This window comes from Hippocampus guttulatus, chromosome 1 (genome assembly GCF_054856545.1).
Source record: "Hippocampus guttulatus isolate MCC_2025c chromosome 1, RoL_Hgut_1.0, whole genome shotgun sequence".
NCBI classification, from domain to species: domain Eukaryota; kingdom Metazoa; phylum Chordata; class Actinopteri; order Syngnathiformes; family Syngnathidae; genus Hippocampus; species Hippocampus guttulatus.
This window is the reverse complement of record NC_141261.1, coordinates 28,145,001-28,265,383: the sequence shown is the minus strand read 5'-3', so window position 1 is coordinate 28,265,383 and position 120,383 is coordinate 28,145,001. Positions and strand designations below refer to the sequence as shown.

Sequence of the window (120,383 nt, the reverse complement as noted above, 5' to 3'; positions counted from 1 at the left end):
TGCCCTGCGATTGGCTGGCAACCGATTCAGGGTGCACTCCACCTATTGCCCGAAGACGGCTGGGATTGGCTCCAGCGTGACCCTTGTGAGAATAAGCGGATCAGAAAATAGATGGATGGAAGATGTGGAAAAGCTATTCATAATATTAACCAGCCCAGCGTTTACCCATTTTCTTCTGGACTTCTTTTAGGATATGAAGCAGTTCGTTAGATGTGTATACTTTCCATGGTTCTCCGTCTTCATTTGAGACAGACAGGCAGACAGACAGACAAACATTTAATTCTTGCCATTTTCCCTAACATTATCGCTGTATTTGATTTCGTGATTAAAGAACGTTAATGTGCACGTATGAGTTAATGTAAAACATGTGTTTCATTTTATGGCCACATGATAGCGCCACTTTCCCATTCTCAAATTGAGAATAGTTTGTAAATTGAATGGCTTTGTGTCTTTGCGGGTACTGCATAGACGCCAGTCGCTACTTGACACATTCTTCGTTTCGTTGAACACTTTTTTAAAACGTCCAACAAAAGACACATTTCCTCAGATGCAATAATGAACAAGCGATTGTTTTTTGTTGTGTCGCTTTTGAAAGAGAGCGCTGGGAAAGCCAGTTGACGCCCCAATTACGATCCCAGCCCCCAGGCTGACTGCTCCGCGAACACCGGCCCCGCCTCCCTTCACCTCTCCGCTCTACGCGTCGTCTCGCCGCCAGTCACCTCAGCCAGGCAGGCACAAACCCCCAGCTTAGTGCGGCGCTATTGCGGTCTTTGCTGGAAAAGTCTCCCCGACGAGAAGACGAGACATGAGACTCCGGTTTTCCCAGCAAGACTAAGTTTGCTCGGTATATTTCAAGCCTCCTCGAGCGGCTTTTCAAAGTGTTTCTCTCCCGGCTCACAGTTCGTCCCTGAGGGCAGACACGATGGGCTGCTGCAGCGGCCGGTGCACGCTCATCTTTATTTGCACCTTACAGCTGGTAAGTGAACGTTATTTGTTGTTTTCAGTGTATTACATATTTTTGAATGATGATCACTTTTGCCTTTAAAGTTGCCGGTTACACCTTAATGATCTCTTACGTTTTGTTTGAGATGGCAATCAAACTCCACTGTAAAGTTATAAGCTTTGAGAACCCAATTAGAAACAGATGTGACGTTACTTAGATTTTGTTTTTTGACTGTCATCTGTATTATTTTGTGATTTTTGTTTTCATTGGATTGCTGTTGTTAAGTCAATTGTAGCTGTATGGTACCACTTAGTTATCTCAAGGCACTTTACACGTTGAGCAGACGAAGAACCACACTCATATTTTTCAGAAGAACCTTGAAGAGAACCTGAACTACAGGGGCAAAGGGTGGAGAGAGAGAGAGAGAGAGAGAGAGAGGAGCAGTGAGAGAACAATGGACAGAACGTTTTGTTTATTTCCTTTATGATTCAGGTTGATGTGGTTTGATGTTGTGAGGTGTTGTGGGTATTGTGTTGTGCGTATTGAGCAGCATCTCAAACACCGTTGCCTCTGAACAAAATAAAGTAGGCACCTGTCTCTTGGTGAGAATGATAGAGATGCTTTTACTTCCATTTCAAAATGTATGCATTGTCGTGCATTTTTCTTTAAGAAATAAAACCAGCATATTTGGGGAATCATGCATGATCAGCTACTAGGATTTCAGTAGTTGATTAGTAGGGTTTTGTTCGTGGCTGTATTAAAATGGAGCCTGTTTCCCCACAGCCCTCTCAAGTTAACATTTTAATAGCTGGTGATGAAGACAACCTCCTGTCTTCATTTGTGAGGTCAAATGGGGGCCAAGTGGATGCTGCACATGCAGCCCTGCATCCTTTCTCTATGTTGTCAAGAACACTTTCTTCCTTTGAGCTATGCAGCCTATGAGTTGTTTACACCTTGTGCCAGTGTGACATCAGATGTTGCCATCAACGTGACCCATTTTCGGCCTTTCGATTTGGATAGCCTATTTAGAAGTTTGAAAGCTCGAATTGTGGCCCTTTCCTGGATAGTGCACCACAGGGGTGGCACTAAGTTTTGAACAGGGAGCGCTTTGCCCCCCCCAGGGGATGCACGGAAAACACAAAGTATGTGTACAGCTTTAACCTTTCCCCACAAGGTTGTTAAGAGTGCATGCAAACAAAGGTCACTGTGTTGTGACAAAATAAGCCACGTCCATCATTTTCATTTAAAAAGAAATTACGGAGAAAAGTTTTCCTCTGAGGATTTAATCATGAATAATGTAATAAAAATCATGAACAGCTTGAATTGCAGCTTGATATTTGATATGTTTCCAAGACTTTTCATCACAAATGACAGCCTTTGAACTCACATTTCTAGTATGTGTACGTGGTTCTCTCATGCCCAGTTCACTATGGATAGAGGAATGATATTATTAGTCCATTGTTAGTATCCAGTGATGAAAACCGTTATTGATTGAACTCTGCTTCTGTTTCATGGAGTTAGATTATGCACCGAGTTCACCCTCAAACATCCTTCATCTTCATCTTCATGTGAACATTCAGGAGCTTCACAATGATGTACAGACTAATTGACAGTCGAGTGAGCAGTGGCATGGGACTTTCTGCGGTTAAGGTGGAGCTTATAAAATTATTTAGGGGAACTTGAGAACATTTTAGCGAAGCTTCATCCACTCTCAAACAGGCCTAACGACCCCATTGGCACACCCAATCACTAGAACGCACAAACTTTGAACCCATCTTTTAAGGACACACCTGTTCTTCACCCTCCTCCCCCTCCTCCTTCCCACACATCAGACCTCATTAGAGAGAAGGGCCATTTGTTAAGAGGTTTATGAAACTGTCAGCAAGCTGCCTGAAAAGTCCCAGAAGACTCCAGGGAGCAGCTTTTTTTCGCCCCCAAAGCGCTATTTCTGGATGACCTGACACTTCCTGTCTGCTGAAACACACATGTGCATGCTTCTGATGAGTTGAAAGTATGAGAAGGGGTGGTGTTAAACCGTGTATGACCTTTAAAAGGTAACCGGGTTAAACATGTGCGTTTGCGCTTACATTAATGTACAAGCAAGTACGGGGCTTCTTCTGAGGAAACCTATGCATTGACAATGAGCCAGGTTATTCCCAGACCATTACAGGCTAAACTAAAATGAACGAAACAGCATAGACGGACGCTCAGATGTAAAAATAGCTCCTGTGAAGCACCTCGTGTGCTAATTATCTGGGCTGAGAGCTTTGATCAAACCTCGTTTGCCATCTCAGCATTCCCATCGTCTAACCGAATTGTGCCGGGCCTTTTTTTTTTCTTTCCATCAGTGGGCCTAGTGCTGAGACCCTACTCTCGGTGACCAAAGGCATCTGATAATGAGGCTGTATTGATTGAATAGCCACCGTTCCATCCTCGTTCGGCAGCTTAACTATTGCAGACAGCACTCCTGGATCCCTGTCAGAACCTCAATCCATCCCAGAGAGCGGCCAAGAAGCTTGGGCTGCTTAATGATCTCTGTGTACTCAGAAGAGCTCGTATTATACTAACAATTGACCTTAAGTTGACCTGACATGAAAACCTTGGATATATTAGGGACCTCATCAAGATGCATTGCACTGCGAATGTCAGCGAGTTGCCATGACATAGGATGAGTGGAGATCATTGTAAGTCAGGAATGATTGATGAAGGTGCCCTTTGCGTTGGTCATGGTGGGTTTTCAGTCAATTGTGTTCTCCACTCATGCGTAAGAGTGCAGGACTACTGTGGTTAGCTCAGAACGCAGAACCTCGAAATCGCAGGATGTAGGGTTGCAGCTCTCAAATACTTTTAGTATTCTCTCAATGTTCCGATCCATTATTAAGATTAAGATATCCTTTATTTGTCCCGCAAAGGGGAAATTTACAGTCAGAGTTCAGAAAGGAAACCACAAGGTAGGGAGAGGGAAAAAAAAACACGCTCGAACTATCCTCTTCTGAGGATAATTTAAGTCCAGGATAAAAAAAGACCCTAGCACAGAAATAAGCATATGACAGTTACAACAAGTCACAAGACATAACATGTAATAAGGGGGGAGGATGAATGGGAAGGGGGGAGGGGGTGGGGGTGACCGCGACGCGGCCCATCCGACCAGCTGCACAGTCCTCCGTGCGCTCCGCAAATCATTCCACGTCGCGGGGGAAAAGAAGAGGAACGATGAAGGCGGTGAGGATGAGGATGTGTATGCGCGTGTGATTGTCTGGTTGTGTATGTGTATGCGTGAACAGGCCGCAGCTGCTTCGTCAAGGTCTGCTCATGAAGACAGTCCTGGCTTATCAGTCCATGGCCGAGAAGGAGGGGGTGATGGTGGGGGCACTAGCTTCCGTGCATACCTTCCATCCAGGGGAAAGGGGTCCAAATAGCGTTGTTTGTTTTGGAGGGACGGCCGCCAACAATTTCAGGTGGCCTTGAGACCGTGGCTGTATCCCTTCACTGGCACCGATCAGCCAAATCCTCAATTCCTTTTCGAAGCGAGAATTCCACTTCTCCCTGTTGTTGTCGATCGTACGGAGACGCTCCAGAACCGCAATTGCGGTTGAGCTCAGTCACCGCTTGAGTCTGAGTGTTGGATATTCGCGCTAGACCATCGAGAATGACCGGCAGCTTCTTGACTTACAATAAAGCAGCTCCCGTCGGTTGGATTATGCGATAGAACAGGAAACTGCTAACACCAAACTGCAGCATACCTGCTATCAGAAGGCCGATAATGTAGATGTCTTCCTCCTCCTCAACGGACAGTATTGACAGGCACACCATTCTCCGCTTCCTCCATGAATCTAGGGTGTGCCCAGCAGCAAATGTCCCGAGGGGCAGGCAGGCTCCCCACTGCCTGCTCTTCTCGTCGAGAAAATCTTGTCGATTGCATCAAGAGACCAGCCAACCAATTCCATGGTTTGTTTTTTAGGATGAAAAATACGGCGGAGGCTAGGAGAAGACAGCACAAGGACAGCACATAGACTGAGTGGCGAGCAAGGAGGGGGGGAGGGGGACAGGAGCAGGAGCAGGAGCAGGGCAAAAAAGCGTCCGCCTTCGTCGAGAGCCAAGTAGAAAAGTAATCAGATGTATCAGCATTCAAGTAATCAGATGAAAACAGGTGTTTTATTATTGTTGGATTCAGTGTATCTGGCTTTCAAAGCCAGGACGTGGTCTGGTGAGTGACGTGGGCACCAGCATGAGTTGAGAATTGGCTAGCCGTTCACTGGCTAACGGGTTACCTAGTCTACAGTCGTGGAAAAAATACAAGACACCACCTTGTTTTCCTTTTTTCTTTTTTGATTGATTTTAATGCCTAATATAACTATCAAGTGTATGATGTGTCTAAGTGACAGAAAAGAAAGCATGGAATATGTAAAAGCACTGCGGTTTTCCAGTACAGTACCATCGCTGAAGTAAGAGCTTCAGTGATTTTTGTTGTGATCAAAAAGAGCATAGAAAATGACTAGACTCAACTCTCTGATCCATTTTTGTTGTCCTCTTTACATTTGTCCAAACAAATGTATCCTTAGTGTGTACCAGGCATTTAAAATCAACAAGTCACTGAAGAAACAAGAGTGATCTAATAATTTTTCTGCTCCTCAGTATAGGGCTGGATGATTAATCAAAATTCAAATTGTGATTTCAATTTTGGCTTCTCTTGATCGTTAAAATGTCATAATCGAATATATATACAGTATATACCGTATTTTCACGACCATTCGGCGCACCGTATGGTTGGGCGCAGTCTCATTAATGGGTGCTATTTCTGTATTTTACACATAGACAAAACGAACTGTATTATTGGGCGCAATTTTAAAGTGGTAAAACATACGCCAGCTTAAACATACGGCATTCATGCGCGCACGCTAAAAACACGTTAGCTTGAAGCATACGGTAGCATGCCAAGACATACAGATACAAGCTAAAAACACGTTTTTAAAAAGGTAACGGAAGCAAAACTGAGTTCCGTTGTATTTTATTTAGCCATTGTACAATGTACTCACGTTTTTCGATCAATCATCACCCAGAAATCAATCAAAGTCCTCATCCTCTGTATCAGAATTGAACAATTGTGCAAGTACCGGTAATCCATCAAAAACGCCGTGTTCCCTCTCGTTGTCAGTCACTCTCATTGCCATGTGGCTCCACAGAAATGATGCCGGCTTTGCCAAAAACTCGAACAACAGTGCAAGCAGAGACGTTCGTCCAAACAGCCCCAATCCATTCGCAAATTGTGGCGTAACTCGCCCGGCACTGCCTCTCACTCTTTGTAAAGTCGTGTTTGCCATCGATCATTCATTGTTTCCATGCCGTTCGCAACTTTACTTTGAACGCCCGGTTGATGCCGATGTCCAGCGGTTGGAGTTCTTTAGTCAAGCCTCCGGGAATAACGGCAAGCTCAGAGTTCATTTGCTTGACTTGGTTTTTCACCACTGCTGTGAGATGGGCACGCATGCCAAAAGCATAACCGATGGCTTGAAGTTTGAACTGAGCTTCGTAGGCGTGTCTCTTTGTAGAATTTATTTTCGGGGGTTCTTAGAAACCAAAACCGAAGTTGTTTTGCAACAATGCACATAGCCACACTCTATACAGGTGTTGGTACCTGCTTGGGGCGTACCTTTAGCGTCCACTTACACGCCCACCCTTCACTCATTGGCGGACTTCTTCCCCGCATGCCTGTCCTCACTCACATCTGCCTTTTCTCTCTCTCGCTCTCCAAATGTGTATATATATACACGCCCACCCTTCACTGATTGGCCGACTTCTTTGCCGCATGCCTGTCCACAGTCACTTCCGCCTTTTCTCTATATAAACAGCGTGTCGGCTGTCAGTCAGGTTTTGGAACTCAGCGCATACACAAGACGCTCTGCATCATAAGGCGTCCTGTTCATTTTGGAGTAAATTTAAGACTTTTAATGGCGCCTTATAGTCGTGAAAATACGGTGTGTGTGTGTGTGTGTGCGTGTGTGTGTGTGTGTGTGTGTGTGTGTGTGTGTGTGTGTGTATATATATATATATTCCACCGACACTGTATTGTATGGCGCCTGTTGCCAGCCTTCAGCGATATGCTCCATTTTGGCTGGCAAGAGCCGTCGGATTCCTTTTCAAAGTCAGTTTAAAAGACCTAAATGACTGCACACCTTGATTGTGACTGCATGACACAAGTTGTTGTTCCTACGATCTCTAATTAATAAACCATGCTTACTCAGGTGTGTTATTTTAGCCAGCAAAATCACAACAGTGGTCCTGACAACATTTCGTCTGGTTGAACAAAATCATGTGAGATTTGTTCAAAATCTCACTAATGTTTTAAAGAGGAAATAGCATGCTGCTACGAACAGTTGAAATTGAAGAATAAAAGGTTGATTATCGAAAAATTAAAAGCCAGTTCATCGTGCCTTATTAACCTATTCAGTACCAGCCAATTCTAGACCAAGTCTGAAAAGACATTTAAAAACGTCTTTGGGAGTGAATGAGTTAAGTGGATATGTGTGTGTGTGTGTGTGTGTGGTGGGGGTTAGGGGGGCGTTGTCTTCTGTATTTGTAATTGTTTTTTAACCAAACAAAGAATAATTCTATTTTTATCCAGATACCCAATAGAATTTTCAGTAGGATAACTTTTTTTTGTGGAACCTTTCCTCCCGTGTTTTAGATATTTCTATGAGGAGTTGTTTGTGCGACTTGAGTAACATGAGTCAAAAATTGATGCTTCAACCCCTTTTTCGTATTCAAATTATTCAAGTGATTCAAACAACTGAGGAAGCCAAACTTTGATGGATGCTGCCTCCGAGAACACCCACAGACTCGGCGGTGTAATCCAAACTGAAGTTAATGGCCTAAAATGTGAAATGAAAGCATAAGCCTTGATATAGGGAGAAGGAGTACTGCTTCATACACATCTTAAGAGCACAAATGAAATGCAGAGAGAGCTGGAAGGCATTTTATTTGATATGTGACGAGCAGAAGGTGTCCGTATTCCTGAGGCAGCTTTGGAAACTCCTAATAGTCAGTCAGTCCACTTTTCCTCAATTTTTGATGATGTACAGCAGCTAGCAAATAAACTAACTTTGTACTGGAAGCCTCCGAGAGGGTTCAGCGAAAGTGCTTCCAAGAAAGTTTTTCCCATGTGAAGCAGATCCTGAATAGCGTTGTCTGGAAAGGCTCGACGTTATCCTTTGGCATGTTGTCATCTCCCACACATTACAAGGGGTTTAGGCTGTGTTATCCCCCCCCCAGCCACACCGTGCTTCTGCTGCTAATTCTTTTGCTCAATAGACCGTTCATAATTGACGCTGAATATTCATCAGGCATTTTGTATGTCGGTCAACATTTTGGCCCTCCACCCGCTCTGCTCATCTGCGAGTGTGCTGGCAATCACACTCATACGCTGCTCTGCCCAATGACAACTTGCTGATATCAGCCCATTGAATTGCTGTAATTAAGATTAAGCAAGTTGCATGGTAATGAAACCGGCTGACCGACCAAGTTGTTCGAATTAATGCTACTAGTAAGCTCAAATTGCTCAACCAAGTGTCTTTTTGAACGGCGTGCATCGCTAAAAGCAGGGAAAGCTGAAGTGCATCTGTTTTCTAATATAGATTTATGTTGGTCACTGATCATGAACTCCATTTCTTTGGCACAGTCAACGGGATTGCGTAAGCAGGCCATCGGAAATGAGAAAGTAATTGGTTTACCACCATTAACTTTACACAATGCCTCTCTGGATTCATGACATTCTGAACAACATCATTAATATTTTTTCCCGCTATATTCCCTTCAGCCGTTGGCAGTTACTAGACGGCAGGCCGATAGAAATTATCCAAGCAGATGTAAACTGGAGCCAACCTGCCATTCAGAGAGTCCCTTCAATCCACTTTGTAGAACACCAGCAGGTCTTGGATATTGTATGTGGCAGAATATCGTGAAGATTCTGAGCCTACGGTATATTGTGTTCCATAGACACGAATGAGGCCGAGGGTCACCAGTGTGTGAAGAGCACATCACGTTTTCATTGCGTTTTCTTTTCTTCTTAGGTATGAGTACTTTATAACCACTCAAATGTCCATGGAACTTTTTGGAGACACTCCAACATTTCCCTTTATTTCTTAGTGAGTAGTACATGAATCATGATGACAGACCGTATGCACATGTCCGACGGATTGGGATTTTTATTCATTTATTTATTTATTTAGGCTGATGGAGTTTCTCGTATTTGGCCGGGAAAAACATGGGATTCAGTGATGAAAGATGTCATGAATAAAATACATTTTTTGGCATCCTTAACACTTGAAAAAAACCAAAGATATGTATTACAACCAGAAATGTTGACTCTTGTGATGATGTGAAAGTGCGGGTGAATTTCAGTTGGTCCCTTTTTCTGTGGGGGAGGTACGCATGACCAGATGTGCTGATTTATAGTCATCCCATTTGTCACGCCATAGTTTCATATGACGTAAAGATTGACACATTATATTTGCAACGATTTTTGCAGCAAAAACTGGAGGCTGACCAAAGAGGTCAGTTATTGTATATAACTTAAAAGACAAAAAAAGAAAACTTGGAACATCATTTAAAAAAACAGTGAAATGTTAGCTGAGGATTAAACATCTTCAAATTTCTCCATTGTGAGACAAAGGTTTTTATATTTTATTTTGAATTAATTTTACTTGTGTTAGTTTAACAACATACTATGAGGATACTAATAGAATGTTTTTGATAACATAAAAAATCTATATTTTAAACACTTTCGAACAATTGGACATGAAAACATTTTTGACACAGTCCTGATATTTGATATTTATATTCAGGCAAAAGCCTCAGGGCACCACAATATTGTTGTGTATTAGTTAAGTCTGAAAGGTCTCGGTCTGATCTTGAAATCAAAGGCCTTTTTTTGTTTTGTTCTTGTCTCGGGGTTATTCCATATCAAATCACCCAGTGCGTTCAACCAAGCAGATTTTGATTTTAATGAAACTGTACTTGTTGATAGTGATGGCACAGCACTAAATCTCAAAATGTAGGTCAATCGGGGCAGGGGTTTGCGAGCTCTGGCCCACCAAATTTAAACGACTGGGTCAAGCTTCACAAAACTGGTATTGTATAAAGGGAATTCAATGAGAAATTAGGGCTGTGTGATCATGGCTAAAATGTAATATATTTTTTGCCAGACATCTCGAACGATACGAACATGACAACAGGTTCAGTGAAAGCTATGCATTTTTAAAAGAAAAAGCAAAATAGGACATGGAAAGTGTATTTTGTTTCATTAGAAGTGATTGACAGCCAATTACATGAACAAAGTCATCAAGAAATTAAAAATTATTCAATTCACATCATACTGCAACCGTGCTTTGATGATCAACAATTTTATGCAACAACAGAAGTGTTTATTGGGCTTGTGTGCGTGCGCGTGTCAACTGCATCAAGGTGTGTGATGTCATGTATCAATTTGTCCATTCATGACCGTGGTTCGGATAGTAAGGATAAGTGGTTCCGAATTTGGATGGATGTGTTGTGTGGCTTGGACGATGTTTCTGTATCCATTGATTCATTACATGGCGATGCGATGTGTGGACTCCCAGCGATACAAACTATGTCTGGATCGCATTTTGAGGCTCCCCATGTGATATGTTATGTTGTATGACCCGGACACGCTGTAGAGACTATGTCTCCCAGCTGGCCTGGGAACACCTCGGGATACCCCAGGAAGAGCTGGAACAAGTGGCTGGGGAGAGGGAAGTCTGGACTTCCCTACTCAAGCTGCTGCCCCCGCAACCCGACCCCGGATAAGCGGTAGAAAATGGATGGATGGATGGATGGATTATTTATTAATACACAAAAAGATGTTGGGAGTCAATGAATTAATTAGGAATAGCATGAAATGCTCTGCTATTTTTATCCATGGGTAATTTTTAAATTATAAATATGGTTACTTAATGCTCTAAAAAAAGCAATATATGTGTACCGTCCGTATAGGCTTAAGAACGAACACGGATGTCCATTCCTTTGTGCGTCCCTCGCTCCCTCTGCTTGTGCCTCTCGTCCCTCTTACTCCCCACGAAACGATTGCCTTCTGCTGCTTTTGACTGTCGATCAATGCCAAACTTGGAAGGAGGAATCTGGTCGACTGATTCGAGATTCACTCATGCATCACAAGCGTGGCAAGATCTGTGACTGATGTCCTCATTTCAACATTAATATCTTGGATGTTCTTATCTCAGTTTCGGTACGATCATGATTCTGAATTTCCCGGTCGGGGGTTGATTTTTTTTTTTTTCGTTCGCACTCACACCTAGGGACAATTTTGTGTTCCATTGACCTGCCATGCATGTCTTTGGAATGTGGGAAGAAAGCGGAGAAAACTCATGCAGGCATGGGGAAAGCATACAAACGCCACATGGGAAGACAGGAGCCTGAATCGAACCCTGCACCTCTGAACTGGGAGGCGGACGTTCTAACTCGTCGTCCACGAGTTGGAACTCGAACGTCCGCCTCCCAGTTCAGAGGTGCAGGGTTCGATTCAAGTTTCAGGGAATATAAGCAGCAGCAGCACACAGTACATAATGCAGTCTCTATAGTGGTCAGGTTTAAACAAAAACAACAGTCAAACCACATACAAACAAACGATAAAATTCCCATTTAAATTATATCCTTATTGGATATCAATCAACAATATATATTTTAATTATTTTGATAAATAACAAGTTACTGATTGGACACTGCATCTGATTAGATACAGTCGCCTTAAAATTGTACGCAACCTTAATTATTATCAGGAAGTATTTGTGGGTACTTTTGTCTCTGAAGAACTTTCAAATGTGCTGGCTCTTAACAGACACGAAGCACGCACAAAGCCGCTGGCTGACTTGATTTCACGTCAGGTGCAACGGTCTCCGCATCCACTTTGTTTTCTGCCGTCTGCATCTGTACTGCGGTTAACAGTAATTCCGATGCCATCAGGCATCTTTTCTACCATCAACATATGAACGCAGCAGAAGCAGCAACCACGCCCCCAGGCCCTCATCCCTGCAAAATCCTTACATTTTTCTCCTTGTCTCTCTTTTATGATTTTGTGGCCTCGAGAGCTTTCTTTTTCGCTTCTCCATCTTCAGCTCTCCGTCATCAGACGATTCAAATGGAACCACTCGCGTTCTAACGCATGCCCGAGGGTGTGCGTGCTGGAGCACTTCTTTCTCTCTGTGTGTAGAGGGAGGAGGCGAGAGGAGAGGAGATGCTGGTCCCGGAGCAGAGAGACGCCTAATCAGTGACGTGCCTCTGTTATTGATCACATCATTCCATGTGAACAAACAGCTGTTAAGTACATAAAATACCTACTTGAAATAATCTTCCTCCCATCGCTTTGGTGCCCCTTCTTGTGCAGCGTCGCATTTCATTGGCTTTCATAATTTTGCTGCTGTAAATCGGGAATTTCTGCATTGGGAGACAAATGAAGGTTTTCTTATCCTTCTTATTTTATGCGGCACATATGTTGCAGACCCCCTTTTTGCGCCACCGTATACAGTCTTGGTCTTGGTCTCGGTCTCGGTCTTGACCTCCAAAAGTCTAGATCTTGTCTTGGTCTCAATAATGTCTTGGTCTCGGTTGGTGTGGTCTTAAACAGAACACGCTTCACCTATCTTTCACTGGAAAAGCATTTCGCCAGGCCTTGCAGTGAGAAATCCCTTTGCACTCTTTATCAGACCCCCGATTCTGTGTTCTGAATGGTCTTGACCCAGGCGTTGTTGTGTTAGGTCAACATCCTCATCATCCGCTGAAGAACAGCCATTAGTGCCACCAAACAAAGTTGTTTGAACAACAGCATATTGTGTGTGTGCAAGGCAAGGTGACTGCATAATAAATGCACTCTTGCTCAGACTTGTAGACCACCCGCAATGCCCCTGATGTGCCATCATTTTATGTGGGCTTGAATGTGTAAAGAATGTTAAGTGCTGGAGCCACACTGACACTGTTTCCGGATAATTATTAGTTTACAATTGATCTCCGTTACTGAATTAATAAAGTCTATCCATTGATCTATAGATCTGTCTTTCTGATCTCTCTCTGTCTGTCTGTCTCTCTCTCTCTCTCTCTCTATGTCTCTTGACCTCAAAATGAATCAACTCTAAGAATAAAAACCAAATGTAAAATCCTTAACTATCTTGACCATGCCCAATTTATTGTAGGTCCTGCCTTGGTGCAAGGGAACACCCCTCTACATAGTTTGTTAGAATTGCTTGCAATCTTTTTTTTTTTTTTTTCCAGAATCCTGCTTAACTGGTTTGCGGTGTTAATAACATGCAGAGCCTATGGGAAACCTGTCATCATGAGATTTAAGAATTGGAAAGCAGAGTTTGCATTCTGACAGGCTCATGGGTTTGGCCTAGTACACATCCTTTTCTCTGGACAACTGTAATTCCAAAGATAGCTCCTGCACTTTTTTCACCACCATGAAGGCGCCCCACCCAACATGCAACCAGTCTTGAGTAGCTTTGTGGCGCGTCAAGATTTGACATCAACATGACTCTCTGTTGATCAAATCGCAGCTCCCAAGTCCTGGTGTAAATGTGACAATGTCACACTGAGGAGACATGCCGAATGTTGGAGGGCTTACATGTAAAAGTGGTTTGATTTTTTTTTTTTTTTGTACAGAGAGATCTGAAGGGTCTCCGATCACAAGAGGTGGCCTGAGACGCCTTCTCTTGCCAGTTGCTAAACATGCTTAAATCACTTTTGAAATTCAGTTTGGTCCTGAGCGAAGATGGTGGTGGTCTTCCTGGGCTTCAGGCCTCTTCTAATGACTTGTGTGTTCTTGGGAAATACCGTCTGTCTCCGGCCCCTCACCCCCATATGACCATTTACACTTTTAATGTCATCAATTTACCACATCATTAATTTTGATGAGATAACCTTTGCTAGGGAAATCCGGTGTGCGAGCATCCATGTACATGCATGGTTGAATAAGAGTGTGTGTGTGTGTGTGTGTGTGTGTGTGTGTGTGTGTGTGTGTGTTCCACATCAGTGCCCCTGCAAGTTTACTTTATAATGGAGATGAAACTAGAACGGTTTGCAAGCCCATCTCTATTCCTATTTCAATGGTTGTAGCAGTGTCATTTGTTTTCGGGTGGCATCACAGAAATTGCTTTGGGAGCACCAGCAACCTGGATGACTACCTTGACAGACTCTACTCTGTTGAAGGGCTCAACAACATTCATCCTCCAGTTCTCAAGCAATAATACGGGCATTCACGTGTGTTTTATGAGTAGTGAGTACTTGTGTTTTCCCTCCGCTTGTGATGTGTGCTCAATCAGGCCGAATCTACAACATATTCTGATAAGTTGTTAATAACCTCGAGTGATGTATTAAAACACTGACTGGCTCACTCAGCTGGAGGGGAGCAGCTGCCGGGAGTCATAATGAGAATTTACTCTGTGAGAGTCAAATTGCTGCCTGTTAATTGAGGTGAGTCAGGTGGCGTCTTACCGTTTTGGTCTTATCCAAGATTCGCAAGGGGGGTGACAGGCCGATGTCGACTGCTTTCATTTCAGCGCCGGTGTGTGGTTTATCCACCAATTTGAGGATGACCGCCATGTTAGGTTTGTCAAATCATGTTTGGTAACAAAATGAAAAGAAGTAAAAGCTTTTCATTGTCTTTGCGTGTTTCTGTGTCACATTCCAGGTTTTTACTTCTCTTGATGCAGCGATGTCTAGTACGACCTCTAATAATTAACATTTTTCTGCCCCCTCCACCGTTAGAATCCTGTTTGCTGCAGGCAACATGAAGATAAAACATAGGAGACCTCGAGTACCCTCAGTTACTTCGACAGTTGTATCGGAATAGGTTGCAGTAGCATTGCTGATATTTTTTGACGGACAGATTCCATGCACAATAGGAAGAGATGTCGTGCGTTTTGAACGTCTGACAGACCACACGCTAACAATTTCGTCCAGTCTCGTCTCATCAACGAAAACATTTTAGTCATCAAAGAGCCACGTTTTGCTCGTCATCGCCTCGTTATCGTTCATGAAATAATTTCATCATCGCCATCGAAAACAACACTGCAGGGAGCAAACCTATTGTGACCAAGTACCAAGGTTCATTAGGCCGCCAGTGCCTCAAGATCAATAATGACTGGTAGACCAGTGAAAGATCTCACGGGACAATTAGGCAACTAAATTTATTTGAGATTTGGATCACCATAGCAGTCACACAATCACATGTTAATGTGCAGGTTAAAGTGAATATTTTAAAGGGGACGTTGAGTCTGAAATGTTCTTTGCCAGAATATGTTCTATGTGCCCCCACAAGGTGGATATGAATTAATGCATTTGTGGAATATGAATTAAGCAACTCCACCTGTTTTTGTCCATATCCATTCCATTCATTCATTTGAGTTTGCAAACGTCACGTGAGCAAACACAGAGAACAGGTGAACCGTGACAGTCATTACCGGAGCCCTGAGGCACAGTGATGCCATTTTCAGTTGATAGCAAGTGGCCAAATGCCACCCCCTGAGGGGAATTAAAATGAGTGGATTTTTTTCCCCCTTAATTCATATTTCACAAACGCAATATTAATCAGAATGCCCCTGTTTAGACTAGTGGAGGTGCATAGACCATATTGTAAAGAACATCTCTTGAATTGACATCCCCTTTGGGTAACCTTTTGACTTTTCTGTCATCACGACACCGAAATGAAGAAAAGCACAAAGATCGTCTCCCGCAGCTTTGACCCCAAAGACCATATCTCATACTGTGAGCACTTTACTAAGTGCTTCGTGATGACTGCCTGCCTCTTGATCCCCGTATCGGCTTTATGTGAGACCAGGCACCACCTTAGGCTCCTATCTGTCCGTCGATCAAATTGGCCACACATACAGATTGGTATTGTTAGTCGCACAGGCTGGCCCCTAAGCCAAACATGAAAAATTGGAGTGACGTGTGAGAAATGCTGAACTGCCTGCCGGGAGCTCCAAGTAAAGGAAAGCTCGGGAAAAGAAGCGTCAGACCTGTGATTCATTGTTTGTCATTATCTTCCTCTTCGGTTCAGTTTGGAAGACAACAGCTGTTATGAAATTCATCCGGTAACTCAGGTGGCATTTACTTGCAAATTTAATTAGATTTTGCGCATCAGTCACTTAGACTGTCCTCCTAAAAATGTGTTAAAAATCCAATTGTTGGGCTTTCCCTTGTTCCATCCGAAAGTGGTGGTCCTCTCCTGACCTTCACCACGTTTAGATCCATTTTCAGGTGTTGTGTTGTTGTAGAGACTGTTGACGTTTTAGGTGGAGATCTGTGCTTGGCGCATTTGAAGTTGAAAAAGAAAAAAACATTCAGTGTAAACTAATTGATTGTTCTCGTACTACAAATAGACCTAAAATATTTTGGTAATTTTGGTGGTTAATTTTGACTGAGATAAATTTTCTATCCCTACTAATTAGTTTTATACTGTACTGTATTCGTTCAATTATACATGGTTTCCCCAAAGTCACTACAGACAAGGGCTGCAACCAACAATTACTATAAGAAGTGGTTAATCTGTCGATGATTTTGTTTAGTTGCAAAATCCATTTAAAAAAAACATTAAATTTCCATCCCTTTATTCAAAAACAGGACATTAATTCAAATTTGCACAGAATGCACCCATTTAAATGCTGATGATGTAACCGGTTTGGTCTGTAACATCTTAAAATACACCAAGATGTTGAACATTGTTTTTCAAAGTAAAAGCATATATTTGCAAATGTTTAATTTTGATTCAATGATCATCGGTATGCTTGCACAGAGGACTGCAGAAATCAGAGCATATTTACTTCTTTTGATAGGCTGATATTACAGAATTTTAAATTAAACAAGGTAAACATTTATTTTTTTAAAAAACTTAATTTGCTAATCGATAATAGTTGTCGATCTATTGTTGCAAATAGTATTTCAGACCAGAAGCTTTTTCGCGAATATTGCAGGATTCCCATGGGATCGCAGTCAACTATACCTTTAATCACGGGATTGGGAAGGTATAGGATAAAAGTTAACTGGCCCCCAAAATGGGAGCCTAATGGAAGTGGGAGTCATGATTTAAAAAAAAATTGTTTTGCTGTTTTTGCTGTGGTCCAGGACTGCGAGGAGACAGCATTTTTACTGTGGGAGTGGGCTGGGAAAATCCACTCGCTTGTCACCCTCTAGTCTAGTACATACTTCTTTTATTTCCATGTATTATGCAGACCCATGTGTGCCCATCAGCATTTGACCGCTTTGGCTTTGTACTTTTTATAAACATCTCATTCCCTTGACATTGCGACTGCATTGCCAAATTGCCACGTGGCAATATAAGTGAGCAATAAGACTTGGCATTCTGCTTTATGGCTGTCACACTGATCAAACGTGAAGCACTATTTATGCTTCAAATTGTTGAGCATCATAATCTGGTTGAAGCCTTTGATCAAAATGAAGTCACCACACGTAAAGCTTCTTCGCCCTCCAAAGCAACCGCTGAATTCTTGATGCCGAGTTCAAGTGCAGCCCTCTGTATAGCTTTTAAATGGCATTGTGCAAGCGCCTGCTCTTAGAGTTCTGTATGTTAATCAGTGGTAGTCGCAGGCCACGCGCTGCGTGGTTTGTCAAAAACAGATCCGGTTTTCAGAAACCTGGCATAGGTAGTGTAAATTGTTGCTTTTTAAACTGCCCCTGAAGTAATCCCTAAAAGTCATTTGGATTAAGAATTCAATGCCGAATCCTCAAGAGTTGGTTAAAAGCAATGCACGCGATGATGAGCGCGTCCCCTTATCAGCGGGAGAGTCCAGATAGTTTAAGTTGTATTTAAATAAAGTATTTACAGAAGGAATGCAAAGTGTGGGTAACAGGCCTCCAAGTTGGCACCCAAACTCATACACAGACAACTTGCTAGTCTCGAGGGAGTCATTTGCGCACCATCAGGCTATCAGTAGGAGGCTTTTACAGGCCACTTTGTTGCCGGCTTACTACTCCTGGTAGAGTGTTGGTGATCAATTTCCACCCCACTCCCCTGTAATCTGCTTCCTCAGAGATGTGGGGTCATCTAGCCATAAGGGCTTGAATGATGGTGTGTGTGTGTGTGTGTGTGTGTGTGTGTGTATGTGTGTGTTGCGTGAGAGAGATCTTTCCCTCAGCAAGATTGATTGCCATCATCTCAAAGGACTATTGAGTTAGCCATGATCAGAGAGGCTTACTACAGCATTGAGAGGAGAATTCGGCATGCACGCACACCTCTCTCATGCCGATACACTTCGATAATGTCAACCAATTTTTTCAGTCTTTTTACGTCATTCCAGACAAACAGACCATTATCTCCAACGTAAGACCATCCTGAACCTTTTGTCATTTTTGTGGCATATGGCATGTATGTCTTTGTTTTGAATAAAATCACTCTCTAAATAAAATACACTACTACTGTTTGTACAAAAAATAAACTTGGAAAATGAATGTGTTAATACTCAGTAACATTCAGGGATGCTGTAGTGTACAGTGGTGCCTTGAGATATGAGCTTAATGTGTTCCGTGACCACATGTGTAACTCAAAACATTCAAATAAATAGGGGTGTAACAAAATTAATTGAATCAGAAAATAGGTTTCGATTTATTTGCAAGATGTGAGTGTATCGAACCGAATCAAATTGTTCTACTTAACTTATATTGAGGTATTGAATCGTCTTTAAATAAAGACGTGAGATGTCTTTGAAAGAAATCCCATGGAATCAAACCGAATCGAATTGTTCCACTTTAAAATGAGAGGTCTTGGAATTGTACCACACACCGTATGTCGAGATACATATTGGATTGTCTTTTATTGGAGAGAAGCTCACCTCTGCAAATCAACTTTCACCGTGAAATGAATGCAAAGGCCATTTATCCATTTCAGTTTGTTGTGCTGCTCCTTGTGGTCTGCCCGTCTTGGCCACCAGGAGGCAGTTTAATATGGTCATGCACACACACACGAAGAAGAATAGTACTTTCTCATATCATTTTTTTCAGAGAGGATTAAAAAATATACAGTATGATTTTATGAATTTTCTTATATAATCTGCCGACGCGTGTTGCTGCTAGGAATGGGTACCTTTTACATTTGAACCAGTTCTCAGTACCCGGGAATCTATAACAGTACCCAGCAGTACCAATTTTTGTGAGCATCTCAATGTTGTTTTTCAGTACAGTATAATTTAGCATTAAGCTATGGGGACTTGCCAAAGGCATAGGCAAAACCATTGGTTTGTTTTAAATAAACAATGAGTAATACTCTTACTATTCTATGTTTAGTTTGACAGTAAAATTCAACTGGGATTGCCATTACTTGGCTTGAAGCCTCTTTTTTGAACATTTTTTTCAAACATTTGCCGAACTGCTGCTTATTTTGAGGCGAGTTGAATTGAGTTCACTGCCACCATACAGCACTCGTATCTCAGTTTTGTGCTGGCAGGTCTCGTCCAAATAACCTCCTACATCGAGTAGTGACCCAAACTTACGGTCAAGTATATAAAGGCGCTGATGTACACCGAGTTTGGCGTGCACCGCCAAGGCCTGCTTTTTTTGGCAGGAAAATGTGTTTCTCTCCTTCATATTTCTCACATTGACTGTGGATGAATGACTATTTTGACTTGATATCAATCAGTCAATTAATCGACAACCAAATTATTTTGATAATCAATTCGTCAATTAGAGACCTTTTTTTAGATATTTCCAAATCCTAAGAATGTCCGCCTCTCAACAGTAAATAATCTCGATTTCGATAGGTCTCCACAAAAGCACATTTCTTTGTGTTGAATCCAAATAAGATATGTGCAAACATCTGCTTTTACTATGGAAAACTGATCAGTGTTATTGCCTATTTTCGAACGTGTGTGTATGTGTGTGCGTGTTTGTGTATATATGTATATGTACATATATGTACACATTTTTGTATGTATATACTGTATACACATATGTATGTGTGTGTGTGTGTGTGTGTATATATATATATATATATATATATATACAGGTATATGTGTGTGTGTGTTTGTGTGTGTGTATTTATAAGCATTTTCTGCACTGTCAATTTGCTATGTCTTTTTTAATATAGGGATGGATTTTTTTTCATCCGATTCATCAACAAAATCAACAGATTAATGGTTTATTAAAATTGTTAGTTGCAGCCCTAATTAAATTTTAAAGCTCCCAGTATGAAGTCATTATTCTGCTGCATCCTAGTTGCACCCTGTTTGCTGACCTGCATAACCCACACAAAGATGTCCAACTCCATTTCCTTAAGCTGTGTCTTCATCCAGGTGATAGACAGAACCTATTCGGAAAGACGGCGCTCAGTCATTTTTTGTTAAGCTGCAATCTATGAGTTGCCTCTGCATCTGTTTTAGACTTTGACATTTTCTCCTCACTTTTCAATTCTCATCCATCCATTTTGCTCGCGTCACCAGAGTGGAAGCTGTGATCTTTGGGTGAGCAGTTCCACGGTTCTCATTCTCATTGGAGGTCACTTGCTTCCTCCGTTGTCACTTTCCACTGCGTCTGAAGTTATTGCCCCTCGCTCCCTATGCGAAGGACTCTTCACTCTTAATTATCACTCTGTTTGATAATGTCCCCTTCCCTGTCTGTCAAAAAGATTGGATGCATGTTAACATTTCCATTTCGTTAAGTGGAGCCTGCCCGATTGTGTACAAAATGTTTGTGTACGTGCTTCTCGTGCAATGTAAATGGGGCAAAGTTCCCTCCCTCCCCTCATCCATTTTCAAGTGTGGCTGAAAATGACATACACAAAGTGAAACAGGCTCTCACAAATGCAAACACAACCACCGTGTGCACGCACACAAATTGGCAATGCAATGGAATCAAAAGGGAAACCTAATTACCGGTGAATGGTTTCTGTTCTTCACTGGCATTTTTCTTTAAATGCCTGGTGACTTGATGCAAACAGCAAATTCAGCTGTCATGAGCCTTCAAATTACTTTGCACTAGCGTGGAAGAGTGGGAAATGATGTTAAAGATTCAAGGTTTTTAATGGATGAAGTCCTGACAACAAATAATGTGGGAATGCTCTTTGTCAAGGAAGACTTTTGGATGTTTTGGTCTCAGTACAGTGGATTTAGCTTGCTTATTTGTGCACACTGTTCGTCTGTGAAAACAATGCATGCCGGCTTGTAGTTTAATAAACACCTAAGCTCCCTTCAGTGGTATTTTGGTGGATGATACTCTCCTCTACCATAAAGTCTTGTCCCTCCAAGTGGCTGTTGGTAGGAAGAGGAAATTGTTAGCTTTGCTTTAGCTCAGTAGTAGTTGAATCAATGCATCTGCCATTGTTTATTTTCTTAAGCTTGAAGTTCTTGCCCTTGGGACGCTCCCACTGTTCGAGGAGAAACACTCAAGCCGATCTGCCCGATTGGCTCAGTGTTGAATTGTTGACCGTGAGCCTGAGTAGAAGTGGTTTTCAGTCGATGTGACGTTGTGTGTGTATTTGCGACTTCCAAAACCTCAAATGCTCCAAGGAGCAGGAAAAACTTTGGTTTTGAATCTAATGTTTGTCTCCTCTCTTCATCTTGCTCTGCAGGTGTTGGCACTTGAACGACAGGTCTTTGACTTCCTGGGTTACCAATGGGCGCCGATCCTAGCCAATTTTGTCCACATCATCATTGTCATCCTCGGCCTCTTCGGCACCATACAGTACCGACCACGCTACGTTGTAGTGGTGAGTGCCTTTAACTGGTCCCAGTAAATCGTAGCAGTATTTGGATGCATGTATTGGATAAAATTCTTTCATTGTGTGTGTGTGTGTGTGTGTGTGTGTGTGTACACACCCAATTCTAATGAAGCTGGGATGTTGTATGAAACATCCATAAAAACAGTATCCAATGATTTTTCAAACATGTTCAACCTATATTTAATGGAATACACTACAAAGACAAGATATGTCATGCTCACACTGATCAACTTAGAATTTTATGGTTGGAAGACATTCCAAAAACGCTGTGACAGAGTCATGTTGACCACTGTGTTACATCATCTTTTGCTTTTCACAACATTCAATAAACGTTTGGGAACTGAGGACACTAAAGGGGTGTTCACACGGCAAGATTTGGTCCGGTGCTACGCCGGGGCTGCCCCAGTAGAGCGTTCACACGTGCAAATTAGCTCCGGCGTAGCCCCGGAAAAAAGCTTACACCGGACCAAATTTGATCCACCTCAGTGAGGTGGTTTAAAAATTTGCTCCAGAGCAAATGCTTGTTAGCGAAGCAGCACCGATGTAAATTTGCACGTGTGAACGCAACTGGGTTAAATTTGCTCCAGAGCAAATGCTTGTGAAGAGTTTACGTACGGCGAGAATGCGTTGCTTTCGCGCTCTGTCGGACTTCCGGCATGTATTTGTTTAATAACGACACAAGACTTGGCTGGTAACATCTTTCCTTTTGTAGGAGACTGGACTGTCTCGGAGTTGTTTGTGTAGTTTGTTCCTTTGTTGTGTGTCCACACCCCCCCCCCCCCCCCCCCATATAATTTATTTTGTGATTTCCTCTCTTGATTTTCTGTTTGGCCCATTACATATTTGCTTTTCTGAGTGTCATTGAAGTCATCGTTGATTTACGTTTTCGGGGGCGGTCACTCTCGAGCAGAAGGCACGGAGACCGAGAAGGAGAAGGACGTCCCTGTCCAGTAGTCGCTTGAGTTGTGTATACGTTTTAAAAAGAACCAACACGACAGCTCATTTGTTTTCTGTCGTTTTGCCCCGCTGCAGAAACTGCCGTGTGAACGCAAGTGGGGCTGCACAGACGCTGTGCCGGTGCAGACACGCTCAGCGGCTTTGTACGTGTGAACGCTCCACACAATTTGCTGCGGTGCAAAATATATCGCAACAAAATACATCGGTGCAGCGCCGGAGCAAATGTGTGCCGTGTGAACACCCCTTAATTGTTGAAGCTGCTTAGATGAAATTCTTTCCCATTCTTGTTTGATGTACATCTTCAACTGTTAAACAGTCCGGGTTCTCAGTTATCGTATTTTACACTTCATAATGTGCCACACATTTTCAGTGGGAGGCAGGTCTGGACTGCAGGCATGCCAGTCAGGTATTTGCACTCTTTTACTACAAAGCCACACTATTTTAACACAGGTAGAATGTGTCTTAGAATTGTATTGCTGAAATAATCAGTGCCATTGCTGAAAAATAAGTTGTTCCAATAATTTGCTCTAAATTTACAAGCGCGACAACGCAATAAATTAAACTCATATACCAAGCCCCCACTGTATTTTGATGTACAGGTCAGGTCTTCTTTACTTTTATCTGTATTGTGCTCATGCAGACTGTCATACACAGTTTCTTTTTATTTTCAACTTGAACTATTTTCACCTTGAACTATTTGACAACTGGCGTAAGGTGTATTGTTTAAGCGTATTGTGGGACACCCTTCAACCATTGTAACTGTGGTAATTAGGTCTAATTAAAGCAAGCTGGGCACGGTTGTGGGGCCTGGTGGGGGTCTCATCACAATTCTGGACAGTGAAGGTCACTCTTGTTGCACAAATCATGACCGTAATAATCACGCATAGAGTCACGGTAGAAGGGAATGAATATTCAAAGACATGTTATTTTGATAACTCACTTAAAACCCCTTAAACCGAGGGCAACTTTGCCAAAAACGGCTACGGAAGGTGCACCCAAAGTAAATTTGTAGCTGTTCTTGAACCATTTGGAGTATCAGCATAGTGTTGGTCTCTTTTTGAAATATTCAAAATTTTATTATTATGAATATACCTCCCATACAATAAGAATGTGTTGAAGTGCTCCTGTCACTGAACTATAGATGTTCGAAAACAGAAGAAAAAGGTGAATCGAATTTCGTCGAATTTCTTTTCACAAAATCTGCCTTGAAAATGGATTTAGAATGTTGATTCGGACTTGAAAACACTACAGGATCAAAGCTTGAGGTCTCCCCAAGTTCCGGTTCAAATTCGACAATTGTAACATGAAGGGTACCATTCAAATCTCCAGAAACTCAGCTTTTAAAAGATGTATAACATGTTCACACATGTACTCAGCTGACGATGTGCATCAGCGATTTGTTTTGACAGATGACGGAGGACCCTTCGACGGGCCCTCCTAACTTGAAGGGTTTAAAGGGGACGTCAACCCAAAAACATTTTTACGATGTTTTATGCTGTCTAAACACTATCTTCTAATTAATATTGAATTTGTGGACTTTGAGTTAAACAGTAATATTTACCTGTTCAAGGCCGGCCGTTCTGACACTAGCAGCTGACTGAAAATTACATTATGGTTGCCCGGGGCTCAGGTAAGGACCAATCACAGCTCAGCTTGCAAAGGTCGAATGACCAAACTCAGAGAACAGGTGAGGCATGATTCATCACAACTGTGATGTCATTTTCAGTCGGCAGCAAGTGGCAACATCGAACATGTTAATGTCAAGAACATTTTTGACTTGATTTCCCCTTAAATTTCTACAACTGCTACAAACAAGCAATTGTCATGTCATAAAAACGATTATCCTATAAGATAAGATAAGATAAGATAAGATATCCTTTATTTGTCCCACACTGGGGAAATTTACAGCCTCCAGCAGCAAGAATGTGGGTAGAAAGAAGAAAGAAGAAAAAAAAAAACAAACACCGTTCAATTAAACAGAACGTGAAGAAGAAAATAAAGGATTCTTCTTAAACATAAAGTAGAATTCAAACTTTTGCAAGTCAGATGATTACTCGTTTCGATATGTGACCTCCCGAGCAATGACTAGAACATTTTTATCAGCAAAACTGAGAGAGGAATACGCCAGAGAAGAAGAAGAGGAAGCTGTTTGACGCAGAATAGGGAGGTTGGCAAGCCGGGACGTTTTCATGATTCAACATCGAGAGTATGTTTTCGTCAAAGCGCTGTTTATCTGTCTACATTTCCTCTGACACATTCATAACACAGCACTCAGCATGAGTCAGAAGATTTCCATGGAGTTATGTTGAGAGCTTTAAATTGTCCTGTCCCTCGAGGACTCAGTGATCACTTGTTCCAACATCATGGAATTAATGTTCAGTATCAAACCAGCAATTTTGTCAAAGGATACTGAATGTAGCAAGTCTTAGATACTGTAGATGAGTTCAAAGTCATGTTGGTTGGTTCACGGTCACGCTTTTGCTGTTCATTCATGTTCAAGCATTCTGCCTTTATTTATTCCACAGGCACAACACATTTAAATCATACCATGTCTTTTGCACTATTAAAATGAGTGACATAAAAGTGTGTCATGTTTTCTTCACTTCTATAAAGATTAAGGTTGTGTACTAGCACATGTAACGTTGATGTTATTTTTCCCTTCAGTTTGCAGTTTGGGCGGCTCTTTGGGTGGCTTGGAATGTCTTCCTCATCTGCTTTTACCTGGACGTAGGCGGCCTGTCTAAGGTGAGGCTTGCTTTTCCAAATGGAAGTAAAATTAGATAACTGATATAATGTGCTTGCAGAAGTGTGCACACCCTCTTAAAAATGGGAATGTGACTGTCTTCGGAATTAACCGATCACATTCTAACCCATGTTAAATAGGGGTCAGCACACACCTGCCACCATTTAAAGTGGCTCTCATTAACCCCACGTGAATTTCTAGTAGCTTTTTCTTGATAAGCCTGAAGGTTTTGTGTGAACACTGACTGACTGATATTTTGAACTGTTCATAATTCCCTCGACCCATGACTAAAGCCCCGGTTCCATTTGAAGAAAAACACCCCCCTATGCATGTTGCTAATGCCCACCTTGCTTCACGTACCTTTTAGAATCAGAAATGTCAACCTTGGTTTCATCAGCCCATAACACATTTTCCCACATGCTTTTTGTTGATGGAGCCACGCTTGAACAGAACACAGCCACATGTATCCCAGTTCTTGCAATTTTCTATTAAATTGAGTTCAAGCCTAGCTTTTGAACCTGCGTGTGTAAACTTTTTATATCCTCTGTATATAAGCAGCCAACATGTCTTTCCCTGTAATGTTTCCGTAAATAATTGCCCTGCCCCACTTTTCTTCCTCTCTTCTGAAAGGACATAATCCCCACCCCTTCCTCACATTGTTCTGTCTTTCCCCCCCTTTGGCTGCCTGACCATTGAGAAGAATGAATACATGCAGCTAATCTCGCACTTTCTCAGACACCCAAAATGAATTTCACAACCACCTTCTCAAGCTCTGGTACCTCAGCCATTGTGTGAGAGACTTCAGCTCCCTAGCGTGCGTCTTGTCCATCACTTGACTCCACTATGCGCGTCTCTTATGCGTGTGCCTTTTTGTGTGCTGTCTAACGGGGCTTGTCGGGGCCAGCTGCTCAGGGCTGCGGCTGGGCATTAACCCAACAGATGGAGCCAGCCTGGGCTCCCAGCCTTTGCATATGCTGGCCAGGAGGAGAGTTGGCTAATGAAGCGTGGACACACACACACTCTGAACACACAGCTTTCTTTGAAACCCCTGACACATTTTATCATGAGACAGATTTGGCTAATTCAGTCAGACCTGCCTTGCACAACCTTGATAGGATGGTTTGGGAGGAGTTTGTGGCGGTGCGTGTTGTATTAAGCAAGCTAGAGCCCTGAAGCAGGGATGAGGTCATATGGTGCATGATCCGTCACCTCCTATTGATCCCCCAGCTTGTCCGCCCGGTGCAAGACAGATTGACAGACAGGCCCCTGACTCTCTGGACAAACCTTTGACCAACACGCTCCTCCCTCGCCCCTTTTCTCAATATATTTGATTTATTCGTTCTCACATTCACGTAATGTAAAAATATAACAGACTGATAAGTCAGTGTAATAACCATTATGAGTCATGAAGTTTTCCCCCCGACAAGAGAATTGTTAAACCCTTTTGGCTGAATCATCAGATTAATTATTAAATGAGCAGATGTGGGAGAAAAGCAATTTGACTGCCATGAAAAACAAAAATTCAGCTACTGAAACATTACTGTTATTTAGCAAATAATTTTCAGGTCGGATAAAATTAGAGGGAACATAATAAAAGACACGTTGAATGAATAAAAAGATGCTATATGCGACATTGTGGAGACCAGTCTAAATCGGGATCATTCTAAACTAAAAATAATCTCAAAGAAAAATTCTGTTTACTTGTGGATCAACTGACTTCAGCTAAACTGATTTGAGCTACATAAGATGATGAGTGAAGGGGGAGGGATACAAAATGAATGGTGTCTAGAAGAGAATATTGTTTTGTTCAGGTTTTCATCTGTAATATTTTAGAGTCAACTTTAAAAGTCAAACAGCATGTTGACTTTTTTCCTCTATCCGTTTATTTCCTTCTTCATATCCGGAGGAAGGTGGCGGGGGCACAGCATCTTAATACAAAGCCCCTTCTTCCCTCTCCCTTGGGGGATCCCAAGATGCTCCCAGGTCAACTGAAAGACATAGTCTGTCTAGTGTTTCCTGGCCTCCTACCTACGGGTCAGTGCCTGGAACACCTCACCAAAGGAGGTTTCCAAGAGGCCTGCCAAACAGATGCCCGAGCCCCCTCAACTGGCTTTTCTCGTTAGCAGAGGAACAGCAACTACTCTGAGCCCCTCCCGGGCAAGTGATTCACTATGTACTTTCAAAGGAGAACCCTGCGGAGGCCGCTTTTATTTGCTTGTAGTTTATTCTTTTGGTCATGACCCACCACCCTTGTGACCATAGGTGAGAGTGGGAAGAGAGTAGATTGACCAGTAAATACCTGATGGAGGATCTCATCCCACCCCATAGATGCAGAAACTTCCGAGCAGAATCAATGACTTCTGTTTGCTATTAGTGTTGTCTCACCACCGTCAAGGTTAAGAATTAAAAGAAGTGGATTCCTAAAGTCGTAATAAATGCTCAACTAGGCAGTCAATTTGTGGTTGAGGGTTGCATGATGTCGGAACAAATACAGTGTATGTATGTGTGTGGTTAATGAGATGCTTCAAGGAAACATGTGGCTCTGTTAATAATGTATGTCTGGTCACAGTGGGGCATATGGGAGCTTGGATTGCCATAGTGGAATATTGAGTGGTGTGAGCGTGCGCGCAGGATTAAATACCTGCTGATTAGACATCATTACGGCATTAAAGAGCCTCATTTCGAAACGGCCGACTTTGTAGCTGTGAACTTTGAACCTGACCTATTTGTTTATTTGACACCTATGCGCTCACTGCGATTGACTGGCCAGGCTTTGTTTAATACAGGCAACCTTCATTATTCGCAGGGAATAGGGGCCGCACACAATGGAGACCTCTCCCCCCTGACACCCCCCCCCCCCCCCGCGCCCCAAATATTCAAAGAAAATAAAATGCTCAAAAAAATGCTCAAAGCAAAATGAGCGGACTCAACGTGCTTATGTCAGATACACGCAGGAACTCTGAGGCAGAAGCGAAGCTATTTGGTAAATGGCAGGGGAAGTTGGCAAAAGTGTGGGAACATTTCAGATGGAAACGCAAGCCAAGCACCAAGGCCTGTAATCATTGTAACACGGGCCTTGCTCTCCACGCCCAGTCTGAAACCACGTAGGACCTGAAACAAGGTAAAATTAACGTTCCGCAAATCACTGAGATTCATGTTAATGTACCTTACAAACATAACATTAGCCTTGCTGAGGGCTTGGTCTGTGTAAATTATGACTATTGGGGAATTTTTGGCTTGTGTTGCTCAGTGCAAGTGACAATATTTTGTTCTGTTTTAGTGAAGTCAGAAGAAGGAAATATTTGTTTCCTCTCAAGGTTTCTTTCTTTTAGTTTGAACACTTTTGAAACTTACAATTAATATTTGTGTTATTCCTTGTCTGCTGGTCTAATCTCAGACGTGCACAGCCTTCAACCTAAATGTCAAGTCAGGTGAAATTGCACAAAGGCAGTGACTGGCTTTTTTTTCTTTTTTTATTCCTTATGTTTTGGATCCAAGAAATGGTAAGTTTAAACTGAAATGTATATTTGTGCTTGATACTGACCCACAGAATGTGGAAAAGAAAATAGTTTGTTGCTACGCAATACCTGAATTGAAGAAATGGAAAAGATTGATGACACAAAAAAAGGGAATCAATTGGTCTTTCCTTATTAAAGGAACGCGCCATTAAGCGCTCATTTTCCTTCATTTTGTCAGGCACTGTAAATAAATATGAATGGTGCAAATGACAATGGCATCTTACTCCCTGAAAAAAAGTTTAAGATGATTAAGTGTCACCACACTGTACACCACCATTTTGGACTTTTTTTTTTTTTACCAGTTCACATAATCACTGTGACTGCTTGCATGCTTTAACATGGTATTGTTTGTTTTGGACTTGTTTCCTGTCTATTGTGCAATAAAAACATATGGCGTAGGCACTCCTACGCAGCCCAGGTTTAATACGTTACTTTGTGGAAAAAAACAAAACAAACCAAAAAAAAACCAAACAAAGATTTACAGTAGCGGGGGAGACATAGCCAGCTCCATGGTCCTTGAAGCAGGTGCCACCATTCTCACTCACCAAAATTGACGCCATATGGCCCTAATATGCATGTGAATAATATAATTGTTAATATAATCATTATTAATATCATCCAAAATATTACGGGTTTCATTCTAATATTTTCAGACTATGATTTGCCCATGCATATACATGTGCACATAAATTTTGGTGACAATGGGTTTCGGTTTTTGTCCATTAAGCGACCGTAATGGAACGTTTGCACTTGTTTAATGGACCATGGAGCTGGCTGCATTCACCAGCCACTGCCGCTGTGAACTGCTGCTCTTTTTTTTTTTAAATAGAGGACTAAAGAAATCTGGGAATATTTACTGTTGAGAGGCTGTAATACATCCATCCATGATCCGAGCCGCTCATCCTCACCAGGGTTGCGGGCATGTTGGAGCCTATCCGTGCTGGCTTCGGGCAGTAGGCGGGGTACACTCTGAACTGGTTGCCAGCCAATCGCGGGGCACACATAGACAAATAAAAACATTCACACTCACACGTACGGACAATTTAGAGCCGTTTAATCACCCTACCACGCATGTCTTTGGAATGTGGGAAACCACAGACCATGGAGAAAACCCATGCAGGAGAACATGCAAACTCCACACAGGAAGGCCGGATCCGGAATCGAACCCATGAACTCTGCACTGTGAGTTGGATGTGCTAACCAGTCGGCCATGCTGCCCTGCATTAAAATCCCATTTCACAAATATAGTATTGGATGTGAAATGTCTTTCTTGGAAGTTAAATGTGCTTCTATGTGCTTTACCATTTGACATTTGACCTGTTCCCCCTTCAGAAGAAACACTCCAAAGCACTTTTACTGATATTTGCTCGCTTGTAGACTTTTTCTTTTAGTTTTTTTTAAAAACTACTGGTACTATATGACTTGGCCAAAATCAAACTTCTTTCTGACTCTAATGGTTCATAAAACATTTTTCGTTCAGTCTCTCTCTTCAGCCTGTCCTGCAGTCCATTAGTTTTTTGACCGCTGACCCAGATGGCTCTTTGAAATGGTCAAAGGGAATGTGCTGATTTGACATCAGCTACAACTCAAGTCATCTTGTGCCGGTTAGCATTCGCAATCAATTGTGTGTCCTTGCTCTGAGAAATACAAGAAGCACCTTTAATTTTCCTCGAAGGTCTGGTACACACAAAATTAACATTGGTCAACAGCAAATTTTAATGCAAAATCTCAATGAATTTTTGACACAGATTTTAAAAAAATTGACCTGTTAAAGAAGCTAGCACAATACATATTTTACAATTCATAGTAATTTATAGTTTTTGACTTTTCAGGAAAAAAACACTAGCTGCTGAACATAACTCATAATTACATACAGTACATACATACATACATGCCGATTTATATAGCGCTTTCACAACAGCGGCAGCTGTAACAAAGCGCTTAACAAAACAGTTAACATAAAGTAAAATAAATAAACACAACACATAACATAAAACACAGACAGTCGTGCAGTCCTAACCACTTTTCCGTCACACGCTTTGTTGTTTGAAGCAGTTTGATAAGTGGATTAGAAAATGGATGGATGAATGGATACAATACAATACAATACATACATGCTGATTTATATAGCGCTTCCGCAACAGCGGCAGCTGTAACAAAGCGCTGAACAAAACAGTTAACATAATTCACGAATATGACTAAATTATTGTGTGTGTGTGTGTGTGTGTGTGTGTGTGTGTGTGTGTGTGTGTGTGTGTGTGTGTGTGTGTCGCCCACCGTATTTTCTGGACTTCCAGCAACGACTTTTTTCCCCAAACGTTGAACCCTGCGGCTTTTAATTTGATGCCAATGAAAATACTGAATATGTCACAGTAGACCAATTTAAAAAAGTGTTCAAGTCTGCCCTCAAACTGAAAATTCATCACCTATGTGCAGTGGCATGCACATGCTGAGGTTTAAGCTGAGAGAGAGAGAGACAGAGAGAGTGAGTGAGAGAGAAAAACACGCAAGTGTGTATGCATAGCGGTGCACGCGGCTGTGTGAAGGAGCAATCGAGAGCCAAAATAAGCATGTTGAGTTTAATGAGCAGAATGTGCAAGACTTTTGCAGTGGGACCCCGGTCTAAGTTCATCTGCAAATTTGTCCTATGTGACAACAAGGGTCAGAGAAAGGTTCTGGGATGCTGTGATAATAAGGTCCGAAACAGGTCGTGTCGACAAGCTTCGATATTAAACTGGTTCAATATTTACGACCAAATACCATTGTGTATAGGAAAAGCCGATGAATCGTGACGGCTTGAACGCCATGGTGCAAATCCCCTCATCACGGCAGTGAATCAAGAAGATGTGAATGTTTGTTTTCTTTGTCTTTTCCAGGACAGTGAACTTCTGACATTTAACATCTCAGCCCATCACTCGTGGTGGAGCGAACACGGGCCAGGCTGTGTGAGGAGAGAAATGCCACAAGCTGAAGGGGTCCACACCACTGAAAGCCACTCGTACATCACTGTCACGGGCTGCCTCATGGACTACCAGTACATCGAGGTCATGCACAGTGGAACACAGATCCTGACTGCTGTGAGTATCAGTCCGCGCTTTCCACAGTCATATGTTACATGCCTGCCTTTGGGCCAAACACCTCCTATGAGACAATTTGCTGAATGTAATATTTGTGAAGTTCCGGATCGCCCCGGAATGAAGTGGATCCCACAAACGTAGACACGTGTAAAGATTAACAAAGAGTTATATTACAGACAACGCAGTACCGACAAAGTACAACGAAGGTCGCTGGTTACAAAAGTGCCAGGACAACTTGAGACAAAGAACAAATCACTTGCAAAAGGGAAGGAGGAATAAATAACAAAAAATAAATTAAAAAAACGCGGCACAAGGAAATCCAATTACCGTATTTTCACGACAATAAGGCGCCATTAAAAGTCTTCAATTTTCTCCAAAATGGACAGGACGCCTTATGATGCGGAGCGTCTTATGTATGCGCTGAGTTCCAAAACCTGACTGACAGCCGACACGCTGTTTATATAGAGAAAAGGCGGAAGTGACTGTGGACAGGCATGCGGCAAAGAAGTCGGCCAATCAGTGAAGGGTGGGCGTGTATATATACATATATGGAGAGAGAGAGAGAGAGAGAGAGAAAAGGCAGACGTGAGTGAGGACAGGCATGCGGCGAAGAAGTCCGCCAATGAGTGAAGGGTAGGCGTGTAAGTGGACGCTAAAGGGACGCCCCTAGCAGGTACCAACACCTGTATAGAGTGTGGCTATGTGCATTGTTGCAAAACAACTTCGGTTTTGGTTTCTAAGAACCCCCGAAAATAAATTCTACAAAGAGACACGCCTTCGAAGCTCAGTTCAAACTTCAAGCCATCGGTTATGCTTTTGGCATGCGTGCCCATCTCACAGCAGCGGTGAAAAACCAAGTCAAGCAAATGAAATCTGAGCTTGCCGTTATTCCCGTAGGCTTGACTAAAGAACTCCAACCGCTGGACATCGGCATCAATCGGGCGTTCAATGCAAAGTTGCGACCGGGCGTTCAAAGTAAAGTTGCGAGCGGCATAGGAACAATGGATGATCGATGGCAAACACAACTTTACAAAGAGTGAGAGGCAGCGCCGGGCGAGTTACGCCACAATTTGCGAATGGATTGTGGCTGCTTGGACGAACGTGTCTGCTTGCACTGTTGTTCGAGTTTTTGGCAAAGCCGGCATCATTTCTGTGGAGCCACATGGCAATGAGAGTGACTCTGACAACGAGAGGGAACACGGCGTTTTTGATGGATTACCGGTACTTGCACAATCGTTCAATTCTGATACAGAGGATGAGGACTTTGATGGATTTCTGGGTGATGATTGATCGAAAAACGTGAGTACATTGTACGATGGCTAAATAAAATACAACGGAACTCAGTTTTGCTTCCGTTGCCTTTTTAAAAACGTGTTTTTAGCTTGTATCTGTATGTCTTGGCATGCTACCGTATGCTTCAAGCTAACGTGTTTTTAGCGTGCGCGCATGCATGTCATGTCAGTGGTATGTTTTACCACTGTAAAACTGCGCCCAATAATACAGTGCGTTTTGTCTATGTGTCAAATACAGAAATAGCACCCATTAATGAGACTGGCCCAACAATACGGTGCACCGAATGGTCGTGAAAATACGGTACGAGAAATAAAAACAAACAGTGGCGGTTCTGGGGGGGGGGGGCAACGGGGGCCAGTGCCCCTGTAGCACAGATTCTGGCCCCCCCTGTGGCCCCCCCTCCGAGCGCAGATTACGCAGTCCTGCCGAGTCGCCGACGCGAAAGGTGGAACCAAAGTGCGTGATTTAACATTCTAGTCGGACCCTTTAGTGCGCTGCGCCATTTAAAAATGAGCGGGAAAATGAGAAGCAGTCCGCAGAGAAGGAAATTACCACGACACGAGTGCTATTTGCGTGTGTGTGTGCGTGTGCGCGCGCGTGTGTGTGTGTGTGCGTGTGTGTGCGTGTGTGTGCATGTGAGTGTGCGTGTGTGTGTGTGTGTGCGCGCGTGTGTGTGTGTGTGTGTGTGTGTAACTTTTTTAGTCTCCCTTTTTATTTTAATTTTTATTTAACAGGATCAATATATAAGACATTGCCTTTTAAAATTTGGATAATTATATGCATGTAAAACATCTAGCTTCAGTGTATTTGCAATTTTTGTCCCCGGCAGGCTGGTACCATATCATCCCCTGGCTTGAATATTCTCAACAGACGTATTGTTACGCTTGCAGTCATTTTAGCCCTCCTAATACTGTTTTTTTCTCATCACTGTAATGTTATGACTACAATTTCAAAGTCTGAAGAAATAAAAAGTCAAATAAGATTTCGAATCTGTCTTTTTAGCCCTGGGTTGAATGTGCCCCCCCATCAAAACCCCTGGCCCCAGCCCAGCCCCCTCAGTGAAATTGATCCAGAACCGCCCCTGAAAACAAAGTGACGAAAACAATAACTACACTGAGAATACAAAAGTAGAGCGCTGTGGAACAAGGTCTAGGTCAAGAACATCTAGATAATTGAACATTTGGAACATGAGTCGTGAGCAAGGCAAAGTATCCAACTGCATTGTTTTTGGCGAGGCAGAGTTTATAAAGACAGATGATTGTAACGTGTGACAGGTGCATTCTGGAGGGAACGCCCTCCGAACCACCTAGAAACTGAAACACAAACAGACAAAGCATGACAATATTTTTTCACAAATCTATACGATTGGTCAGTCGGCAGGTGTAGGTATCACTTTTTATGTTTGTTGAAAATTGCTTGCTGAACCAACATGCCGTTTTAGGGTTCTCCTGAAAAGTGATACGTATGTGCCGCCTTTACCTACTCATAGGCCCGAGCTAAGAATTAAATATACAGGTATAATCTAAACCTTGTGGATTAAAAGAGATCTGATGTCCTGGCAGGAATGATGAAAGTCAGGAGCATTCCTGTGACTGGACTGTTCTCAGTCTCATTGATTTGACTTTGTTCTCTGTCAGTTCGGCTGGCCTCGAAAACCGAAATATTCATTGATGTTCTCTGGACCAACAAGAGTGCAACTGGAGAATTTTTAAGGCACGCGGATATCTTGTAAACCACGATCTCACTAAAGGGTGAACATTTCCAATTATTGGTGAAGGTAGAAAAAAGTCTTGTTTGCATCAGGGTTCATGAACGGTCGCAATTGTCTGCTCAACGGTTGTCAGACGTGCAGCAGATGTTCACCAGTACTTTTCGTGTCGCTTGCGGCAAGCAAATTCACTAAAACTGTTGGCGAATATTTTGTAAACATTTGCGACATTGAATGAACCCTGACACGAATGCAACAGTCACTGCCTTCGAAAACACTTACAATAGTTTGAAAGGGCTGTGAAGTATGCAAAAACTGCATCACGGTTTTTGGTCTCTTAAGATACTTTGGAAAGAATTCATTTCCCATTTTTCCCCAATGACATTGCAGATTATGAACGCATGCTGGACACAGTGTCTCCTGTGCAAGGTTGAATGTATTAAAATGTTAAAGCGGACAACTTGTGATGGCCTGTTCTTCGTTGGGAGCACTGCACACATCTCCCAAAACGATTGTATATCACAGGTGTGGGTGGTGCAGGCTCAGCACGACAACAAGCGTGTGCCGAAATGATTTTCAAGCTGGTATGTGAAGGTAAATTACAGTATCTGCATAATGCCTCTTTAAACATTTCTCCTTTCTCCTTTGGGGTTGAAATGCGGAGCAGCCAGCCAAGCAGAGCTCAAGCGAGGAATGAAAGAGAAAAGGGTGGGGGGGGGGCAATGACTTTTGTCTTGGCAGAGGGCCTTTTGAAGGTTTCTATGAAATATTTAGTTGGGGCTCAAAGGATGGTCGTTTGTGTCATTTCCATGAAATATTAATCTGCTGGTCGTAATCACCGTCTTCTGAGATTCATTGCGTTCGCCAAGATGTAGATGATGGCAGACGATCCTGAAGAGAGGCCGGTTTCACTTGGCACAGGTGGAAGAGTGGTCATCTCTCAGTTTTAGGATCACGGGTTTGATCCCTTCAGTCCACAAAGTCACCTGATATCGGCTCCAGCTCCCCCACCGCCCTCATGAGAACAAGTACTATAGAAAATGGGATGGCTGGATGGGAGTATTTTCCTCCACTATTCTTCAGCATCCAAATGTCCTCCAACGTGTATACTTTTATTGAGTGCCTTTTTGAATTCCGCTGTCATCCCTGTGACTCGTTTTCTTCTTGGTGTCATCAGTGGCATCTTTTTATTCTGCAGTCACCCTGGTCCCTTTTTTGTTCCTTTGCGTCATGTTCATTGTTAAATAAAACATGTCGACTAAAAGACATTTCATGGGAAGGCAAGAGAGGAATGTTCATGACGGAACAGAGTCGGGAAAAAAAATGGGGGACGTCAATTGTAGCTTTTATCTGCTGATGTCACTTCCGTTTTCGAGTGACAGTTCTCTTTAAATGATGCACACAAACACACATCACATTCAATGAATGCATCACAGTAAATTCACAAATGATTCAATAACAGCCATCACAGGATTTTGCCAGCGATAGCTGATCATGCACATTTGTCATGTCGGTTTCACTCACTTATCCTATTACTTATTTCCTCTTTTACTCCTCGCCCCACCCAACAAAGTACATTATTACAGCATGTCGTCCTCTCTTAGTTTTCCCACCCGGATGTCAAACAGTTTGACCTACCCGTTTGTCAAAGAGGCACTTTCACACCACTCACCAGCCTCCTAAAGTTGGGCCAATCTGAGGGCTCTCAAGATCTCTGCTCGCTAGTACAGTCAGGTCCATAAATATTTGGACATTGACACAATTTTCAGCATTCCAGCTCTGTGGAACACCACAATGTATTTGACATTAAATGAACTACATGTGCTCTCACTGTTTTAATTTGAGGGTATTTGCAATCAAATCAGGTGAACGGTGTAAGAATTATAACAGTATTTGTATGTGGCTCCCACTTTGTAAGTACCGGTAACCCAAAGTAATGGGAGCAATCAACAATCATGAATCAATCTTTGACTGTTTAATCCTTGGCAGCATACCCTTTGGAGTCGATTACACCCCGAAGTCTGGGATGCATCATGAACATCACCAGACACTGGATTTCATCCCTGGCAATGCTCTGATAGGCTTCTACTGCACCTGCTTGTAGTTGCTTGGGACATTTTCCATTCAGTTTTGTCAGCAGCAAGTAAAATGTCTGTTGAGTCGGATTCAGGCCATGTGATCGACTTGGCCAGTACATAACATTCCACTTCTTTGCCTTCAAAAATGCTATAGGCTTGGGGTTGTTGTTCATTTGCACTGTGAAGCATCGTCCAATGACCTATGAAGCATTTGGCTTAAATAATATGCGCAGTTTATATTGCCCAAAGTACTTCAGAATTCATCTTGCCATCACATCAATATTAAATACAAGGAAAGCAGTTCCATACATGCCCATCTGACCATGGAACAGCTGTGCAGCCAGGCGTCCGCTTATTCTTGATCCCTTAAAACTTCGGAGGCACACATACAAACTGTTCTGATTCTTACACCATTCACCTGATTTAGATGTAAAATACCCTCAAGTTAAGGTGACAGTCTGCATTAAGCACACCTTGTTCCAATTCATTGCGGTGGTGTTTAGAGAAAAAAAGAGGAGAATTGTCTCAATGTCCCAATATTTGTGGCCGTCATTTTTAGCACTTTTAGCACTGTTGATGTGAAACGATGTCAGTCAGATTGATGTCAGTTAAGTTTTTTTTTTTGAGGGAAATGGGCGGTCTGGTGCGGTCTCCTCTTCTGTGGATTACAGAGGCAATATTCGGTATACTCCCATTTATCACCTACCAAACATTGTTTTTGTATGCCACAGCTGAAATGCTCCTTCACCGTCTCATTCCAGTCCCAGTTAGAGTTTTGTGTTTGTGAAGTTGGACATAGCAGCACTCAGATTAACAGAGCATGACATATTTGCCAAAAACCCTCAACTGAAACACATAACACATAGGTGTCAAACTCTGGCCCACGAGCCATGTTTGGCCCGCGGTGTAATTACATTTGGCCCGCAAGGCAATACTAAATGACTATTAGAGCTGGCCCGCCGGTATTATACAGCGCATACTACAAATCCCAGAATGCTCAGCTGGTGTTTTGGCGCCTCCCTCTGGACCAATGAACACTCTCTCCGTTGTTGATAGTATACCTCGCTACCTCACGCAACTACTGGCACCGCGCTACCTCTCCCAAAAATGGCGAAAAAAAAGGAAACAGGACCTTTCTGGACAGGTGGGAGACAGAATATCTTTTTATAAATCTAAAAGACAAACCTGTGTGTCTTGTATGTGGAGCCAACGTGGCTATAAACAAGGAGTACAATATACGACGACACTATGAAACAAAACACCACGACAAGTACAAGGACTTGACACGACTCAGCGGCGCCAGAAAGCGGAGGAGATGAAAAGAGGTTTGGCGACACAACAGGCTATGTTTAAAAAAGCCACATCGCAAAGTGAGGCTGCTGTAGCGGCTAGTTTTATTGTGGCGGCAGAAATTGCGAAATCAGCGCGGTCCTTCAATGAGGGAGAGTTCGTGAAAAAGTGCATGATGAGAGTTTGTGATCTCGTGTGCCCAGAGAAAAAGAAAGCATTTTCAAATGTGAGCCTGAGCAGGAACACAATCGCTGCTCGCTCATGTGAACTTGCCACCAACCTATTTGAGGATGGAGAAGGAAAAAGATTTTGTTGCATTCCCCCTTGCTGTGGATGAGAGCAGCGACACATGTGATACTGCCCAGCTGTCAGTCTGGAGTGGACTCAAATATGTGTGTTACGGAGGAACTTTTGGGATTAAAATCAATGCATGGCACCACCACAGGAAATGACATATTTGAAGAGGTTTCCACCTGTGTCACTGAAATGAAGCTGCCTTGGGATAAACTTGTGGGACTAACGACAGATGGCGCGCCAGCAATGTGCGGTCAAAAGAGTGGACTGGTGAGCAGGGTTCAGGAGAGGATGCGGTTGGAGAACTGTGCAGGTGAGCTAACTGTTGACCACTGCATCATACATCAAGAATCACTGTGTGGCAAAGCCCTAAAGATGGAACATGTTATGACCTCGGTAACACGAGTAGTGAACTTTATAAGAGCAAAAGGTCTGAATCACCGCCAGTTCAAGTCTTTTCTCGAGGAATGTCAAGTCAACAAGTCAAGTCAACAGTATTTATAGAGCACTTTCAAACAGCCATCGCTGCATACAAAGTGCTGTACATGGAGCAATTTAACATGCACAATAAACAGTAAGACAAATCGGTAATAAAGGCGGTAGAAAGCACCAAACAGTAAAACCAAGAACAAATCTAAGTCATGCTGAGTCGAATGCCAAAGAATACAAGTGAGTTTTGAGGAGGGTTTTGAAGATGGGCAGCGAGGAGGCTTGCCGAATGTTCAGTGGGAGGTCATTCCAGAGAGAGGGACCAGCAACAGAAAAGGCTCGATCCCCTCTGAGCCTCAGTTTAGTTCTTGGTACTTCTAATAAAGTCTGGTCCACAGACCTGAGGCGCCGGGCAGGTGTGTAGGGGCGAATGAGCTCAGAGAGGTAAGGTGGCGCGAGATTATTCAGAGATTTGAAAACAAATAAGAGGATCTTGAAAATAACTCTAAAATGAATGGGGACCCAGTGAAGGGATGCCAGAGTAGGAGTTATGTGCTCCCTCTTACGAGTACCAGTCAAGAGGCGAGCAGCGGCATTCTGGACCAGCTGAAGGCGCTTAATGGAGGACTGGCTGACTGAATGTGGTTCAGAATACGAGGATGTGCCATATCACACAGACGTGAGATGGTTAAGCAGAGGGAAAGTAATGAACCGATATTTTGAGCTGCGTGAGGAAATATGTCAGTTCCTGGACAGCAAAGGGAAAGACACTGTGGAGCTCCGTGAGCCAAAGTTTTTGTGTGAACTGGCCTTTCTGTGTGACATCACAAGCCATATCGATGCACTAAACCTGCAGCTTCAGGGGAGGGAACGTATCATCACAGACATGTACGCTGCAGTGAGGGCCTTTAAAACTAAACTGTGCTTGTGGGAGAATCAGATGCTCCAAGGGAACCTGGGCCATTTTCCCTGCTGCCAAACAATTTCAATGCACATCTCAACCACCGTGTTTCCACGTGCACAGTTTGCTGATAAACCTCGCGCACTCTGTGCTGAGTTTGCCCGGCGATTTGCCGACTTTGATGTCCAGAAATGTAGGTTTGAACTACTAAGCAATCCGTTTGCAGTTGATGTGGAAAATGCACCAACCAACCTCCAAATGGAGCTGATTGAACTCCAGTGTAGTGACACGCTGAAGTCAACGTATGACGCTGTGGGTGCTGCACAGTTTACACATTTCATCCCTGACACAATGCCTCAGCTCCGCACCCAAGCTGCTCAGATGCTCTCCATGTTCGGCAGCACTTATCTATGTGAGCAACTATTCTCCTCGATGAAGATGATCAAAACAGCTCACAGGAGACGTCTGACTGATGAACACCTTTGCTCAATCCTAAGGATTTCCTCAGCTCAGAGCCTGACCCCAGACATCAATGAACTGGCATCCAAGAAGAGATGCCAGGTATCTGGCTTGAGCACTTCAGAGTAGATCAGTGTGTTGCAAACTGAGTAATAATTCATGTTTTCTTTGAGCACTTTTTTGCTTCTTCTCCAAGGCATGGGCTTGAATGGTTGCACTTTCATTGAAGGATATTATTGTTAGTTAATTTATTATTAGCCTGTGGAAAAAGGTTACTTTTGATACTTAAATCAGAAGGCTGCAAATAAATAAAAGGCATACAATTTTCATTTAAATTTTATTTAAGGAATAAATGCCATTGATGTGTTTTTTAAATTTGAAATTCAATTTTGCACGTGTGCAATATTAAGCTATACATCATAAAGTATTCAGCTTTGGTTGTTCCATATTCAGTTTTTAAGCAAAAGTTGTTTGTGTCCAAATGCACAGGTTCATTGTTATATCTGAAGGAAATTTTTCAATAAATATCAATGTTGGCCCGCGAGTTTGTCCAAGTTTTAAATTTTGGCCCACTGTGTATTTGAGTTTGACACCCCTGACATAACAGTAAAACAGCCTAGTTCTTCACAACTATCCATCCATCCATTTTCCGAACCGCTTGATCCTCACTAGGGTCGCGGGGGGTGCTGGAGGCTATCCCAGCTGTCTTCGGGCAGTAGGCGGGGGACACCCTGAATCGGTTGCCAGCCAATCTAATAAACTAATAAAACTCATAAATAAAGTTGACTGTACTATCATCTTAATTACACCTTAAGGAATTCAAGATAATGATGGTTATACAAGAGCACCTTTGCCAATCGCCCCGGAAAACACGGAATCGTCCTTTAATTGCGAATTAAATGTTTTGTTTTCTTTTTGGTATTTGGGCAGTCAACCCTTTTTTTGGGGGTTTTGCCATGAGGAGTGTCCCTTATTTCCAGATCTGAAAGGTGGCAACCCTAAGAGCAGCTGCTTCCTGGTGCGATATAACACAACTGACATGTGATTTTATTAGTTGACTAATGGTGCCTATTGTTGGCGATTAGTCTACAGTACTTGCAAAATAATCGTTTGTGGCAGCCCGAATTGCCACCGCATTGTCACATGAGCCCAGGAAGGATTTCTGATTAAGCATTGGTAGTAAGCAGTCAGCCAAAAGACAGGAGAAGAAAAAAATTGACAAATACGTCTACAGCAGGCCACTCTCTGAAAGTTGTGTCCTCATACTACTCGTAAGCACATCACCACTGCCATTCGACCTCAAAAGCTGTTTTTGCTAAAATATTTCATTGTTAAGCTTTTTAGCAGGGAAATGGATTTTCTGCAGATTATATTTTCCTCAAACATTTGTTCTTTCTTCTGAGCGACAACACTGGAACATTTGTACGACAAACAAACAGCTTATGAAGTTTGGTAACTAAACTCTTTGCTCGACCTTTTCTTCATGTCCCCCGGTCGGAAGGGTCCACTGTTCCTATCTAGCCTTTCACCCACTCGGACCTCATCTGAATTCTTTGAATGGTGCCCGCATTTAAACACAAAGCCCTGTTTTGTTTGCTTGCCGCTTTCATTCATGCAGTACGGCTGCTTGTGTCTATAAAGTGTGTGTGTGTCGAGGGGGGGGGGGGTATTGGCATACCGTGCAGTTATTAGATGTGAAAGATGCAAATGAAGCAACGTGCATTTGTTTGTGTGTGTGCGTGCCTTTGTGTGTGTGTGCGTGTTTTGCCAAGGGAGGGGGCTAGCAGAAAAAAACAGGTGGATGTGTTCTCTGCAGACTATCGCATGGTGATTTATCATTAAACTCTCAGCTGCGCACACACAGAAACATCTCTTTTTCGAGGGGGAGGCCTATGCCTCATTATTAGGCAGGGAGGGGGCCCTTTGTAATGAACCTAGAAGACATTCGCAAAACCCCCTCACATGCTCTTGCTTTGATCTCTTAACCGCCATTGCTCGAGTTTACCTTGATTTTCATTCACGGTGCCATAATCAATAGTGGGCTGTTTGCTTGTAGACTGACACAGATTTCCGTCCTTGCTAATACTTTGTGCATGTCGCCCCAAAAAAAAACATTGTTTTTTTGGCGCCATCATTATGCACTGCATGTTTAAGATTCGAAGATGAAATCAATTGATTTCATCTTCGAATCTTAAATTGTATATACAGTGAAACTCCTCTAGAACCAAACCTACATTGCCGAAAATACCCCCTAATGTGAAAAAATCTTCATGCATCCATTCCCATTCTACTGCCCCCCATACGACGAAAAAAAAACCCTGTTGCCTTATACGAAATCATTTTCTCTGCTCCAGCTTCGCGAAGACATTCACTACAACGAAGTCTAATCCAACTGTGACCTCTACTGCTTCATTCGGAAACGGCAACAGCAACCACCACACTGGTTTACATCGTGGACGATGTTTATTTCGGTCACAGCTGCGAGTTTCCTGAACGCAACATACTCATAGCTGCTCTGCCATTGGCTTACCGAGCATCATCCTGGCCTCCGATTGGCCAAGAGGGACCTCACTGTCTATGTATGTAGATACTGAAGCTAGATCCGTAGAAGATAGAGTGGAATGCGTCCGATTAGCTGCTCAGAGTAAATTGCTTATGGCTCGACGGACATTCAAATAAACGAATGTTTCCTCGTATTACAAGTAAAGCATTTTCCTCAAAAATTGAAAATTGAGATCAAATTTGCTACAGTGAAAACCCCCTGTTGTGAAAAATTTCTTGCTGCAAACATGATTTTGTTGTAGAGGAGTTTCACCGTACTTTATTACTTTTCATCTTACTTATTTCTTAAAGTCTCTGTTCAGTTTATTTATCTCTTATTTGTTTTCAAATCTCAAAATAATCTCGCGCCACCTTACCTCTCTGAGCTCATCCGCCCCTACACACCTGCCCGGCGCCTCAGGTCTGCGGACCAGACATTATTAAAAGTACCAAGAACTAAACTGAGGCTCAGAGGGGATCGTGCCTTTTCTGTTGCTGGTCCCTCTCTCTGGAATGACCTCCCACTGAACATTCGGCAAGCCTCCTCGCTGCCCATCTTCAAAACCCTCCTCAAAACTCACTTGTAATTCTTTGGCATTCGACTCAGCATGACTTAGATTTGTTCTTGGTTTTACTGTTTGGTGCTTTCTACCGCCTTTATTACCGATTTGTCTTACTGTTTATTGTGCATGTTAAATTGCTCCATGTACAGCACTTTGTATGCAGCGATGGCTGTTTGAAAGTGCTCTATAAATACAGTTGACTTGACTTGACTTGACTTGACAGTTTGACCACCGCCAATTGTGAGGAATCGGAATTTGGCCAGCCCGCAAATAGCAAAAATCCATGTATAATTGACAGCCATTGTAATGCATTGAACCAAAAAAAAACTGGGGAAGAAAAAAAAATATTGGGGGAAAAAAAACATCTAAAAAACATCTACAAATATGCCGAACCACAAGGAGAAGGGGCACTGTCATGTTTTGATTTGTCTTTGTTTTGTCCCTTGAGTGTTTGAGCACCAGCTGGAGTGTGGGGCGTCACCTTTCAGCAGTGCACCTGTGCTGGATCATGCAATCTAGTGGTGGCCTACTTCAGAAACCGACTACCCATCTTGTTTGTCGGACTATTGCTCTTGATCACCGCTTTTGCCCAAGTGCTTTGTTATCTCTCGTTCATGCTTCTAGTCGCCCTCCTCGTCATAGTCATTCGGGTTTATGAGTATTTGTTTCGTCTTGGTATTGTACTTGGTTTCGTTTTATTGTACTAACCTCGATTCGTTTTATGATGTTCTCGAAAATCATTCTGTCCTTGTAATTGGCGAGCGCTTTGTGTTGTCGTTCGGTTTCTCTGGCTCCTTGTTTTGCCAGCACCTTTTGTTGAATACTTTTGTCGGTCCTCGCTTTTCCTTAATAAACCTTTTTGTCATCGCCATTTATCTGAGTCTGCGTTTGTGGGATCCACACTTCATACGGTCTGCAGTTCGACCAAAACCAGTCAGGCACCACTGTAAAGTGGAAACAAGTTGGTCTTGTAAATTTGACACATCACAGAGACCTGTTAACAACCCTGCCAAATTTAAATGATTACAAAAAAAATAACACAAGCCTTCAAAATTGAAAAAAATCGCTACATGTTTGAGCCGCAAAACTGGATCCGCTTCAAACCTTCCATGGCTGAAATATATCCCACGGGGTCGTCGAAGGGCTTTCCGCGAGCCGAATAGGTCTCCTTTCGGCTGACAGACGGGCAGCGGGCTCGTCCGCAGTGTCACCTCCTTGGTTGGTGTTGCTAGTGTCTGGGTCCATAAAACAGACACTTCCAAGAAAAGTCAACCATTTATTAAGGAGGATGCACACGCCATTCAACCTTGAAGAAATTGTAACTCGCATGCCAGATGGCCACAGATGCAAACAAAAGCACTCAAACTTTTATATGAGGGTGAGGGGCTTATTCACTCCAGACCAAGTGAATTGGTCCCCATTTTAGCCATGCCCATAGAATCTGGAAAACAGAAATTGTGCGAAATAGTTTCACAGTATAGCGCCAAAAGCAGGTTTTCTTTCGTAGTAACGGAGACACATCTTTTCTTGTGCACTCAGCCAGAGTCAGGATAGAACAGAAGCATTGATTTGTTGGATTATCTTAGTATACCCATCAAAGTAAGAATTCATGGCTTCAATAGTTTATTATCGAGACTTATAGTTTATTATCGAGACTTATGTACATCTGGTCAACATTGAAAATGTGCAGAGCCTTTTCTGGGTGCTGAAATTGTTTTGTGCCTTGTGGACATATTTGTATGATTTTGTGTGTGTGTGTGTGTGTGTGTGTGTGTGTGTGTGTGTGTGTGTGTGTGTGTGTGTGTGTGTGTGTGTGTGTGCGCGCGCGTGTGTGCGTGTGTGTGTGTGTGCGCGTGCGTGCGTGTGTGTGCGCGCGTGTGTGCGTGTGTGTGCACAGTGAAAATTTGACATGGCATTCTGATCTGTTCTCTTCACCAGCTCTCATTAGTCTTTGCATACACACTTAGCTATTTTTTTAACCTGCCTCAGCATCTGGCCACACACACACACACACACTTTCTTTTTACCCCTTTGGGTTCGATTAGGATTACATCCTTTCCAACATCATAAATAGTGAATGAAGGAAGGCCCATTGGATGACATCGTGTTCGATGTTTTCCCATGTCCACATCCCGTAGTTTACTTGTTTGGTGTGTGCAGGTTTGAGCTGTAATGTGTGTTCTTGTGGCCCTCGTCACAGCTGTTATCGCTGCTCACTGCTCCGTGGAGAGAGAACATAGACCTGCGGGAAGGGCGTGTTAAATTGAGGGCTGGGCGGCTGTGTGCTTTATCAGTGATGTGGATGGAAGTTTCTGCATAAATCTGCACGTACCCTAAAACCTGCGTGTGACGGAAACACAAACAATTGGTTGTGGCTATCAACTTCTGCAGGTTGTTTGCCCTCTTCAGATTAGATCGTGACTGCAGATGTAACCCTCATCATAAGCATTTGTAGGGTTAGATTAGGTTGAGGTACTTTAATGATGGACAGCACTAGCATAACAAACATTAGGTAATGTTTCACATACAGCAGCACATTTGACAATAAAGTTGTACTTGATACTTGATAATAGTTAAGAGAAAATCAGTTCTCGTGTCATGGTATGTTGGTCATGGTGAACTAAAATCTCATTTTGTTGAATGTAGTCAGTGGTGCTGTCAGCATCTCAATTATTGACCAGAGCTGAGATGTAAATGATAAATAGGAAATCAGCTGTCACTTATATCGCACTTTTCTACCTTTGGCACTCAAAGCGCCATAATATTTTGGTGTTGAATGAAGTATAATATGTACCGATTCATTTTTGCCTATTACACTGCAACATAAACAATTTTCACACAAGTTGTTGCAGGGTTTTAGCATTAGCTCAGGAACTATTACATTTGAAATGCATTGTTTTGTCAATCTCAAAATTTCCCCACACTTGATTGTGAGCTGGAATTTTTGTTTATGTGGACCCTGCGATTGGCTGGCAACCGGTTCAGGGTGTACCCCTCCTACTGCCCAAAGACAGCTGGGATAGGCTCCAGCATGCCCGCGACCCTGGTGAGGAGAAGCGGCTCAGATAATGGATGGATGAATGCTTTGACAACTGCTTCCATGCCCTTCTCTTTGGCATGCCAACTTCTGTGCATTTCGCTTTGGTACTTGTCTAACTGCCATACACTTTTCCCTGTGTGGTGTGCCAGTGTGAAAGGAAGGCAGAATGCCCGGTGGTGCTTTAATTGGCATGCCAGAGGGCCAAATGATGGATGGAAGACAGAGTGAAGACGTGCTGTCTCCGTCTCCATCTCTCGAAGGCTCTGTTTCACAGGCAATGACAGCCATCTGCCACTTTGAGGGCTCTTTTCCGTGCGCATACAGTAAATTAATAGCTGCAGTCACTTGTGGGCTGTCTGGTAAGTTTCCATGTGCAAGCACTAGCTGTACAGTTGTGTACACACTGGAAACTCCCTCAACGCACGGAAGACTCAAGATCTGTTCTGGGTTCATCCTGCCATCATTCAAAGAAAATTTTTCATATTCTGTTGATCAGCGTTAACTTGAAATGTTTGTCTGACTAGAACCTCGATTGCATCTTCCTATCGGATAGCCCACTGGCTTGGCCGCTTTAGAGTGCTTGGTTGTCTTCCTGATGTGCATGGAAGTCACACAGAAAACGGCGTAAAGGTGGGCGGGGAGGCGGTGGAGGGCAGTTCTGTCACGCCAGACTAAACCCAAAGACAACCCGGTGGAGAAAAAATATATACCGGTATATATTGTCTTTCAGTCTGTATAACTCCAGGTGATTGTAATTACCGTATTGGCCCGAATATAAGACGGTGTTTTTTGCATTGAAATAAGACAGAAAAAGTGGGGGTCGTCTTATATTCGGGGTCTCGACATTATACCCATTGACGACACTAGATGGCGCCAGATGTCATTGAAGCGAATGCTGAACTTGACTCCCCAGGCCAAAGTGAACCCCTGTCACGAAGAGTAAAAATAAAAATAGCGGTGGCACGAAGAAGAAAAATCAAAAATAGCGGTAAGAAAGAAAAGAGAAGAAAATAATAGAAGAGATAACAGAAAATGGAGAAAAATAACGACAATCTGGAGAAAAGTGGGTCGAAGATTGGCCAGGTTAACCGGCAGCTGAGGAGAAGTTATGATGTAATTTACATTTCAAAAACCAGAAACCATTCATTTACGAACGTGATTGCACTTAGTTTACATATTTAAATGTTCAGATATTAAGATTTGAATGAGGCAAAATAACATGCTTTTTCTCTCAACTATATTGTTATAATAATTTCTTTCAGATGTACTGTAATTATTTTCTGTATAAAAATTAATTTGGTGTTCAAAAAGTCTTTTTTGAAACTTGAGTCTTGAAAAAGAGGATCTTATAATCAGGGCCGTCTTATATTCGGGCCAATACGGTATTTTGAAAAGAGTTCAAATCAACCGATTAAATCATACGAACAACAAATCAATCAGGCCCCATTCATTAGATATATGATATTGTTTTTTTTCTGATAAATTTTAATATGGCAAGGTTGTTAGCAACACTCTTCTTTGTGGCCATGTCAAATTTGGAAGACACATTTTTGTGAACCAGCCAACACAATAGTTATTTGTTGCTCTTCAGAAAGTTATGTACGTAAATGAATGACTTGGTTTATCAGTGAAAATGTGGCACACAGTGGGTGGCTCTGTTTCCTCTTGTGTTCGTCCAATTGTCATTATCTCCTTCAGCTCAAACAAAAAAACATTCAAAACAAAGCCAGGCTGATTTGTTTCTTCTTTCGACACTCCATGCATTGATTAGGTATTTATTGACGTCATCACTTTCACTGTTATTTGATTATCTATTGACCAGCAGAAAGCGCATGAAAACGAGGTGCACATCTTGACATTTGAGACACTTAAACTTGTAAACTGTGCGTGGATTATTTCACAAATGTATGAATGATCAATTTCTTGACATCACTGAGTAAACCATTGCTGCTTTTGTGATATTTGCATTGCGTGATTGGAAGGTGCCGTTGTCGAACCTGTCTTGTCTGCTTATGTGTTCACAGCTCCTGGGCTTTGTGTACGCCTGTTATGTTGTCAGCGCCATGACAGACGAGGAGGACAGTTGTGAGTAGTCAGACCCCCTGACCCACTATGCTTTCCACTTTCCTTTCTCCCTCTTTTCCCAAACCCTGTGCCTGCTGGGTTCAGTTTCTCTCTCCGCGCTCACCCAGACAAGTCACGTCTTCACACCTTGTTGGGTCTGTCCTCCATGTTTGATGCTCTTCCTTGCTGCCGTCCTCTGCTTCTTCCTCTGATGTACTCTGTATTTTTTTTTCTCTCACTTGTGTGCCCTTTGTCAATCGAGCTGCATCTGGTATTTTGGATTTCTATTGTCTTTGTTATTAATGTGTTTTATTGTTTATTGCAAAACTTATTTCGCTCCATATTTTTGCAGCACTTTGTATACAGCAATGGTTGCTTTAAAGCGCTCTATAAATACAGTTGAGTCGACTGCTGATAAAAGCAGCAGGTTGAATTCATATGTGTTTCAGCCAATTTGATTATCTGCTCATATTCAGCCAAATAATTCAGGAATCATTGGATAGTGCTTCACAGTGCAAATTGACAATGACCTGAAGCATCCTGCAAAAGCAACCAAATTGTTTTTGAAAGCAAAGAAGTAGAATGTTTTGCAATGGCCAAGTCAATCATCTGACCTGAATTCAATTGAGCATGCATTTCGCTTGCTGAAGACAAAACTGAAGTCCAAATTCACCAAGCAACAAACAAGCGGGAAATGAAGACAGTTGCAGCAGAATTCTGGCAGAGCGTCTTCGGGGATGAGATTCAGCATCAGTTGATACGATCCAGACTGAAAAGGATTTGCAACCAAGTATCAAAAACTCAACGATTTGTGGTGGTTCATTTGTCTTTTTAGTTTTGGTCCCTGAAAAAGTGAAAGGAACATATACAAACCCTTGTCATTCCGACACCATTCACCTGATTTGGACGTCTGCAGTTCAAGCACATCTTGCTGGCTTCATTTAAAATCCACCGTGATGGTGTTTAGAGCCAAAAAGAATTGTTTGAATGTCCCAATATTTATGGACCTGACTGAAGCAGCAAGTCAAATACTGTATGACCAACGTGGCAGTGTGTGAATTGACCTTGATTGTCCCTGTGCAAGGAAAGGGTAAAAAAAAAAGACTGTGGGGAAACAGCAGCAGGGCTGGTGAAATGAGTCACAAGAGAAGACTGAGAAACCAGAGAAGGACGCTTGTGATGAATGACACAGCTGCTGCTGTTACGTAAAAGGCAGCGGGTCAAAGGCCATCTTTGGGGTTAGCCAATCAGAGCAGGAAGAATTTGATCAAAGGGTCATAAATATCTGATTAGCGGTAAATCGGGACAAATAGCTTTGTCTTTATAGTTTTAGCCACTGCTTCATGAAGGCTTTGGCAGAATGGTTCCGTGAGGATTAGGTGAGATTGTATGACGTTTCGCTGATGGTTGGGGTTTGGGGGGAGTACTGTACCATATTTCTTGGAAGACCTAGGAAACAGCTCCTGGCTGGAATCATGTCGGACGCTTTTGTCGAACACCCAAAGGTCCGATGTGATTTTTAAACACACAACACAAGCTAATTGCATGTTCACCCAGAAGTCTCTTGTAATTTTGTGCGGTCATGTATGTTCCTGTGGAATAGCTCACATGTCTTTAACTTTCGCGGTCACATTCCAGAGATCCACTGGCTATGAGCAGTTCACATTTTACCCAACTGATTCCCCCCTGGCCCCCATGCTTTGAACGGTACCATTTAAACACCACACACTCCCAAGTCAAGCCTCGAGGGCCGTGTCCTCTCGACCAAAATCTAAAGTTGCTCTCCGCTCATGTTTACATGACAACTGTTTTGCTAAAAACAGAACTGTTCATCCTTAATGCAGGTCTACTTTGTGTAAGCGGCGGTTATGCATTGAGCCAGCAAAGCTGATGGATGCTGCTGTACGTTGTAATTGCAGTACCCACATCGTGATATCTGCACTTGTTTAATGGAGACTGCTCGCTGGATATAATTAACATCTTGTTGCTCTGTGATCCAGACTGAACTGCAGTAAATTGCAGCTACATCATTCCTAACTGCCAGCCCTTTGTTATTATAATCTGCTCCATGTCAGCGCGCATGTGCAAAAACACACACACACGCACGCACACACACACACACACGAGCACTCTTCCTCTCACACACAACCAGAAAAGGTGCTCTCATTTTCCATTCTCATTTGATGTGTAGATTAAAGCTCCTCTCAACAGTGAGCTCCCTTTCTGCCTCAGCATTTCTTTTTCTCTTTACGTCCCCCTTCTCTGATGACTTTCATAGTTTTTCTTTTTATGCTTTGCTGCTGGCAGTAGCTATGGAGATATTCTCTTTGTTGCCTGTCTGCTTGTAGGTATTGTACAGAATAAAGGGAGATTTTTCCCCACATTGTGACGAACTTTTGCATGGCTGTGAGGATGTGGCTGGTTATGAATTTGGGGCTCAAAAATAGGGCTGGGCATAAGAGTTAATTAATCAACTGTTGGGGTGAAACAAGTCCACGAGTAATTTGAGTACCTTCATAAAAGAAATATATATATATATACAGGTATATATATATATATATATATATACTGTATTCTCCGGCCATTTTTATGCCTCAAGTACCCTCTTAGCTACGTGTACAATGTCAGGAAGACTTAGTCAAGCTAAAGACACCAACAATTTTTCATACAACCCATGACAGTAACATGGTGCCAATGCGGTGAGAAGGCTCACTTCAAAATAAAACTTGGCTTACCACATAGTGTACATATGGACATAAATGCCTTGGTACAATTTCATTTTGAAGTTGTTGCCCGCAGAGTGTTGCGGCTTAATGGCTGACTTAACCTGTCTACCAGATTAGTGACTGTGGCCGGGGCAGTTGCATTGCCATCACAAACTGTTGCTACCGATGTCAACCACATAACGTCATCCTGAAATTGAGTTCACTCACTAATTAAAGGTGCAAAAAGATATGCTGACATAGTTATCTAGTGTCTCTTGCCAGCATTTAGCAGCGGCTCCAGTGTTAGCAGCTGATAGCGTCAGCATCTTGCCGCTAAACGAGTGCCCCATGTAGACTGATGAGAGCCGTCGGAGTACTTTTCAAAGCAGATTAATAGACCAAAACGACTGCCCATTTTTATGCCGACAGCCTGACACAGTTGCCGTCCCTACTGATCATTTTTTTAACAAACCAGACTTACTCAAATGTGCTGTTTAAGGTGTCACTTTGTCTCATAGACCAGAATCTGTGGGGAGTGTCTTGTCTTTGCCTAAAATCTCACTAATGTTGCTCTCTCTTTTAGAGGTGTCAAAATGTATCAACGACACCAACTATTGTTATAATTGGAGAGATATTGTTTGTCATGGAATTGTACAAATCCTGTGTTGTCGGCCTCTCAACAGGAATTATTCTCTAAATGTTGTAGTCCTTTATCAAAGCAGAATGATTGTTTTTTTAATGTTTTGTCAAAATGAGACATTTGCAAAGATCTGCTTTTATTTGGAAAGCAAAGACCAAACCAGAAACTGAACCATTTTCAAAGAGGTTGGTGAATGCATCATCAATCCTCCTTGTGTGATATTGATTACCGTATTTTCACGACCATTCGACGCACCGTATGGTTGGGCGCAGTCTCATTAATGGGTGCTATTTCTGTATTTTACACATAGACAAAACGCACTGTATTATTGGGCGCAATTTTAAAGTGGTAAAACATACGCCAGCTTAAACATACGGCATCCATGCATGCGCGCACGCTAAAAACACGTTAGCTTGTAGCATACGGTAGCATGCCAAGACATACAGATACAAGCTAAAAACACGTTTTTAAAAAGGCAACGAAGCAAAACGGAGTTCCGTTGTATTTTATTTAGCCATCGTACAATGTACTCACGTTTTTCGATCAATCATCACCCAGAAATCCATCAAAGTCCTCATCCTCTGTATCAGAATTGAACAATTGTGCAAGTACCGGTAATCCATCAAAAACGCCATGTTCCCTCTCGTTGTCAGTCACTCTCATTGCCATGTGGCTCCACAGAAATGATGCCGGCTTTGCCAAAAACTCGAACAACAGTGCAAGCAGACACGTTCGTCCAAGCAGCCACAATCCATTCGCAAATTGTGGCGTAACTCGCCCGGCGCTGCCTCTCACTCATTGTAAAGTTGTGTTTGCCATCGATCATTCATTGTTCCCATGCCGTTCGCAACTTTACTTTGAACGCCCGATTGATGCCGATGTCCAGCGGTTGGAGTTCTTTAGTCAAGCCTCCGGGAATAACGGCAAGCTCAGAGTTCATTTGCTTGACTTGGTTTTTCACCGCTGCTGTGAGATGGGCACGCATGCCAAAAGCATAACCGATGGCTTGAAGTTTGAACTGAGCTTCGTAGGCGTGTCTCTTTGTAGAATTTATTTTCGGGGGTTCTTAGAAACCAAAACCGAAGTTGTTTTGCAACAATGCACATAGCCACACTCTATACAGGTGTTGGTACCTGCTTGGGGCGTACCTTTAGCGTCCACTTACACGCCCACCCTTCACTCATTGGCGGACTTCTTCCCCGCATGCCTGTCCTCACTCACATCTGCCTTTTCTCTCTCTCGCTCTCCAAATGTGTATATATATACACGCCCACCCTTCACTGATTGGCCGACTTCTTTGCCGCATGCCTGTCCACAGTCACTTCCGCCTTTTCTCTATATAAACAGCGTGTCGGCTGTCAGTCAGGTTTTGCAACTCAGCGCATAGACAAGACGCTCCGCATCATAAGGCGTCCTGTCCATTTTGGAGAAAATTTTAGACTTTTAATGGCGCCTTATAGTCGTGAAAATACGGTAGTTGATATTTTTTTCAATCACTAAGCACGACCAAATATTAAACATTCCCAAGGAAACAACTGTAATTGGTTAATAAACTGTCGTCTGGGTGAAAGTCGTTTTGTTATATATTCTAATGAACAGTACAATTCGATCCGATTATTCGATTAATCAATGGAATAATTGCTAGAATATCAATCCTTCCATTATCTGAACTGCTTATCCTCCTGAAGGTCGCAGGCGCGCTGGAGCCTATCCCACCTGTCTTTGGGCAGCTCATTTTATGACCACACTCGTGACTTAAAACACTCACAGCATCTTTTCCCATTGAAAGGAATAGAAACGCTACGAATCCGTTCCAGCCTCCTCAGAAAGCACAACAAAAAGTTTTGTAATATGGGTAAAACAGCACCATATTTACTTTATAAAACATAACCGCATCATGATTCCGTCATTGCGATTCCTTCTGGCTTGTGCAACTGAACCACTCGAAGCAGGACTATGCAGTCATGAAGGCACAAACAAAGAAGTCTTTTGACACTTACTGCATGTGACGAGCAAACTGCAGTCATGTATTTCTGAGACGTTAAAATATGCCCATGAGTATTGTTATAACCTCTGTCTATGTGGTTGAGCCCCTGTTGCTTAAGCCTGGTACATGCATAAAGATTTTACAAAATTAAAAATCACAGAATGATCAGTGTTGGTTGGTTTGTGTATGATTTAATCCAGTCCTCCAAGGCAGAGCTCTCGTGTGATCATAGCCCATTAGATTGTCTTTGCATGTGCTCAGCCGACCTTAAAGGGTTATCACTCTGTAAATGTTGATGCTGTTCGTTTGCCTTTCAATTGTGTTTTGCATCATTTGTTTGCATTAAGCTAGCAGAAGGCAAAGTTGTGTATTTTATTTGTTTTTCTCAGACAATGTGTAATTCCCAATGTTTAATGTTTACTTGGACGTTAAACTTCGGCTGGCACTGGCAAAAACAGTTTGACGCCTCTCTTTCAAAGAACTGTTTTTTTAGCTGCCAACCTGCTGCTTATTGTAAAGTGAGCTGAGTTCACAGCCCAAACAGCACCGGCAAGTCAAAACAAAAAAGTGGCTAAAAGGCATCTTGCATTTCAAACAACTCATTAGTTGGGTCACTCTTATCTGAAGACACTAATATACTAGCTGTGTGTGTGTGCACGCTTGTTTGTGTGCTAATCTAGAAGTGTGGCTGAGACCATGTTTGTGAACCATGTGAATCTTAATGCACTTATCGGTGGCTCGCAGACACACCGTCAGCACGAGTGGTGGGGAAAATCCTCTTTGGAAAGTAGGTCAGAGAGAGTTGTGCCGTGGAGCGCTGGGATAAGCTCCCTTTAGCATGTCTGCTAATTATATTTGCCGCCTATGTGCTGAGTCACGTCCCAGAAAATCCTTTGTGAAACTGGATGGATTGGTGGGTAGTTATAAAGCAGGTGGACAGTTGTCCTCAGGTCATAAAGGTGCCAAAAATATATCACTTGTTTTATTTGTGTAATTCTCTTTCTTTTATGCTAGGTGTGACAGTATTAAATAAATGATATAAGTATTTTCGCAAAACTGTTGTGTCTCCCGCTTGAAACATTGCGCTATCTTGAGCAGCCTATCAACTCATTGCAATTTCCCTGCAACGTCTTGTCACGTCTCGCAGGACACCCTGCCTGTGTTTCGTGTCGCCATCATCCTGCCAGTATGCCTCACACGCAGTCACTCACTCACATGGTTGGGTTACAGCTCGCTGTCATGATTCGATATAGGCCATCTCATTTTCAGCCACAATGTTTAACAGCAGCGGTCCCCATCCAGTCCCCATGACTCTTGGGGTCCTGGGCTACACAGATACTGTACATATGTATATACTTGTCATCTGGAGAGGGAAGTTTGGCAACGCTGTCCCTCAAGTTCTGAACTTAATTGGTCCCATGAACCCATTTGTAACCTGAAAGCTTAAATCGAGGTAATGTTTCCCATTAAAACACTCACTCACTCAAGGCCTGCTGTCTGCCACAGCTCACTCCCATACACTCACAGACTCACGACGTCGCGTGTCACGCCAACCAAAAAGACACACACACATTACCTCCCACCTAACAGCAGTATGTGGACTCTTGAACAATTTTGGGGCAAGTAGTTGCAGTTTAAAAAGATCATTAAATACATAAGATGGCTACCGAGGCAAGGCACAGAGTGGGGAGAAGAAGGGCCATCATAGTGGGCTGTCAGCCACAGGAGCCACGAGCAGCTTGAAGCCGCGGAAACAGAGCTGCCCTCGGAGCTGCCAGACATAAGCTGCCGGAGGAGTCAAGACCGAGGCCAAGCTTGCAGGAGGCGTAAAACCGCACTATCATGGATGTTTCACCTGTTGGAAATGGTTCTGGAACACACCCTTGCATTAAATGGAGGTTCTTCTCTGGTAGCACGGCAAAAAAAAAAAAAAAAAAGGATTGTACGAACTCAAAGGCTCTGTGACTTCTGAGTTTCCATTTAATTTCCATCACGTCACTGTTATCCTCATTGTTTTGTTCAAGCAGGCTTCAAAGAGAGTGTCAGAGTTAGACAAACAAGCAGAAATCTGTGAGTGTGTGATGACGAGATAAAAGTGAGTCACAGAGGAATGGGCCGGGCCACTCTTGTAGCCCCCTGTAGCCACTGACCCTCATCCTTCAAACCTATCAGTATTCAGCAGATCACTGCCTCCGCTTATCAGAATGGACTCGATCAGGCCTGACTGTAGTTTCCGTGACGGTCATGTGTCTGTTCACACGCCGCCACCCCAATAGTGCGAGGTTTGCAGGATGTATCTGCCCATTTTAGCTGAGAGAACGGAAGCGGCTGTTTGACTTGTGCTTTGATGAATCACATTGTCATCAGCATCAGTTGTTCTTTCCATTTGGCGTTTGCGTGGGCTTTGACACAGAGCGGTTTTATATGCGCCCCTTTCACGTAATCTCTCTGGTCTCCCGTCAGTCAAAGCGCACAGCGTGACCCACGCCATCACACTTCTCCCTCCCTCTCTCAGCCTTTGTACCTCAGCAACATCACAGAGGCTTTTCCTTCATCTCCAAAATGTCTCACAGCAGCAATTTTCTCTCCCTCCGGACACGACCGCCGCCCGTTCAACGGCATCTCACCTCTATAGTCTGACCTCCTAAGCGAGGAAATAAACCGAGCGGCTTGAGAGTGCGCCATGCGGCCGGAGGTCACCTCTGTGCATGAGCGATAAAAATGCAGAGGCAGTTTTGACAGCCGGACGGCTTCCACCTGTTTCCGTGATCCCTCGGGCTAAGAGCAAATGCTCAGATGAAAGGAAGAGTGATGTGTTTCTATTCTTTTTTATTTATTTTTTTTAGTGTGTGTGTGTGTGGCGGTACTACTAAAAATATATACAGTGGTGGGTTGAAATAAAATCTTGTTTTCCCATTTCAATTAAAAGAAATAAAATTGCTTTAAATGTTTGTGATGTTCTTTTAACAAAGATAATCGTGCTCTGGAATATTGTGCTTTATGAAAACATGTAGAAGTACTGTCATCAAACAGAAGGCTAAGAATTCAACACTTTGTGCAGTATGAATAATTCATTGCTGCTCCTTCTGGTGTGTGCGACTTGGGGGGCAAGGGGGGCAGTATAACAGACATACAGACACAAACAAGGAAGTGTTTCACAACTCCTTCAAGTGACTCTGTGTTTTTTTTTTGTAGCGAATCAAGAAAATATACCTGCGAGTATGTTAACGTGTCTACATGTGTTTCTCCGCCATTTGCTTCTTAAACCGGAACTACTACTAACACGAACCATTGGCATGTCTGGCACTTTACATTGTTTGTTCGTGTGACATTCCAAAGGCAACATTATTTGTGTGAAAGGTTTTGTTTTTATGTCTCATGTGACAGTAAAAAGCAGCTAGCAGTGGCATGAAATATTTTTTTGTCATTTGTTTTTTCAAGAATTGTTGTAAAGTACGTTCAGTTAAGTTCCCTGCCTCCGTGTACACCACTCCTATCTCAAATTTCAGCTTGCATGGCAAAGCCACAAATCCATATGACTCATCTGTCGAAGAACTGAAGTTCAGTCAGGTCACTTGTATCTCAGGGCGCCATTGTGTTTTGCTCCCATCCCGCTGACATCTTTTGTGCGTTACGTCTCTTTCTGCTCTGTTGTCATATCATTCCATATTTTTTTGTTGATGTTGATTAGCTCTCTTGTTTTGTTTGGCATTTTAATTCTTTCCATAGTTCATGGTTTCGATTATTTCTTTTGTTTGTTTTCAGTTGATTTTATTGGTGGATTTGAGCCATTCCCACTCTACCATGTCAATGAGAAACCATCTCATCTCCTCCTAAAGCCCGTGTCCCTGTAAGTACGGACGTGTTGTCAGCCAGCTCTATGTGTACTGTATGCGATTCCGACACGGTGAGCAGATGCATGTGAATATTCCCCTCGCTTTTAGTGCTTGCTCACATTTGTCACTTTTACGCCAAGGTTGCCTCCCTTCGTCAGTGTTCCATATTCCCCCACAACCACTCCCCCACCCACATTACTCATCAATCACAACAAACGTTTTCTGATCCATATTTAAGCAGAAATGCCGAAAGAAAATGACGGTCACTCACACAGAATGGGGAGGTTAGTTGGACTATGTGGTGTCAACGTTTCAAATAACTCTGCTTGCGCGTGTATCTTGGATGATTCATTCATCCAGGTAACTATGGATGTTCGTATGGGTGCCAGCGTATTGTACACTCAGGTTTATAAACATTTGTCCCAATATTTATGGACCTGACTGTATGTCATAAGGAAAGGCCAACATTATTGTCGAAGGTTTGTTCGTCAGACTATTTCGAATCCTACTTACTTTTCGTACCATATTCCAGGCGCATAAACTGTGGAAATGCTGGAAAATTCGGCACAGTCCAACCACCATGTACTCAGTGCGAACATTTGCATATTTTCACTGTTCATTCGTTTGAAAATAATCCCCAAACGTCACTTGTCTCCTATTTATAGTGCCTTACTCTTTGCATGGAATTCTTCTGAATCAGTGCAATGATGTTTTCATACGGGTGCTTCACCTTATTTCAGATTTGTGTCGGTCGACACCTTCCGCAGTCGTCCAATGCCGGGAAAAAGTACATACGAACAGTTTCGGGATCAGAACAAATATGTACGGTGGAGCACACAGCAGTCCTTCTAAGAAGAGTCATACATTTTTGGAAGCGCTCACAAGGGTCTACAAAGAAAACGACCTCGTTCCACCTGCCAAGGGTGCAAAGCTGCAATTCAAGAGCACAGCTTTGTTTCTTTCTGTTGCTAAATCGGGACTTTGTTTCCTCGCTTTGTGTCCTTTCTCTCAAGTCTCAGAGAGAACGAGTTTTTCTGTATGCGAAGGACCCCTTTGCCTAATTCCATGTGGCATTGTATTGAAAGAAGTTAGATTGATGACACATTGATGAGTAGTGTGTTGTTTTCACCTTTTCAACTCTTTCCCATGTTTTATTTGCAGGTCTACGTAAATAGAAGATCAATCATCCTGGAGGGAAGTGATGCCGACATTGCTTGCCACAGTTTGACCAACTGTTTGTCCCGCAATTTGGGGGCATCGTGCCAGTCTTTTCCTCCCGCTCTCACTTCACTGTTTTTCAGTACTTCAAACAGCGCACTCACTGGTGGGCTACATGGAAAATCCACCTCGGTTTGATTGTCTTCCTCTGTATTAGTGTCACATGTCTGTTTCGGAGCAACTTTTGGGAAATTTTTTTGTAAAGTGTTCTGTGCCGAGGTGCCGTGGCCTTCCCATCAACACAATTACAACATCGGAATTACTTCTGAGTTTATCGTCTCCCAGCATTCCCAGTGTGTGGCACTGAGCTGAAGTCATTTTGCATGCCATTTCTGGTGAATGGCGCTAAAGTGGAATGAACAAACCATTGTGCCCCGACTGTTTCTGTCAGGCAAAGGTCTTTTGTACATACTATATGTACACAGGCAGACGGCAAAAGGAAGCCAATCTTCAGGTCGTGCATCAAAATTAGACAGTGTACATCATTGAATGATGGCAGGAACATGAATTTAGTCGTATGCAAAATATCACGAATGCGGAAATCATCGCATGCAAGTTCAAAAAGTTTTATTTCTCAAGTCTTATATTTTTGATTATTTTCACCAACAGCCAAGTTGCTGTCAATGAACTGTCATGGTGTTGGTGTTTGAAAAAGCGCTGGTAGCTAATCATTGGATTGTAATGCAAACTCAACCTATTGTTAACTTAAACTTCAACAAACATTAGCAATTGAAGTACCGTCACCCAAACCACAATCACACATTTAAAATGAAAGGAACAAGCTGTGACTTAACTGCAGACTGTCAGCTTTAATTTGAGGGTACGTATTTACATCCAAATCATGGGAACGGTGTCGGAATTACAGCAGTTTGTATACGTGCCTCCAACTTTTCAAGGGACCAAAAGTAATGCGACACTTGGCTGTTGTAAATTGTTGTTGACTGTAAATACCCTCAAATTCAAGCTAGCAGTCTGCAGTTTCATTTCAAATCCTTTGTGGTGACAGTTTAGAGACGAAAAGTTGGTAATTGTGTCCATGTCCCAATATCTATGAAGTTGACTGTATGTGTGTCTCAAAATAACAATGGAACAACACCACTAGTCAATTTGCAGCATATTTTATATACATATACATACAGTACTTGAAAAGCGCTTTTCTTTGCCCGTGGCCAATGTGCTACAAGTCACTCAGTGGGAGACAAATCCCCCGTTGCCTTACTGTCCTCTGGCGGCTACTGCGTCCATGTGCAAGAGCAGAATGTTGTTGTTTTTTTAAACGCAAGTACAGTACTTTTTTTTTTTTTTACGGGGGGTGGGCTGTGGCGTTTTAAATTCAGATGAAATGGCAAGAGGAAATGTTTTATTCTGCGGGTTATTTTCGGGCCACTTGTTTTTATCTTTTGAGTTTCGGCACTTTCCAAATTGTACGTGTGAAGCTTAAGGATCAAAAGAGTTGCGAACAAAGACGTTTCCTAGTTTTTGTTCTACGTATTCACAGACCATTTTGTTTATTCTTGGCGGCTGAAAATAGTTCTACTGCTTGTCTGATTTCTCTAATATTCTCAGTGCCGGGTGGTCCCAAAATATCCCAGCCCAATGCGTCCTTTTTGACCTTACAATGAACTGCATTGAGCGTGATTGGTCAAACTTCCTTTGGCCAAATGCCAATGTCTTTATTTACGGGATTTCAAACTAGTCCCGTATTTCCCAACCTCTATTGAGCAATGTCGCATAAGCAATGAATACTGAAATAAGGATGGTCTTGTATCCATTTACTCACAAATTGAGTCGGTGTGAAATGTGGTCCTGTTGAATTAAACACAAAGCTGAAATACTCGCAGGAAGCCATGACTTATTCTGACGTACCAAAGGCAACAGGTGGATACACAAATTTACTGTACCTTATGCCAGTTAACAAAAATTCTTTGTTTTACCAGCCCTTGTATGTTGCTGAAAATGATATATTTGCAACTGAGAAATCCAGACAATTGAAGCCAAATTGGACAATTCGCCATGACAACCTGGTTGCAAATCACTGCTCTCATTTAGCGTGTGTGTGTGTGTGTGTGTGTGTGTGTGTGTGTGTGTGTGTGTGTGTGTGTGTGTGTGTGTGTGTGCGCGTGCGCCCCCACATCTCATTGTCAGTCAGTATTGGAAAGAAACGTTACTAAATCTCTCATCTTCCTCTTTGTATAATATAACTTCTTAAAACTGTTCCATGTACGGAAAAGATGAATCGTCCTTGTTAATATTTATGTAGAAAGTGTTTTCTATTTTCTCTTCCGGTTTGTGCCCAATCCTAATGTGATTTGACTGTGTGTCCCTGTCCCATGTCTATTCTTTGTGTTCATGTAAATAAGTGTTTAATAATAAAAGAAAAGACTGAGCACTTTCACTTTCAGCAGTGTTCTGTTAACTCTTTTCTTTACAACATGTTGTATGTGCCTCCTGGTTAAAGTTCCAGCAACTGAATAAGAAATCAGCAGATAAATCATTCCATTTCAGTGGGCTGCCATTTTGTCCTGTACCGCCCTATTCTGTTGCCTGAAATTGCCCTCGGGCTCGCTTTTCAAACTTAATATGGCCAAACCCAGAAAACAGGTGACCCGTGACGTTCACAATGCCACCCTGTGGGCACGTTGACATCAATTTCAGTTGCCAGCAGGGGACGTATAGGACCAAGTCGCTGCCCCTTAAAATGGATATTAATATATATCAGAATACCATGTTTATAGACTCGTGGGGCCAAGCAGAATATACTGTATTACTACAAATGTTTATCTGTCTGGAGTTACAGTTGGAAGCCAATGTTCAAATCAATCAGCAATTCTAAGCAGCTTCAAATGTTTATTGTAGATTTCAGTTCATTTAGTAACTGCTAACAATAATGGCAACCTACGAGCGGAAAATTGGACAGCGTCGTCTCAGGACATAAAGGTCCGGACGCTGCCCCTGATGATGGCTCTGCAGATGGGGCAGTGCCGCAGACTGGCCGCGCAGTCACCGCACACCACCAGGTGACCGCACGGGATGAACACGATGGACACTAGCTTGTCCATGCACACCTTGCATGTCCGCTCCTCCTGCAACTGCCTCAGGAGCTCTTCGGGACTGGGCTCCCTTCCTGTAGAGACTGGATACAGTATGTCAGAATGTGAGTTTAAAACAAATGACAACCAAAAAAAAAAAAAAGGATGGTTCAGGTTGAGTTGCTTGGACGACGTTTGTGACCTTTGTCTCTCAGTGGTGATAGCGTCCTCACGTCCCCAGCATCAGGTCTTTGCCTTCTGTCAGGCTCTGATGTTATGAAGTCAGAAATACTTTAAAATGTTGTTTTTCCCTCTATCTACTGGCAATACAGTGGAAAAGTGGTTTGTGCATCTGTCTCACAAATCCGAGGTTCAGGGTTCCCCTTTGGATTTTGTGTTTTCCTCGTGCTTGCAAGGAATTTCAACAAGTACTCTGGCTTCCTCCCACATTCCAAAAAATATGCTCATTTGGGCTCATTGAAGACTGAATTGTCCATAGGTTTGAAGTGTTTGCGAATGGTTGCTTATCTGTACAGCGCTGCCTTGAAATATGAGTAATATCATCTTTCCCAAATTGAAATGAATTGGAATGCCATTTATCAGTTCAAGTCCCTCATGCCCCCTTAAAAAGTGTTTGTTACTGTAGTGAGGACATATAGGCTGGAACGATAAATTTGATAAAAACCGAGTGAGGGCATAATTATATAGAATGTCAAGTGTGAAAGCGTTTGTGCTCTATGGTGTCGTGCAATCCAAATCATTGTGCTTTTCCTTTTGGTGCTCGCACCTTAGCCACTGGGAAGTGGTGTAATGCATACATACACGCACAAAAAATATTATTTCTTCCACCCTTACTGTAAGTGATACTGGAAGATGAAATCTTTGTCATTTTTCATCAAAGATAAAGATTGTGTATGTGTTGTGTCATTTGTGTTCCAACTATTAGTTGCCAGTGAAACCTTGACAATTGTTGCTAACCGTTAGCATGGCTCTAGTGCACGGGTAGGGAACTCCGGTTCTTCGAGAGCCATATCCTGCCTGTTTTAGAGGTCTCACCACTCCAACACACCTGGTTCAATTGATCATGATGGATTCAGCCTTCTACAGAGCTGATCGTTAGAATCAGGTGCGTTGGAGGAAGGAGGGATCGAAAACAGGCACGCTAGGGCTCTCGAAGAATCGGAGATCTCTACCCATGCTCAATAGTGTTTTGCAGTTTGTTAGCATTGAGCTAATCGGGCTTTCTTTAGGCAAAGCGTGATTGTTATAAATAAACAAGGAGCAACTGCCTACACTTGATGTTTGTTTCATTTGACAGTAAACTTCAACTGGAATGGCATTAAACAGCTTGAAGTCTCATTTTTTGATGCACATTGTGAAATTAATCTAATTGAGTTCACTGCCACCATACAGCGCTCTGAAGCAAACAAATAAATAAAAAGTCTCGTATATTGAAAAACTCTTAAGTCAAGGCACCACTGTGCTTGTGCCATGTGATGGCTGGTGACCAATTCAGGGTGTGACCCACCTCTGCCCCAAAGCCAGCTGGGATAGGCTGCAGCAGTCCGCCACCATAATGAGGCTATAGAACAGGCATGTCCAGCTGCGGTCCTCGAGGACTGCTCTCCTGCATGTTTTATATGTCGCCCTACTCCAACAAACCTCATTCGCATGATCAGCTCATCAGCAAGCCCTGAAAAAGAAGCCTGCTGACAATCCTGATCCTTTGAATCAGGTGTGTTGGAGGAGGGAGACATCTAAAACAAGTTCGATCTCGGCTCTCAAGGACAGGACTTGGGCACCCCGGCGTTTCCTAATGGCATACACTGAATCTACTACAAAGTTTAAAAAATAATAATTTTGAACAGGTTCGGTTCCAGTAATTGAGACCTCAGTATCGTCCACATCGGGTATTATTTCGGGCGTATTATAAGAGGTCAAAACTCAACAGTAATGCCCATTGTGCAAGAGGTGTGTATGATCGGCATTCATGACATTGTTGGCGAAGGAGTCCAAACGTGATGAAACACTGGCAGTAATATCGACTTCCCCACTAGTTGTCACTCTAAATCAGGCTTTCATCCACAGTCACTCATAATTGAGCCAGTTCAGGACAAGCGCCGGAAAATGGATGGATCGTGTTTTCAGTCACAGAGGCTGGAGTTTATTTCCCCGTTGAGGACGAGAGGTGGAGCACACTGCCGAACTGTTAGGCACTGGACAAACACGTCAAGACGGACAACTATTCACACCTACGGTGAATCAATGACAGTGGGAGGAAGTCTGTGCAGAACATGTTGCTATGACAACAATGCCTAATAACCACTCATCCACTGAAGTCGTCGACAGCCATGCATTTCTCGTCACCAATGTTGGATGCCAAATTATTGTTGCGCGGGATACTCTCCTGAAAACGTTATTTGGAATAAATCAGTGATTCTCAAGGTGTAGTGTTGTACCTCTCGTGTTACGTCAAAGAATCACTGCCCAGATACAGTCCTGTTGTATTTCATTCGCATTTAATCTTGATTGTTTTCTTTTATGTGCAATACATTTGAAATGAAACATTACTAGTCCCCCCCCCCCCCCACACACACACACCCCACCCCCATATTCAAGCACAGTGTTCAAACTGCATTTTGTTACAGTGGCGTTCAATAATATACAGGCATTAAAGCTCTGCCTTGTTTTAATAGTAGTAAAAATGTTGGTTTATTGTATTATTTTTTTCTTGTAATATTTTGGCTTTATTCCTGTAAAATTATATCAATCACAATATTACAACTTTATGCTCCAGAAAATGAATTTAATTCATTTTCAAAATACTACTACTTTATCACCGGGAAATTTGAGGTTTTAATTTACCATAAAATTAAACTTTGTCCCTGTAAAATTAACAAATTTTTGGCTATAATTTTTTTTAAATAACTGTAAAGTTGCTTGATTTTTCCTCAAATATTTTGACTGTAATCTCATAAATAACAAATGTTTTTCAATCATATTGTTGAATTTCTTTTCCCTCATCTTGCAGTCTTTCCATATTTCTCATAAGTATTCTGTCTTAAGTCTCAGATCCATTTTTCTCATCAAATTTAGACCTTATCCTTGTAAAATTGCATAATTTTTCTCATAATAATATAAATCAAGGAATACAGCCTCCGATATTAAAAAATAAAATAAAATAGGCATGCAATGGTATTGTACGGTACTTTAATTTTGGTCCTTTTATTTGTACTTGGGCAGCAATGCAGGTTTTGGTTGGTACTTAGTTTAAAACGTTTCAAAACCACAGTATTAAATATGGTTAATACTACTTTTTGGACAAATTAAATGACATTGGATGTTTTCCTCAATGTACATGAGCCCAGTGGTTGGGAATCACTGTTTTCACCTCCCAGACATTACCTGTGCTCTGTGGCCTTCTCTGCCGGTCCTCCTCCTCTGCTTGCAGCACATCACTGACTAGGCTCGACACATGTGAGTAGTGTTGGCCTGTCAAAAGGTACTTGGTCTGGACCAGACTCTCCACCAGGCTGGCTTCAAAGCCCATCTGGAGCACCGTCTGCACCACCGGCGAGAGCATGATTGACGACGCGGCCAAACCGCTGACCACATCTGAAAGGTGACAGATACCAGGCAGATTTCAGCCAACATTGATGAAACTTTGAGGGACAATCAGGTCCATAAATATTGGGACATGCACACAATTCATTTTGACTCTCAACATCACCAAAATTGATTTAAAGTGAAACCAATGTTATCTGAATATCTGCTTCGACGACAGACTTCCAGCTTTCATTTGAGGGTATTCACATCCAAATCAGGTGAACGGTGTAGGAAAATTACAACGGTTTGTTTATGTGCCGACCACTTTTGAAGGGAGCAAAATGAACATGGCGGAAGGAATTGGTTAACATTCATCACATTCTCACAAATTCAGCACTCTCGCGAAAGTAAAAAGCTCTTAAAATGGCCGCCGTCATAAGTCACGATAGATAGATGGATAGATAGATAATCACTATGTATTTACGCTGCTTGACATCAACAGTTAAATCGGTGCATGTGTATTCTTAGCTTTATACAAGTCACAAAGCGAGAGTAAACTTTAAAATGTCAGGGATCATGTTTCTTGGAACGGTCACATTTGTGATCACTTCTTGGGAACTGCAGTGTCTCGTGTGACTTTTCATATTCAGTACTGTATATATTTTAAAATGCAGTAGAATTGTTTGACATGGTATAATTCTAATTACAGCAAACGGCTCTGGTCATTTTAACTTTTTTTTTTCCAGTCTGCTTAAAGTTATTGTTGTTTTTTTTTCCGTCCTATTATACGATCCAAAGTGGCACCAGGCTGTGATCCAAATCATTGATTAAACAAATCATTCAGTCTTTCATTTAAGCAAAGAAAACGGAGCAAGCACATGGTCTTTGCTGGCACTACATACACACATGATGATTGGCATGTAAAAAGCAAAACTGCAAATATCTGCCCTTGTTTTCGCTGAATGCATTTCATACCATTTCTGGAGCCAATTTCTCCGCCTGTGGATGTCTGTGAGCCACCCTGGGGAGTTGAATAGGTTTACAATTGAATAAATGACCATTATTCACCATTCCATCATGGTGCCAAGTAAGTGATTAATAATGAAGATAATAATGAGCACAGCATTTCAAATCGGAAGTGATAAGAACCTCACCAGAGTGTCGCCCAGGTGGAAATGAGCATCCTGGATGTTGCTAATATATTCCTGTCCTCTTGACTGGATTAAAAATTCACAACTAAAAAAGACCACAACAATCTGCTTTGACTTGCTGTGAATGCACAAAATGCATTTTGTGCATTAGGTAGATGAAGCGTTCAGATGACGCTGTCGTAGCTGCACACATCATTACCGTGGAAACCACTTAGCGTGTTCCTGCCAGGGGTCGTCTCCTGGCTCCCAGTTCCTTAGCCCCCCGTCACAGTAGAAGCACTTGACGTTGTCGCCATGACCTGACCGCAAGGACAAGGGAGATAAGATTTGAGGGACAAAACACAGTTTGCCGAGTGTGCACTTAAGACATTATTCATTCCCAAAACATGCATGGCCGCTTCATTGAAGACTCTAAATGTCTCTTGGTGTGAATGTTAGTTAGTCTGTTCCGATGATTCTCAAAGTGTGCTACGAGCATCGCGAATGGTAGGCCCACGCAGGCTTCCTCTAGTAGTAGTGGCAAACAAAGGCGTCCTAAGAATTTCAGTAACCCCTCATTTATCGTGAGAGTTATGTTCCAGACCACCCCTGTGATAGACAAAGTACGCAAATGTTTTTGTTGTGGAAGACCAACATACGTATATGCATGTGAGATGCAGGTATTATTTTTGTTCACTAGGTCTCATCATCATCATCATATTCTCTCTTGTCGTATTTATGATGGTGAATGTTTGCGTGTGCCTTTCAAAGCTGGGCTTGGCCTGTTGAGAGCAATATGAATGGGCTAATGCTACACACTGCCAAGTCGGACTTTTCCCACTTGCGCCTACGAACAGCGCACGAGAAAGCCGCTTTGAACTGGGAGGTCCGAGTTGCAAAATTGGGGAATAAAAAGGACCCCCAGTTCACCAACTGACTTCAACGTGATGTCACTCGACACAGACCGTGAATGGCAAACCATAATTTGCAAGAGTACGGTATATATATACAGTATATATATTAGAGTTGTCAAATGATTAAAATATTTAATTTAATTAAAAATGCAACTGTCATAATTAACTCAAATAAACTACAAAATTAATCGTGATTACTCACGCATTTTTTAATCGTTTCCTTTTATATTTTTTTGTCCTATTTTTCCCCATTTTAATGCTCTCATCAACATGGAATCATGAATCAGTTTACTATGTGCAAAATGCAAATACTTACTGAAATAACAATTTCAATTTTCAATTTTACATGAATATTTTTCACTTGGAGCAGTTATTCACGCATAATCTCTCACACAATATTACTGTCCATCAACAACAGTGAAAAAAATATTTTGTCACACAACAGCTGCTTTAACAGCTCTTTTTATGGACTCAAAACAGCAATATAACATTATAAAGTGCATATCTAAGGTAAACTAGTACTCAGCCTATAGTGGATTTAAACCATAGTTGCATACTTCGTTTTTCTCAAGTTTGCTTTGAACACAGCAGTCAGGCTATGTTGATTTTGTTGGTCCTTCTTGCGCGGAAGTCTCTCTACGGTTTGGTGTAGACATCATTTCGGATGACTACACTTGGTTCGATGACAACACTGGAGACGTTTTATTTTCGCTCGGTCGCTATAACTTCACCGCTTAACTTTCGTTGTCATGTCACCTCCTCAGAGCACTGTCACTGTCAGACGAACACAGAGAAGCTCCACCCGGTGTATTTATATGGACACGGAACACTGTAACCTTCCACACAAAATAGTTCCAAACAAGTAACAATCGCGTCAGTGGCATACATCGTATACCTGTATGATACAGGTAACTTCGGTCTTGTCAGTGGAACAATCTGGCAACTTTTTAAAAGTAAACTTTCCATTCATAAACTCTTTAAGTATCCATTTTCAGTGTCTCGCGCTGCCGTGGCTGGCAAAACAAACGTGCGTGGACCTGTGCAGCGTGCTTGTTGTTTTGTTTCTGGTTTATTTATAGAGCAACGTAACATCAGCTGTGACGTGTGCCGCGTTAATCTCGCGAGAAAAAATGTAATCCCTTTAAAAAATATATATATACAGGTATATACAGTATGTATATACATACTTGAGTACACTGAGTACACTGACTGATCATGAAGGATCCCTCAAAGGGTGCAGTCCCATCCAACTATCGGCCAATAACCTGTCTCTCCACAACATGGAAGCTCATGTCAGGCTTCATTACGGCTAAGATAAGTGGACACATGGATCAATACATGAGCGAAGCACAGAAGGGCATTGGTAGAGATACCAGAGGAGCCAAACATCAGCTCCTGGTCGAGAGAACAGTCGCACAAGACTGCAGGTCCCGACATACCAACCTGTGCACAGCCTGGATTAATTACAAGAACGCCTATGACTCGATGCCACATACATGGATCACTGAATGCTTGGAGTTGTATAAGGTGAACAGGACCCTAAGAGCCTTCGTTGCGAACTCGATGAGGATGTGGAAAACCACACTTGAAGCCAATGGCAAGCCACTTACCCAAGTGTCCATCAAATGTGGCATATCTCCCCACTGCTGTTCTGCATAGGACTGAACCCCCAAAGCCAAGTAATCACCAAGACAGGCTATGGATACCGCCTCAGAAATGGAGCTACGATCAGTCACCTCCTCTACATGGATGACATAAAGCTGTATGCTAAGAGCAAAAGGGACATAGACTCCCTGATCCACACAACCAGGATCTACAGCAGCGACATCGGGATGTCATTCGGGCTTGAGAAATGTAGTCGGATGGTGACTAAGAGAGGCAAGGTAGTCCGCACTGAAGGGGTCTCACTCCCTGAAGGAACAATAGCAGACATTGAGGACAGCTACAAGTACCTCGGTATACCACAAGCCAATGGCAACCTCGAACTGGCAACAAGGAAAGCGGCTACGGCCAAATACCTCCAGCGAGTGAGGCAAGTCCTAAGAAGCCAGCTCAATGGCAAGAATAAGACCCGGGCAATAAACAGCTATGCCCTGCCAGTGATCAGATACCCTGCAGGAATAATAAGGTGGCCAAAGGAAGAGATTCAGACCACGGACGTTAAGACCCGAAAGCTCCTAACCATGCATGGAGGGTTCCATCCCAAATCCAGCACCCCGAGACTGTACGCAAGCCGAAAGGAAGGAGGCCGGGGACTAGTGAGTGTGAGAGCCACTGTCCAGGATGAAACATCCAGGCTCCATGAATACATCAAGGAGAAGGCTCAAACGGATGACATACTCAGAGAATGTCTCAGACAATGGGGAACAGAGGATGAGGCGCTGGAAGTGGGACCATCATGGGAGGACAAGCCCCTACACGGGATGTACCACCGGACCATAACTGAAGTGGCTGATCTCAAGAAGTCGTCCTATCAGTGGCTAGAGAGGGCTGGCCTGAAGGACAGCACAGAGGCACTCATCCTGGCTGCTCAGGAGCAGGCCCTGGGCACCAGAGCCATTGAGGCCCAGATATACCACACCAGACAAGACCCAAGGTGTAGGTTGTGCAAAGAGGCACCTGAGACGATCCAACACATAACTGCAGGGTGTAAGATGCTGGCAGGGAAAGCCTACATGGAACGCCATAACCAGGTGGCTGGCATAGTCTACCGAAACATCTGTGCGCAGTATGGACTGGAAACCCCAAGGTCAAAATGGGAAACACCTCCGAAGGTGGTGGAGAATGACAGAGCAAAGATCCTGTGGGACTTCCAGATCCAGACTGACAAGATGGTAATGGCGAACCAACCAGATATCGTGATCATAGATAAAGGGCAGAGGAAAGCGGTTGTAGTGGATGTAGCGGTCCCAAGTGATGGAAACATCAGAAAGAAGGAACACGAGAAACTCGAGAAATACCAAGGGCTCAGAGAGGAGCTGGAGAGAGCCTGGAAGGTAAAGGTGACAGTCGTTCCTGTGGTGGTCGGAACACTCGGGGCAGTGACCCCCAAACTAAATGAGTGGTTGCAACAGATCCCGGGAACAACATCGGACATCTCAGTCCAGAAATGTGCAGTGCTGGGAACAGCAAGGATACTGCGTAGAACCCTCAAGCTTCCTGGCCTCTGGTAGAGGACCCGAGCTGAATGAGGGACGGACACCACCCGAGGGGTGAGACGAGGATTCTTTCTTTTTTTTCTTGACTACACTGACTTTCCTGTGGCGTTTTTGCATTATTTTCTGTCTCCGTGGCGAAAATGCCACCATGTGTGGCATACAGTTGTACCAATAAGTCTGTGAGAATCGCTACATCCATATTTCATTGGTACAAATGCGATTTTAAATTTTCTCTAATAAGGTATATTTCTAAGTGCTCCTCAAAGATTTGTCTGCATCATGTTGAAAGGCCATCAGGAACAATTTGCTCTGAAATGTAACCCAAACCACTGTGAGTCGCGATTCCCGATGGTGACATAACATACTCTTAATGGTCAATGCAAATGGTGAAGTTGTTTCTTTGAGAGGCTCTCATGACTCCTTTAAGGGATCCTGGCATATAACATGCACTGAGAACAGTGGTTTCAGCAAAATACTAACAGAAGTTGTCAGTTAAAGTGGCAACATAAGATGGCAGCCCTCTGACTTCAGGCGCAAGCCGACAGTTCATAAGTACATACTGTACATCTTTGATTGAGTGATGTGGAAGTGAGAAAAAGAGGATGTGCAGTTGGCCGGCTGTTAACTGTCTTTGTCATTAGAAACAGGAGGTGTTGAGTGACGCGTCACTTGAGGACATCGGTAGCTCAGCTAAGAATGTGCTTGCGTTTACTGTATTTTGTTAATATTTGCACAATGAAGCGAGTTTTCATCGTCCCTCTAACCTAACCACTTGAGATGGATTACAGTTTCTATCTTCCAATTGCTAAGAATGCTTACTTTATCATAGACGTACAGTTTGTTGACTTAAGCCAGTTGTACTTAGCGATAGTCACATTGCACTTTAACTGCTTTTATTAAATGAGAAGTGATCGCTGACTTTGGGCATTCTCCATCTTTTACACATTCTTATATACAAAGTAAATACATGTTCATAGTCTGGTAAACAAATGAAATATTTATCGTGCTTTTTATAGATGTTTAAGAAACGAATAATTTCATGACATGTTCACAGTAATCCAGTTATTTTTGTCATTAAATTTAAAGGAATTAATATTGAGCATATGTTTATGCCGCTCGAGTTGAAGGGTTAAAGGCTTTGTGAAGCATCAATAAAAGATTCTGGGCGTCCTTCAGATGGGGATGCTACAATTGGTGAACCCTGATATGTTGCTGATATAAATTCGTATTGTTTGGTCTTGGTGTGGAGACCTGGGTGGTAATCTCCCAAAAAGTGCAGCCGAGTGTCGCCGCTGCCTTTAGCAGCCCCAGTTTAGTCCAGGATGTTCTCTTCACAACATCCTGACTCAGCAGGACAATTATCCACTGTCACAATGAGAGGTCACTCTAGCAGCGACTAGGTCAAAGCTAAATATCTGACCCAGAATGTGCATATGCAAACGTTGCTTCGAGTAAAATATAGTAGGGAAAGAGATGACGGAAAATCAACACCTGTATAGAAAAATCCAGCTCTGGCGAGAACATCTGGCTGGACTGTGGCCTCCGTGGGCCAGTTGTGGAAAGTCGTGAGCCGGGAATCCTCTGCCTCCATCTCGGGGTAGACCGCTTGCCCCGTCGCCCCCTGGTCGTCCATCGTCATCCTTTGAAGTTGGCTCAGCAGCTGGCCGTCCACAGAGTCGGGCAATCCATTCAACAGCGGAATGTTTCCCACGGCGCGGCCCAGAATGAAGCTGCAAGTGGGGAAATGGCGCTTGTGTTCGGCGGCCGGGCTGTCTCCTTGCACCCAACATCTTAGGATGCCACCACAGCAGAAACACTGGACTTTATCTCCTGGTCCTAAAAAGAAGAATCCCGCCTTGGCCAGGTCCCCACAGGTAACGGGAGCATCTGGCGGCCAGCTGCGAAATGTTCGAAGCCTCTCGCCTTCTCGCCGCATCTGAGGCTCTTCGAGGATGTACAGCATCGTGCTTGTGTCATCTGTCATCGTGGAGCGGAAGGGGATTCCTGTCCGTGTTTGTGCTGTGCCCCACATCCCTTCTGTGGTCCATAGTGGAGCGTAAATTCAAAGCAAGTGAAACACAGCAGTTGAAATATGATGTTCTGCGGGGGGCTGCATCGTTGCCTATGGGAACCTGCATTCTGGAAGACAAAAAAAAAAAAACAATGCTGGAATGTTTTCTCATTGGTAGCTCACTGAATGACTGGCAAAACATGCCATGTGGCTCCGCCTCTAAAGACAAATTATGCCAAACATTTCAGAAAACATACTTTCACACTTAGGACAGTGGTTCTCAAACTTTTGGCACGAAGAACAACCCCACAAAAATCCTTGGCTCTGTAATTACCGCTATAATTACCAACAATAAAACACGGGAACGCAGTACGCCTAAATATTTGTTGAAAACAAGATAGTAATTGCATTCCTAAAGTTGTAATATTACATGAAAAAAGACATTGTTTTCCAAGAATGAAATCCAGATACGGATTGGTTCGGGGGGAAAAAATGAGACAGGAATATGGTTAACATATTACAAGATAAATATCAACAATTATCTGAGATCAAAGACAAAATACCACAATATCAAAACATATGGCAAGGAGAAAAAAACTCATCATGAAACAAACCAGTTGTTATTTTACATGAAAACATTTTATAATTTGAGAGTAATTTAAAACGTAAAAAGTGTATTTTTTTAAAAAAATGTTATTGGCATATATACTAAATGTTTCAAGCAAAAACAATAAATCTTACAAAATAATTTTGTAAATTTTGCAGAGGGCCTCTAAATTCCAAGACTATAAAGTTTATATATATAAATATATGAAATGTTGAATTATAAATTTAAAAAGATTGTTGTGTAATGTTTGAATATGCAAGACTGTTTAAACATTGTCATAAGTGATCACTGACAGTAAAGATATAAAACTGATAAAGTGAATAATACAAGAAATTAAATAGTGAAATAAATATGGAAACAATCCGATAAATATTCAAATGAAATACTTGATGAAACATTTATTTTTTCATTCAATTTAGTTTTGGTTCTCGTCGCTGATGGTGTAGTGGTACACTCGCTTGACTTGGGAGCGGGCACAACGGATCAGTTCCCACTCAGTGATGGTATGAATGTGGGTGTGAATGTTTGTTCGTCTCTGTATGTGCCTTGCAACGAACTGGCTCCCAGTTCAGGGTGTAGCCTGCCTTCCGTCCAAAGTCATCTGGGATAGGCTCCAGGGAAAAAAAACGCGACTCTTTTCAGGATAAGCGGTGTTGAAAATTATTATGATTCTCTATCATTTCGATCTACGACAAAACGCATTGGAATAAATCGTCCAGGTATCACTGCTGCCCCCTGCTGGTGATTATGAGTGACTGCTGTAACATGCTTCAGTTGCTGTTAAATTGAGTGCAGACTGCAACATGGGTTGGATGAGTTCATCTTTTCCCCCCTCAAATTTGTCAATGTAAATGGATATATTAATATTCGTTTGATTTCATTCCCCCATCTGATTGCATACTTGCTTGATTGATTTATTGTGAATGTACTGTATGTATCATGATATAATGAAATAATTATCTGCATATTTATACATTTTTAATTCTGTAATCATGGTTAAAATTAAAATTAGATTGCTGAAATTACAAATAACTGAACAGAAATAATTAATAATGTTATTCGAATGACTACAACACTTTGACCTAAGGGCGGCCCTCACAGTGCAGAGGTGCTCCTGTGTGGAGTTTGCATGTTCTCCCCGTGCCTGCGTGGGATTTCTCCGGGTACTACGGTTTCCTCCCACATTCCAAAAAACATGCATGGCAGGCTGATTGAACACTCTAAATCAGGGGTGGCCATTACGTCGATCCTGATCTACCGGTAGATCTAAGACAGGTCCCAAGTAGATCCGAGGAGTGTCGAGGAGAAAAAAAAAAAAACAACCATTTGTGTGTCTTTGTACATGTAAGTAATATATTTTTTGTGTTAATGTACGCTGCACCCTAATTATCCTATCAGTCTCATTTTCACCAAAAAATATTTTAAAAATAAAATAAAGCAGGTAAATCTTGAATTTACGATGGCGCGTGACTACGTCACCGGAAGTTGTTAGCGCTCAGCAGTCTGCAATTGCAGCTTGTGATCAGAGCTGTTGCGGTCTATCTTTTATCGTCATTATTCTCATTCAGAGTTTGCTTCGGGTACAATTCACCGAGGGCACGGGCAAAGAATAGGAATCTAGGAGGGCCCAGGGAAGCACTTTAAAATGGTACGTGTGAGCTATGATAGTTAACAGGCTGCAAAAGTGCATCGCATGCCTCAGTTTCAGGCTGTTTCTCATCATGGTGTGCGTGCGTGCGTGCGTGCGTGTGTGTGTGCGCGCGCGTGCTGGTATGGGTAGATCCCGGGAGGTTAGTTGATCGAAAAGTAGATCTTCGGTCCAAAAAGTGTGGGCACCCCTGCCAGGGGCGGTTCTGGATCAATTTCACTGAGGGGGCCGGGCTGGGGCCAGGGGTTTTGATGGGGGGGGCACATTGAACCCAGGGCTAAAAAGACAGATTCTAAATCTTATTTGACTTTTTATTTCTTCAGACTTTGAAATTGTAGTCATAACATTGCAGTGATGGGAAAAAAACAGTATTAGGAGGGCTAAAATGTCTGCAAGCGTAACAATACGTCTGTTGACAATATTCAAGCCAGGGGATGATATGGTACCAGCCTGCCGGGGACAAAAATTGCAAATACACTGAAGCTAGATGTTTTACATGCATATAATCATCCAAATTTTAAAAGGCAATGTCTTATATATTCCATCCATTTTCCGAACCGCTTGATCCTCACTAGGGTTGCGGGGGGTGCTGGAGCCTATCCCAGCCGTCTCCGGGCAGTAGGCGGGGGACACCCTGAATCAGTTGCCAGCCAATCGCAGGGCACACAGAGACGAACAACCATCCACGCCCACACTCACACCTAGGGACAATTTAGAGCGTCCAACCAGCCTGACATGCATGTTTTTGGAATGTGGGAGGAAACCGGAGCACCCGGAGAAAACCCATGCAGGCCCGGGGAGAACATGCAAACTCCACACAGGGAGGCCGGAGCTGGAATCGAACCCGGAACCTCTGCACTGTGAAGCCGACGTGCTAACCACTGGACTACCGGGCCATCACGTCTTATATATTGATCCTGTTAAATAAAAATTAAAATAAAAAGGGAGACTAAAAAAGTTACACACACACACACATGCATGCACACACACGCACGCGCACACTCACATGCACACACGCACACACGCACCGCGCACACACGCAAATAGCACTCATGTCGTGGTAATTTCCTTCTCTGCGGACTGCTTCTCATTTTCCCCGCTCATTTTTAAGTGGCGCAGCGCACTAAAGGGTCCGACTAGAATGTTAAATCACGCACTTTAGTTCCACCTTTCGCGTCGGCGACTCGGCACGACTGCGTAATCTGCGCTCGGAGGGGGGGCCACAGGGGGGGCCAGAATCTGTGCTACAGGGGCACTGGCCCCTGTTGCCCCCCCCCCCCCAGAACCGCCACTGACCCCTGCTCTAAATTGTCCGTAACTGTGAGTGTGTGCGCGGATGGTTGTTCATCTTTGTGTGCCCTGCGATTGGCTGGCAACTGATTCAGGGTGTCCCCCGCCAACTGCCCGAAGACCGCTAGGATAAGCTGCAGCACGCCCCACGACCCTTGTGAGGCTAAAGCGGATCAGAAAATGGATGGATGGATGGACTTTGACCTAATTACCTATTCTTTCATCGGGACATACAGTAAATATTTTCAAATGGGCACAAAACCCAATTATTATTATTATTATTATTGCATTATGCATTTCGCCTGGTCTCTTTCATTACGATATATGTGGTTAAATGTGATTGTATATATTTTTCCCAAATCAGTTGAAAAAAAAAATCAAGGGCTATAAATGCGGTGAAATATAGGGTGTATTTATTTTTTAACGCTATCTCGATATCATGGATTTCACTTATTGCGGGGATGGTGTCGAACGTCGCCCCGCGATGAAGGGGAAACGTTCGCCCCCAGCGCGGATGAGGGGAAGTGCAGCCGTGACAACGGCTCGTAGGCTTCCAAGGCCGGATGGACTGGAGCAGCCATTGGGGAAGTCTTGTACTGCACTGAGTTTTCACAGGGGCTGTCTCTCTCTCCCTGAATAAAATCGTCAAAAGTTTGAAAATTAAAAAGAAAAAAATCGACGAGGAAAGATCTCTCCACGGCAGGAGATCCCCCCAGTGACTCATTACCGGAACTTGAAAACTCCCAGAAGGACTTCTTTTGGAGGGTCGCAGGCGTGCATGTCGGGAAAGGCGCACAGCGGAAAAGCAGCACCACCACAGCTGAGCTACTAGCGCGGTGCTAAGCGGCACTGCTAGCAGGCAGCAAGAAGTGCCAAGTACCGCCTGGCAGCTGCCAACTCGCTTCCCCACATCACGGAGCTTGAAATCCAGTCAGCGGGCCGGGCTCTGAGAGAATCCAGGGACTTGCTTCATGAATTATGTCTGCCACAAGCATTGACCCTCAGGTAGGACACGCCAAATCGCCTCGCCTGTGGAGAGCTGGACAGCTAGCCGCCTGCTAACCTTAGCGCCCGACCGACGGGGCTGTGGTGGCTGCCTGCTCCTCGGAAGCGCTGGGCATCACGAGCAAGTTGGAAGCGTTCACGCAACATAAATCCAACGATAAATTGTGTCGCCGACGAGAAATAGCTTAGCTGTTCACGATAAGACCAATGATACGTGCACGTTTCCGTGCTAAGAAATAAAAGTGCCGACAGATCACATCAGTATGCCATCAACGCGATCACCAGTGACTTCCCTAAACGCTAAAGCTAACCAGTAGAACGTCGCGAAATCGCAGCGTTTCAGTCATGATGTAGAACAGTGCTACTCAAACTTGGGACACCAAGAAGCACCCCCAAAAACATACTTAGCTCGCCGACTACCACAAAAATAGACAACATTAAGATACAGGAGTTGAGTAGGCCTAAATATTGATCAAAAACGAGACCGCAGTGTATTTATTCTCAAGGGTGTACTAGTACAAGAAAAAAATCCGTCATATTTCGCGAATAAACAAAAAACTCAAAATTGTTTACACGTGTACATCGAAGACTAAAGATGGAATAATACTACAAGAAATCTAAAAAAAAATACTATGAGTAAAAATAACTCGCAATGAATCAACAATGAAGTCAGTATCTTATATTACATGAAAAACATTAGAATAAGGTTGAAATAAAAGAAAACGAACAAATAATTTGACAAGAATCAAGTCAAAATGTTACAAGCAAAAATGCAGTTGTGCAGGAATGAAGTTGCAAATCTTACAGAGAGCAAAACACCTCTATATTCCAAGACAGTAAAGTGCAATATTACAACCAAAAACAGGACAGTGGTTCTCTTTATAAATATGCAAAATTACATGAAAAAAATGTAATTTTATGTAATTGCTCCAATTGTACAGGAAGTCATAATATTACAAGACAAACAAACTTTAGAAGTGAGACAATAAAATGCCTTTTATTGACACTTGACACATGTACAGTGTGATTGCAAGCAGCTACATCTCCAGTACAAACATGCAAACATTTATGTAGGCTTAGGCAGGGGAATTAAGGGAAAAATAATATTCACATTTCATTTGATTGAAAAGGAAATCATGATTAATACACATGAGTGTTCATTGATTTAAAGTAAATTAATAAGTAAAATAAAATCTTCCAATAATTGCAATTAAAAAATACAAATAAACACCACTGTACCGAGGCAATGTGGTACAGTTTGCCGACAAGAAAGTGGTGTCATCCATGTTTACCTTGAGGTCGGGGTCTCAAACTCAACTTTTGTGGGGGCCACCCACCAGAAATCGAGTCTGGGTGTGTCTGGGCCGCATTAACTATACCACAAAAAGGGTTTTAAGATTTCCGAAAAGGTACAGCAAATCCAATCTTTATTAATAACAATTCAGGACATTAATAGTTCTTCAGAACTTGATTAAGATTGGTGACCCTGTCCACTCTTTCATCTCCCTGTTACTTAACATGCTTCAAAGCATTTCTACTTGAGTAATGGCGGCTGATTTCTGGAGCACTCCAACTCTCTCTGGGTATTCAAGATACAGAATATCGCAGTACCCCTGTGATCAATAACAACAAAAAACATCTAGTCTCCTGTTTTACTTGAAAATGATTGTCCTCATCGCCAACCTTTGTCTTCAGTGAAGTGTTTTTTCTACGGCAGGTTTAGGGAAAAAAACAACAACTCTATTGGGAGTGGGTGACAGGATATCATTTCCTTTTACTTAGTGTCATCTCAGAATCATGTTTTGTCAAAAGCTGTCTTGAGTCTGAGCAATGGCAGCCCAAAAGTGATTTTAAAAAATGATGCTCAGTGCAAGGACATGGCAAAAAAAGCACGGGCCGCAAAAGATCATCCTGCAGGCTGCAAATTCGGATTGCAAGTTTGAGACCCTTGCCTTCAAGTATCTCCATATGGTTGACGTTGCACCTACCCGGAAGGTATTGTATAAGGTTGATTATGTGGTATCAGTGTCACCGTATCTGATCTTTTATATACAAGTTCTTTTACAGATGTACTGTATTGACATTGGTGCCGGTTCTGATTTCAGTGTCAGTGCAACTTTGATGTGTATGGACAGTTTATTATTTCCCAACCTTTGTTAAGCTAAGGCACACATTTTACATGACAAACATCATACCACCAAACAAAATGTTGCAGCAAATACTGGATACATCTTGAAATAATGATCTTCTCTAAATTTGTCAAGAATTGACACGGTGTGAAATCTGAGGCCGTTTGGTTTGGACTCAAAGTTATTTATAGTTAGAAGAACATTTCCTTGTTCTGCCTGTCACGATGCATTGCTGCAATGTTAAGCCGTATCATATTTTGGATTTTTCCAACAGCACACCTGATGCTCTTAAAACTGTACACCCATATGCCGTGGCACAGTAGTTGGGAATCACTGGTATAGTTAAGGGGTATAATCAAACACTGCATAAAGATAACTTTTCTCCTTTTTCTCCTCCCATCCCTCCTGTTCTCATGTGACTCCAGCGATCAAAGGGACAAGCTTCGAAAGGTGAGTTGTTTTGCCTTCATTTTAGAACCTGTACCTGTATGCTGCATGTAAAGCAAACTGTATTGTACATAAACGAGTGCAGCCCAACGGATTTGTGAAGAAAAGAAGAAAAATTGAGTTCCTGTTTAAAATAAATAAAATCTACCAAAAAACAACACAACCATGAGAGTAGAACTTAATCACAGGATGGTCTGTTTATTGTAAAAATTCAGAAAATTGTCCTTATGCCCACTGAGAAACAAAAAAAGAATCTTACCTCTCCGTCCTGTTTGAACAAAGGGGACATAATGTTACAGGATATGTGCTGTATAAGATATCCCTGGAGGCCAAATAAATACCATTCCAAATATCTGGTCAGACAATCAATTCTCAATGAATGCAATTAAGTACAAGGAATTAAAATATCTACAACATATGTGGGGGGCGAGGGGCGTGGGCGGCTGCAGACGGGTGTTTTTTAATGATGCCACCTCTATCACAAATGGATTCTTTTATAAAAAAAAAAACATCGAAAAATTTTATTGACAGATGGGTGAGGGGGGTTGCAGACTGGGGTTCTTCGAAATTGATCCCCCCCCATACATGCACCACACACATTTTTGTTGATGGGGGAGATGGAAATGGGGGAAGGAAGTATGTGCTATTACAGAACATTATTTTAAAAATCTGACAAAAATATTCTTACCCATGAAAGTAAATTGTCAGGTTTTTTTTTTTTTTAAATTTTGGTCAAGTAAATCCATCCTCGTTGTCTTGTCGCAGCATCATCCTAGCTATCACTAAGCTAGCTGGTCAATTCGTCTCTCTGGGGTCCAAGTTGGAAAACTCCCTTCATTTGTAGCTATTACAGAGAGGCTAAAAGCAAATTAGCAACAGAGGCATTGATACACTGCAGAGATGGCATTTATTGACTGACTGCTTAATAGTTTCACTTTTTTCTTTCAGGGTTTGTGTTTTTTAAAAGAAAAAAACCCACACTTTTTTTTTATCCAAATCTACTGTATGTTGACAAAGTTGCTTTATTGCAGTGCAAAATGGTTCGCTGCATCAGAAGGAGACAGTCCATGACAATGACTTTGAGCCGTACCTCACTGGTCAGTCAACTCAGGTAAATCCCATTTCGTAAGAATCGAACAAATGAAACGTAATGTGCTAATGTTGCTTCTCTGCTCACATCCGGCATCAAGAACAACAGCTACCAGTCCATCACCGATCCTTACCTGTCCAGTTACTACGCTCCTTCCATCGGTTTTCCGTACCCACTCAGTGAGGCTCCTTGGTCCACAGGCGGGGATCCTCCAATTCCATACCTCACCCCCTATGGACCCTTGAGCAATGGCGACCATCATTTCATGCCGGACACGGTTTTCGGCCAGCCGGGCGGCCTGGGAAGCAGCGTTTACCCTCACAGGTTTAATTTTTTCCCCGAAAACCCTGCCTTCTCCGCTTGGGGGACGAGCGGCTCCCAGGGCCAGCAGACTCAAAGCTCAGCCTACGGTGGAAGCTACAGCTACCCGCCCAGCTCTCTTGGAGGCACGATTGTGCCTGACGGTCAGACGGGCTTTCACAGTGACACGCTCAACAAAGCCCCCGGTATGAACAGCCTGGAGCAGGGCATGGTGGGTTTGAAGATCGGGGCCGATGTCGGTGGCCAGGCGTCGGCGGTCAAGGCAGTGGGCTCTGTAATTGGTGGGGCCGCCACGGGGAACGGAGCCGCGCCCATCGGGATGCCCCCACCCAAACCCACCTCCTGGGCAGCCATCGCCAGCAAGCCGGCCATGCCGCAGCAGCTGAAAGCTAGGGTAAAGCCGGGGCTGACCACCCTGGGGGGGGCCCTCCCCCCACCGCCCATCAAACACAACATGAACATTGGCACTTGGGAAAAGGGACCCGTGACCAAAGTGGCCATGGCTGCGCTTCAGCAACATCAACAGCAGCAGCAACAGTCTCATGGTCTGCCTCATGCCATGCCCCATCAAGCCCCCATGCAGCCTCCCCCTCCCCCATCACTGGTGCAGCCTCAGATGCAGCCCATGGGCTTACAGCACCACCCGCTGCCCACTCAGCCGTACCAAAGCCACGCCCCGCAGGCCCAAACCCGTTGGGTGGCCCCACGCAACCGCAACCAAGTCTACGGGCAGGGAGGTCCCAGCCACGACGGCAGCAGGATGATGGGTCTGCTCTGTAGCGCAAGCTGTGGCCCCCAGACTTGTGCCAGCCAGGGACCTGGTGGCGAGTCCCACCCAGTGCTGGAGAAGCTCCGTGCCTCCCACAGTTATAACCCCAAGGACTTTGAATGGAACCTGAAGAACGGGCGGGTGTTCATCATTAAGAGCTACTCCGAGGACGATATCCATCGCTCCATCAAATACTCCATCTGGTGCAGCACGGAGCACGGCAACAAGCGATTGGACTCGGCCTTCCGCGCCATGAACGGGAAAGGCCCCGTGTATCTGCTCTTCAGCGTCAATGGCAGTGGCCATTTTTGCGGCGTGGCCGAGATGCGTTCGCCAGTGGACTACGGCACCAGTGCTGGTGTTTGGGCACAGGATAAGTGGAAAGGCAAGTTTGACGTGAACTGGTTGTTTGTTAAGGACGTGCCCAATAGCCAGCTGCGGCACATCCGCCTGGAGAACAACGACAACAAGCCGGTGACCAACTCGCGCGACACACAGGAGGTCCCTCTGGAGAAGGCCAAGCAGGTGCTCAAGATCATCACCACCTACAAACACACCACCTCCATCTTTGATGACTTTTCTCACTATGAGAAAAGACAGGAAGAAGAGGAGGAAGTGCGCAAGGTGGGTGCACTTGCCTTAGAATCCAACATTTTTTCGATGCACATTTGTGATCGCAATAATAGCAGGGTGTTTCAAAGCATGAGTACAGCTCAAAATTCATCGATAAAGCACTCATTCTAATATCAATGGTTTAGGAACACAGCTTTTTTGGAGAGAAATGTGTATACAATGCGTGGTGACTCCATACTTAAACCCAGTGGTGGTCCGAACTCGGATGCTACTCTGTACGAAAAGTAAGGATGGAGACACACAGCCGCTGGTGTACTTTTAATCGCTTTGGTGAACAAATGGTAGCGAAATAATTTTAAGCGATAAAAAACCCGACTTGTCAAGTCATGTACCGGTAGTTCAAAACAAAAAGTCACGAGTCACTTCGCTACCAAGTGTCCAGTCGAAAATAGCAGCTCCGGTCTGACTCGAGTCAAGTCAAAATGACTCAAGTTCCCCAACTCTTAACAACAGCACCATGTAGAAGCTGACCATCAACCCGTGTGTCTATGCCGTTTTCTTTCCCATTGTGTTAGCATTAAGAGGTACCACCGCCTGCCCATCTCAAGGTATTGATGAGGAAATACAGCAATATTGTAAGGTTTGATAAATATCAACCCTTGCACCCACCAATTGTTATTAAGTGATCCGCCAGATTGTTGTTATTGTTGTCGTCATATATATTGTCACATCTAGTGCTTAGGGGCTAGACCCGTACATCAAATGGCTGTTCATTGGCCATATGACCACCGAATCCATTTGAATGGATTGCTTACTAACTATACTTCAGTTCAAAAACATGTCAGAGTCCCAAAAAATGTAACATCCTATTTTATCATGATGGTCTATGAATGACACTTTTGTCGTGCTTTATCGAAACCATGTGTTGTCCAAAGTGCTCAACTTTTTTTTTTTTTTTTTGGATAAACATTGTGGACATACGCACTAAAGGTAACACACATCAACCTTTAGTTGGAGACCATTACTTACTGTAACCACTACGACCCCCTGCCGTACACTGCCGAACGCCAGAGCCCAGGGTGTTCTTCCAAACAACCAACCAACCATCCATCCATTTTCTGAAGCGCGTATACTTTTGGACTCATTTAAAACCATCTGCTTGTCGTACAAGTTGCTATGTAGTGCTGCCCTAACAAGTGTGTTTTGGTGTCCTCTCCGGCATGTAAGCAGCCCAACTCACTTCGTCTGCCTCTGTGACAGCATGAGGCAAGCATTGAACAAAGAAAAAGGCGTTGATAAACTGTACAGTCGGCCTTCATTGCCTGTTTAATAGTTCAATTGAATGCCTAATAGCAGGCTAAATATTGTATTTTGTTCTCAAATGCAGCATTGGGTTACAACAGCGCACGCGCTTCTCCTACAAACATGCATCACACATAGACATGAGGTGTGTGAGAGAGAGAGAGAGATGTGACTCAAATCTGGAACTACTAATTTGATGTTCGTTTTTAACAGCCTATTACTGCTTGTTGATTTTTGGATTCTGCCATAACAGCATTTTCATAGACCAGAATCTCGTACAAGCAGATAGTGCCTGTGGCAGGCACTAGCTACTTCCCAGGAGGCAAAAAGGAGCAAATTTGGATGACATTTTTCCTGATAAACGATATATACAGGTGTGTAGACTTTAAGATAGCGTAGACTACCTGGTTGAGAGCAGTGTTCAGCTGAGAGTGGCAAGAAACAGCTTGAAACCTCTTTATGAAGATTATTCATTATTTTTATCTGCCAAACTGGCGCTTACAGTGAAGAGAGTCGAGTCACAAGCTGCTAAACAGTGCTGTCATCTCAAGGTTGTGCTGACAAGTCAATGCCAAAAAAAAAAAAAGGCCTGATTGACAGCTTGTATCTTGCAAAACACGTGACTGGGTTGCTCGTATGTCAAGGCGCCACTCTAACTTTCGAGGAAGAGTGATTGATCTTGTTGGTTATGATGGCCTGCTGTTGTTTGGAGCAAAAGCGCATAATTAAAATCAGACAAACATTCTGGTTCCCGTTTCTGCTCATTTCCTTTTTTTTTCCCCTCGTAGACGTTTGAACCTGCTCAGACTCAGAGCCGCACTCGCTTGGATCAGGTCAGACAAACCTTTTCTCTCTATTGTTCGTGTCATTTGCATTTGACTTGTACATTGAAACTAATGTCACTTTGTGTGTTTGTTGTTTGTTATTTTTGCCCAAACAGGAGCGCCAAAACAGGAACAAACAATAGCGGACGTTTATTTTTGGCTTGGTCAAGTTACACTAGGACATGATTGATTTAAGAGACAGAAGATATGAAATGCAAACAAATCCGTTGTTTTCTTCTTCAATTCTGGGATTTTTTTTTATTTATTTTTTGGCCGTCAATGAATTTGTTCTTCCTTTTGCCCGTGTACCATCTACCCCACACGCAACACTTCTTGTGCAGGGATTGAGTTGATTTTGTGTATTCTGAATTGCCTCCACCCTCTTTAAAATCAATTTTGTCGAAAACAAAATATATATTTCCTTAACATCTCGCCAGACTGGTTGAGTTGTTTCCCGCGCCCACTATCTCCTCTTATCTGATCTCTTCAACCTCATCAGGGTTTGATTGTGTCCTCCCAGAATAAATCTGCCACTTTGTTTTCTGCACAATCAGGAATGGCCGTGTCCTATCCCTATTTGTCCACGTGGGGGCAGCGTTGGCAAGTTGTCGAGTTATAACTACCAACAGGGATGGAACATCCTAAAGGCAACTTGGAGCTGTGCGATAATAAAACTTCGCTGATTTAATTTTCATTCAGATTGACAAATTCTCTATTTTTTTATGTATACTACTGACAACGTTAATGTTGGTTTTCTGGAGCCATAGTTTGTTTTTCTTCCCACGAATTGAACTATAAACACAGTGACACTGCTGGAGAAATCAGGGATCGTGTGACATCACACAAGACTTGAGACATTTCAGAGGAGGATTCTGGGATAGAACTTTAAAAAAAAAAATCCTCCAAAAACAAGGACCACGATTTGCCCTTTTAACAGACAAACAAAAAAATCATCAAAATGTATTCTCCACATCATGCATCCATTTTTACAATCAAACTGTCGTGCTGTCGTTGCTTTGTGTTTTGCGCCAAGAAATCTGTCACAATTCTGTCTTAATCCTCATGTGTTTTTTTTGCCCCCCTAACAACTCCCACCCTGAGTTAGCCAAGTCTCATTTTGACTGTCATGCTAAGCTTTAATGTAGGAGCCGATATATTCATGGAGGAGGCCTCAAAATTTATAACCTATTCATAATAATTGTAACTGCTTTACATTGAGTAAGAAAAGGAAAAAAATGAATGAAAAATGGCTTGACTTTTTGTTGATTGCAGGCCTAAAATCATTGTGTGTCCTACACATGATACATCTATTCTCATGACAAAACTTGAATACCCAGTCACCAAAAGTGTGTGTGTGTGCGCGTGCGTGCACATCCCTGCGCATGTCAAACTGGAACATGGCCAGTATGCCGCTCAGTAGGCTCGTGATCAAAGGTGTGAAACGGTCGCTCGCTCGTGAGCCATCCTCACTTGAAGTAAATTCCTAACACTTCACGTCTCACTTTTGTGTTTGGACCCATGTCTAAATCGGACTCAATGCACATTCATTGACGGCTCTAAATGAATTTGTGTCTTAAAGGGGAGTTCAAGTATGTTCTATCTGCTTCCACTAGTCTAAACACGGAATTCTGATTGATATTGCGTTTGGGGAAAGATAATCCACGTTATCACCCATTTTTTTTCCTGTACCGCCATCTGCTGTCGACTGAAATTGATGTCCAAGTGCCCTCTACATGCCGGTAGGTCATGCCTGACCTGTTTTCTGAGTTTGGTCACGTGATGTTCGCAAAGCAAGCCCGTGGGCACTCAGATGTCAATTTCAGTCGACAGCAGACGAATTGCCCCCCAAGATAAATGAAAATAGATAATTGTCTTCAGTCTTATTCCACAATATTGACAAGAATGCCATGTTCAGACTAGTGCGGGCACATATCTCGCAAAGAAAATGTTGTCTTGAGTTCTCCTTTAAAGCACAGACACAGTCGTGCGCGTGCCAGTCACACTGTGTTGCTAGATCTTATCCCGGTTGGAAATGTTGCTTTAGATGATGAAAAACGTAGTCACTTTATTCTCGTGAGTCTGTTGTGGACTTTTGATGCTGCAACACAATTTTGTCTGCCTGTCAAGTCTGGTTTCCATGGGAACTGACCTCTTGACAACATCCCCCCCGGCCCACGTCCTGTCGCCACTTTGCTTGACCGAGCTGCATATTGAAAGGCCTTCACATCTTAGCTTGTCTCCATTTTAGTGGTCAGAAAAAGTGAGGGGTGTTGTTTTTGTTTTTACTGGTAGCAGGGGTCAATCACCGAGGTCCACAGGTGCTTGTGTTGATGTATTACCGGATTGACGTGCACGTTAGCGGCAAACAGCAGAGCAGTGAGATTATTAGCCATGAACAGATGTATAACATTAAATAGGAAATTAAATTCTCTACACCACAGTAGTCATGGAAATATTGTTCAACAGATGGGGGGGGGGGGGGGATTCTCGATAGAATAAATCAAGCCTTAATAAACTGCCCATTCAAATTAAATTGTTCTTGATCTCATGTGTTGTGTGTATCAAGTAGCCTTAACCTCGAGTGACCTCAGTCTCTTTACTTTATTGTGTATAGCCTTGTGTCGCTACTAGAAATGTTTTTTGATAAAAAAATGCATTGTCTATACATTTGGTTGAGGTCCATAAATATGACCAAAAAAGTTTTCATCAACCACAGTAAACATTCTGGTGTTTCTCATCCATTCGAATGATTGCCCCTGGGCAATTATTTGATCGGTTGAAAGGCATGATCCTGTTTATTTGCTCAGGCTTGTCACGGGTGGGCCTTGCGTAGAGCTATCCGTGGTGCTGAACGACTGCCGGACTGCTCGTGGTGTCGCGAAAGGATAGACTCGACGTGGATGTTTGTTTTTTATTCAACGGCTCAATGATTCCGAACAAATACCTGTATCTAGATTTTATTTATTTTTGCTTTCAAAATCCTACAAATAACACGAAACATCTGACACTTTCCTCGCATCATTGAAACACCGGTGTCGTTTTTCAGCACAAATAACAACAGAGATGATTCGGTGCAGCTCATGACTTTATTTGTCAATTAGTTGCAAAGGATCCAAAATGAACATGTTGCACTTGGATTAACTTGAAATATGTTCTTCCCGCGATTAAGCTGAAATGTATCGAAAGTTTCTTCATTCGCTACTAACATGGAAAAGATTTTGCCACTCAAACATTACACTTACATTGGAGAAAAAACGTGTACATTTGGAAGGTGTAAGATTTCAAAACATGGGCAAATTATACACTCGACCGAGGAGCATTCTGTTTTAAGATCTGCCTCAAAGGGCAAAGACTATTTGGTTTGAAGCCAGTCTCGACTCCGGTCTAATGTGCACTGACAGAAAGCGGCCACTAGATGGCGTCGAAGGACTGATTTTCTCTGCAGCGACTCCAGCGGGTTTTTACCACTGCAGTCGTCACTTTGAATCCCCTCAAACTCATGTGGAAAGCAAAGCCATCCTGAGCTGTGGAGCCACACAAAATATATAGTGTGCGGAGCTGTTGCTAGCCTACTTACGCACTGGAAATGTGCAACATGGAGCTAAGAGTTGGCTGTAAAATGTTCGAGGCGACGGGGGCATGAATGCAACCTCAAAAAGTTGAGGATTTGAAGCAGTAACGGTTATTACGCATTGATCAGCAGCACGTCTTCAATAGAAGCTATCGTGACGTGCCAAATCACATCTTTTCCTCCTCATTGGAAACAACTGCACGTACGCATTGCACCGTTGGAACGGCAAAGCAACGCGCACCGCGCACGCAGTGTCAGCACACCGACAACCCCAACCCCACTCACACTGTAAGTTGAAGGAGGTCAAAGTAGACACATGCGAAGCCATGTCGATTCCTCTCTTGGCATTCACCGCGTGCCTTAATTGTTTGGACATTAAATCAAGGTCCGCTGTGAACACGCAGAGTGACAACCAGTTCTTAGGAGGCACAAAAAACGGTTGGGAAACGGGGTGTACGCCAGCCTCGAACCAAAGTCGACCATGCAGCTTCTGCCCGCCAAAAGGAGGATGCGGGCACACACGAACGCACGCGTCACCACGCGCGTCGACGTCGAAAGGGGATTTGGCGTTCAAATCTGGCGATCACAGCACAAACGTATACACGTAAGCAATTCGAAAGCCGATTTACAGCCCGCGCAGGCAATAATGCGCCACTTTGGATTCAACGTCATGCTACGGAGGCGGAACTGCGCCACCATTCGGCACACCGCGTTGGGCAAATAGTGCGCCGAAAGACACCCCATCCCCCATCCCCGAAAAAAGCCTACACAAATAAGCACATTTGAGCCCTTCTACGCAAAACTTCTGCTTTGTCGCGCCTCCAAATCAAGACAAAAAAAACTGCCAAGAGAGCTGGCGTCACAGCAGCGCGATGCCTTTTCTATTCGAAGTCATATTATCCGTCCCGCTGCGAAGGTTACTGTACGTCCCATTCAGTTTGGCTCGAATGCTCCGCGACTTGTCCAGTGTACAAGATACCTCCTGGTCTAAAGGCTACTTTTTGGAAAATGATGACTGTGAGAGCGGGGGAGATGCTGGCGTCTTCCCCTCCTCGTCCTCATTAAAACTAGCGGTTCCTTTCGAATGCCTTCTCGACCAATTTTGGGGCTCCGGCCCTGCACGGATGCTGTCCCTTTTCTTTTCTTGTCCTGTCCTGTCTTGTGTTGTGTCCTCTTCTTGGTACATCGGGTTGTGTGATCCACCGTCTCCCGGATTACAGCGCCCCGCTCTTCCCGTCCTCGACAACCGCGAGTCTCATGCTGATTGGGTGTCAGCGCAAAAGGATTACATGGGCACAAAGTGACGTCATGCACTCCCGCCTCCGCTCCTCACGTCCTCTCCATTCAAAGCAAATCTCATCAGCCCCGAGAACGTCCTTGAAAACATTCTGCACAGAAGCACCCGTGCATATACGTGCTACATGCATGCCGTTTGCTCCACATTCTGATCGTCCAAATATAACACGACCCTGACCCTATCACTGCACGGCGTCGTCAAGCACAACCCCAAAACACACACTCACCATTGTGAAGAAAAACGAAATCAATGCAAATATAAAGGACGTACTTGCTACGCCAAGGATTTTGGAGCAGATTATTTACTTATTTTTATGACCTGCACATTATTGTGAGCCACAATCATGGAATAGTATGTTCCATTGAAATAAAAATGTACATTCGTGGGTTTTAGATCCCCACTATTAGGTGAATACTGTATAGTCATCTCAATGATTTTGGAATGTATGTTAGCTCACATGAATGTTTGACTACTTCAATGCAAATACAACCAGTCTATAGTTACGTGGACGTCCAGCAGGACTCGATTTGTGCCCAGGAAGCAGATGGAATTCGATTTTCAAATTTTTTTCCCTCCCTGCTGTCGACGAGCTTGTGTCCACCTCCCACGGCGTGCGAACAAAAGAGGACCAATCCACAGCAGCGCTTGGCTGCTATTTACTCTCCGTTCCTGCGCCTATAGAATCGCAAATAGCATGCATTCTAGCTCGGGCTCATGCAGCGATTAACTATTTTAAAAAGCATTCCAACTGGCCGCCTCCTTCCCCATCTACATCTCAAAACCAACTCCCTGCATTTACATTTGACGCAAGGCCTGTTGGTTCCCCATTGGCAAAGCTCAAAACAGCGCAGAATAACACAGCATCCTACATGAGAACGCATCCCGTGCGCTCCACCCCCCCCCCCCCCCACACACACACACACACACACACACAAAGAGGAAAAATAAAAGTCCCATGCAGGCCGAAATCCTTTGTTCGTGTTGTCAATCTTGAAGGTGTCAGCTCCATCGTCATCCTCACAAGTAGGTTGGCGCTCGTCTTGTCCCTTTTTGCGCGAATCAAAGCTCTTCATACGCAACAGCACCGCGTCGACATTTCATCCCAACAATCTCCGTTTTGCGAGCTGGCCGTGCACGTAAAAGCGACTCGTGAGAGTGAGTGAGTGGGTGAGCTGGAGTGCAGCTTTTCTTTAGCGGCCTCCTCTTAGTCCGCTCAAAGAAGGGGGAGTTGTCCCCGTGCATTACAATGACATGCAGCTCCCCATTCATTCGGCCGCTGCCGTCTAACGGTCTTTGGACAGCAAATGCACCCCCATCGGGGGGTCGCAGCCCCCTCATAACCACCCCCAATCTCAATACGCAGAACCCCACAATGGCCCAACAAAAGAGAGAGACGAGTCGGCCCCAGTTGTGCTAGCAGTGGCCCCTGGACTTGTGAAGTGTGCTGCATGCGAGGGAAAATAGTCCACTCACGCAGCAAACGAAAAGATGCTGCTTGATATCTAAGATTGTGCGATTTAAAAAAAATAATTCGAGGATTGAATGATCTTGAACATAAAGGTAAAGAAAACATTGACCAACCGAGAGGAAATGGCGCAAAAGCCAGCTGCGGTGTATATTGCACAACATCACAATTAAAATAATGTTAGATTCTACAACAGCCATCTGAACTCCCAGGTTTATTATTTTGGAATTATCCATTCTAGTGTGTCCTTTTTGTCTCTATACTGGACATTGCGAAACCTTCCTTTATTTTTGTTATTTGTCGTTTCAAAGTATAGGGTCGACATGACTCCTTTTATTTAGATTTAGATTTTTAAAGATATATCAATCTATCCCTTGGCAGCAATTGTGCAATAATATTATATTAACAATACAGTTGAGATTAATATTAAGCATTGGAGTAATACTACTACTACTAATAATAATAATAATAATTATAATTGGATTGGATTGGATAAACTTTATTGTCAAATGTACTGTATGTGTAACATACAGCACAGATGAAATTTCTTCCCTCTCAACATAAAACAAGATAATAATAATAATAAATAAATAAAATATAAATAATAATAATAATGAAGATAGTTAGCCGAAGTGTGGACATTTTGTGGTTTCCCAGGAACATCATAACGATTTTGCAAATGCATTGGAAGGCCCGAGTAGGCACAGCTGGGCATCTGCAGCTTCTGCTTCTATTCATCGGGAGGAGGGAGAGGTCACGAGGAGCTGCGACCCGGCAGCTCGTAATGCAGACGCATATCATCTTCTATATGTTTCTTTTTGCTTACTCACCCTCCCACGCATGCACCTGCTGTCCCAAAAAGGGGGAAGGCCCTTTCTTTTTTTTACCTGTCTCTTTTTTGTCAATGAAATAGGTAACCCTTATTTTTTTCCGTCATAACCTATTTGCAGTGCACACTGAAAAAAGTGACCTCACTTATACAAAAGGTACTTCTTGAAGACAATTTAGTTGTTTAAACATTTTTAAAAAAATGTGCATTCAACTTGCGTTTACTATTTCACCAATCAGTCCTATAATCTTTGAGGTTATTTGGATAATGTTTTTTATGGGTGTTACTTATTCGATTTAAGGACCTAAAAGACTTAAAATGAAAATTATTATTGGGATTTGGACTTAACCACTAACCAGACAAAATATTTGTGATTAAACAGATGTGCCCCGTCGATCTTAAAAATAATGTTAAATGCAGAATATTTGGTGTAAAAGGATTAAGTCAAGAAAAGAAACAAATCTTCCGTTGCGTTTTCTTTCCCCTTTAAACCTCACACACGTTTCTACTGCCGCTGATATTTGTTTGGAGAGTCACATAAAGAGGTGTAAACATTTCGCAAGTGCAAAGAGCCAGAAGGACCCTTTAGCATTGTGCGCGCGGAGAAAGAGAAACACGTTGACAAAAGAATCCATTGTTCCTTGGGAACAATCCAAGGGGCCTGGTAAGCTGTCCTCCACGATCAGGCCGCGGGCCGCTGATTTCAATGCAAAGGGGCCCCTCCAAGGAGAAATCCACAGAGCAAGCAAGTAAGCGAGTTGGACCGAGCAGCGGCTTCGCTTCGAAAGCTTGCAACTGCAACCTCCGCCAGCAGCGCGGAGCCGACGTTTGCTGCACCTGTTCCGGACGCAATGTTGTGCCCCTCTGCTTGCAAGATCATCTTTTTGAAAAGCGTCAGCACATACTAACATGGACAAGTAGGCACAGGTAAGGGACATGCTGGCAGAAAAAAAAGGGCCATCGTGTACATATGTAAAAAAATGTGCACCCTTCTGTTCGGACGGAGGAAGCCTTTTTGAAAAACATTTTTTCTGTGAATATGGTACAGCCCATATCTGAAATAAAATGACACACACCCGCTCACACGCATACATTTCCTATCAATAATGCCGAGGCACTTGAGCAGCGGAGAGCGTCAGTGCTAATATGGAGAATACGGTGGTCCTTGACGCTGTCTGATAAATGTCATGAGCATTGCACTGTTCCAGGTAGTGCAATATCCGAAATCCTGATGTGTGTGTGCACACTTAACAACTTAACACAGAAACAAACGTCATAGGAAGGCATGAAGAAAAAACTTTTTTATACCTCGTTGTGTATTTGATGTTTATTGTTGCCAGACTTGAGGGAGGGGGAAAAAATCGCCATCAATGTTATTACGTGATAAATTTCACTTTATAATGTGACAAGTTTCACGTTATAAAATATATTATATATAATAATACAATAATATATATGTATGAATTCCGCATTCATCAAAACAAATCAAATTTTCTTCCGGTCTAGGTCACTGGTGGAGCCCTATGCTGTATGTAACTATGAGTATCTTCTTTTGGAAATCTGAAATCTTTTTAAAAACTTGACATCATTTTCTTTTGCCTTTTTTGTATATATTTTAAATGTACATAGAGTATTACAGAAGAGCAGCGAAGTTTGAGTAACTTTGATTTAGATGACACACACAAAAAAAAAAGAGTCCACCAATGAGTTGACCTGGAAGGAATTGCTTCATTTTGTTTTTACCGAAATCACAAGTAAAATTGATCACATTTTAACATGAAATCTATCACATTACTATGCGATAGTGAACTTTTTTTTGTCTGTTGTGGCAGCTTCCATACTGTGTGTTTAGATTAAGGCCACAAAAGTGTGCATACTGCAGTAGAAGCATTTATGTCATGAGTAACTTGCTCTTATGCACCCTAGTCTAAAAATACCAACAATATCAGTTTAAAAAAAAGAACAAAACAAACCCGTTATCTAAAAGGCTTGCAGCGAACGGATAGCTAATTGCCTCAATTATTGACAGAAAATGATGGTACCATTCAATTTAACACAACATGGAGGTGATGCTCTTCACCTCTCTGACATGAAAACCAAAGCACACATAACAGTTCGACATCTCTTACGCATGCACACACACACACACACACACACACACACACACACACACACGCACGCACGCACACGCACACGCGCGCACACACACACACACACACACACACACACACACACACACACACACACACACACACACACACACACACACACACACACACACACACACACGGCATGGCACGGCATCTCAAAACAGTTGTGTCAACGTATGTGCAGCCTTTCTGTGACCAAGTGAGTCTTTGGTCTCATATTCTGTGCACGCTGCTCCGCTAGCCGCCAGTTAACCTTGCAATTAACCTGCACCTCTGCCAAACGTCATTAGGGAGATGGAGGAGAAGCAGAAAAAGAGAAAAAAAATTAGATAGCCATGCTGAATTTCAAATGTGAAAAATGCAAATCATATTTCTGAATTATCTCCTGATTTTAATTGAGTGTGACTGTTATTGCTCACTAATTCTATAAGTTGTATTTACCTTTTCAAATTTTAATTGGGAGTGATTAATCTACATGATGCATATTGTATCAACTCTGTGACCCCCACCCTCCCCACACCCACCGCGACCTTTCCTTTTTTTCCCCAAGCAGATTGGAAAGGCCCCAGTCGAGAGGTTCTGGGGCGTCGGAGCATCAGAGAGGTTTTGCATACAGCTGAATTCAAGTGTGAGGCAAGCGAGGCACTGCCGGGAAACCTGTCCATTTAATAAACATTGAAATTCATACACAATCGGTGACTCGAAATGTTGAAACGCGAGGATGCCGACCTACAATCATCTTTCTGGAAAGGAATTGCAGGGGCTTCTTTTCAAGATTAAGATGAGCAGCGATTCTATGGTCGCATGCTGAGCAAATGGGGGTGGGGGTGGATAGTTCTTTGCTAGTGTTTAATAGCAAAACAAAACAAAAAAAAAAACCCCACAACAGAACACCTTTAGTTCCTTGAGAGGTTTATTCTCAACCTTCTTTCACTGAGCAACATCTCCCAAAAATTGCAGCTGTGAATATCGCGATCCCGATTCCATTTTCGATGTTGCCTATCGATCCAATTCCATTGTCGAGTCTTTCGTTTGTTCTCTGTGGGTGAGAGAACGATATCATTCATACAAATGAAATATGATATCATTGATGCCATTATAGTATACTGTATAATGTAATATAAAAGATGCTTCTGCATTGTGCTGTGTGATAGAGACAAATCCTATGACAGCATAGGTTATTTTACATCCTGCTATTGTATTTTTTTTTCATCAAACTCACATGAAATTGATGACATTTTTCTTTGGTCCTTTCTCAATTTATTTTGTCAAACACATACAGAAACACAATTAAATAGACACAAAACACCAACGAATGACAACCATTTTTCAATTCCCACTCCTAATCATGAACGACATGATTCGGGGTGACAAAATAGTGTGTGTAGTATTGTAAGACACTGTGACAATATACATACTGTAGTTTGAACATTAAAACTGCGCTTAATTATTGGAAAAGAAAAAGACTGCATGAACAACGATTGAATTAAAATGTGTTGAAAGTAAATGTGAAATAAAATTTGCACACTACATGATTAATTTTTTTTTTTAAAGATTAAATGCAAATGCATTGTACTGTTTTTCAAAAATAAACACAAGTGACCTGTGTTTAAATATGCACTACACCGTTTTGTCTTGAGGTGCGAGTTCAATTAGTTCCATTACTGCTGGTATCTCAAGTCATCTTTCCCTCTTGAACTTAATGACAATGCAATGATGTATTCATAATTATTTATATAACATGTATTTTCATAAGAAAAATTACGCTCAACATTATTGTACTGCATAACAATGCAGAGTCATAATTTTTGCTCTCTACATGGCCTGCAAATGCACAAAATGTGAGCACAGAACACCACTGCGCCTCACATATTTTTTCCTTGTTTTTTTTTTTTCTTTGGTGGTGTCTGTTGGTGGTTGGCAAACCACTTTATTGGAGCATTACTGCCACTAAATGCTTTTGTTCTGGAACTGCAAGGAAACTAAAGTGAATTGATGGTGGCTGGATACTGTGAAGAAGTTTGCTGGCACTATTTAGCGGCGAGAGTCTGAAGTACACCTGTACCTCAAGACAAAAAAAAGGATGCAAATCACCGCTCGGCTTGAACCCAAACTTGCTAAAATTTTGTTTGAACCCTACAGTTATGTTAGATATTATAGTGCACACAGGGAGCACGCTAACCTGTTTTTTGGACTTGGTCACATGATTTTCACAACACAATGCCTAAAATAGACGTGGTGCTAATTTCGGTCAAGAGCAGAGGCAATATTGCCAAACATGGCATCTCCCTGAGATGGATGAAAATCGATTAATTAATCTATTTCCTATCCCACAGACAGATTTTTAATCAGCATACAGTAATGGTTCCATCGTGAGTTCCGGGTCCGGGTGCCCGCTATTTCGCACATATTTTGTGCACAGTTTATAACTCAGTTTTGTTCTGTCTGCTGTTTATTTTGGGTGTAATTCCACTGTCCACCGTTAGATGGAGGCACACTATTTAGTTTGAAATGGTGTAATCTTAAAGAAGAAGAAAAAGCAGGAAAACGGGAACTATTTCAGATGAGTCTACACTGAAAAAAATGATGTGTTGAATTTACTCGAATGTATAGTCAAGTGGTTGCCTCAATGATCATGTGAGTGTGGATACTTTTTTAAGTCAATGTATAGTCGACTTAAAAAGTGGATCTGGATGCAGATGATTTTATTTCGTGTAACCACTTGATGAAATCAAAATTAGTAAATTGAACGTACTTCTTTTTTTCACTTTAGCCTTTGCTTCAAATGATCCTCATCAATTCCGCTTTTTACGTCGGCTGTAGGTTTATTCTCTAATGTAGATATGTTTTGGCATGATTACGGATGTACTTGGTGACATGATAATTTAGTTGGTTTGGATTTTTTTTGGTGTGTGCGTGTAAACACATAGAAGGATCAGTACACTGTGTAAACATAATTTTGTGCTATCCATTACTCTTCCTCTCTTTCAACATATGTGCTTCCATCATCTTACATACATGCACATCTTTTGAAACCAAAGAGCTTGATTAGAAATGACCGTAATGTTGCTGTGGTGAAGGCTGACGAGGTTGTGTCCCGTGGTCACGTGCCAGCCGTTGTTTTGGCTGTATTTTTCTCTATTTGTGCAGTGTGTTGCCCAGTGGCCATTGTGGAGTGTCTGGGGGAGCTGTTTAGTCCCCCATAAGAAGATTAGAGGTGATTGCTTTTATTGACTGGCCTGTGCCGTGCTTATCAGGGTGGCTGACGGAGCACCGAGCCACGCTTTTGTCTGACTCTCATTGTTTTTTCCGAGCCCGAACTCTGTGCTGATATCAATTTGATTTGACACTAAAATGCCAATGACATACACACATGCAAGAGACCACTCCCCATCTCGTAACACAACTTAGACTAAATATCTATTTTGCAGCGCAGATGGTCTAACGCGATTTTGGTGTATTTCATCGAGGCGCAGGCAAACAGATTCGCCGCTCCACGATGACTGTGGTGCACCTCATGGGAACTCATTCATAAATATGACCCCAGCATGAGACAATCCCTCTGAATCATTGTAGAAATTAAGTCATTGAATGAATTACAATCATTATCATCTTACAAATACTTTAATAGCAGCCTCTGCACTATAGGACGGAGGGGTGGTCACACATGGGCACATGATTGGGAGGATCAAGACGGTCTTCAATTTGACGTCACGCACACAAGCGACTACATCATCCGAGGGGGGTGATGTTGCAGTCTAAACGCCAATATCATGCACAAATTCCAGCGAGTCTAATTTAAACTCTGTACCGCCCCGATTCTGATACGAATGGGGGATGCCAGGATGATTGCCCAGGAAAACACTAAGTTCCATCCCACTAACACCCTGTTAAACCAAATTTTCCCTGGCGCAAAATCTAGCAAAATACTTTGTACCAAAAGAAAGAAAACTTCACCCATGAACGCAATTAGACTGCGCTTGGCGCTAGACTTGCTTGCGCCTGGAACGAATAGAGGGCCCTTCATGTCATACCTGAAGGAAAGTACTGTACTCCTTTTTCATAATGCTTAGGTGCCATAAAACATTTATATGTGACCCCTGGATTATGGATGTTCATCAAACTGCGTTCCGACTGCTGTAATTGTCAAGTAAAACAAAACACGTCAATTTCTTGCCTTTGAATCACTAATAATACCGAATTGATCACCCACCAAGCAGAAGAAATCTTTTACGATTACATTCCAAGCTGGACGTGACATGTTGTCATACGTTCAGTATGATCATTAGTTGTTGAATGTATGTGTCACAATTTACGCTGTTATGTAGTCTTTTTAATACTGTCTTTGCTTTTATTTGCTTTGGGACCACAGTTGTGGAACAACATGTCCGTCCTTGCATTTACTTGACTTTTTTCGGGGGTATCATTTCTACTTGTTTTAGTGCTACATTTTTACTTTCATCTGAGTATATTCGTTTAGAAGAAATGCTACATTCTGCTTGCTACTTTTGTTTTTATTCATCAGCCATTGCTTGCAAGATGTAAATGTTTTGGTTTGTCAGAGAGAATTCAGTCATGGGTACCGTTTGACCAAACAAACGGCACTGCTACTGATGTTTGACGATCAGTCTAAAAAAACCCTCATGTTCAGGAGACTTGATGTTGAGTGCATCCGCAATACTCGGGTTTATGTTTTCAAAGGTGGAAGTGGGCATGAGTAGAGATGTCCTTATACATTTTGGTGATGATCGATCACAGTTGGCGGGCATTCAGCAACATTCAGATTGTTGACCGCATTTTACACTGTCTCTGTTTGACTTCATTTGACCAATCAAACGGAGCCAAGCAGTCACATGTGCACAGACAAAGTCTCTGTACCCTCAACAAGAAGCAAAGTTTTCAAAGCGGTCAAATTCGTGGCCGACTGGTTCGCACGTCCCACCTCACAGTACAGCGGTTCCAGGTTCGTGTCTGGGCTGTGTGCAGTTTGCACATTTTCCCATGCCTACGTGGGTTTTCTCCGGGTACACTGTAGCAGAAGTTGATTCATTTCCGGCTCAGTTGACAAGGCATGATTTTCTGCTATGAATTGTCATGCTATTTGCTCCGCCTTAATGTGGTGCCACCCAGACATCTGTTAAAAGTCCTAATCAATCGCCCAAGCACTTATTTGCGGTGTCAAACACGCCAGCCGTGTCAATCTTAGGTTAGCTTAGCATTTAGCATGGGTTCTCCGTCTTTTGTCATCATCCCTTAGTGAGTATGACACAGTAATGTAGATTATTCACCACCAGGCAGGCCATGATTATTGACTTAGTGGTGGGGGTGTCCACTAAGTATTTAATTATCATTCCTTATTATGGAAGGATTTCCATCGCTTATCTTGAACAGGGTTGCTGGAGCCAATCTCAGGTCACTTTGGGCAAAAGGCAGTCGCAGGGCACACATATAGAGATGAACAACCATTCACACCCACATCCACTCGATCACTGAGCGGGAACCGATCCCACACTGCCCGCACGCAAGTCACGCGAGTGTAGTGAGTACACTATCAGCGACTAGTATTTCATTAAATACGTTTAATTTGCACTACAGTGGAATTTATTTGTTTTCGACTCAAATTGAAGGTCTCATTTGCACATCGACCTTGAAGTTCTTTGGTGCTCTGAAGTGATTGAACTATTTCTGTATTGATGGGGGGGGAAAATAGCATACCTCTTTCTAAAATTCAGCAGGGGGACAGAAAAGCGACAATCCAATCGAGTGATGCATGTCTACTCAGTGTGTGTGTGAATCATGTGAAACATTTGAAGAGAAGGTCAGAAATACATGGTGTGAGTCCACTACTAATTCCTCTTTATCCCTCTTCTCCTTTCCTCCCACTTGTATTTAGCCGTCTCAGAGAAAAGGTGTTCAATCATCTACATTAGTCCCCGGCTATTATATCCAATTAATGCCTCCTCATGGTGTTTTATTGTGTTATAAACTGCTATCGCTTGTGGTTCACTAGACAAACACAATATGTGTCTGTGGCGCCTGCCATTGGGGTTGTTGTGCCTGTGCCTGGGAAGGACTGAGGAAGTGTGGGGGGGGGGGTGGACTTGGCCACTGCCCATGGGGGTCCTGGCCACTCTACATCAGTTAGTTTTGGAGGAGATCCTAGTTGGCTTTTTAAGAGGCTCCATTATAGTCTTGTTAATGCCCTTCGCCAAGGGGGAAATGCTACCCGTCGCACTCAATTCTCCACGCTCTTGGTCTCCTCACTCGCAGAGACGCCAAATTTCCCGCCCGCTCGTTCTCCTGGTGCCGTGTGCCCCCTTGCCCCCGGACTCCGTGCGAGGCGGGCCCGCAATTGCTGGCCGGCCTCCCCTTTGCCGCCCCTGGGTGATCTGACACACTGCTGCTACCTCTTCATGCTCCTCATGGGCTGGCTCACAACTGTTTCATGCATTGATCTGTGCGCTCTGGTCTCAATGTGCCACTGACTCGTCCATGTCGTCGCGTACGCTTGCAAAATGTGTGCAGCAGATAGATCTTTTGCTGATGTGTTGTGGAGCCTTGAGAGGGAACGTGCCCGCGTGTGATCGCATATTTACGACAGCGAGTGAAGGCCCTTTTGAGCGTGTGTGTGTGTGTGAAATTTTAATTCATACTAAACGTGTGAAGCGGCTTAGTTCATTTACCAGTGACAAGTGTTTCAGTACAAACAAGCTCACAGAAAACCAACAACGTTCACTTCAGGAACAATTTGCCACTTGTTTTCAGATTTACTGGGAGTTGGGATGCGTTGGACACCAAACTGTGCTGCACTTACTTGGTTCTGTTTGTGATCAATCTCCACCTGAGGAGGTAGTGCTATTGTCCTTCATCTCCACTTTATGAAGTGTTGTCAAGGAAAGGTGCCTCTCGGTCACCCTGGCAACCATAGCCTCCCATCACGCTCGGTGTGAGTGACAGGGGAAGGTGTGACGACGGGAGAGCTTTGTGTAAACGGACATCTCGCCGAGATGGATGAGCTCGTATTCTCAGGCGGTTCCAAATATACCAGCGGCTCCATCATGTTTCCATTCGCTGTGAACAATTTCAATGTTATCGTTTTCACAAAAGCACTTTCCAAGTGAGCCGGCTGTCAAGAAGGAATGAAAAGAGTGAAATATGTGATTATAGTGTTGCTCCCATGTTTGAATTCATGTTCTCGAAGCAAAAATGAACAAAGTGTGAGAGTGCAGCAGCAAAACAATTGTGTTCTCTGCTGAAGGATAAGTGGCTGCCATTGATTGGTGACAGCAGTGGCAGCCTGTGTTCATCTCACTCCCCTCTGTGCTTGCTCATGCGAGACACTTGGTGAGTATGTCCTCTTCACGCAAGACACATCGGTCCCTGTGTGTGTGTGTGTGTGTGTGCGTGTGTGTGAGATTAGGCTTTCCACTTAGAATTCAACACTAAATTAATAAGAGGAATTTGTTTCAGGACTGTAGTGGTGAAGTGCTCCGGGTGTAAATATTGTCTCATATGATTTGCTGTTCCTGCAAACACTTGTGAGGCTTCTCAACAGTAGGACAGTAGCAGTATGCTGTTGCCGTATTTTGCGGTTTGAAAGTGTTCCACGTCCCGTCAATCCTTTTATTTACGGATTCACACATCGGAGCCAATGCTTTCCATCTGTACTCATTCTCAAAAACATGCTACAATACGACACACCGATGCCACTTTACCAGCCTGACGTTTTACATCCAGGCAGATGTAGTTACCATGTCAGCTGCATGGAGACGCTTTCAGTAAGGGTACCACGGATGGCAACACATTGTTATCCAACTGCAAATCATGGTCTCCAAAATGGAGGAAGAACTCGGTGTGTTGCAGCCAGTCCTGCATTGACCAACTCGTAGGCCCTGGGGCTAACCTTCAAATAATATCCCTGTCTCCCTAACTCTAACCGAGATGTTCAACTCATTTGTCAACATTGACAAACATATCAGCACCCATATATTTATACTATTCATCCATCCATCCACCCATCCATTTTCTGATGCACTTATCCTCAAAAGGGTCGCGGGGCATGCTGGAGACAACCCCAGCTCTCTTCGGGCAGTGGGGGGTGGGGGACACCTTGAACCCAGTGCCAGCCAATCGCAGGGCACACACAGACGAACAACCATCCGCGCTCACACGCACACCTCGGGACAATTTAGAGTGTTCCATTAACCTGTCACGCATGTTTTTGGAATGTGGGAGGAAACCAGAGTACCCGGAGAAAACCCACACAGGGACGGGGAGAACATGCAAACTCCACACAGGGAGGCCGGAGCCGGAATCAAACTCAGCACCTCTGCACTGCGAGGCCGATGTGCTAACCAGTCAAACACCAGGCCGGCCTATACTGTTCATCAATGTTAAATATAGATTAGCTGCAGCTTTCTTGGCCAAGGAGGGGGTCGTGTGGTGTTGTACACAGTATTAACTTGATGGCTGCTGCTAGTCATTGTGACACGATTGGATGTAAAAGAATTATTTCTTAATGTGTGATTTTTGTTTCCCGCACTGAAAAAAAATGCACATGAATTCAAGCTTGTTTTTTTTCCCTCTCCTGTACTATTTAGGCAAAAATCTGAATTTATTCGAAGAAAACATCTTAATCAGGATCCCAGTAATGATGGAGGGTACTTTCGTTTCCCCGCCCACCATGGCCATTGACAGCAGGGATAGACTGCAGCATGTCCTTGACCCTTGTGAAGAGAAGAGGTTCAGAGAATGGATGGATGGATAAGTCACCTATGGAACTGGCTCAACCATTTTGCATGTTTTGACCCAAGCAGTGGCATTGATTGATAAACGTTTAAAAAAAAAAGTTCCACGTCCTGGTTTAAGGCAGGTACTTACACCATGACTGCATATCAGTGCAAGGCAGCAAATTACTCTTTGCACATCGCTTGTTCAGAGCCCAGTTGGCGTGAGGTGGGGCTACATTCAACCAAGTGCAATGCCGTATGGTTATACTGTACACTTTTCTGTCTTGTTTAAAAAGGGCACCCAGTAAAAACAACAAATAATGATGTCATAAATGTATGTGCATGTGTGCTAATACACACAGATGAAAAAAATGACAATTACGATGTCTTATATTCATGATGATGTCTGTTTCTTTTCTGCTGGTCCTGGAAATAGAGCCGTCCTTTTTCGTCCAGCCTATTCCTGTCTTCCAGTCGTCCCTCATCCCTTCTTCAATGTTCTCCTTTATTTTGCCAGTTAGCCTACTTTTCCCTCCTCTTCCTCTTCCTCTCCTTGTCCTGCATGCCTCAGCAGCTTCTCCTTCCTGTCTGTCTGTGTTGGCATGAGCCTCGCTGGCTCTGCCCCCGCCCGCCCGCACTTTATGCTGATTGGACCAGCTGTTCCACTTAAATTCACCATAGCAACCACAACCTGTTGCCAGGCAACCATGATCCTCTCTCCGATTCCCGCCAGCGTTCTCCACAGGCAAAAGGAGAGCAAAAGAGACAGAAAATTCCCTCAGATTGTGCGCGTGTATGCATCGGTATGTGTGACTGCTCATCTGGGAGTCGCAAAGACATGTGTTGTGTGTACTGGTTAGGTAATACCAAAGCAAATCCGGTCGCATCGAGGTCAGCGGGAACCAACAGTCAGATAGGCATAGACGTTTGCGCCAAATGACCTTGGACACTGCACACAAAGTGAATGAAAGTGAGCGTGCAGGAACGTGCGTTCCTCGTCTTCCGCTGGCTGTCCTCTCATGCGCGATGAAGCGCGCAACGGTACATGTGAGCCCATGCTAAACAATTCATGGTGCTGCAGCTCTCAGAGGCCCCACTGTCAGCGCTGTCTCATGGCCCAAGCATACTAATCAGAGACACTCGACGGTGGCACACACACACACACACACACACACACACACACACACACACATGCAAAGGCACACGCAAAGGCAAATACGCCCACTTGCTGTCCACCTCCTTTAATTTAAAGATTAGTAATGCTAATGGTCTTTTCCTGCAGCCTGAGAAGCAGTCTCAAAGCAAGGTACAGTAATCCCATTGCTCATCCCAGCAGATTAAGGACAAAGTTTCGAGGTTTGCTCTCAGCTCAGGTCACTGAGTGCAAGACAAATTGACCTGCATGCAGGCTCTCATCTTCTGTATCTCAACAGTCGAGTCCATAAATATTGGGCCATGGACACAATAATCATCGTTTGGCTCAAAACTACAGTAAACCCTCGCTATAACACGGTTCATCTTTCACGGCTTTACTGGGTTTTTTTTGGTGTATATTCAGTTTTTTTTTTTTTTTTTTTTACAGTGCATTGTGTTCTGCATCCTGATTGGCTCAGGGACTGTAGACCAGTGGTCCTCAACTAGAAAGGGTCCACTTTTTTTATTTTTTTTATTTTTATTTTTTATTTTTATTTTATTTTTATAAATGCACGGCGGTCATGGGGAGCAGGGCTATATGCCAATTTAGTATGGTCAAGCCAAGCTTATACAAATCAACAGTCCTCACAACCAACCAATAATGGGGTGCATGAAAATAACAATTATTCACTTTGCTAGTACACAGCAAATAATGAGAGGTATTGTGTTGAGGCAGAGGAACTCTTTTATTTTGTTAAGTTGTGCCTGCTTAATAATAGAAATAGCCCTTTTAGGGAAATAAGACATTTTTACTTTAACTTTGTTTAACAGTAGTTGGCTTTTTTTCCCTTAATTTAACAAAAGCAAAACAAAATACTCATTTTACCAAAATAAATACTAAACATGAAAACAAAAATATTATTTTCATTTGTACAATTCCCCTTTTCACATCCCCTCTGAAATCACTGAAAAATATATCAGAAGAGGAGTTAAGAACCATTTTAAATACTGACACAAGGGAGCACAGGAATGTGCAGTGCTGTTCTTCCACTAAAGGTGAATGCAACGTCTGAGGCATGCAAATATTATTTGAGGACGCCATTGGGATGTTCATTTACCATGTTGCGGTGTTCTGCTGTTAAACAGCTGCAAAGATCCCCGGGTAGACGGGAGCAAAACTGCACACAATCGAAACCTCCCGCGATTCGTCTTGTCTAATTGTCTGTGTGCGGCTCTCCTGTGCTGAACCTGTGAGCACACTGTGGCGTCGCGCATGCGTCTGTTTCCTGACACAATCAGCCATTTTGAATGCGTGACGCTTATGTATGGGCACACCTTAAGTTCAGAGGAGCCAATCAGCGCATCGTTATCACCGACATGCCCTGCTCAGCCAGGGTCTCCAGTTCGTCAAACATTATACACACACAGTCGCGCTGCTGCGTCCTCTGGAATACATCTGTTCGTGCACGCAAATAATAAAACGGATAATTTTAATGCGCAGATTATAGTCCAAAAATATAAAATGTATAATGTAAAAATCACTTTATAATTTATTATTTTATACAATTTGCCGAGGGTCCGGACAGAGGAGGTCCGGACAGAGGAGGTTGGCGGTCCGGTCGTGGATCGCGGTCCGCCAGTTGAGGAAGACGGCTGTAGACTAATGTCAGCAGTTTCCGTGCCTCATCGCTGTACAGTTTGCCAAATTTTCTCCAAGACAAAACACACAATACTGCTGAATCGTTTTGTACAGTATTTCTAAAAACTGGCAATTTTTGGGAAGCAAATGTTTTTGTTTTGTTTTGTTTTGTTTGTTTGTTTTTTTTAAATGCTTGGGCCTGAAAAAATGTTTAATCTTTGGTTTCATTCAATACAGTACTGTATTGTACACGTAATAATGGTAAAAAGATGACTACTTCACGGATTTCACTTATCACGGGTTCTTTGTGGAACGTAACCCCCGCGATAAACACGGGATTACCGTACACTGTGATGGCTTTGAAATGAAACCAAGAGTTCTTTTAAATGCAGACTTTCATCTTGAATTAGAGGGTATGTATTTGCATCCAAATCAGGCGAAGAGTGTAGGAATGACAACAGTTTGTAGAGGTGCCTCCTACTTTTGAAGGGACCAAGTAAAGTGACAAATGAACGATCATAAATCAAACTCTGACTTTGTAACACTTTGGAGTGCCCCCCCCCCCCAATGTATTTCAATGCGCTTAAATTATACATTATACATGGACTTTTGAATAGCGGGGGCTGCTGTATGTGGTTGCAAATCTTTTGCATTGACATACAGCTCGAATTGAGCAACGGATCAACAACATCACCAGACACCGGATTTCATTCCGGGTGATTCTCCATCAAGACTTGTGCCTACTGACAGATACTCGTAAAGAGATCAAGATAATTGCTGTTGTTGTTTTGCTTTGACTCAACAGCCAATATTTTAGATCTAAGCACTGTATAGTGGCAGTGAACACAACTCAACTCACACCAAGCAGCAGTTTGGCAGAAAAGAGACTTCAGGCACTTTATCGCCACTTCCAGTTCAAGTTTACTGCCCAACTAAACAAATGGCCTTAAGTACAAATCCTAATGCTAACATATAATGGGAACACCATTGACGGGTTAACGAATAGCATTGCTGCTGCGATCTTGAGGCAAAGGCACACAAGAACACAAGCAGTAAAGCAACACATGTAGATGAATAGCATAATACTCACAGGCATCTATTCTTTATCATCCGCAAAAATTGATTAGTATTACTGGAGTTATCTGTGGAGCTTAGACCATCTTTAATGTGAGATATATGTATATCTGCATTACACTAACTTCAGGTGGACACATCCACTGAATTAAAGCAAAAGCTGCCGCAAAAATATTCATTTTTTTTATTTAAGGTTAACATTCTCTATAATTGTCATTACTGAATATTTCCCTGAAGTACCGCATTATAGAGTGCTGTAATATTACACACTTTTTTTTTTTGGTGGCTGGAATGGATTAATAGCTTTTCTTTCTTTTGAGCAAAAGGACACTTTGACCTGACATTCAAGTGACAGTATTATTATATGATTTGTGGATAAAATTCAAGTCAATCAGATGGGAAAGAACGAGAGCACCCAATGATATCAATTCTGTCTTCTGCTAACACTTAAGCACAAGTGAGTCTGACTGTGCAAGTGTTTTTTCTTGTTTTGATTGACTTCACACACACACACATGCACACACGCACGCCCACACATGCACACACGCACGCCCGTAAATACTGATACACTCTTTTTGGCCTCCAGTGTCACTCACCACACAGAACAGTAAGCAGGCACAACAACTGCCTCGTCTCCTTCTGCTGCATGTGTTAAGATTTAAGATATCCTTTATTTGTCCCACACTGGGGAAATTTACAGCCTCCAGCAGCAAGAATGTAGCCAGAAAGAAGAAAGAAGAAAAAACAAACAAACACCGTTCAATTAAGTGCAATATAAATACAAAATGGATAAATCGCAGTGCTATTTACAGTTGTTTTTCACATCATTTAATTATTATTAATATTATTGTTGCTATTTTTATTCAGCAGCCTGACAGCAGTCGGTAGGAACGAGCGGTGGTAACTCTCCTTCTTGCAGCGCGGGTGTAACAGTCTCTGGCTGAAGGAGCTACCCAGTGCTGTCAGGGCGGGCTGGAGGCTGTGGGAGGGACTGTCCATCATAGCTTTTATCTTAGCTAGCATCCTCCTGTTGCCCACCTCCTCCAGAGTGTCAAGGGAGCAGCCCAGGACAGAACTGGCCTTCCTTACCAGTCGCTCCAGTCTCTTTCTGTCCCGGGCCGAGATGCTGCCTGACCAGCAGACAATGCCATAATGGATGGCCGAGGCCACCACCGAGTTATAGAAAGAAAAAATGTGTTGTGTGCTTCATAAATACGACACCTGAGTTTGTCACAGCAACACGTCCTGCCTCTGTGATTATTCACATCCAAGCTGTTTAATTCATTAACTTTACTAAACGTTGACAAAGGTGGGTCAGAGACATGTCAGAGATTAGGGCAGCGATCTACTTCATCACCCCAGTGCCGAGGCGCACATACAGCGGCACTGAAAGCAAAGGACCTCCTTCGATGACGGTTCATGCATCGACCATCAAAGACAAAGACGAAACAAGGCGAGGATCTTAACGGTGATTGAAACAGATTTTCCTGTGAGTTGAACATTCACGAGTGTTGGCGAAGGTCGGTAAGATGAAGCGCACTATGATAGTTTATGATAGTGCCCTTTTGAGACTTTGTCATTTCATCCCAAAAACGTGGAGATTTTCCACTGAACTTAACGTTCATTGTATTTAATAAAGGTTATGCATTGCTTTTTGTCAATCTCAGCCCCTTTTTTAAGTATGAATCAGCAGCAAGCAGACAATGGATATGGGAATGGAAAATTAAGTGATAAGGTGGTCAATGAAGTGGACATACTGTATTTGTCAGTGGTGTTAATGTTTTTTTCTTGCAACAAGCAACGTAGAGGCGGATGTCAACTAAATGTCTGGAGAACGTTTAGCGAACATTTGTGAGCTTGAATGCATCCTGACGAGAATGCTACCTCCGCATACGCTCGCCAACGTTTGTCCCTTATTGGGATAGGGGCTTAAGTGAAGGCCCATCATGTGCTACTTGATGTTCTCTCCACTAAACTACTCTAATCTTCTTTTTTATCCTCTCTTTTTTGTCAAGAATAAACTTGAAGATGAGAACTGCAAATTTATGAGACAATTTAATAATCAGCTGTTTATCCTGATGCAAAGATTTCTCTATTGACATTTTCTTTTTCAACAGTCTGTCTTTATCAGTTTTTGACGGATCTTTTTTTTGTCCCCCTAACTTCTGCAAGATATAAAGGAAATGATCTGACTCCTGGTGGGGGCTTCAATGTTTGGGAGCATGATTATTTTGAAGGATGGGTCAGGCGACGGCAGGTCCAAACAGAGGTCTTTGCTTTGCTTGAAGATAGCCGCAAGTGATGCCTTGATTGCTGTGCCAGTTTATCTTTTTTATGAAATTCCATAATGGAAAATCGACCCTGTCAACTAAGCCCAGGACCTTATCATGACTTGATGAAAGTGTGAGTGTGTGCGCTCAGAAGGTGTGCATCTGAGAGGGGCTGTTCAAGAGATAAAAAATGGCAAAGGCAAGTGGTGCAACCGAGACCGACTTTCTGGAGTTTCTTCTTGTGCTCAATGAAGCTTCCAACCTCGGAGTGTTTGTTGAGTAACTGTTTCAGCAATCTTCATTTTGCACGCCCTTGGTGAACAAAGCCGCCGTTAGCCCGGCTGCATGGCTTCAGCGGGTGGCGGGTCCGATGACGGGGGGCCCTCCATTTAGCCAGCAGCCTGGAGGACAAAAGCAGGCTGGGGCCATGTTGCCGTCGCCCCAGCCTAGCTCTCTTTTGTCCGCGTGGACGTGTGAAGCTCCAGTGACAGATGGCTGCAACATAATGCCATATTTGTTACCTTTCCCAGTGACGTGCGCCCTGTACTCTTTTCTGCAGACGACCACAGAGAGACGGCAGCTGTCCATCCCTCTCCCCGTGCCGCCTTGCAAGGTCACACACGCGCTCGCACACATGCACACGCCGCATGGTTAAAAATCAACCCCGTGTAGTCGGGCTACATCGTGTTATGTTAAGTCAAACCTCACTGGAGTTAAAATCTTGTGATGGAGAAAAGTGGAACATGCTGAGTGTTCTATTTGTAGCTTTTGTTATTTTGGGATTTTGTGTGTGCGCGTGTGTGTGTGTGTGTGTGTGTGTGTGTCTTGCTGTCTGTGCGTGCTTCTGCCCTTGCCTTGTTGTTTGAGAAAAAGGGATTGTGAATCTTTTCATGTTTAATTCCCAAAGGAGGACCATGTGCAGTGTAATAATGAGAAATTGCATAACGCACGCCATCTTTTTATACTGACTGCCTTTTCATTTGTCTCATGCACAAACGATTTATTTTTCTTTCAAGACAGAGTGTTACTTTCAGAAAAATGGAAACAAAATTTCTATTTGTAGAACGGAAAGTTTGAATGTAGCCTCACTTCACTAGTACCTCTGAGGCTCTGACCAAAGCCTCTCACCAACACACACAAGCGCAATTTTCATAATAGCATGCGATTTTAAAAAATAGAGAATGCATATCCAGCAAAGGTGAGCAATGCACACAACTTTGCACCTTGTCCAATCGCGTGCTTTCTTCAAGATTCAGTCCATCACTGCGGACCCGTCAGGGAGGCAGGACAATCAGCTGTCAAAGTCATGTCGAGAGAATATTGACCAGTTAACTCATTTACACCCTTTGACGTATAAATACGTCAATTAGCGCATAGCCGTTCCCTCCCCATGACGTATTAATACGTCAATCACGTGTTTTCATGGGGGAGGGTGCAAGAGAGTCCGATGCAACTTCTCACCACAGGATTAGGCTTGACGGCAATGTTAAATAGCAAAAAAATGGCCATCGGGTGGCAGTGGTGCAAAAATCAACCAGGATCACGCCGCAGAAGTAGTAGAAAGGGCGTACAGTGAAGGAGGGGCGTATGTGGATAGTGGATTGGAACATTAGCAACTAGCAACGATGGAGAAAAGGAAATAACTAACTAAAAATGATTTTTTTTCGGTATAAAAGCATCCTCGAAACAAAACAACCAAGGAGATGGTGTTTGTGTGGAAGAGAAAATGACGCTTTGGTCACTAATCGAAAGCGGCACCCGTCAAACGAACGTCGGCCTGCACAAACATGGCGTGCTACACGCGGCCCGCATAGCTCACGCCGAGTTTCGAGTTCATCTGATGAAGATAAACTTGTTCCACGTCAGCGATCATCGCTTGGCAGAGCATTTTGTGCCTCCCGATGCCCCACATCGCCCACAAATCGTCTCCCCGGCGACTTCCAGCGATGACGGCAAAGAGGCTGCATTGCTTCGCATGGCCGACGCCGGGCACACGTCAGCGATTCGTTGGAATCGTCTCGTAAAGACGACGGCGAAAACGATGAATTGGAGAGTGATTTGGATCCCGATATGTCGGACGAATATGTGCCTTCGGACATAACGGAAAGCAGCTGAGAGTTCTCGCCAGAGCCGCTGGAACGAGGAGGTAACTGCTGACTAGCTTGCAAGTTCCCATTCAAAACTTCATCACTTCTTATGCCTCATCAGTCACTTTTATGTACTGCTACATTCCCCGCTATACTATGAAGTTGCCAGTAACACGAATCATTTATGTACGGTTGATGCGTCTCGTAGATGTGGATGAAAATATGCGCCGTAAATGTGCTGACTTGCATGTCGCCATAGGTTTTAAAAAAACAAAACAAAAAAAACAGGACACATTTGGTCCGCTCAGCTCTGCTAAAACCACTAGTGTTAAATTCATATTCCATTTCATTTCAAATTGGATGCTGAGCTACGTGGAATGAATAGTGTAAATAGCAGTGTGCGAGCATGTATGTGTGTGTGTGTGAGAGATGTTGAAATGTAAGTGGAAAGCAACAATAAAAAAATAGAAAAATAAAAGTGTGGTAATTGTACATACTTCTATACATTACAGATTGTCCAACCAGAAGCCAAAAGATGACGACTCCTCGCTTTGGTGGTGGAAAGAAAGGTAAATAAAATTATTGTACCTCACTCTGCAGCAAGATATATTTGCAACTTTTTATGTTTCTATAATTTATAGGTCGTGCATCTGGACGTGGTGGGATGAATCGATGTGGTGACAAACTGGATGGAAGCCAAAAACCATCTTCTCCACAGCTGCACTTTTGTTCATAGTTCAATCGTTTTGTTGTGTGCAAATAAATTATTTTGCTACAAAAACATTATTTGTAATGTTCTTTTGTAGGAGGAACACATTATTGAGGTATTTGAGCTGCCACAAAAGCAAAAAATAGTGTAAAACTTGAAATGATGCTTGAAATGCATGCTTTTACAAAAAGCTCATTTTCTCTGGATTTCTGCAGAAAATTGGCCTTTTCCATTAAACTTAGCAGTCTTCTAATGCTGATTGCCAACAAACGGAGAAAGATAGAAACAAACTTTTTTTTCTACTGAAAGAAGAGAGTCTCACCTTTCCTTTGACAGGTTGTATGTATATATAGCCATAGAACAGAAAATTCTGTGGGCCTTGCAAATCAGTCAAAATTCTGTAAAATTTGAGGGGGTTGCTTCAGTGAAAAGGGGTGGTATTCAATGAGTTAATGGTTGTGGAGAGAGGGCGGTATGTACTGTGTATTCTAACAAAAGAACCTGAGGTAACAAATTTCTTGAATGTTTGCTAATCAGCTACTAGTTTAGATATTTGCAAAAGTAGAATGAGTTGAAATACTTCATACACTTTCCAATATTCCCCCTTTTGGTCATGTCGCCTTTCAAATGCTGTACACCACACTGTGATAGTGTGCACCACGTCCGGTCTCTCGTCATAGGAAGGACATATCACGCTATGCCGCAAGACGAAAAAAAAATCTGACATGGCAGACATGTCAGATTGTCATGGTTGTGAGGCATCTGTGATGTCAATTGTTGAGCGGATATGGGCACGTTACCCTATTTTGCCTCCATCCTTCGTCTGCGAACTGGGTACCCTTCTGTCAACGTACTTCCATCCTTATTCAGATAATAATCGACCTTTGTCCTCATCCAGCCTTGTCCTTTTAAAGCGCTTCCGTCCCAGTCCACCCCGCCTCCTCTGGAAAAAAGGCATCTGTGCATGTCGCTTGCGGGAGAGAGACACGGGGCGAGGGGGGGCGGGAGTCAATTAATACCCTGCAGACGAGACAGCGTTTAATTTGCTCCATACATTTGCGTAGCACTGCCGAACCCATCTTGAATGGCGCCTTTTGTGACAACTGCAAGCATTATCATAAACATTTACATTACATATACAGAGACGCCTTCTTGAGTAACGCCGCACCCACATTGGATGTGGCAATATGAGCAAATTGTGAACATCCTTGGAGATGTATCATCAAGCAAAAATTCATTGGATTAATACAGAACTATATCTTTTGATGGTATGATGTTATCCTGGCTCAGTTTTACGATATTACTTGCCAAATTTAGAACTAATATTAAAGCCACATACAAAATAACGGATTAGCTGACATATTGCTTCGACCTGGTTTAACAATTGTCTGCTGCAGACTTGAAAAGGAAAATTTTATTTTCATTTTAGATTTTCAAAGAGATTATGAACATTGTTTCAAATGCCTCTTTAGTTGCCAACACTAATGTAATAAGTCCTTTCTAACTTGCCGTACAGTGATGCAACATGACAGTCTGAACCCGTAATGTAGGAATTTAAACGCCGCTTATTGCGCCAAAACTGCGATCGATGGTCACCGAAAGTTATGTTGACATTTTACTTATCAACCAAAATGTGGGGGTTTTTTGTTTTGTTTTGATTTTTTAATTGCAAACTCCCCCATTACCTGTCCAGGTCTCTCACTCATGAAAGACACTGGAAACTCACAAATCTCATATTTACATTTTTGGTATATGTATTACTCTTGCCAATCATCCTGTTTTCTTGACCTATTTGACCCCGTTCCCAGAACCTTCATATCCCACAATCCACAACATGGACCCAGTTGCTATTTTCTCTCCTCTCCACTCATTTTGACATCAAATGGGATCTCAAATAAGCAACTGTGATCGAAGGCTGTTTGCTTCACCAAGGTCAAGTGTAGCAAATGGAACGCATATCGCATACAAGGCTTACAATGAAACCCAAGCACTAATAATGTCTTCAAGCCGCCTCGCCATTTAAGATTTATCATGTCTGAGTCGTGTTGAGGGCCCTTGAAGGCACATTGCAGGGAATTGGTCTGATTTGCACCAACTGCTGTTGATTTATCGCCGTGCCAGAGGTTAATGATGGTGTCACCCATTGCCACGCGTTCTTTCCACTGTCATGTCGCCACAAAGGGCCAATGCCAAGACCCTGCAGCATTGTGTCCTCAATTGTCCCCTTCCTCCTGGTCACACAGTCCACTCAGGTCATCTCCCCTGACACTTTATTTATCAACATTGGGCTCTGGAGAAAATCATCACTGTTGTGGTCACAATCGCCAAAGTGAGTGTGTGGCTTTTCTGTGGGTAAGACAAGATGTGAATATTGCACGTACAGTATCATTCATAGATATAGAATCTTTTTACCACAGATTAAGATGGTGTAAGCATCATCTACATACATACATACGTAATTGGCAATCAAAGATGGCGGACCTATACGGTATATGAATGAACAAACAATTACCCGCTTTTGGAGTGAAGGCGCCAGTAGCCATCCTACGTTGCCGATCTTTAATTCTGCTTAATGTACATTGATTTTTCTGCAGCGTTTTCACATTACTTTCTGTCTCGACAGCAAACAATTCACAGTGTATGTAATGCAGTTGTTCCAATAAGTCTGGAAAAAGCGCTACATGCACAGTTAATCAGTAAGAGTTTCATTTTAAATTTTCTTGAAGGAGGGGTAGCTCTGAATGCCACTCGAATATTCATCTGCGTCATTGTCATCAGAACCATCAACAATGAAATGAAAGCAAAGCCCATGAGAAGAAACTCGCTGCAAAATGTAAACCCCACCCCTGGAGAGCACAATTCACGATACTGATGTAATATACTCTGACTCTTAAACACAAACATTGCTTCCATAACCTCAGGGTCAGAAGAACTCAGTGAATTGAACACGCAACTCGGTGGGGGAGTGGGGGGGGGGGGGGGCGCATCCAAATAAGTCAGGTGGCCATTCATTCAGTTAATTCCACCCCCCCACCAAATGACCATTGCTTTGGTTCATCTGCAACCGTACATTCATGTGGCTCATGAACACAACTTCACGCACCACTGAAAGTTCTCGAGGCAAAATGCTGATGGAGCAAAGAAGCAGACGGCATTTTTGGTTGGCAGCATGTGGGTCATGTATGTTTCATCAATATGAGCAAGACTCAAATAAACATTGTTTTATTTGAAAGTAAGCTTCAAACAAGCATCTTTTTGCAGAGTTCGAAATATTTTCGTTACAAACAGAAATAAAATTGCACGTTCTGTGGAGCAGCTTATTGATGTAATGAATGCAGCAAAAAATTTTAAATACATACTGGTTTTTAAAATTATTTTTGCTATAAAAAGGGTGAATATTTTTTCTGTGTGAGATGGTCCAAACAGCACTTTTGATTACGTATTAAGGTTGTTCAACCTTGCCCCACACAGACGTCCGTAACCATTAAATAAAATGCAAAACATGAACCACGTGTCGTTTAGCGCCCAAAATAACGAGCAAGCATAATTTGAATAAAAATAATCACAGCTTTTGCATATATGTGCTATTTGGAGAGCTTTGCCGCTTTTATGGATGAGTGCAGTCTCGTTCCTGCTTCTGCTGCTTCTGAATGAACAGTTTATTTGAGCGTGTTCGGGGGTCAAAGTGTGGCACTGCCTTCAGGCTCTGTTGTTGTTAGGTAAATTAGTTGCCTTCTGCCAGGGTCAAATTTTGGTTAAGGTCAAAGGTCGCAAACAACAGTGGGAGCCTTATGTAGCAAGGTGCTGTGCCCACTGTACCCACTGCGTCACAAAGAAACAAACTGTCAGAGAATTACAGACTTTTCCTTTGTAGACGACTGCTTCTTCTGTCTGTTCGACGGATGCAATCGTACAATTGTACAAGAAAATATTGACCAAACTTGTCTTCCCTGCACCTGCCTCCACATTTCTGAAACGCCCGTTTGCCCCTTCCCCCCTTCCTCCCTCAGCCACCAGATGAGGCTGCGAGCGGCGACCGTGGGGGTCGAGGCCCCATGGTGGGGGGAGAAGAGTGGGGAGCAGTGGGATTCTGGGGTTGCGGGAGATGAATGAGGTCGTCTTAAAGTGCGGCACGTGCCTTGGTGCTTGCTGCCCTTCCCCCCATTCTTTAACAACAACAACAAAAAACGCAAGGTGGCACACGCACACCCTCCAACGTATGCGCGCACAGTCAAACATTTCGCTTTTATCTGGTTTAATCCATGTGTTAGTGCGTCGCCACTTGAGATGAGTGCCAACAAACATGGCTAAGAACGCCACCCGGAGATACGCACGTGCTCGCTTACATGCATGCAATGCTGGTTGTATCCCTGATCCTAACTGGTTGGCACATGGGGAAAACAGGCGGGGGGGGGGGGGGGGGGATTAAGGTCTCATGGCGTGCGCTGCCCAGATTCTTTATTGCACCCACAGTAAAATTTGGCCTCCGCAAAGCAGACAGTATCCACTCGCAAGAGCGCGAGGAGTGGGGGTTGGGTGTAGATTTCTGAGTGGCATGGGGGTAGGGATCTCACACACACACACACGCACACACACGCACAGACAAATGACACTAAAATATAAGAGCCTGTAGTTTATTAGTAAGTGCGTATATACAAAGATGACTTCCCACCAAGTCTAAACAATTGGTACAACGGAGTAGAGGAAGATTGCATTTAATGTTGTTTCTTATGGGAGGAGGCGTGGCAGGTACTAGTCTGTCTCTCACCCCGCTGACTTTGCCTGCTGCTTCATATAGCTACATCGCTCTGGCCAGTTACCATGGAAACAAGAGGATAGGGGGTATATTTGTTGAGGTGAAATGTACATTGTGACAGGAGTAGGTTTGTGGGGGAAGGGCAGAGTACTGTTCATTTGTTGTTAATTTGTGATTGGGAACTACAGTACATCAACATGCATTGTGTGTGTGTGGGGGGTGGGATACTGTTTTATTCAACTGCTTTAATCAAACTACTCGGCTCACCTGAGAACTGAATTTGTTGTCCTTTGCTTTTGTTCACATCTCCACACACACACACACACACACAAACACAAACGCACGCATGCAATGTCAATAATTCTGTTTTTCTTACGTTGTGCATTAAGAATTTGTTCCATCGACTTGCATCGTGTGGGGGAGCACAACGTTTGCATTTCGCGTGTGCTTGTGTCCGCAGGCGACTATTTGATGAAATCCTGCGCATCGCTGCATATGAGTCAGTCACGAGGTGAATCCACATGAGCACGACTAGTTTTAATCACAATGTTAATTGACAGGAAACAAAAGGGGGCTTAATTAGGTGCAATGAGGCAACAGGAGTGGCAGCACTGCGGACTTAATGATCAATGTTCTCAGGCTGCTTAAGCCCTCATCTCCATCAGCGCATGCACACAAACGTGGGTCATTCTTACTCAGAGTAAACTCTTGCTGAAGGGGTGGGCGGCCAAAACTCGGGATGTCGTTGAGTCAGTTATTTTTATGAACTTAACTGCGTGACTGTTTCATAATGCTGACATGACGGCAGCGCTCAGAAAGCGGAGGTTGGACAAAGAGTGCGGAAGCATATGAGCTGTGGTGGAACACGTTGCGAAAACTAATCGATAATTGTCGGCACAGTCAGCAAAATGCAACAGGGGATCTGAATTCATTTGCGGTCAGGTGATCCCGGACAGGAAGTGTGACGTGGCGGTAATGGGGTGGTAGTCTTTTTGCATGTGTGGGCGCGCTAGTCTGATGACTTGGTTAATTGAGCTGCTCCTTTTGTTTGGGGGACGTCCCTCCTGCCACTCGCCTTCTCCCTCGCCCTCCCAGCTTCCGTTATTGCTGTGATATTTTTCTCTCCTCCGTCCCAGAAGTAATTTGGCTTGTGAAATTGCACCTTTTTCCCCGACACCACCACCCAGCAGCACTCACAAACACACACACACACACACGAATACACGAAGACACACACACCCCAAGTACTCCTCTTCGATTTCCTGTCTTGGTCGCTGCAATCATTCTCACTGTGTCCTTGGTCTCCGACCTTGGACAGCCAACACGCCCTGCAATCCATCGTCATGGTGATGACCCCTCATTTATCACGATGGGGACAACCTTTCCATGGTGGTGTACCACACACATATACTGTACTTACATAAAAACCTGGCAAAAAACAGCTCGTTTTAATTATGAGCAGTCTTTGAAATGTTCTGTCCAAGCGAACGGCACACAAATACGTGTAGTCCTCAGTGCAGCAATTAGAATGATACGTTGACATAAACAAGAGGGAGATAAGGGGGAAGAGGGATGGGAGGATAGAACAGCAGCTCACTGAACTGCTTGATTCACGTCTTTGTATTTAATCACATTAGCTTTATTTGAGAATTTTAACATGGACATGTTCTTTTTCCGGGTGGCCCGGTGTCGATTGGTTCGCGCGTCGACCTCACAGTGCAGAGGTACCAGGTTCGATTCCAGCTCCGGCCTTTCTGTGTGGAGTTTGCGTGTTTCCCCCGTGCCTGCGTGAGTTTTCTCAGAGTACTTCGGTTTCCCTCACATTCCAAAAGCAAAGATGGCAGGCTGATTGAACACTCCAAATTGTCCCTAGATCTGAGTGTGAGCACGGATCGTTGTTCGTCTCTGATGGAAGTGTGGTTGATGCAAACTGAAGGACTGGCCAATGATCATAAAACAGCAGTAACTAATGATAATTTAGTGATGAGAGAAGCACAGTCAAAATAATGAAGAAGCAACGGATTGACGATGACAGTTTTGGTTGGGCTTGAAATAATGACCGAGTGATGATAACGGATGAGTGGCCCGGCTGCTGGCAAATGATGAATAACGAACCAGCAAAATTTATAGTATAGAAAGGTCATTTACTTTTAGTACTGCAAGGTGATGTCTGCTTATGACAAAGCAAACTATTTCTATATGTGCTTGAATACCTTCCCATTTAATGGCCCAAAATATTTGTTAATTTCCACAAAATCCCATTGAAAATATCTACAAATTCCCAACCCTTTCGTCCCTTTGAAACCCTCAGCACAAGCTGTGGTACTTCAGCTTAGTTATGACTGATTCCTCGAGCACAGCATTGTCTCGCATCTGTTTCAGAGTTCAGTCAAAAACTTTTTCTCACTGTTGTTGAACTCCCCACCAGTGTCGTGGCATGTACACATTTTTTATTAATCAGCAGAGAAAAGACAAGTTGGCAGTCAGAGGGAGGCAAGAAGGAGATGACAGGAAGGAGTAAAGTGGGACAAGCAAGAATAACCCCCACCCCCACCCCATCCATTCTTCTACGCCCTCTGACAGAAATCCAAGGAACCATCTCGGGGCCACTCCTGTAGCAGAATGGCTCATCCCACTTGCGCTGATGCTAATGCCTCTGCATCCATGTCAACGGTTGCTGTGTTAACAGGGGGAGCTGTGCCGCACGGGCCCTCCTTCCTCACTGTCACCTTTTTTTTCAGTTATCCGGACAAAAGCCAGGAGAGCGAGAGACACATGATTGGCAAAATATGCTGCGGTAGAATAATGATTGCGGCATTACTGGGTGTGTGGGTTCCAGGGGCTTCGTGGCCATTTCATGCCAGCGCCGAATGAATGCAAGGGATTTTTATTCATGAGAGCAAGAGGGATAAAGGATGTCAGGGAGGTGGGGAGGTACTGATATTACTCCTGTGCTAGTTGCTGGTGTCTCTGCAGCTTGAAGAGACACAGAGCAGGTCTGCAGGTGCGGTAAATGACTGTTCTGTCAGTCACTTGATTCCTATACACTGTTAAGAGAATCCAGACTGGTGCAAAATGGCCCTGGTGAACCATGCTTGGTTCTTTGACAATTGTGATAGAATAATTACAAAAAACTGTGTATTTAAAACAAGCAAACTAAATTGCCTTAAGAACGTCCTCCATAATGCTGACATAAAAGGAAAATGCCGTTGACACGCTAATGGTTTGCATGAATAGTCACAGTTGTATAACAGTTTAAGCAACATATATTTGAACACAAATGGTTGAACAACATATTTGGCCAGGTAATATAGCAATACTCACAGGAATATATTCTTTATCCACCATTAAAAAACATTAATATTACAGCAACTTCATGAGTATCAGTGGAAGAATAAGTTATTCTTATTTGTTTGTATCTGCGTAACTACACAGTAATGCCCCCTAGTGGCCAAGGCAGGCACACCAGAAGGAGCAACACAACAAACTGGATTGCAGCATTAAATCATGATACGTAACCTGATTAGTGCTTTGCATTGTATTTAATTATGTTACTGTGTACTAGGATTTTATAAATTACAAAACTATAGAGGGCCATTTTCCCTCTTAAACAAAAACACTCGATGATTGTTTTTTTTTTTTTTTTTTTTGGTCCATTGTGGGCCTTTATCGTTGTCAGTCAATGCTCAGCCCATGTGCTGAGGCAATTTGTTGGAGATTTGTTGAGAGATCATCAAAAATATTTCCCACTTCACTTAGTTGGCCACAAAATGATCATGACCTTTGTTCATCTATCAACTGTGACCTATAGAACCCTTACATTGGATTGTATTAGGTGTGTAACGTACCT

General features: G+C 43.1%; 3 protein-coding genes and 2 long non-coding RNA genes across 9 annotated transcripts; 3 read left to right on the top strand and 2 right to left on the bottom strand.

The window, feature by feature from the left end:
- Window positions 1-692: 692 nt before the first annotated feature.
- Window positions 693-61,431, top strand: nkain4 (sodium/potassium transporting ATPase interacting 4). 3 transcript variants are annotated; one of them, XM_086124478.1, is made up of 7 exons: window positions 693-976; window positions 21,540-21,677; window positions 25,311-25,391; window positions 31,784-31,984; window positions 48,605-48,665; window positions 57,742-57,826; window positions 58,974-61,431. In XM_086124478.1, the coding sequence occupies exons 1-7, from the start codon at window positions 923-925 to the stop codon at window positions 58,981-58,983; spliced, it is 630 nt and encodes a 209-aa protein (XP_085980604.1). In that variant the 5' UTR covers window positions 693-922; the 3' UTR covers window positions 58,984-61,431. The 3 variants fall into 3 exon arrangements, with proteins under 3 accessions (XP_085980604.1, XP_085980611.1, XP_085980596.1); XM_086124485.1 differs by lacking the exon at window positions 57,742-57,826; XM_086124470.1 differs by lacking the exons at window positions 48,605-48,665; window positions 57,742-57,826; window positions 58,974-61,431 and adding an exon at window positions 34,107-35,212.
- Window positions 61,432-61,864: 433 nt separating this feature from the next.
- On the bottom strand, window positions 61,865-72,948 carry birc7 (baculoviral IAP repeat containing 7). Of its 2 annotated transcripts, XM_086124450.1 has the most exons (7): window positions 72,299-72,948; window positions 66,956-67,055; window positions 66,760-66,841; window positions 66,581-66,626; window positions 65,465-65,674; window positions 62,262-62,327; window positions 61,865-62,163 (listed from the first exon to the last, which is right to left on the bottom strand). In XM_086124450.1, exons 1-7 carry the CDS (start codon window positions 72,837-72,839, stop codon window positions 61,955-61,957), a joined length of 1,254 nt encoding a protein of 417 aa, XP_085980576.1. In that variant the 5' UTR covers window positions 72,840-72,948; the 3' UTR covers window positions 61,865-61,954. The 2 variants fall into 2 exon arrangements, with proteins under 2 accessions (XP_085980576.1, XP_085980585.1); XM_086124459.1 differs by lacking the exon at window positions 62,262-62,327.
- A 3,806-nt stretch (window positions 72,949-76,754) lies between these two features.
- LOC147211254 (uncharacterized) lies at window positions 76,755-77,217 on the bottom strand. The gene is made up of 2 exons (XR_015102356.1): window positions 77,091-77,217; window positions 76,755-76,995 (listed from the first exon to the last, which is right to left on the bottom strand). It is a non-coding gene; the product is annotated as an uncharacterized LOC147211254 (long non-coding RNA).
- On the top strand, window positions 76,952-85,872 carry LOC147211253 (YTH domain-containing family protein 1-like). Of its 2 annotated transcripts, XM_086124430.1 has the most exons (6): window positions 76,954-77,368; window positions 79,923-79,947; window positions 80,976-81,055; window positions 81,135-82,748; window positions 84,788-84,832; window positions 84,940-85,872. In XM_086124430.1, exons 1-6 carry the CDS (start codon window positions 77,342-77,344, stop codon window positions 84,964-84,966), a joined length of 1,818 nt encoding a protein of 605 aa, XP_085980556.1. In that variant the 5' UTR covers window positions 76,954-77,341; the 3' UTR covers window positions 84,967-85,872. The 2 variants fall into 2 exon arrangements, with proteins under 2 accessions (XP_085980548.1, XP_085980556.1); XM_086124422.1 differs by lacking the exons at window positions 84,788-84,832; window positions 84,940-85,872 and having other exon boundaries at window positions 76,952-77,368; window positions 81,135-84,741.
- A 24,860-nt stretch (window positions 85,873-110,732) lies between these two features.
- LOC147211252 (uncharacterized) lies at window positions 110,733-111,809 on the top strand. Its single transcript, XR_015100246.1, has 3 exons — window positions 110,733-111,127; window positions 111,581-111,637; window positions 111,710-111,809. It is a non-coding gene; the product is annotated as an uncharacterized LOC147211252 (long non-coding RNA).
- The last annotated feature ends 8,574 nt before the right edge of the window (window positions 111,810-120,383 follow it).

Excerpts from the sequence above, each read along its gene's own strand:
- birc7 (XM_086124450.1), bottom strand. The coding sequence starts at position 72,839 with ATGTGGGGCACAGCACAAACACGGACAGGAATCCCCTTCCGCTCCACG. Across the intron at positions 65,675-66,580 it reads AGAAATTGGCTCCAGAAATG|ATGTGGTCAGCGGTTTGGCC; the intron begins GTATGAAATGCA and ends GTCACCTTTCAG. Across the intron at positions 62,164-62,261 it reads ATCACCACTGAGAGACAAAG|TCTCTACAGGAAGGGAGCCC; the intron begins GTCACAAACGTC and ends TACTGTATCCAG.
- LOC147211253 (XM_086124422.1), top strand. The coding sequence starts at position 77,342 with ATGTCTGCCACAAGCATTGACCCTCAG. Across the intron at positions 79,948-80,975 it reads AAAGGGACAAGCTTCGAAAG|TGCAAAATGGTTCGCTGCAT; the intron begins GTGAGTTGTTTT and ends GCTTTATTGCAG. Across the intron at positions 81,056-81,134 it reads TCACTGGTCAGTCAACTCAG|AACAACAGCTACCAGTCCAT; the intron begins GTAAATCCCATT and ends TCCGGCATCAAG.
- nkain4 (XM_086124470.1), top strand. The coding sequence starts at position 923 with ATGGGCTGCTGCAGCGGCCGGTGCACGCTCATCTTTATTTGCACCTTA. Across the intron at positions 977-21,539 it reads TTATTTGCACCTTACAGCTG|GTGTTGGCACTTGAACGACA; the intron begins GTAAGTGAACGT and ends CTTGCTCTGCAG. Across the intron at positions 21,678-25,310 it reads GACCACGCTACGTTGTAGTG|TTTGCAGTTTGGGCGGCTCT; the intron begins GTGAGTGCCTTT and ends TTTTCCCTTCAG.